General features: G+C 38.4%; 2 long non-coding RNA genes, 1 other non-coding gene and 1 pseudogene across 4 annotated transcripts; 1 reads left to right on the top strand and 3 right to left on the bottom strand.

Annotated features, from left to right (window-relative positions):
* Positions 1–6,598: 6,598 nt before the first annotated feature.
* Positions 6,599–6,669, bottom strand: TRNAG-ACC (transfer RNA glycine (anticodon ACC)). The gene has a single exon. It is a non-coding gene; the product is annotated as a tRNA-Gly (tRNA).
* A 58,215-nt stretch (positions 6,670–64,884) lies between these two features.
* LOC143643391 (uncharacterized) lies at positions 64,885–82,955 on the bottom strand. 2 transcript variants are annotated; one of them, XR_013156252.1, is made up of 3 exons: positions 82,766–82,955; positions 80,836–80,947; positions 64,885–64,976 (listed from the first exon to the last, which is right to left on the bottom strand). It is a non-coding gene; the product is annotated as an uncharacterized LOC143643391 (long non-coding RNA). The 2 variants fall into 2 exon arrangements; XR_013156253.1 differs by lacking the exon at positions 82,766–82,955 and adding an exon at positions 81,541–81,589.
* On the top strand, positions 81,706–134,985 carry LOC143643390 (uncharacterized). Its single transcript, XR_013156251.1, has 4 exons — positions 81,706–81,935; positions 110,828–110,892; positions 119,948–120,023; positions 134,655–134,985. It is a non-coding gene; the product is annotated as an uncharacterized LOC143643390 (long non-coding RNA).
* A 7,405-nt stretch (positions 134,986–142,390) lies between these two features.
* Positions 142,391–144,106, bottom strand: LOC143643389 (E3 ubiquitin-protein ligase makorin-1 pseudogene; annotated as a pseudogene).
* Between the last annotated feature and the right edge of the window lie 73 nt (positions 144,107–144,179).

The raw sequence follows: 144,179 nt of genomic DNA, 5'->3' as shown, positions 1-144,179 counted from the left end.
GCCCAATCACAGGGAAAAGATTGATATAAGCTAGTTCTGAGGAAGACCAGACATTGGACTTGCTAGCCAAAGACTTTAAATCAACTGTCATATATATGCTTAAAGAACTAAGAGAAGCCATGGACAAAGGGCTAAAGAAAACCACGAAATTGATATGTGAACAAGATGATATCAATAGAGTGAAAAATATTAAAGGAAACTACATAGAAATTCTGGAGTTGAAAATTATATTCCCTGGAATGAAAAATTCACTAGAAGTGATGTGAGGATATAAGATCAACACCCAAAAATAAGTAGAGTTTCTATACACTAGTAATGAGCTATCTGAGAAGGCAATCAAGAAAAAAAATCCATTTACAACAGCAACTGTAAGAATCAGATATCTAGGAATAAACTTTAATAAAAAATGAAAAGGACCTATACACAGAAAACTAAAAAATGTTGCTAAAAGAATTCTTTAAAAAGACCTAAATAAATGGAAAGACATTCCATGTTCATAGATTTGAAGACTACATGTCATTAAGAAGTCAGTTCCACCCAAATTGATCTACAGATTCAATGCAATATCAATCAAAATTCCAACAGCCTAATTTGCAGAAATGTAAAACCTAATTATCAAATTTATTTGGAAAGGGAAGGAGCCATGAATAACCAAAAAATCTTGAAAAAAGAAGAATGTAGTAAAAGGGCACACTTCCTGACTTTCATACATATTATAAAGCCATAGTTATCAATACAGCCATGGCACTGGCATAAAAATAGATATATTGATCAATGGTGCAGAATTGAGAGTTCAGATATAGAACCTTCAAACTATGGTCATTTGATTTTTGGCAGGCCCCCAAGTCCACTACACTGGGACAGAACCATTTCTTCAATAAATGGTACTGGGAGAACTGGATATCCATATCCAAAAGAATGAAAGAGAACCAGTAGTCTCTCAAATAAACCTTTCTTCCATTGGTCTCAAAGAGTATATGTGGTTATAAAATATAGACACTGTCTTCCTTACCCCTATGTTCTAAATTACTGTAACTCCTACCTATTCAGCTTCATTCTTACCTCTAAACATCAGAGGCTGTTTTATATATAACAGCCTCTCAAAATCCAGAAATAATAATCCCCACTCCAGACTTAATGGATCTGCTCTAAAAGCTTGAAATCTAGGCCTCTGTTTTAAAATTTCCCTTTTAGCAACGTTTAATTGTATTGAAACGTGCTACCATCTCCACCATCCATTAACCAAAATTTTCCTTCACTCCAAATAGGAATTCATTGCCAACACTCCATTCCTGATCCCCATGTTGACCCCTGGTAACCTATTTATTAGTTTCTGAATCAGAATTCACTTATTCATATTACTTGCTATCAATGAAATCATAAAGGACATTTGTCCTTTTGTTTCTGGCTCAAAATGACACCCTCAAGTTTCATCCATGTTTTTGCAAGTGTTGAACTTCATTCCTTCTTATGGCTGAACAACATTCCTCGTGTTTTGGGTATATCTCTTTTAATCACCACCTAGCAAGATGATGGATGTTATCTAGAAATCTATAGTCTGTCAGAATTTATCTTTAAACTCTTAAAGTTGCCCATTTACATTTATTATAACCATCAATTTACTTATTCCTGTTAGTATTAGCTTACCCTTGTATTATTCTTCACTTTTTTGATATCTTTTAAATACTTATTAAATTTATATATGTATGTTTATATATTAAAATTATAAATTAACATATTCTTACATTTAATCATCTCACTTCCCCATCTCCTCTTCAAAGTGTTGTGTGCAAAGATTTGATGTTACTCAGTTACAAAGTTTATGATACTCTTTATGTGATATGGTTTTTATCATGTTTTCATAATGAAATGACAGTTTGAAGTGGTTGCTTTAGACAAATGTCTTGTTAGTTTGAAACAAGAAATCAGCTAGCTCTGGAGAATTATGGAAAACCAGAACCCAGCAGAGGCATCCTCAGAGATATTGCAAGTTTGGTTCTAGGCCACTGCAATAAAGTGAACATAGTAATGAAGTAATTCAAAAGATTTTTTAGTTTCTAACTGCACATAAAAGTTATGGTTACACAATACTGAAGTGTGTTAGCGTATAATATGATATGTCTTAAAAAAACAAAGTAGCATACTTTAATTTAAAATGCTTTATTGCTATGAAATGGTAATCACTATCTAAGCCTTCAGTGAGTGATACTCTTTCTGTTGATGAAGGGTCTTTCTAATGTTGATAGTTGTTGACTAATAAGGGTAGTAGTTGCTGAAGGTTGGGGTGGCTGTGGAAATTTCTTAAAATAAGACGTCAGTGAAGTTTGTCATAATGATTGACTCTTCCTTTCATGAAAGATATTGTTAGATAGCATTTTACCCACAGTAGAATTTCTTTCAAAACTGGAGTTGATCCTCTCAAAACTTGCTGCTCCTTTATCAATTAAGTTTACATAATATTCTAAATATTTTCTTATCATCTCAACAATGTTAACAACATCTTTTCCAGGAGTGAATTCCACTCCAAGAAATCACTTTCTTTGCTCATGCATAAGAAGCAGCTTCTCATCCATTAAAGTTTTATCATGAGGTTTTAGCAACTCAGTCACATCTTCAGGCTCCACTTATAGTTTTAGTTCTCTTGGTATTTCTTCCATGTCTGCAGTTACTTCCTCCCCTGAAGTACTGAAGCCCTCAAAGTCATCCATGAAGGTTAGAAATAACTTCCTTCAAACCCCTGTTTATGTTTATATTTTTACTTCCTCCCATGAATCACAGATGTTCTTTTTTATTTTTCAAAGAGAGAAGTTTATTACTGTGTGCTTAGTCGGAGAACAGATAGCCTAGTTCCCCAAAACCTCTCTCCCCAAACTATAATAATTTATATAGTTTTTTTTAGAGGAAAGATGGGCAGCATTTAAGATAATGAGCACAGTGGCCCAAGATGATGTAATTAGAGGTCATCTAATTATTGAGCATGTGCAGATTGATTACATGCTTATCACAGAACATATGTAAGAAAATGGCAGATGAGGTGTAGGTGACTTATAAGTTAATGTCTAAGCTACTGTGCAGGTCCAGTGGGCTCATTTTGGTTAGATCCTGTCTTGGTCATCAAGATAACTTTGAATTGGGGTGGGTTAATTCGGGGTGGACCCAAGACCCATCATTGACCAACATTAGGGTCTGTCTTTAGTGATTACAAGACTCTAAAGTTGACAAACTGTATAACTGGGTATAAATGAAGGTTATTCACAAGGTATTTTACAATCACAGGGGCAGAAGATAAGGGCTATGCAATCATTATCATAGATCAAGGCAGCTGTATTACAATTTAGAGATGTCAGGAATTTCCCTCTGTCTGTTCCAATATACTAGAAAGCAAAAAGGAATATCTATATAATGATTCAGTTATTCAAAGTCATCCCTTAAATCCTGATTTCTCTGTTACAATTCCTCTCTCTCTCATTTGATAATTATCTCTCAATCTTGAGGGAAATCTGGGTGGTGACTAACTGCTTCAAGGCTGAAAAGAGGCTTTGCCATTAAGGGGCAAAGGGATAAAACAACAAAACCAGCTCTACTCAGAGAATCCAGTATCTCTGGGTTTCAGAGCTTCTCTGGCATTGGAACAACCTGGAGGTTTCAGGTATCTGAAAATCAAATTTAATAAGTAAAATTTTATAGAGCACAGGATATCTTTCAGGGTTTCCAGGAACACTGTTTGTTGGGGTTTGCCATATTGTGGCAGTTTGCAATATCCTGCTAAAACTTGCATAAGAATAACCTCCAGAATAACTTGATTTGGAATCTCTTAGCCATTAAAACTGTATTTCTTTCCCCCTTTTGGTCAACTAGTCCATGATGCCAGGGCCAGGCTCATCCTTGGAACTTATGTCTCACAATGGCGAGGCTAGTTATATCCCATGAGGCTAGGATCAGTTAGGTTTCATGCTCCCAGGGCCAAGCTTACACCCCTGGAAATTATATCCCACATGGGAGGGAAACTCAGAGTTTGGCTTAGAGAGAAACCATATTTGAGAAACAGCAGAGATTTTCTGGGGATGACCCTTAGGCACTAATCATAAGTAGTTTCAGTTTATTATTACAGAAATAAGTTTTGTAAGGGCAAGCCTCAAACTTGAGGCCTTCACTTATTAAATTTGGGAGCCCCTCTTGCTTAAGAAAACATCAGGAATTCCCTAGGTGGGAAAGCTTAATAGTTCAATACCCCACACACACCAAGGGACTTTGCAAACCTTTTTATTAAGTTTTCTGGCCCAATACTCTGAAATACATCATTGTATAACATTAACTTGTACAGAATATTAAGATTTTGTTTTGTTCCTTATTCCAGGTTCCATATCAAATTAAGCTGAATTAGGTTAATTGACTAGACAGATTAAATTAGATACTATAAATTTTGGACAAAGTAAACATTTTTCTTTTTATCTTACACAAAAGTTAAAGCTTTAAAATACAGGCAATATTATTCTTTACCCTATATATTGATGTATGTTAGCTTTAACCAGATCAGTTTCATCACATCTTTAATCAGAGTTTGACCATTTTCAGTTTTGGGTTGTTTTTTTTTTTTAAATGGTTGCTGTATGGACTCATGCTGACTTTCAGAGCTGGAGAACTAAATCTGAGGCTCAGGTGTCATACAGATAGCAGATAGGAACTGCTAGGTTATATAAAGAGCAAAGCATTTCAGAATGTAAAGATAGCAGTTAAAGCTTACACTCTGAACTTTAATTTTTATAAGCATTTTTAAATGAAGCTACTTTCAGAAATAAAAACACTGGGCAGTTATTTTATATTAAGAAATCATCACAGAGGTTTTGTTCTGATTTACCTTTACACATTTGCCAGTTAGGTTAATTAACAGATAAAATAATATATTTATTTTCCTGCCTTTCTTCTAAAGTCTTTCCTTGTTACAGATGGAGCTCTGACCTGTAGCTGACCACATATACTTTTAGAGAAATATTAGAGCAAAGCAGTGCAGCTGACAATTTGGCTGTTTCTATCATCTGTAGTCTTATAAGAATAACTCAAACCATGACTAACACCATACCATTTCTTAACATCAATCAGCATATAATATGGATAATGAGAACATTGTCAGGTTTTTAGGAATTTTATACAATCTCTAAATATATGAATAATATTTTACCTATACAAGTGTAACCAGTAACAGGATAGAAAATCTCTTTTAACTGCTGTAATATTTCCCAAACCCCTCCTATGCAGTAGGTTAAACTATTTCAACAACTTACTTACACAAGGTGAAAGAACAAATTATTTGTAATAGTTCTTTACAAATAAGTTTTTCCCTTAACAGTGAGAAGACTTGTCTTCTCAAATAAGGGAGGAGGCAGTCAAGGATTTTAACAAGGGTATCATTCTGATGTAAGGGCTTTGTTTTGTAGACAGGGTATTCAGATGATTAAGAAAAAGTTTTTTTTCTTAACTTTACATTCAAGGCAGACTAACAATCAATGTTATTTTAGCAGGGAGAAAACCAAACTTTAGTTTTCTATGAATGCCCGGCTTAACACAAAGCCTTTCTTCTTTTGAAGTACATGATAAGCAAAATCCACAAAGCTTTGGAACCGGCATACTTCCTTCCAATGACAGTATTCATGAAAGGGAGAAGAGAGAGATACTACAAAATAATGGAAGAAAGAAGAAATGTATGCTTGGGTTTGGAACACAGCCAGGCATTTATATAGTTTATACTCAGAACACACAAATGATTACTTTACAATATGCCAAAAATCTCTCAGCCCAATTTAACACTACTTTCAAAGGTCAGAAAAGCCTAAAGTTTAAAATATAATCAGCTTTTTGATATTTAAGAGATTTATGTCCAGAAACAACTCAAATTTTTCTCAACAAATTCCCAACTGCTAAGTAATACCAGAAATGTGTTAGTTCACAAAATCAAGCTATGGCTTCTAAAAAAACTAGTTCAGAACTCTATTTATTTAAATACACTTTCTTATTTAAAGCTCTTACAAGTATCATCTCTTCTGAGGTCTTCTTAGGTCATTATCTATCTGCTTTTTACATTTTTCCAGCACTTTTATTCTTCCTTATTACTGTCTTACACTGTGCCCATATACAGATATGTTCTTACTAACACATAAACTTTTGAAGTCAAGAATTACATTTTCTCTATGACAGCATTTACTAATGGAAATGATTGACTTTAAGAAAGCCACTACAAATTCAAGTTCTTTCACATACTGAAATAACAAGTGACCAGATAAACAAAAGACAGATTCTGTGAAATTCAGGTAATCAAAGTTATAAAAAAATCCATTTATATTTCTTACTAAACTTAACCAATTTCTTAAATAGGATATATTTGAAGCATCAGCATATTCTTAGTTATACTTTATGTAAGTATTATTATTATTACCAGGTACATTGCTCAGTTTATGTTACAATCTATCTAGTTGGTGGGTTTTTTTTTTTTTCTGTATGGTAGGGTCACATTTCCTTTTTTTTCCATGTGAGTATCCCATTATTGCAGTTCCATTTGTTGAATTTCTGTTTGTTTTTGTTTGTTTGTTTGTTTTTTGGGAAGTGCATGGACCAGGAATCGAACCCGGGTCTCCTGCATGGTAGGCAAGAATTCTACCACTGAACTATCCTCGCACCCCCAAGTTAAGCTATTTTAAGAGGAATTTTGGGAATATATTTATAATACTAGCTTATTTTATTAGTTAGCTTGTATAGATTTAGGAAGAACACACCCAAGCAGGATAAAATTGCATTTGTTTAATTCAAAATGTATCATAAAATTCCTTTCATCAGAGGTTGAAAAAAAATCTTTGTTTTCATAATGTTTTAAAATTACAAACAATTTTAAAATTACATTGACTATCAGGTTCTGGAAACATACTGCAATTGTTTAATTTGTTCCAAGTCTAAATCCAGGAAAACTTTTCCTTATCTCTCAAAGATCTTTCACTTTACTTACTGAAATTTGGTAATTAGATTTTATTCAGTCAGTACTGTCTAAAGGCTATTCATATTTTAATAATGATCTGATTACTACAGTTACCATTGCAAAAGTATTATTGGAAAAAAAATGCTACTAATAAATACAGCCTACTCTGCGGCATTTTTATGTTTACCATTTCTAATCTCCAGGCCCAGTAAGAAAGAATTCTAAACCACACCTCACCATATCTTTCTGTGCCCAGCCCTCCCCATAACTGCTTTAGGAGGTTAGGCCTTGGGGCAGGGACAGGTTGCACAGACAGAATGAAGCCTAGTTTATGGAACTCTGAGAATTCCTATGCCCTTCTTTAACTACTTACAGTTATTAGATTTATGTTACTAAAAGCTGTGACCAGAAAAATTGGAAAAGGTCTTTGCTGTTTTTCAAAGGCAGTCCTTTGGCAGTTTTCTGCTGCCTTAAGGAAATTCCAGGGACTGTTTCTTTCTAATGTTCTGGTTTGTTTATAGTAATTACAAAACTAAGGTTTTGAATCTTGTCATTCAGAGAGTTTTTTCTCTTTTTACTCTTGTACCTCAGAAATACCAATTTATATCTATTTTATATAAAACCATCTGCTTCTTTCTTAATCAATTCCAATATAGCTTTTAAATAATTTTTGTTACTTTGTTATTACCATCCTGAGATATGAGAATATACATTGAACAGGCAGACAGACACAGAAAATTAGTTACACAAGAAACAGAAACACAGAAATACTTTTGAGAGGGACAAATATAAAGGATTGAATATATATCTTATCCCATTTCTACCTTTTTTGCAAGACAATTATAAATGTAATATCTTTAACTTTAACTATAATGGTAGTATTTTCATTTTAAATCATATTGAGGCCAGAATATGGGGCAGAAATAAAGCCTGTTTTTTTTTTAATAGACTCATAACTGAAATCTTTTCAATTTTCAGTACAGCCCAAAGATCCCATATTTAAAAGAATTTCTGTAATTAGTAAATGATTAGGAACATTTGACTAATACAAATGCAAGAACATACCAACCAACAAATTTAAACAGACCCTTAGCATTTATTATACTTAGTTAATATACCAGTTAATAACTAGCCTGAATACACCAACTAACAGGCATTGAATGGTTAAGACTGATTAACAATTAAACAAACATCACCTCTTACTATACCCAAGTAACACACCAGCTAGCCTTAAAACAAGCTTACTTAATTTCATTAAATACCAATTAATTGTTGGATTACTCTTTTTTCTTTTCCTTTTCCTTTTTTTTTTTTTTTTTAAGGAGTATAATCAGAAGACAAAGGTCAGTGCTTCAAATCCTGTATAGAACACATACCAAACAGAGCAATTAACAATTAAACAGACATTACGTACTTAGTATGCCAATTAATAAACAATGCATTTATTAGGTAACACAGCTGAAAGGTTTAGGAGGTGAAAGGGTGAGGAAAAAAAAAGGTACACCAGGAAATTTAAAGTGGGGGGGGTGATTTCTGTGCTCCCAGGCAGAACTCACCAAACCCAAGATGGAGGGAGGTGAGTGCACACATGGGCTTTGGCACAGGCAGCTTTTAAGGATGGAGGTCAGGTGACGTCTGGAAGGGGTGGTTCATTAGTTCTGAAAGTCAGGCTAGGAGGGGTGACACAGCTTCCGCAGCTCCAGTTGCAGTGCCCTTCCCCGTTCCCCCGACCTAACATTCCAGCCTTTTTGTGATAATAGGGCACCAAGATCTTTCTGGCTACTTCCTGCTGTAATGGGGCAGCGTGGGGTTATAGGCCGGAACCGTCATGGCCAGGGGAGTAGGGAGGCTAGCTGTAGGAATCTGGTGAGGAAGGCAGGTGATGATAATGATGCAGGAGCATTTGGTTGACTGCTACCTGGGACAGTTCCTTCATGTGTCCCTGAAGGAAGCTGAGGAGGCAGGGAGCTAGGAGGAAAAAGAGACAGATTAGGATAACTGGTCCTAGTAGTGGGAGGAGCCATGTCGCCAGAGAAGAAAACCAACTTAAGGCAGAGTTGGTTCCTTGTTTTCTGTGATAGAGATCGTCTCTTAGTTTGTTTAGGGTTTGAGTATTTTGTTCCACCAGACCCGACTCATTGACGTAATAGCAGCATTCCTCTTGGAGGAATATACACGTTCCTCCTTTTTTGGCCATCAGCAGGTCTAAGGTCCGTCGCTTTTGAAGAGTTACCTGGGCTAGTGAGGTGAGTTGGCGTTGTAGAGAGGAGAGGGATTCTGATGTTGATTCCAGGGCTACCTGTAGTTGAATTTCAAAGTTTTGAGAGGTTAAAATATTGTGTCCCAGCGCCCCTCCTGCTGTGGCTGAGGCTGTAACTGAAGCAGTTAGGCTGACACCTACTAGGATAGGAAGAAAGACAGCCCTTTTTGAGCGAGGAGAGGGCAGTAGCCAAGTTAGTTCGGAATCCCCATAGAGGGCCCATTGAGGAACAGTAGTTACCAGGAAGCATGGTCCTGGGGCAGTGGAGTTAAGGCACTTGGTAAGAGTTCCATTACACTAGAAATATTGTCCTTTGGGGGCATGGGTGGTGCTGTGGATAGTGATGTTAGTTTGACATTTGCTATGAAGTTTTGTTTGACAGGTTTTTATCCAGTGTAGTGAGGCTTTTAATTTGGCCAGAAGATCTTGCCCCATTAGTGGGCTAGGGCAAGAAGGCATTACTAAGAAAGAATGTGTAATGGGGTAGCCTTCTATTAAACATGTAAGTGGTCCAGTAGTTAAGGGGCATGAAGGATGGCCGTCTATGCCCATAACCGTGACCTGGGAAGGAAGGAGTTGACCTGAGTAAGAGGGGAGGACAGAAAAGGTAGCCCCTGTGTCCACTAAAAAGGAGGTGGACTTACCTGCTACCTTGATTGTTACCCTGGGCTTGATGAGGGTGATTGGGATCGCTGAGGCCAGGCGTCGTCAGTCATTGGTGGCCAGGCCCAGGACTGCTAGCGGTGGGTCAGGGGTTGGAAGGACGGCCCCTCCACAGCCAGGCGCCAAGGAGTAGTCACTTTTCCAGTGTCCCTTTGTACCACAGAGAGGGCACGGTCCCTTGGGCGGTCGAGGATTGGGGCACTGGCAGGACCAGTGTCCGTCGAGGCCACATTTGAAGCACTTTCCTAGTGGTGGATTAGTCATAGCCGGCTTCTTCTCCTTTGAAGTGAGCCGCAGAGCCACAATCAGGGATTGGGCTTGTAAATTTGCCTTTTAGCAGTCCCGGGACTCCTTTTCTGCCCTCTCTAGTTCATCACGAGTATTAAAAATTTTAAAGGCCATGTTTACCAGGTCACGGATAGGGGCCTGAGGACCATCCTCAATTTTTCTAAGTTTACACCTTATATCTGGAGCTGATTGAGATATAAAGTGTGTGGCTAAAACAGTTTTACCAGCCTCCGAGTTGGGGTCTAGGCGGGTATATTGGGAGAGGGCTTCTGTGAGCCAGTGTAGAAAAGCAGCCAGGTTTTCTTCAGGACCCTGGGTAATTTCCCTTAGCTTATGGAAGTTTACTACTTTATGTGAAGCTTTCTGCATGCCTACTATGAGGCATGTGAGCATTTTGTCCTGTCTAGTCCACCCGTTCCTCCCCGCTGGAGTGTCAACCTGATATTCCCACCCTGGCTCCTGGTCTGGCACTGCCTCGGCCCCTACCGGCATGGTGTGGTCAGTTATATGCACCTGGTTAGTATGAGCCCTGGCTGCATTGAAAATGTGGTCCATTTCATCTGTAGCTAGGGAAAAAGAGCAGATTATATCAATGTTATGCCAGGTGATGTCATAAGTGTTAGCTAGATACTGGAATTCTTTACTATAGGTAGTTGGATATTTGGAGAAGGAGGAAGAGAAAGGCAAGATGGTGGCAGGAATGCCACTGGCACGGAAGAGGAGAGAGGTGGGCAAGATGGCGGCTGGGATGTCACCAGAACAGAAGGAGGAAGAGAAGGAGAAGATGGCGACTGAGATGTCGCTGAAGCAGAAGCGGGGAGGGAAAGGCAAGATGGCGACTGGAGCGCCTCTGGGGGGAGGTGAGGGTAGAGTGAAGAAGAGGAAGATACAAAGGGAGGGTCAGGAGCGCAGAAGGAAAAAAGCCTGGACATAAGGAATTTTGGCCCATTTGTTGTTCCTCTGGCAAAAGTTGCGGAGGTTCGTAAGGATATTAAAATTGAAAGTCCCATCCTCAGGCCAATGAGAGAGGGCCTATTGCCCATACTGATGCATCTCAAAGGAGAAAGGACTGGCCCAGGGGGTGTTGGCGTCCCAACACCCTGAGAGAGTCCTCGGAACTCTTACGAGCAGAGGCTCATCTCCCCAGGAGATGTCTCACCCTGGTTTGAGGCCCTTTCAGGTCCTGGACCTGAATTTGGGAGGGAAATGAGAAGCGGGGCATCCCCACAGCTTCTCAAGTCCAGGCAAAAGGGTATGAGGCTTGCGGGCATCCCTGTTCACCTCAGCCCTCGGAAGAGAACCTGACGTGAATTCACGATTTTTGGAGAATAATTTACGGACAGGCTCTCTTAGAATGGTGAGACCCGACAGCAGGGCTAGGAGGGAAGGGACTTACCCAATCTGTGGTGGATGCAGCGGTGAGCCGAAGGATCCCCTGTCACTGGCCATGTGGAGAAAGGAGGAGAGAGGAAGCCGGGGCACCCTTGGCCAGGCAGGCGGCACCCATGCTTCTCTCCTAGGTTTCAGCTCCAGATGAAAGGTTTAGGAGGTGAAAGGGTGAGAAAGAAGAAAGGTACACCAGGAAATTTAAAGTGTGTGTGGGGGTGTGTGATTTCTGCACTCCCGGACAGAACTCACCAAACCCAAGATGAAGGGAGGTGAGTGCATGCATGGGCTTTGGCACAGGCAGCTTTTAAGGATAGAGATCAGGTGACATCCAGAAGGGGCAGTTCATTAGTTCCTGAAGTCAGGTTGGGAGGGGCAACACAGCCTCCGCAGCTCCAGTTGCAGTGCCCTTCCCCGTTCCCCTGACCTAACAACAGCGGCTAACATTAAACAAGCCTACTTAATTTTATTAAACACCAGTTGATTACTGGATTAGGTCAGGGCTTCAAACCCTACACAGTACAATACCCAAAATCAGAAGGTATAGAGGTCACAGCAAAGTGGATCATTCTGGAAGCATGAACTTGGCCTAGGTCAAAGGGACTTAAACCATCTATTTACTCTCCAATCCACGTTTACCCTGCTAATCAACTAATCCAGTCGGTTGTTCTTTGAGGCCTTGTAAAGGCACCCAAAGTCTCGAGTGCCTGCAGAACAGAGAGCCTGGTTGCTGAGCCTCTAAGACTAAATTCAGTCCAGCAGCTGCAAAAGGCTCAGTTACCTGGCTTACCTGCTCTGCTGGGGCTCCAGAGATTTGAGCATTCATTCCTTCATGGTCACCAAATTTTTACTGGACAAAGGTCATAGATTCTTTTCCCCTAGCATGTTCAATAACCAATTTCTGAGACACCAGGGTTTCAAAGAAAGAATAGTTTATTATTAGGCACGTATTCGGAGAGCAGATGGCCTAGTAGCCCCTAGTGGCCCAAAATCTGTCTCCAAATCACAGATGTTCTTAATGACATCTAGAATGGTGAATCATTTCCAGAAGGTATTCCATTGACTTTGGCCAGATCCATAAGAGGAATAACTATCTACTGCAGCTATAGTCTTACAAAATATGTTTATAGTAAATAATCAGATGTGAAAGTCAAGATGACTTATTGATTCATGACTACAGAATGGGTGTTGTGTTAGCAGGTGTGAAAATGACATTAATCTCATTATATATCTCCATCAGAGCTCTTGGGTGACTAGGTACGTTGTCAATTTGGAAAGGATACTTTTTTCCTGAGTAGTAGGTCTCAGTAGTGGGTTTAAGATAAGATATTCAGTAAACCATGTTGTAAAGAGATGGTCTGCCATCCAGACTTTGTCATTCAATTTATAGAGCACAGATAGAGCAGGTTTAGTATCATTCTTAAGGGCCCTAGGACTTTTGGAATGGTAAATGAGCATTGGTTTTGTTAATTTTGAAGCAGCCAAAGACCTAGAAACTGAAGTTCCAAGTACCCAAAAGGAAAAAAACACCAGAAGACTTTGCCACTAAAACAATTATAAAGGTTTTGTTGAGCAAGGACAAATATGCATATGGAACAGAGCTAAGAAGCAGCACCTGCAAGGGGGTTGAGGTTTAGGGAGCAGTTTATATAGGCTATCTGGGATTTGGAGTGTTTTGGAAGGGGAAAGGGTATTTCTAGGAGTAGTCTCAGGCAGAGTGTTCTTGGACACACCTGGCCAATTTAGATACTACAGCAACATGAACCTGGCTAGTTCACATACTACAGAAGCAGAATGTTCACTACCAGATGTTTTGCATGCGTGGCTAGCTTAAAATTGTTGATTTGGCTTTGCAGTTGCTACAACTGTTGAAGTGTTCCGGGTTCATTTGATGGGCATGCAAAGGATCATTGGTATGTCAAGCTGGAACAGCAATTGCTTTGTCTCTCATTCAGCTCTATCCAATTCTCATTTGACTTGGCCAATCCCTGGATAATGTGGGAGCTTGAGAAGATCCAGATGGTTAGTGTAGTCATTATCTATTCTGTTTTCACATTCCTTTATTTTGGTTGAGAGGGTCTCAGGACTCCTTGAAGACCAAGGGGGATTATCTTATTGGTTAAGGCTTTGGTAACCTAAGGATGTGGGTGAGACAAAAAAGAGTCCAATGGCTTTTAACCATTGAAATACAAAGTCTGTGAACCACTGAAGGATAACAAGGCCAAAGAGGAGTAGGAACATAAGGAAAATCAGAAGTGAAATTAGGAAATACCAGCAAGTACCTGTAGGCTGAAAGCCCCTAATGGATTCCCAGAGGTCCTCTTAATGGAACCCAGAAATTTATGTTGTTCAACTATTTGGCTTGTTTGAAGGTTTCTTGAATGTTTCTCTTAGTCTGTCTAGTGGTGTTAACTCGGTTGTAATCTGAAGTGTTGGTGACAGCCCATACACCTACTTTTTTAGCTAAAAGGTAATCAGGAGCCAGCTGATTATCTATGACTGTATTGACCAAGGAAGTTAAGGAGATTTGTAGTTCTTAGAGTTTCTCACTAGTTTATTGGACTTAGATTTTAAGGGTAAAGGTAAGGTGAGAGAGTCTGTTCATCATAGGCAAAGCCACCCCATGGGGTGGTGAGATCAACTACTATTCCAATCTCAGCAAGAATGCATTCAGTGGCCCTTCAGAAATTGTTTGCTTTTTGGTGAAATTCAAAGTTTGAGATACCCAAATGTACTGCTCCCATTAAAGAGTATATTGTTAAGACAGTAGAAGGCAATTGCACCTTGAGAGGAATTGTAGAGAAAGATGTATCCTGAAGGGAAGCAAACCATAGCAGTGCCAATGGAAGACTTAAATGATATTTGCTTACAACAGGGGTCTGAGGTGAGTCCAGTTGGAAATAAAGGAAGAGGGATTAGAGCTTAACATCTTCAATTTGATTGTTGCATGGGCAGGAACAATGGATCTTTGACATTGGTCTTGATAAAAATTAGTATGTCTGCTAATGCATTTACAGTGATTTCATTGTTTGAGCTTTTACTAGGGCAAAGGGATGGTCAGCTATTTGGGAAAAATAATATAAATTTTTGGCTCATTGGATAAGGAAATAGGGAGTTTACGCTCTGAGATTAGCCATTTTTCCTTATAGTGAGTGAGGCATAAAAAATGTTGCATTGAGGTGAGCGATTTTGGGTCAGCTGGAAATGTTGGATAGGGGAGCTCCAATAAGCGTAGGATCAAAACTTTGGGGGTTGGCATGGTGCGGCGTGGGGCTTGCCTTGCCCGACCGCACTGGGGTCTCTCTCGTCCTTGGATGCGGTTCGGCTGGAGAGCGGCGTCAGCCGAAACCACGGGGCTCGAAGGTCTGGAGGGCGCGCGAGCACAATAAACCGAGAGCAAAAAAGATTTGCAGCAGTTTATTGCAGGGGTGGCTCGCGGAACCTAGCTGGCTGGCAAGGCTTACAGGCTAGGCTCCCGAGAGGGGGAAACACAGAGAATACATAGGGTTGGTGAAGGGGAGGTAACCTAGGCGGGGAAACTTTGACGGACGGCTAGTATGGAGTATGTGGATTGGTTAAGGGGGTGTGTACATGGTCCAATGAAAAGGAGGTGAAAAGGTGGGGTGATATATGCTCAGGGGTTGCTAGGCAGAGGGTCAGATTAGCAGGGCTTGCAAGATCGAGAGATGTTTGGACATGTCAGGGCATGTCAAGGCAAAGAAGAGGAGGCAGTTTTTGAATATATGCAGCAATTCCTCCCTTTTGTTTAATAGGAGAGGAAGAGAGAGTAAAAAAGAAAAGGGGGAGGGGCGAGGCTGGCCGCAGGTGCAGGTGGCCCGCGGGCACCCATGGGGCTCATGCGGATGAGCCAGCATATGCATGAGCCACACTCCCAAAGGGTGATCAGTCCTTAGGGTGGGCAACACTCGCTAACCATACCTGTGCCTGCTGGCGATGGCCTGCATCCGCGAAGGGGTTTTGAAGTTCGAGAGCTGCTAGAGCAAGAAGTTTAGTTTGTTGTCTATGATGGGAGAGTTGTTTATATATGCATTTGAATATAATAAGAACGACAATGAAGGCAAGTAATAGGAGTCCATAGAAAATGAGGTTAGAGGGTTTGAAGAAAGAAGAGAATTTTTTCGTTAGGTCAGAGAGAATGGAGGCAGAGACTTTAGGGATAATTGTTTTTTCTAGAGTAAGTATGTGAGCTTGGAGTTGGTGGGTATGATTCTAGAAAGATTCATTATAAGCCATAAAGATCCAGTCACGCAAAGTGAGGCGGGGTTGGGAGTGATTAACGAGGACAGGGGTAACACAGAGGCTGGAAAAGGGGTATTGTCCATCACACGTGGAAGAAGCTATGTCGTAGAGGGCTTCGATGTCTTGGGCAATTAGGTCAATCTGCTGCTGTAGATTGAAGATGGAGTGATGCATTAGAAGATTTAGGTCTTCTTGATTGCCGAGTGCACCGGCAGCGGTACGAGTGAGGTTGTTGATGACTTCCGCGGTGATGGAGGTTCGGGTGAGGGCGACAGCAGCTGTAGTAGCGGCGGCTAGAGATGCGACGACAGCGGCAGCGATCGCGGCAGAAATCCCGAAGTCTCGCTTGCGGCGGAAGAATGAGGACAGCTCTTTGGTTCTGAAAGGATAGGGGAGTTGCGGGGCTACCCAGGTGGAGGCGTTTAGGGGGATCCATATCAGACGGGGCTGCAACACAATAAACGCATAAGGATATGAAATGTTCCAGAAGTTAGCGAGAACACAGTGTTGAAGGAGAGTAATGTTGGGGCAAAGATAGAAGAAGAAGGGCGGGGCAAGATGAACTGCAGCGGAGATGTTGGTAGTAGATATAAGCAAGGGGTTATAGATTGGGCTGCTCGGTTGCTGCCTGTTTTTCCGGGCGCAAGTAGGGGTGGCATAGGCGGTACCTAATCTGAGCGGCTTGACGCCGGAGAGGGTGCGGAGGTCGAGGCAGGCATATTTGCCACATAAGTAATTGTCAACAAATGCGGGTAAGCCGAAACCTGCAAGATCTGATTCGTTAGCAGCATATGAAGAATAGAGGGAGAAGGAAGGATTTTGATTATAGGGGAGAGGGTAGTGACAGCAATACCAGGTGAAATGGCTAAGTGGGAGGGAATCGAATGTGGTCGTTTTAGTCCAGTGGGGTATAGGACAGGGATTAGTTGGCAGAATGGCGTGCTCGCGTGTGGCAAAAGTGTGGTGTGGCAGTGATGGGTGTTTAGCCGTGAGGTTTTCCGGGTACCACCATGTAGCATCAAGGGTGTAGGCTAAATAGCAGGAGTAAGGACACGTTTTATAAGTACATGTTCGACACGTTTTGGAATTACACGTTTTGTTTTTGACGTAGTCCACAATGGTAATTTCCTGTAAAAAAAGACAGTTAGGGAAGGAAGGAGGGCAGATATCCACCTGGGAGTCCTCGTCCTTGAGAATGAAAAGGAGCGCTGAGTGGGGTGGAGAAAGAGAGACATTAAGTGGGGCTTGACTGGGCAGAAGATAGGGGTTACAAGGGAGGCGGAGTGAGCTGTCGTTAAGCTGTAATGAGGGAAAAAGGGGGCTATTGGGGGTGATGAAAAGGACTCCAGGGGGGTTCTGCACTGCTGCCCAAAGTTCTCTGGGTGCTGCTGCGGATGCTGTGGGGAGAAGCGTAAGCATTATTAGAAGAATTTGCTTTAAGCTAGGGGAGGGGTCACCGCAACGCTCTCGAGCTCCGTCATATAGGCGGAGGAGTTGCCTTTTTTGAGCTCGAGGGCTGTTTTCCGGGTCGTCTTCTTCAAGGACTGCTTGCGTCATTTGCCAAACCAGGCACCTTGCCCGACGGCGCAGGCGTCTGGTGGTCGATGACGGCAGTGACGGTTGTGAATTTTTCTCTTCTGAGGGCTGTTGAAGGTGCATTTTCTCCAACTTCTTCTTCAGGGCTCGCATTCTGCATCCGTGGCATCTGCTTGGTCACCGTGGCCGGACGGATGTTCCTTCTGGGGATCCAGATTGGCTGCGGTCCATTCTCTGGAAAGACACAAGCAAAACTGCGCCCCTGGGCAAGGAGAGGGGCGGGCCCTTGCCACGTATTGGTGGCTGGGTCACACCAGTGAACTGAAGGGACCAGGGAAGGCCTGTACGAAGGTCCCCAGTGTTTGTGCAGGGGAGATAGCCCTTCTTTATCAAATGTGAGTAAGTTGAGGTGTATTAGGGCAGCTGTGATCAGGTCGCCTGGTGAGGCCTGGGGGAGATTATCCCTTTCCTTTTCAATTTGGATTTTTAGTCTGCGATTTAAAGATTCTACCATAGCCTGTCCCTGTGGGTTATAAGGGATTCCAAAGTGGTGGGTGATGTTATAGAGGTGCAGGAAGGCTGAGAAGGAGGTGCTGCGGTAGGCAGGGCCATTGTCCGTCTTCAAGTCCCAGGGAATTCCCATAAAGAGAATTCCTTGGCGAAGTGCCTTGATGCAATGTTTGGCAGTTTCTCCCAGTAGAGGGACAGTATAGCACATGCTTGAATAAGTGTCTATAATGACATGCAGATATTTAAGATGCCGGAAGGAAGAGATGTGGGTAACATCCATTTGCCATCTGGCATTGGGCTTAAGGCCACGGGGATTGACTCCTTGCGGCTGCAGAGGCCCAAGTGGTGCAAAGGGCGCGCAAGTGGCACAGCTGCGAACTGTATGTTTGCAGGTTTCTTTGGGTAGACCGCAAAGATGATGCAGGGAGTTGGCTGAAAAATGAAACCTGGAGTGGAGTTATTTGGCTATATTAATGGAGTCACCGAGTGTGTTGGCAGCTAAGACAGAGACTGCTTTATCAGCTGCTTCATTGCCGGCCGCAAGCGGTCCGGGGAGGCTGGAGTGGCTGCGGATATGTGCAATGAACCAAGGCGCTTGGCGGCGCTCTAGCAGGCATTTTAGTCTGACTAGAGCACGGTCGATGGGCAAATCGTTATTAGGGAAAAAGGTTGCTAGTGCAATTACGCGACAAACTTGAAAGGTGTATAAACTATCAGTGAAGATGTTTAGTGGTTGGTGCCGATATAGCCTAAGCGCTTGTTCTACTGCGAGAATTTCGCCCACCTGTACTGAATGCTGGTGAAAATGTATGAAATGTTCGGGCTCCTCCCATTTGCAATGGTAAACAATGAGTGCAAATTTTGTTTTGGATGCATCTGTGAAAACGGTGGTGGCGTTTGGGAATGGAGCAGTTGAGGGGAATGGGTGATATGGGCACTGCAATGGTATGTGTGCAATGCCTTGTAAGAGTCGGTGGTTGGGGAGGTGATTATCAAAGTCCCCAGAGAACATTTCTAATAAAATTTGCATGTCTGCATTGTGTTGGATGAGGAAATTAGTTTGTTTCACCTCTAGTGACCAGATGATTGTATTAGGTTGGCGGCCGAAGGTATGGATGGCCAGGTTGATTAGGTCCATAGCAAGGCTGATCCACGTATGAATGTGTGGGCAGATTTTTCTGAGTTTGCTTTTGGCTGGGTGAGCCCATAGCAAGGGGCCTTCCTGCCAAAGCACTCCGGTAGGAGTGAGATATGTGTCTAACACTAGAGCCTTTAAAGGGAGATTAGGCTGAAATCTGTGGAGCTGACATTCCCCAAGTAGCTCATTTACGGTCATGATGGCTTGTTTTGCTCCTGAGTCAAGTCGAATGGAACGTGCGAGTATGTTTGGGAGTTGCCCTTTGGCCTGCAATAATTTGAATAAAGGCTGTAGCTCAGCAGTGGTAATCGGTAGGGCTGAGCGAATCCAATTAATTTGCCCGCAAAGTTGTTGGAGTTCTGTAAGGGAAACTCGCTCTGGGACAGCTAATTTTGGAGCTGTTGGGGTTATGTATTGATTAATTGTAAACCCCAAAAAAGAGAATGGCGGGTTTAATTGGACCTTGTCTGGTTGCACTTTTAGGCCTATGGCCGCAAGGTTGGACTTTAGCGCGTCTAGCACCTGAGTAAGTTGTGCGGGCTCTTCTGATGCTATAAGAATGTCATCCATATAATGGATAAAGTAGGCCATGTTGCGCAGGGGTGCTATGGCCGTGTCAACATAAGTTTGGCAAATAGCAGGGCTATTGCGCATGCCTTGGGGAAGCACCTTCCACTGATAGCGCTTGGCTGCCCCCGCGTGGTTGGGGACAGGGACTGTAAAGGCAAACCTTGGTCGGTCATTTTCATGCAGTGGGATGGAAAAGAACCAGTCTTTGATGTCTATGGTGGCTACGTGTAGATGTGAGGGAATAGCTACTGGGTGTGGAAGCCCGGGCTGCGGAGAGCCCATGGGCAATATGTGCTTGTTAATTTCCCTAAGGTCATGAAGGAGTCTAAATTTGTTCGTGCCTTTTTGTGAATGACAAAAACAGGCGAATTATAGGGGCTAGTGGAAGGTTCGATATGACCAGCTTCCAGTTGCTCTAGGACGAGGGTTTTGAGTATTTCCAATTTATGGGAAGGTAAAGGCCACTGCTCCACCCAGATGGGCTCCTCTGTGTCCCATTGGAGAGGAGTGGGTGCTGGAGGTGTTATGCGAGCAGTGGCGCAAATTATTGGGGGGGCTGTGTGGTCATGCTGGCCCCCGCATCTGTGGGAATGGCTCGTCCCCAGAGGGCTTGGCCAATGGTGGTTAGGAAGCATTCTTGAGGGGGCTGCGTGGCAATATATGCCCCTGAGGCTGCTAGAATGTCTCGCCCCCACAAGATTTGGTCAATGGTATTTAGAAAGAGTGGCCGGAAGGTACCGGAGTGACCTTCATTATCTTCCCATTTGATGGGAGAGGCGGCATGCAGGGAGGGAGCAGAGCCCGTGGCTCCGATGATGGAGGGTCCCTCTTCAATTTTCCATTGGGCTATAGAACGGGTAGGCAGACATGAGATTTCTGCCCCAGAATCAACGGTGCCTGTGTACCAGCGATTGTTTATTTTGATTTCGCGGGTAGGCTTGTTGGGGGTTATAGGGATTGACCACATTATGGTTTGGGGCCGGTCTTGGCCCGGGTCTGTGTCTCTTGGGGGCGGGGCTGAGACATGCCCCCCTTCAAGTTTAAAGGCCGCGCTTTGTTAATGTAACGGCAATCTCGAGCCCAGTGATAGCCCTTGTTGCAGCGAGGGCAGGGCGTAGGGGGCTTGCTCTGCTGCCACTGTGGCTTGGCAGGCGGCGGGCTGGGGTAGTACAGTTTTTTGCAAAGTGCCCCGTTTTCCCGCACCTGAAGCAGCCTGATGTTAGGGTCATGGCCGTGGCAATGGCTTGGGCTAGTGAGGCGGCACTAGAGTCTATATTGCTGCATGCAAGGACCCAGTCATGAATGGTTTTTTCTTTGATGGGTAAAATTGCCTGCTTACAGGCAAGGCTAGCTCCCTCAAAAATAAGCTCTTTTGCGAGGGTGGTTTGTGCTTGTTCACCTAGCACTTTTCATTCGCAGGTTTCTGCAACTCGTGAAACGAAGGAGGCAAAGTCCTCATCTTTCCCTTGTGTGAGTTTGGTAAATTTTTCTGGCTTGGCTGCGGAGCAGGATCGGAAGGCTCGCATGGCTACCTCCCTTAGCTGAAACCAAAACCCAGGGGGGGCCTGTGAAGCAAGTATTGGCCCATCCCAGTATATGCCTCTAGTGGGAGCTGAAACCCTGGGGGCCCGTGTATTTGAGTAAGAGCCGCTTGCTTTTCTGCCTCCGAATTAAAGTGCGCCCTCCAATCTACATACTGGCCAGGAGTGAGAATGGCCCGGGCTAGTGAAGTCCAATCATGAGGAGTACACAGCTGTTGTGACAATTCGTCTAAGAGGTGGGTAGCATAGGGACTAGCAAATCTGTCCTCCTTTACTGCCTTGCGGAGCCACTTGACTTCATCGGCATCAAAGGGGTACCACAGAAGGGGACGTTTGGGAGTAGGTCGGACATTCATGGGAAAGCAAGCGACCATCGGCGGCAAAATGGGTTGAGGGACAGCCGGGCCACTGGATGCGCCGGCATAGAGCGGCCATAATGGCGCTGCCGATTGAGGGGCGGAGGCGCAAAACAACGGGCCTGGGGAGTTGTCCGCTGCATAAGATGACGGCCAGGATGGCGCTGCCAGCAAGGAGGCCGGAGCACAAGATGTCGGACAGGGTGGGGCTGGAGCACAAGATGTCGGACAAGGCTCCTCCCTCTGTAGAGGGGGGGGCAGCCGGGAGGCACTTCCCCTTTTTGGTTGAAGGAGAAGGAGGAAGTGGCTCGCAAGATGGCGCAGAACCGCCATCCTTGGGAAGGGCGGGATAAAGGCACTTCCTGTTTTCTTTGTCTTTGCTCGAACAAGAAGGAGGAAGTTCGCCATCTTGCTCTGTTGCCAGATTGTTAAGTTTAGGAGGACAGAGCTCGAGCTCATTATTCAGCTGCTCAAATAAAGATTCAGAGTCCGGGTCAGAGTTATTATGAGACTCCTCCGAATTAGCAGACTTTGCTGCCGATAAGGCTTCTTGGGGGGCGTTATCAGACGGTGGCTGCGAGCCGTGTAGGCAGGAGCAAATGGTAATAAGCGTGGGCAGGAGACGGGGGGGGGGGGGGAATGCTTGTTTTCGTGCTCCATCTTTTGGGTGACCCGATCGATAAGTTGGTCATAAGTAGCAGGGTCCCACAAGTGGCAAGCGGCAAGCCATGGGTTAAAACAGGAGCAAGAGGTCCCAATAAACTTGGAGCTGGCAAACCGAAACCTTACACTTATGAGCGTCTAGCAGGGCTGCCAGCGCCAGCGCGCGGACTTGGGGCGCCTGGCGTACCGAAATGCGGTTGCCCATAATAGGAGGTAAGTTATAGCAGCCAGCCGAAGGAGGGTGGGGGTTGAGTACTTCCGATTAAGGGAGAAAAACTAGCAGGGTAAGACACCCTACAGCACAGAGAAACGTTACGGCAAGCAAAAGGTTAGAGGGGCTCTCAGCCGAAGAGAGTGGGGGCCCTTACCTTGTCGAGCGGCGGCTGAAGAGGAGGAGACGAAGAGGTCCCTGTTCAGGCGCCAATTGCGGCGTGGGGCTTGCCTTGACCGACCGCACTGGGGTCTCTCTCGTCCTTGGATGCGGTTCGGCTGGAGAGTGGCGTCAGCCGAAACCACGGGGCTCGAAGGTCTGGAGGGCGCGCGAGCATAATAAACCGAGAGCAAAAAAGATTTGCAGCAGTTTATTGCAGGGGTGGCTCGAGGAACCTAGCTGGCTGGCAAGGCTTATAGGCTAGGCTCCCGAGAGGGGGAAACACAGAGAATATATAGGGTTGGTGAAGGGGAGGTAACATAGGGGGGGAAACTTTGACGGACGGCTAGTATGGAGTATGTGGATTGGTTAAGGGGGTGTGTACATGGTCCAATGAAAAGGAGGTGAAAAGGTGGGGTGATATATGCTCAGGAGTTGCTAGGCAGAGGGTCAGATTAGCAAGGATTGCAAGATCGAGAGATGTTTGGACATGTCAGGGCATGTCAAGGCAAAGAAGAGGAGGCAGTTTTTGAATATATGCAGCAGCATGGCAATTCAACATACAGTTAAATTTTTCCAGTAGATACAATTTGGGATAATTGGAGATTATCCTGAGTGCCCCTAGGGTAAAATAATGGGCATCAAGGGTCTTCTGCTCCTCTGGAGGAGTTTTGTGCATTACTAAAATTGACTAATCTAGAGGGGGAAATGTTTTAAGTCCAGGATCATGGGAAAGCAGTCTACTTCTGATGCTGGCTGCTTCTGATTATCAATAAGTTGTGAGGTCACGTTTCTGCTAGGTTCAGACTTCTAGGCAGGGAGTGGAGCTTTCTTTATGTGTGACAGATGTTTCCAAGAGTCTATGCCTTTAAGCTTTTCTGCAATAGGAATGGTCAGGAGGAGAAGGTATGATCCTCTCCAGTGTGGCTCAAGGGAGTGTTTTCTTAGTTGGAACTTCTAATATACCCAGTCATCAGGATGTGCTGGGAGGTCTGGAGTCACTGATGGACATTTAAAGAGAGACACAGAAATGGTTTTATGCAACTCAGATATTACTTGGGATAATTTTTGGCTGTTGGAGGATAGGATGGCTTGGGTTTCTACCTTTTGGGTCTGCAGAAAAAGGGACATCGGCCTTCCAATGACTACTTCATAAGGGGGCTTATCAGGGCCCAAACAGTCTACATCTGAAATCCATGAGAGCTAGTGGTGGGACTTTTGTCCAGGGCACAGGGAGAATTGTTCAGTAAGTTTTTCTAGTTGAGTTTTAGTGGCACTATCAGTACATTCTACTAAATCTGAAGACTGTGGATGATAGGCACAGTGGAGTAGCTGCAAGATTGAGGAGAAGGACAGCAACTCTGTACAGGGCTGACCTGTAAAATGACCACCCCTGTTGCTTTGGATTTCTTTAGGGCTATCCACAAGGGAATGATCTCCACTATTTGAATTTGAATTCTAGCTACAGAAGTAGCTGTGGCTTTTCTTACTGGAAAAACTTCAATCCATTGAGAATATATAGGCCATAACTAGACAATACTTGTAGCATTGCCAGGGAGGGAGTTGGAGGAAGTCGATTTGCCATACTTTGAACAGGCCTCTAGGAGGGGCAGCATTGCCAGCTGAGGGTGGAAAAACTTGGAAGGGTTATGGTAGTGACAAATTTTACACAAATTTACTGCTTTCTGGGCAGTTTTCCCAAATCTTCCCCACCAGTATTTTCAGACTAGTTCTTTGAGTTTTTCTGGCCCTTAATGAATATGGTAATGTAGGAATCTCATCATTGGAAATGTAAGCACTTCTGGTAAGACTATAAGTACATTTGGTCCTTTCTATAACTCAATTTGGGCCTCTCTCCTGCTCATAATTCGTCTAAGGTAGGCTGCAGCATGGCATGAAAAATTGTTTAATGTCCTCCATGATGAGGATTGTTAGGTTGTCAGTTTTCCTGCAGCTTTGAGGACATGAACTTCATCTTGTTGGGCTGCAGACTAGACAGCCCCATTTGCTAGCACATTTCCTCTAGCTTGTTCACTATGTTCTTTACTGAGGCTGACTGGTATCATTGCTATTGCTTTTGGCAACAGTAGGCAAGTTAAGAACGATTAACCCATTATTTGTTCTTTATAAGTTGCCCAGGATTAAGTCCAAAAACCTTGGTGCTTCTATAAGATTCCAAAATCATGAGCTATGCTGAAAACATGTCAACCATCTGTGTAAATGGTAATTAATTGCCTTACCTTGGGCCAGCTCACAGGCTCAAAACACTGCTTTTAGTTCAACTTACTGGGCAGAATGCCTTTCTTTAGATGAGCATCTTTTTTCAGTAATTTCTGAGGAAATTATCCCATACCCAGCTACTAAATCACCTAAGTCATTTTTTTAGGTAGGAACCATTGGTGTACCATACTAGATCAAACGTTTTATTGGTGGTTTGCTTAGGTCTGGCTTAGGGGATAAAATGATCAAGCAAGTTTATACATTCATGTTCAATGCAGTCATCACAGATGTGGTTTTGGAGAGAAAGGAGGCAGGGTTGAGGGTCTTAACTAGCACACTTGAGAGGTTTGGGTTACTGAAAAGGCCTGCTGAAGTTTGCAAGGTGCCTGGCAGAAAAGTGTTAGGTGTGATGGCTATTGAGCAAGGCTTCTATGGCATGGGGGGCAAACATCTATAAATGGGGATCCAAGGTGACCTCAGATACTGCATCCACTAGTTGGGTAGTGGCACCTATTGCTCGAAAGCAAGGAAGAAGGCCTTTTGCAACAGCATTCAGGATCTTGCTGTAGTAACATGAGCCAAAAATATCCTGGATGTTTTCAGATAAAGACTCTACATGCACTCCCCCCTTTTTCAGTCACAAAAAGGAAATAAAGGAAGGGAAGATAGGTTAGTGAAGGTGTTGAAAATTTTGAAATGCAGTTAAAGTGTGGCCTTCAAGAATAAAGGGTTTTTGTTGGTCATTCTTAAAAGAGTACATATAGGGGCCAGGCAGTTACTGATTCTTAGGGATCCATAGCCGAAAATACCCAGTTAGTCTTAAAAATGCTCTAATTTGACATTTGACTGTGTGGGGGGGAAAGCATAATATTCCTTTGAGCCATCATTGATAAAGAAAGCCTGTCTTCAGATACAATGTAGCTGAGGAATTTGACAGACAGTTTGACAAACTAGCTTTTCTTGAGAGGCTTCCTGTTCTTTGTGGGCTAAAGCAGTCAGTAGATGTAGAGTCTTTTAGGAATACATGGTGGAAGGGAGAGCAGAGTGGCAGGTCATCTCCATACTGCAGAAGTGTGGCTCCCATGAAAGAGAGGTCAGATAGGGCATGACAGAGAATTTGGGAAAAGTAAGAAGGGGATTTGATGTTTTCTTAAGAGAGTACAGTCCAGGTATTAATGGCTATCTCAGCTGAAGGCAAACAGGTACAGGCTTTCAGGAGAAACTTTGACAGAGTAAAAGGCACTACAGAGATCAAAGCAAATAAAGAATTTGGACTCGGAAGCAAGGAGGTTAATAAGGGTGAGGCATTAGGTACAATGGGTGTTCAGTGGATTACAATGGAGTTAAAAGCTCAGATCATAGACTAGCAGCTACCCCCAGTCCTTACGTTTCCTACAGGGAAAATAGGGTTTTACAGGGACTAGCACAAAGGATAATAAGATCTTTGGAGAGGAGAGTTTGAATGATATGTCAGGCCCCTTTAATGCAGGGTTACCATAAACTTCAATTTGTAAAACAAACAAAAACTGCAATATTTGCAAAGTACAATAAAATAAAGTACAATAAAACGATGTATGTCTGAATTTGTATTTACCATCCTGATAAATCTGGAAGATGTAGAGTAGAGAGGAAAAGCCCAAAGGTAAAGGCATCTGAGAAACCAGTCAATCACTCTCCTTCCCACAAAATAAATCCTAATATCAGGTATTTACCTTTTGTGTCCAGGAAGAAGATGCTTTCCTGAAATTCTAAGAATATAATTTCTAAACCCTGGGAAAGTAATTAATTGGTGACAGTTAGTCTCACTGCTCCTAAGAATAAGGCCACTTTTGTTCCCTGATTGTTCCCAAAACACCTGGACACAGGTACTCTTTGCCCCTAGGCAATGACAAGAAAGAAGCTAGAGCATAACTCCAGTAATTCCCATCTTATTTTAACCTCAGCAATGCTGGACTGACTCTTTTGTCAGGAAAAAAATCACTATGCTACATACACCAGTTTTACATCTCTAGCCTCCCAGGGGTTCATTGCATTTTCTCTATTTTCTCTACTCTGATTCCTCTGAAGTGGAACATGGAAAAGGATGCCAAGCCAGTAGTCATGCTAGTTCAACATCTTAGTCAGAATTAGAACCCATTCATTCATTCATTTATTGAAGTTTTCTATTTGGATGGAAGGTGTTAATATTTACTGTTTCCCTATCACCTAATGCTAGAGCTCTTTTCATACCTGCCCAAGGACAATCATCGTCTTCCCCACTTCTTTTGTATCTCACATTTACATGGCTCACCATGCCCTGCAGTGATGTGCTGATGAACTCTCTGGGAAAGTAATAACCGTAACAATAAAAAAGACCCAGTTGATTGCATTTGCTGATTTCTGTGGTATAAATACTCTCACCATGGTCAATTTCAAACTACCAACAGTTTAAAAATTGGCTTACAATTTTAGAGAAAACTTCAGCATTTGCACAGGATGTGTTTTCTTTACAGGAGAATCTTTCTGTTAATATATTTTCCCCTCATGTCCCAGACAGAATTAGGTATAGTTTCCCCCACCAACATGGCTGATTACAGATGACAGAAACGCAGACACTACTCAAAGAAAAGTATCAGTATTTCTTAGCTTGTTCACCATGAATTTTCAACTCAAAACCGATGGAAAAAAATTACTTTAACTAGGTGTTTAATTTCTCTTTGAGTAATTGTGGCACATGTTTTTCAGCATTAATCACACATTCAAATTGTCTAGAGAATACACCAATTCTTACGTCATGCCCTAGAGCAATGGAATTGGAATCACTCTGGATGGGGCCTAAGCATCTGTATATTTTAAAGCTTCCCTGGGTGTTCTGATGCCCCAGAAATTCTAAGGATCATTCAGAGCAGACATATGTGAATCCAATGAATCCCAATCATGACTATCAGTTGGTAATACCTTGATGGATCTATCAACTCTTGCTACTGATCTGGGGTTTAGCATATACTACATCATACTTTTGCTTAGTCCTTACGCAAATGAATGATTTGTATCCACAATTAGATTTTGATTATATATACATACATGATATATATAACTATATATTTACACACAAACACACACACACATGCACTGTTATACTAGAATGTAATGATGTCAAGGAACTTGATCTGTTTTGTTTGATGCTGGGCAGTGGCACCCCAAGGGAGGAAATGGAAAGTGGTGGGAGATGATAGCTGCCACTGGGAGGATTATTTTATCACAAGCAATGTTGAAAAGTGTCAGTCTATGATGATGATAAAAAGCAGATTTGTACTGATTTTATTTTGGCTTTTTAATCCTCTATTAAGACTGTACCCCCTTATTGCTTGTAGTTTTCTCTCTCCCCATTTGCCATAGGCTCCTGGCACACAAGAGATGCTCAAAAAATGTTTGCTGACAAAATAAATAACTGGGTATAAAATATTCAATAAATATTTGCTGATGGGGTGGATAGATAGGCAGGCAGAAGAGAGAATAAGAGAAAAAATGCATTCTGGCCAGCATAGTGAGTGACAAAATATTTTCAAAATATTTTTTTATTTGACAAAATAACATACAAAACACAAACATTCTTAACATACAAACATTCCATCCATGGTGTACAATCAGTGGTTCACAATAGCATCACAGAGTACATTCATCACCATGATCATTTTTTTAGAACATTTGTATCACTTCAGAAAAAGAAAAAAGAAAAAATTCATAAATACCATACTCCTTAAATTTTTTTAACACTGTTCTTTAGGTTTAGTTACACTGGTGTCTGTTCCAATGAATTGGGGTAACGCTTGCTTTGGTAAGACTATGTGTGTGTGTATTTTCCCCCTCTATATGTGATAGTCCATATGAAACTGCCCTTTCAAACCTTGAAGTAAGATCAAAGTATTAATACAAATTGAATACAGGCAAAAGGCACAGAAGGAAAAAATAATACACAATGTAAAAATGCAGCAAAAGGAAATAGAAAAAATGAAACCCTGAGTCTAAATATACAGGAATGAAATCATAGTTGTGTGTGTGCGTGTGTGCTCTTTCTCTCTCTTCAATAAGAAAGGAAACACATGAAAAAAGAATAAAAGGTAAAGGGCAATGTTATAAATAGTGGCAAAGGTGAGAAAATGAAAGCAAGGGAAATAGAATACCATGATAAAAGAAAGGAAGAAATAGAATCCTCAAGGAAGAAATAAAGCAAGCTAGAAAAGAAGAAGGTTGTAGGCCCCTGATTATATTTCATTTATAACTGCTCTTACATTTCATTATGTTTCTCTGGCAGGAGTCCCATATCTCTTTATGTCTGAAGGAAGGGGGTGGCAGAAATATTTTGCTCTGGGATTTGAGATTTATTGCCTCATACACTTAGTGTTAGGCTGATTTTTTTTTTCTTTAAATTACCTGCCACTGTCATGTTCAAAATATAAGCCCAAGATGGACTATATGTCACGTATCACTGTAAGAACTGCTTTTATTGAGAATAGAAAACCAATGCAAACATGGTTTATTCTAAGTATATCAGGAACCACAAAGCTGATGTCAACTTCTATATTCTTTTTACTTTAACATAACTTGTGATATGGAATTGGATGTTTGAGCTCTTGAATAAAGAAAGGAAACATCCCACAGGAAATATCAAATAAAGCTACGAAAAGCCTGAACTTTGAATCCAGACAGATATATTGTGGACAAGTTACTGAAGTTATATAAGCCTCAGTATCCTTAGGTGTAAAATAGGCACAGTCATAGTATTTGCCTCATTACAAGGTAGGATTAAATATTATAATGTATATCAAGTTCTTAGCATATTCACTGGCAAGTACTCAAAATCGTAATTTTGTTATTAAAGTTATCACTTTTTCATAATTATAGGCTCTGTTTCAAGAAAATTAATTGAATCTTAAATTTTTGAAACTTTACATTTAGAGTTGAATTAGCCAATGAAAAGAATAAAGAATTAGCCACTTCCTTTACTTTCCACAGCAAATTGTATATGAACGGAAGATAAATGTATTTGTCACTCTCTTTTAAATAAGCATTCTGCTACCATCATCTCCAAGTCTCTCTTATTTTGAAATTCATTCCATCTTTTTATAGCACCTTCTCTCCATTCTGAGACAGACCCAATAGCCTCCAACATTGTAAACCCTGTCCCTGCTTCATCATTGAACTCTGTACCTGGCTCATAAACATATTTTCCATTGAGCCTCTGCAATTTTCTTCATTGAGTTCCATCTACTATTTGATATTTCTTTGTCTTCTGGAAAAGAAAAATTTTTTAATATTCTCATCTTTATAAACTTCACCTCTAATTTAGCCATGCAGATAAAGGGATTCAACACCAAAATATCAGTCTTATTCAGCTTCCAAGCTCTGGGAACTTAGGTACAAAATGCTATCATGAGGATTCCATTTCTCTCCATCTTCCTCTGATGCATTCTGCTATACTGAGGTCACTCTCAGTTCCAAGACAGACGCTCCCAGGAACTCCAGGATCACTTCAGCACAAACAAAAATCCTACAATTGTGCCTCACTGTCTCTGATGAGCTTTATGTAGGATCGATCACACACAATTCTTCCATCAATCTCTTTCACCAGGAATGTTAGCACTGGTCAGGTCTGGGTCCATGACCTGCAGGATGAATGGGGTATGAAGTGATTGATCTCCATCACAATTGCATGGACCAAAAACAGACAGGTGGTGTCATGGTTAGGGACAGGTGTCAACTTGGCCAAGTTGTGGTACCTGTTCATCTGATTGGGCAAGCGCTGACCTGTCTGTTGCAATGAGGACATTTCATAGGATTAGGTCATGATCACGTCAGCTACATCCACAGCTGATTCCATTTGTAATCAGCCAAAGGGGAGTGTCTTCTGCAATTAGTGATGCTAAATCCAATCATGGGAAGCCTTTTAAGGAGGACTCAGAGGAGACAGGTTGCATTCCTGCTTTGGCTGGTGAGCCTCTCCTGTGGAGTTCATCCAGGCCATCCATTGGAGTCATCGGCTTCGCAGCCTGCCCTGTGGATTTTGGACTCTGCGCTCCTACGGTCACGTGAGACACTTTCATAAATTTTATATTTGCAAGTGTTCCCTGTTGGTTCTGTTTCTCTAGAGAACCCTAACTAATACAGGTGGTTTTTGTTTCCCCAAGCAAAAATTGTGGAAGTGGGTAAACTAAGTTGACCCAGAGAAGACAACAAATAACCATTAGATATTGTTCTATCAATTTCTATTCCTCTCTATATGTTTTTTCACTTCTCTCCTTTGTAAAAGACCCCATTATGAAAAAAAAGTATTTAGATGCTGTGTCCCTTTGACCTATCATTATGATACAATCTTTTTTTAACTTTAAATCTTTTTGAATATGTAGTTAACATATTGTCTCTGCTTTTGTATCAAGGGTTTGTCCCTAAACAATTGTATTCAGTCTTTTCCATTTTTCTACTTAATAATATTTGGAAGTATCACTTTAATACATTCCTTCTTGTCATTTCTAATAGATGAATTTCTCTAATAATCTTCCCCATTTTGGCTTTATGATCACATTCCCTCTTGAAATTCTGCCTTTACTTAGCTTCGAAGACATTGAACTGCCTCATACCTTCTACCAACTCTCTGATCAACTTCCTGTCTCTCTTATTGGCATCATTTTTTAATCATTTAAAATTTCAGATGTAGAAATGACTTAGGATTTATTCTTCAAGCTGTTTTCCTGCATAGAGTCTCTACTCCTATTCTCTATATCTTCATATATTATCTCTTTGTTCTAAACTGACACAGAATCATTCTTCTGTTCTCCACCCTCCCACCCCCAAATTTGCAAATACCTTTTGGACATATAAATTCCATTATACCCCTAAGATATCAAGTTCAACTTGTCTGAAAGCAAACTCATCAGATTATGTCCAAATGCAGTTTTATAATCTCTACTGTTATTAGTGATACTGTTATTATCTGAGGTGTATAAACTATAAACCCTTTAAACAAATAATCAATAACTTAACATATTTTCTGACATGACAAGAACTCAATAATCTCTGCTAAATTTAATTATTGATTCTGCATTTTTAATCCTCTCCACACCCAATATCTTGTCAACTCTTGTAAATTCTGTGACTTCATTATCTTTTATATGTATGGTTATTTCCCCATTCCATAATACTTTTATACCTTATCATATCTCATTTTAGTAACTCCTTCCATAATCTCCAGCCTAGTTTTTCCTACTGTTTCTAATCTGTATTCTACTTTAGAATAACATTTAATGAAATTAAGTCATGATGATATACTGTTGTCCAGTCAAACACACATTTAAAAAAATCTCTCAGCTCCATTACTTATCACATAAAGCCCAGGCATAATAGACTGATATTTTTTAAGACCATATGTAATAATTCCTACTATTCATCCTAACAAACCTGGACTACTTATTATTCCTCAAACCCTAAATCACCTAATTCTTTTGGCCATGTTTATCTTTCTTCCCTTATTTAGGTACTATGAGTTAGCAGTTCATTTGCAACCCAGATAATTTTGTTCACAGTTCTATTAGAGTATTGACCTATTTATTCAGTGTTTTAGGTTGTTTTGTACCTGTGCTGTCTACTCTCCTTGAGTTCCATCTTGTTGAGAGCAGAAGCCATTTCTGATTTATCACTGCTTCCCCCGTAGCATTTATGCCAAGCCTCAAAGAGACAAGGGGCTTATAAATATGTATGGAAATGATCTTTATGCTTGAGGTTTCAAATGTTCTCATTTTGTAATATTGCTGCTTTGCTTTAAGAAGCTATTTGCTTTACTAAGATACTATTATTAAATAATTAATGTTATCATGACTGCCTCATTTTTGCTTTTCATTTTTATTATTATTAAATGTAGCCATTTTCCAATTCTTCTCCCCAGAGAAATTTTGGTATAACCTATATAGTTATGGTGGCAACAGTGTTTGCTACAATGTCATATAGTATCTAGCCATCTTCTTTCTAGGGATTTTTTTTTCTTTAGTCTGACTAAGAGGAGTGAGCATATGCCTTCCTAATGTATGCTTCGATGAAGTACTAGTCTCCAGATTGCAATAACGCCATGCTAGCAGTCCTACCCTGAGCTCCAAAATCTCCAGTCACAAAATATGGTAAGTAGGTGTTTACTGATTCCTGAAGCACAAAGCCCAAATGCTCAATCAGTTACCTCTGTTTCAGTTAGACAAGTCAGACTGCTTTCTCTTTTGCTTGCTCAGCGAAGAAGCATTTGCTTCGAAAATGAAACATTAAGTAACCACATTCTCAGGAAGATTCCCCAGAGATACCTTTTGCAAAAGCCTTCACACAGGGCAGAGAAGCATTGCAAAGCTAGGGCAGAGAAGCATTGCAAAGCTAAGCCAGCCCAGGGGCGGCCCACAGGCTATTTTTCTCATTGGCATTTTGCTTGCTACAGCATTTAACAGTAAGGCAGTGTTACAATTCCCTGGGATTTAACCCTGAGACATGCTAGGTTTTCAGTACTTGAGACTGTGAAGGAAAGGAAGTGAAAAACAGAAAGAACATTCAAATGAAAATGACCTAGTTTTAGTGGGAGTTCCCATTTATCTTCCTGGCTGCTGAAACAAATAGCCTTACAATGATTTGGCTTAAATAACAGGAATTTATTGGCTCACCGATTTGAGGCAAGAAGAAGTCAAAAATTGAGGCCTCAGCAAGATGATGCTTTCTCCCTGGAGATAATGGCATTCTGGGGCTGGTGGCTGGCAACCCTGGGTCCTTGGCTTTTCTTTCATATGGCAGCGCATATGGCAGCATCTTCTTTCTCTTCTAGGTTCCACTGACTGCCAGCTTATCATCCACAACTTTGTCTTTATAGAACTTCCAGTAATAGGATTAAGGCCCAGCCTCCTTCAGTTGACTTACATCTTAAATTAAAAAAAAAAAAAAAAAAAAAATCAAATGTCCTGTTTACAATGGGCTCACACCCAATGGAATGAATTAAAATTAAGAACTTACCTTTCTCTGTGCTCTATACTATCAGGCCAGTATAGAAAGCCTTTATGTGCATCCCAGAGAGCCATAAAGGTAGAATGACAATGTGGCAACAAGATGTCCTGGGCACAAAAACACATGTGAATCTGGGAAGATGTTTGGAACAGAGTCCCTGTGAAGACCTTCTCTTAATCTCCCTTTCTAGATGGGGCAGTAACAAATATCTTGAGGGTGGTGTTTTTAGACTATCAATAAAGATACCTGGAGTTGAGTGCATGGTTTAGATTTCAGACACACCCTGGAATAGAAAAGTAAATCAAGGAAAAAATTCAGTTACAGAGACATAGAAGAAACCTGGCAGGAAACAGAAGAAAATTAATTAGCAAGATGTGTGTTATACCTTGGGTATACTTCTGTCTCAAAGCTGAGGGGGCAAATAAGATTCTAAACAACATATGCTGACGGGATCAAAGTCTTTCTGTTTTGTTCCAAGCTATGAGCTATGTCCCAGCAAATCTGTGCTTTATCCTTCTTGATACCCACAGTAACTGGCACAGTGCTGGACACAGAATAGACATCTATAAATGTTTTTTAAATGAACAACTGAATAAGTGAATGAATGATTAAGAAGGCTCAAGATACATAGATAATTGAACTTAGAGGAATTATGGAATGCAAAGGTGAGAGACCAGACCACATTTTGGTTCCTTAACTTTAGTTATCTTATTTCTGCAGCAAAATATTAGCATAATCTTTACTATCCCTTCTCAAGTGGAAGGAATAGGAGATTTAGAAAGCAAACTAGAAACGATTGCAATATTTCTTAAGGCAAGAGTAAATATAAATACTGGTAATCTCAGTCATTTTCCACCACAAGATTATTGAGTTTTACAATCCCATGTTGTAATCTCTGGCTTTCCTTATGGTGACATATGACTCTAAACTTCCTGAAGTCAACCATATTCACATGCAATTCAGCACTGTTAATTATGTGCTACTATTACCCTTATCCATTTCCACTCATTTAAATTCAACCTAAAAAAATTCTATACATCTTAAGCAACCACTCCCCATACTCTAATTTCATTCTGTCTCCTGGTAACCTATAACCTATATATAATGTATAACATAAGAGTCTGTCTATGAGTTTACATAGTATAATTAGTTCATTTTTGTGGGATGATACAATATTTTTCCTTTGGTATCAGACTTATTTCACTCAACATAATGTCCTCAGGGTTCAACCATGATGTTGCAATATCAGTACTTCATTCCTCTTACAGCAGAATAATATTCTGTTGTATGCATGTGCCACCTTTTGTTTATCCATTCACTGGCTGAGGGACACTTGGGTTACTTCCATCTTTCAGCAATAATGAATAATGTCACTATGAACATCAGTGCGCAAATGTCTGTTCAAGTTTCCACTTTCAATTCTTTTGGTTATATATGAGTATATTTGGGGATATACCTAGTAAGGGGATTGCTTAGTCATATGGTAATTCTATACTTAGCTCTCTGAGGAACTGCCAAACTGTTTTCCACAGTGGCTGCACCATTTTACATTCCCACCAGCAATGAATGAGTGTCTGTAATTCTCTGCATTGTCTCCAACACATGGAATTTTATGGGTTTTTTTTGTTTGTTTTTTTAATAGTAGCCATTCTAATGTGTATAAAATGGTATCTCCTAGTTTTGATTTACATATTCCTGATGGCTATTGATGCTGAGCATCTTTCCATGTGCTTTCTGGCCATTTCTTTATCTATTTAAGTCTTTTGCCCATTAAATGGTTTGTATTTTAACATTTTTACTTCTTGTTACTATTACGCAGAGGTGCAAACTTCATTTCTATATTCTGTATTTGAATCCTTGCTGCATCCTATTAATTCAAATAAATTTCTATTAAATGTTCTTGTTTATTATTTGTAGACAATATTGTTTCTTCTTTCCCAATCAATTTGGCCTCTGGCTATTTTCTTGATTTACTTCTCCTGCTGACCCTAGAGATTTTTAATCCGAGGTCCTCAGAACCATTGAGGATCTGTGGATAGGAGGGTATTTCAAAATAACTGATTTTCTTTTTAATTAAAATTTATTTTTATACACTTAGCCAGATTTTTCTTGTCTTCTTTTGGACAGACTCCAGTTTGGAGTTTATCTGTGCATGTGTTTTTTTTTAATTTATTTATTACATTCACCATTTTCTGTCTCTCCTCCTTCTCCATCCACCCCCACTGACCCCACAGATACACACTTTGCAAATGCGGCTATCATACCTGACATTTCTATACTTCAAGTGGTTTCCCTAGAAATTATACCATACATATTTAAATTTTAAAAGTCTATAATTAGTATATTTATTATTTTCCCAAATAATATTATGAACATAGAATTATTTCACTTTTCTCTTAACTTATGAGCTTTCATTGTTCAGTATTTCTCTTTGGAACAGTTTTAGGCCATGTCTGCATTCTTGATGATTTTTTTCCATCTCAGTCTCTGATTCAGTAATTCTTAACCTAGGTTTGATCTCACTTTTAACCCTTCCATTGACCTTTACATTTTAATTAAAATATCTTTCTCATTAAATCATTCTATTTGGTTCTTTTTCAAACTGATCTGGAGATAGGCCTTGAATTTCATCATAATTTTATTCCATTTATTATTTCTCTAAATATGTAAGGTATTCCTGTGTTATGGTCTTAATATGGTAATTTCAACATCATAAGTATTTATGGATTGTAATTTTACAGATTCTAATTTCTATTAATTCCCACTCATTCTTTCATTTGTTTGGTTTTGAAGGTCATATTCATTGAAACTTTATCTGTGTGATTTCTTTGAAATCTTGGTTGGGGTAATTTGCTAGAGAGGAATTATTTTAATTTCTGCTAGATATCTTGGGTCTTTATTAATCTAGAATCACTTTTAATTAAATTATTACCTTTCATTCCTCCGGCCATGTGTGTGGTTTGAATCCATGTTCCAATCCCATGTTAGAGTGTTCTTGATGAGTTCATTGATGGATTGGCTTTACAATAAAGACAGGGGGATAAAATATATCCCCTTGTTTCCTTTCATTTCTTATTTGTTTTCTAGTCCAAAATTTCACTTGATGTTGTTGCCTTTCAAGGTTTTGATTTTATGCAGGGGTTCCCAAGGGAACTTCTTATATGGTGAATCCTTTTCCCTAAAGCCAAAGTCTGAGAACACTGGGGATGATCAGATGCCTTCTAGTAGCTATCTGCTTCTTGGATTTGTGCTTTTCTTGTGTTTCTGACCCTGGAGGATTTCCTTTATAGTCTTACCTACTCAACCATGTCAAGATATTCATTTTTAAAGTACATATATATTTTTAAATGTAATTTTATTGAGAAATATTCATGCACCATAGTTTCCAACCAAAGTATATAATCAATGGCTCCAGTATCATCACATCATTTTATAATCATCACTACAATCAATTTTAGAACATTTTAATTGCTCCAAAAAATAATAATAGTATAAAATAAAAATATAAAAGAAAACCCAAAATATCCCATATCCTGTATCCTCTATATTTTAAATTTATTTTATATGTGTTTTTTAGTAACAGAATTATATTGTTAGGTATATTACTGTAAATACGAGTACTTTTTTTTTTTTTTTTTTGGAGGGGCCGGAGGGCGGGCTGCATGGTCTGGGAATCGCACCCGGGTCTCCAGCACAGAAGGAGAGTGTTCTACCACCGAAGTAGGTTCTTTAGTTTTTTTTTTTTTTTTTCCGGCAAGTGCAGGGTCCAGGAATCAAATGAAGTAGGTTCATTTTTTAATATGTGAAACCAAGGTATTTTGATGAGTATGTTTATATTGCTTCTTTGCGACCCACACATAGATAGGCTAAATTAATCCAGAAGTATTGGTCAACATTTTGCTAAAATAATTTCTGAACTATCTGCTTACTCCAGGTTTAATAAGCTAAATATTAAAGTAAGTATTGTTGAAGCTCTTTTATTTTTACCGAGTCTTGCAGTATCTAAGAGCCTTTTGTTTACTAATCTAAGCTGGCAAAACTCATAAAAAGAATATAATCAAATGTGCTTAACATCCGATGTGCGCTATGGATAGACCAGTAATGAGACCTCTCTAAAAAAGATGAATTCAGAGTGGGCCACTGTGACTCAGCAGGCAGAGTTCTGGCCTGCCATGCCAGAGACCCAGGTTTGATTCCCGATGCCTGACCATGTAAAAAAAAAAAATGAGGCTCAGAAAAAAAGATAAATTAGGTATAAAAGAACGTAGACTGATAAATAATATCATTCTAGGACTACATTAAAACACATGGCTCAATTTAATGTATGAATATTTACATTCTTATGATCATTATGATTAGTCAAGCACCAATATATTCTATCCGTGACCTTAATTTGTTTCCCAAATTTCAAAAGTAGAATTTCCTCCATCTGGGATCTCCAGTTTCTATATTCCAGTTTTTCGACAGAATGCTAGAAATAGCAAGTCTTTTAACTCTCTCAAGTTCCACTCTCAGATACTTATATGCCAGATGAAGATACTAGTTAAATTGAGGATTTTTCTTGAAAAATTTGATAACCTGGACCTTTCTCCAGTTTAAAAAATGGGGCAGAAAATTGTATAGCAATATCATTTACTTTGTCTGTTACAGCTGACACATACTGACAGAACGCAACAAGAGAGTTACCATTAAAGTTTAATTTACATCAAGATCCCATCTTTCATATCAAGACAGTGAAGAGCTGTTAGTTATCAAAATAAGAAGGTGTTATTCAAATGTCATGTGTTTTAAGACAATTATTCCAAATATACTGGCTAGGTTTTCTAGCACTCTTAAGATTTTAAAATTTATTTTATCTGTTTTCTAGTTTCATGCCCTTTATCATCTAATTCCGTTGATAATAGACATGTGGGAAGGCAGACACTAGACTGTGCAGGAGGGAGGACAGAATCCCAGCTTATTCATTAAGTCTGAAATTTCTTCAAAGCCTAATAGAAAAAGTTTGAAGGCAAAATTACAAATATTTTGAGCAACTCACTAAAATAGATAATATCCTGTGGTGGTGCATCAAGCAAAGGCACTAAAATAATAGACTCGTAGTGGTGTGAGTGGCATGATACCTGAAGGTAGTATCAGAAATTTAGGCAGCGGGGTGGGAGGGGGGTGTGTGTAGCATGAATAATTTTTAAAAGGTATATCCAAAATTGGTATTGTTTTGATTTGATTTCTGACAAAATCAGTTTTAAATTACATTAAAAGAGGGTTAAAATATTATGTGCGCCAAATTGAAACTTTTATGTTAATCCAAAGAAGCATTAGTAAAAAAAGACAATAATTAGATACTACCCTTGATTAATCCTAATAATTATACTTCTTTGTCATATATTTTATTCCTGCATGATTTTTTTTGCAATATTTTGACTCCCCTAGAGAGAGAGGGAGATAGAGAAAAGATGTGTAATGTAGTGTGAGAGTATACCGAGGTACAGACTTCTAAGTACATCTGAGGCAATTACACCCCAGTGACTCTATCCCTCTCTCTTTTTCTGTCTACAGTTTCTTCAGGAGACAACTTTACTTGAGTTGTCATATACATGATATCATCAGAATTGGCAATTTGTCAGTGATCTGTCTAATTTGATTCATATAGATAGAGATCAGGTAATTCAAACCCTAGAGAAAATCCCTTGCCTTATAACTATATGCATGTACATAATGCTTTTTATTTTCAAAGCAAATAATAAATACTGACTAAACTCTTGGGCAGGATTATAGAATGGCAGTTCATACTTTCAGATATCATGGAAATTATTGGCCCAGCAGAATAAAGGAAGCAAAATGGTACATTTAAAGTACCAGAGAACTATTAGGGAGGGTCCTTATAAAAGACATCTCATTTTACATATATTTAAGTTTTAGAAGTGTATCCTTCACTGAATTAGGTCCATTTTCCAATATTTTCATCTTAATCTGTCCTTAGCATTACTGTATAGGAAGCTGATTGCGATGGGGAGCCAGCTGAGTTTTCTGTTCACACCTTTGTCTCCTGTCTCTTCTCAAAAGAGATGAGTAGACAGGTGGGAGTAGAATATGTAAATTGAGAGTGGAAAATTATTTTGAAAAATATAGATATGTTCTGTGTTGAATGTACAATTGAAACAGCAATGAAGCACTATACAAAAACTTGGAAATGTAAAGATGATATTGCAGTCCGATATTTATTCTGCAAAAAAATCTATAAATGATAGTTTAGATTATTCTTCCATCTCTGCTAATGTGGCTAGTTTCATATTTGAACTGTACCTCTTGCTGAAAATAATACCAGATAAAAATAAGAAACATCTCAAAAGCAACATCAAGAATAGTTAAGCGGTCTCAGATCAAATCTAAATGTAAGTAGGTCTCTAGAAAGAAATATAAACATTTTGGCAGAAGTAATTTGTCAAATCCAGAGAACTGACACCATATTTTACAAATATTAAAGGGGTATGGAGAGAAGAAAACAAACCCTAGGGCTTACTGAAAATGGGGTTCTCAGAGGGTAGAAGCCCTACTTGGTCAAGCAGTGATGCTCAAAGAGTTATAAATTAGGTATAATTTCTAAGAAAATTAATGAATTAGCTGAAACATATACAGTGTCAAAACTAGTAGAAGGATATAAATATATACACACACAAATGTATTTAGAAAGGGGCAAAGTTGATAAGTTCATACATCTATCTCATAAAGTTTGACAAATACAAAATAACTTAAAAGAAAATCAGTGACAATAGAGAGGATAAACAGAATTAAAAGTTGATCTTTTGAAAATGCCAATAAAATTAACAATTTTCTAGAGAAGATTTCTAGAGAAACTTCTTGGAGAGACAGAACAGATGACTAACATCAAAGATGAAAGGGGTTTTCTCTATAGATGTTACATATATTAAATAAATAAAAATTTAGTAACAACTTTTTAATGGTAATTTAAAAATTTATAAGGAATAAAAAAAGTCTTGAACTGAGCAACAACAAAAATAGGAACCATAAAATTTTATATTAAAGAAGTTGAATAGTTAAATAAATGAAAATTTTTCAGAAGGAGAACTCCAAGCCAAGATATCTTGACAATGGTAAATTTTACCAAATATTTAAAGCCTAGTAAAATTCTTGTTAATTTTTTTGCAGCCTTCCATATAAATGGATATGATTACCCAATAAACTCTTCAAGAAATAGAACAATGTAGAATTATGTGTTTCATTCTAGATATCAAGATTCATTATAATGTTATAATACAGTGAAGAGATCTAAAAATTGATAAAGAGAAAACAATAGCTGTGAGAATGTACCACATATGTGAACAAAACTGGTGAAAGGAGGGATTTTTCAATAAAATGTCCTGGGACAATTAGATATGTATTTGTAAAAAAAAAAAAGATTCAGTTTTCTCTCTCATACCAAACACTAAAATCAATTCCAGATGGATTAAAGTCCTAATTATTAAAGCCAAAACAATAAAGGGTTTAAGTTATACAAGAGAATTTTTATGACCCCAGAGTGGGAGGAAGGATTTCTTGAGCAACATAAAAGAAAACAGATGATTCATAAAAAGAAAGGAGAGGGTGGTGTGATGGTGGCTGAGTGGCAGAGTTCTCGCCTGCTGTGCTGGAGAACCAGGTTCAATTCCCCGTGCCTGTCCATGCAAAAAAAAAAAAAAAAAAAAAAAAAAAAAAAAAAAAAAAAAAAAGAAGGAAAGGAGAAGCATCTCTGGGTTGGTGGTATGACTCCACAGACCCCAAGAGAATGACAGAAGCTGGACTCCAGGAGGGTGTGACTAGGAAGATGGGGCTCCTTCTGACCCCAGCTCTCAGTTTAGGGCAAAAGTTTCTTTATGAAAGGGACAAGCTCCTATCATGTATTGCCCCATGCTAGCTCTATGGGATAAAACTCTTTTCCCTGGCAAGCACAAGAGAGAGATCAAGGACTCCTTTCCTCCATCCAGGCCCCAGTCATGGGGCAGAAGCTCTTCCTGTCACACCCTTGCTTCACTCATGTGAATAGTGAAGGCTCCTTGCTGGGAGATTCAAGCAGAGAATGTCAGGGCTACCATCCTACCAAGCACCAGCTCATAGATCAGAGGTGTTACTCTGAGAAAAGTGGGCTGCTGTTCTTGCCCTCAGCTCTAAGAAAGTAGCAGAGAAGTTATGCTCGTGGGAAGAGGCAGACTGTAAGCACGAAGTGCTTCATAACTCTCCCTAAGTGGACTAACTATATTTGGGGGAAGAGTGAGAGGGCATTCAACCCAAAGAGTGCTGTAAAAATAAAAATAATGAAAATTTTGGGGGTGAGTAATTGAGGGGTCTGATAGCTCTGTGATATCAACAGGTAATATGGCAAACCAGCTAGAAGTTTAATGGAACTAGAAAGATCCAGTTAAGAAGAGCAATCCTGGAGTTGGAGCAAGCCTAAAATGCTGGCCTCAAAGATTACCTCTGCAAAAAAACAGTCCAGCTTTAAGTGGATCAAACTGTAGAGCAATTCACAGCCCAGTGTGTATATATACATAAAAAAAAAAAAAAATCAGCAAGTAGTGATCTCAATAGGTATCAATAAGATAGAATCTTATTAAAGAGATCAGGGAGAGAGACTATCAAAGAGAGGTTAAAACAACTGTCCTTTCTGGTGATGGGAGCCAGGGTAAACGTGTGCATACCCAATGTGCCCTTTGAGGAGCAAAGACAGAACCTGCACAATAAGGGGGAAATAGACTTCGTGCATCTAGTTTTCAACAAATGTTTATAAGGTATACAAGGACACAGGAAAAGGTATTCTTGTACACAAGATAGAAAGCAGGCAACCAGAATTACTTTTGAGAGTGGCCAGATGTTGGACATAATAGACAAAGACATCAATGCAGCTACTATGACTATATCCTTTAAAAATTAAAGGAAAATATTGTCATGGTGGTTTGAAGCTATTATGTACTCCAGAAGAGTATGTTCCTTAATCCATTCCTGTGGGTGTAAACCCATTATAAGTATGACATTTTGATGAGGGTACTTCACTCAAGGTGTGACCCACCTGACTCAGGATGGATCTTATCTTATTACCAGACTCCTTTATAAATGAAAGCAAGACAAAGAGAAAGCCACGGAAGCAGGAAGCTGAAAGCAATGAAACCTGGAAGAGTAGGGAGAGACTAGCACATGCCCCTATGTGGTTTGCCATGTGACGGAGGAATCCAGCATCATAGACAGCCGGTCTTTGGAGAAAAAAGTGTCATCTTGATGACGCCTTGATTTGGACAGTTTTCCAGACTCTAACCATTAGTGAATAAATTCCCATTGGTTAAGCCAAACTATTCCATGGTATTTGCTTTGAGCAGCCTAGGAAACTAAAATGCATGCTTAATTGAATAAAGGTATGAAGACAGTGTCTCAACAAATAAAGAAAATATCAGTAAACATAAAACCATTATGAAAGAACAAAATAGAAATTCTAGAGTTAAAAAGTAGAATTAAGATTTAAAGTTCACTAGAGGGATTAAACAGTAGATCTGAGTTGGCCAAAAAAAAAAAAAAAATCTTTGAAGTTGAAGATGGGCTGATAGAGATTAAACAATCTAAAGAACACAGAGAGAAAAAAATTAACAGGGCCTCTGAGAAACTTGGTACGTTATTTAGAGAAACTGGCACATCATTTAGTGTACCTATATACACATATTGGGAGTCCCAGAAGGAGAGAAGAGAAAGAGAGAAACTGAAAAAGTATTCAAAGAAATAATGGAGGAAAGCTTCCCAAACTTGATGACAAATATTAGTATACACATAAAAGAAGTTCAACAAATTTCAAGTAGGATACTGCGAAAAGACACACTTAGACACATTAAAATCCAACGGGAGAAAGAAGATTTTGAAAGTAGCAAGAAAAAAAGGACATCACATATAAGAGAACTCTAATGATAACAGCAAAATTCTGATAGAAAAAAAAGAATGGAAAACAGGAGGAAATGGTGTGACATAATGAATGTGCTAAAAGAAAAAAAAACAGAAAAAACTGCTAATCAAGAATATTATACAGCGAAAAATCTTTTAAATATGAAGGTCAAAGGAAGACATTAATAGATAAACACAAATAGATAGTTGGCAACACATCTACCTTTACTAAAGGAAGTTCTTCAGACTGAAAGCAAATGACACCAAACTGTACTCTGATTCCTAAATCCAGTGGAAATGTCATTAAGAATGAAGGAAAAAGACACGGCCTTTCTTATCATTCTTAGTAAAAAAATCAAGAATAAGAATTTTTGTGCCAGAATACATGACCAGAGACATTATCAAAAAAAAATGACCAAAGGAAATTTTCTGAATGAAAAGAGGTAATACAAAAAGGAAACTTGTAACACCAAGAAGAAAAAACACAATTAGCAAATAGGTAAATACAATAGGATTTCCTCTTTCACTTGAATTTCCTAAATTATGTTTAATGTTTGAGGCAAATATAACACTTTCTGATACAATTTTAAATGTAGGTAAGAAAAATATTTAAGAAAATTGCTCAGTGGAATAAAGATGTCAATTATTCCCAAATAGGTATCCAAGTATAATACAATTCATATAAAAATTCTTGCAAGACATTTTTAGATATAGACAAGAATATCCTGAAAATTATACAGAAAGTGAAAGAAAACAAAAGAGATAAACCAATTTTGAAGAAGAATAAAGTGTGTAAAGTGGGAGATGTCGATCTCCCTGATATCAGGACTTACTATATAGCTAGAGTAATCAGGACTTTGTGGTATTGGTGAAGAGACAGACACATAGAACAATGTTGCAAAACGTACTCTAGAAAGAGATCACGCTAATATGTCCACCATATGTCCAACTCATTGGAGCTTGGAAGACAGCCTTTTCAATAAATTCTTTTAAAGTAATTGGGCCTCTACAGGTGAAAGACAATGAAATCTTCCTAAAATTCAACTTTAAAAATTAATTCAAAAAAAAAATTAATTCCAGAGTGGGCCACTGTGGCTCAGCAGGCAGAGTTCTTGCCTGCCATGCTGGAGAACCGAGTTCGATTCCTGGTGACTGCCCATGCATGCAAATAAATAAATAAATAAATAAAAATTCCAAATGGATTATAGATTTCAATATAAATGTGAAACTATAAAACTTATTGAAAAATAGCACATAGGTGAAAACCTTTAGGAACTAGAGCAAGGTAAAGAGTTCTTACACTTGACAGGAAAAGTACAATCCATAATAGTAAAACTTGACAAATTGGATTACATTAGAATTTAAAATGTTTGCTATGTGCTATACCCAGTTATGGAGATAAAAAGACAAGCTACAGCCTGTATGCTTGAAAATGTTATGTACCCAATAAAAGCCGTGTTTTAATTCTGATTCAGTCTTGTGGATATAGCCATTTCTTTTCTTTTTTTGGCATGGGCAGGCTCCAGGAATCAAACCCAGGTTTCTAGCATGGCAGGTGAAAATTCTTGTCACTGTGCCACTGTTGCATCACCCTAGTCATTTCTTTTAATCTTGCTTCAATACCGTAGGTTGGACTCTTTTGATTAGGTTATATCCACAGAGATTAGATTAGATGGAGATGTGACTCCACCCATCCAGGTGGGTCTTGATTCGTTTATTGGAATCCTTTAAAAGAGGAAACGAGTTGGAGAGAATTAGAAATAATAGAGCTGACAGAAACTTCAGAGCTGACACAGTTGAGACTCAGATGTTTGGAGATGCTTGGTGCCCAGCAGATGTCGCCAAGAGAGGTTAAGCAAGCCAGAACCTGGGGAGAGCCAAGGGAAGCCAAGAGATGAAAGCCGGCCCCAGAGAAGCAGAGTGAGGAACCCTCACAGGAACAGGGGCTGAAAGTACAGAGTCCAGGAACAAGGGACCAGCAGAGGCCAGCCACATGCCTTCCTAGCTTACAGAGGTGTTCCTGACCAATCAGCTTTCCTTGAATTAAGTTATCTTTCCATGGATACCTTAGTTGGGACATCTGTATAGGCTTAGAACTATAAGCTTATAACATACTAAATTCCCCTTTTAAAAAGCCTTTCTAGTTCTGGCATATTGCATTCCAGCAGCTTGCATACTAACACAGCTGGGACAAATATTTGCAAACCATGTATCAGAGAAGGGCAAGTATTTAGAATATATAAATAACTCAAAAATATCAGCTGTAAGGAAGCAAATAATCCAATTAATAAATGGGAAAAATGCCTGAAGAGTTATTTTACTGAAGAAGACAGAGAACAAATAATCTCATGAAAAAATGTCAATGTTCTTAGCAATTAAATCATACTAATTAAAGCCATAATGAGGTATAACTAAATCCTTTCCAGAATGACTTAACTGAAAAATAGTAACACCAACAAATATTGAGAAAGATGCAGAGAAACCAGATACTTGCTTGTGGAAATATGAAATTAACTAAAAATGCCAAAAGATCTAAATATATATTTCTCCTAAGGACGTATACAAATTTTCAATAAAAATATGAAAAGATTCTCAACATCATTAGCCATTAGTGAAATACCAATCAAAACTACAATGAAATACCACTTCAAACTCACTACATTGCCTATGCTAAAAGAAGAAAGATGATAGCAAGTGTTGATGAGGACGTGAAAAAATTTTACTGTCACATATATTGCTGGTAGGAATGTTAAGTGGTCCAACAGGTTTTGAAGTTTTGAAGTGCCTCAAAACATTAAACGTAGAGTTACAATATGATCCAGCAATGCTATCCTTAAGGATAGACCCAAAAGAAATGAAAACATATGTTCAAATAAAAATGTGCAAGCAAATACTACTACCAGTGTTCATAATACTGAAAAAGTAGAAGCAACACAAATGTCTATCATATGATGAATGCATAAACAAAGTATAGTAGTATATGTTATTAAGCATTAAAAAGAAATGCAAAAAAAAGGAAATGTAGTACATGGTACAATAAAGATGAACCTTGAAAACATTATGGTAAATAAAAGAAAGGCACAGAAGATCATATATTGTATGATTTTATTTATATGAAATGTTCACAATGGGCATTTCTAAAGAGACATAAAGTAGATTATTGTTACCTAGGGCTGGGTGTTGGGAAGAATAGGGAGTAACTGTCACTGTGTATGGATTTCTTTTGGGGATGATGAAAATATTTAAAAATTGTATTGTGGTAATAACTGCACAACTTTGTGAATATGCTAAAAATCATAGAATTGTAAATTTAAATAGGTGAATTGTATGGAATGTGAATTATATTTCAAAGATGTTTGGAAAAGAAAGGGAGGGCAAAATTGACAATCCATAAATTGACAATTTATTTTGATCATAAAACCATAAAGGCAGCAAAAATAATAGTCATAGTGTGGGATAAATATTTACAATGCATGTAATCAACAAATTAATATTGTGTAGCATATGAACAAAATATGAATATGCAAGGGGAAAAGCATAGGATAAAATTAAAATAGGCAGACTGACAGTTGACAAAAGAAGAAATCAAAGTGGCATAAACATATATTTATTCAATTTTATTAATAACCATAGATTTAAACTTAAAACCACACTGAAATACCATTTTATTGGCAGCAGATTGACAAAAATTTTTAGTTATGCCATAATACTATTTGGTAAGAAGTTAATGCAATAGACATATACTACTGGTGAAATGTAAATCAATCCTGTTTCAGTTTGGGGTGAGAGGCCATAATCTCTATGTTTTTAAAATAATAACTGTCTCTTATGTAATCTTGTAGATAGACCTATTTTTCAAAATATTGTATAAAGCTATTCGTAAAGCCCATAATAAAGCATGTAATAAATATTTGCTTCTAATATGCCACTTTAATGTTTAAATGTGACTGTTGTTTCAGTTCATTAATGGTCTCAGAATTTTAATACCAACTTCCCTTCTAGATTATGAATGTTTTGAGAATTTTTAAAAAAATAAATACTGAAGCATAAAGAGCATTCTTCTTATTGATAGTTCCCATGTTAGAAAACGTGGTTTATATCTTCAGGAAAGTGTAGCTACTAGTAATGAACTCTAGAAAGAAGGCAAGTTTTTCTCCTTCCCTGTAATGGCAGTGCCAAACTACCTGATGCTTTCCCATGTGAGTCATGAATAAGAGGAAGCAAAGGAAAATACACGCTTCCTGCAGAGTTCACTGGAAAGTGGAAGGAGCTCAGCAGAACATGCCCAGTTATTCTTCCCAAATGTAACAGTCATTTGAACCAAAGTTAGCACAGTAAAGTGATTCAGGGAGACCAAGAGTGAGCTGAGTAAAATTGCTTCTTGTGAAACCAGAACATTTTTTCCTTTCACATCAATTGCTGTATCTTTTGTTGTTGCTGTGTGGTTGGTGTTACTAGATGTAGGCATCTGCCAGGTTTTCTGCTTGATGATGAAGTACCAAAGCCTTTTAGTAACCATTCTCTCTCTCCTACCCTCCCTCTCTCCCTCCCACCTCTCTCTACCTTTTTATTGTAGTAGTATATATATATATATATATACTATATATATATATACTATATATATATATATAACTTAATATTTCACATTTTAATCACTTTCAAGTGTACAATTCAGTAGTATTAGTTACATTCACAATATTTTGCTACTATCACCAATATTCATTATCCTACCTTTTTCATCACTGCAAATAGAAACTTTTTAACTAAAAAAAGGAGAAAAATGAGAAATCTGATCCTGCTACTGCAGGATTCCTGGGTTTGACAAATGTTAAGCAATCACACTGTAACCATAACATACTCTAGGCCTTCATCTAGTAAAGTTGATTCAGGTCAGGGTAGGCCCTCGATTCAGCAATAATAATTAACTGAACACCCTCTTAAGTCCCTATAATGTAGCAGTTGAGCTGTGCTAGCTGGTAAAACACAGTGACTTCTCACAAAATTATTTGTGATTGATGAAGTGCTTGAGGAATTAATGACAACAATCTCAACCTGATAAATTGAGAGAGCATGATGAGATTAGAAACAAATTTGGAGATTATCTCTACAGTTTCTTGAAGCACTCATTTTTGAATGTATATGTCTGATTGTTAATGCTCATAAATTTCCATTTCATTTTCTCTTACACCCATGAATACTTTATGGAGAGGGGGTCTAAGTAAAATTGTGGTATAGCAAAAATTGTTTCAGTATTTCCTCATTTCATTTTCAGTGCTCCATGCCAATATTCCCAAAGTTTGCAGAGTATTCTGAGACCATCCTAATTTTCAGAAAATGTTCATGCACTGCTCCAAATTTTTCTATCTATTAAACTATTATCTCAGTTCCCTGCTCTCTCAAAGAAAGACTGACCAACTGGATAACTATAGTGAGGGTTTATAAAAATAGACTGAAAAAAATGCTTTGCCCAATCTAGCTAATGTTTGGCCTTGAAACAATGTTTTCAATGTTTTAAGCCAAATGGGACTGGGCTATAAAGATGTAAGTAAGAATGGGATAAGAGGCAATGATAGTTAGATCAAGGGGCTTTCCTGGTATTTTACATCCTGTAATTAGCTTCTTATACTATCTATGATGAAGGTTGGACCTGAAAGGCAGAGGTCCTTCTTAATAACAATTGCAGGCAGAGAGGAGGGAGGAAAAAAGATTTCTTATTCATGGACGCCTTTTTTTGCTAAGTCACACATTAGTAATTCTAAGAATTTAATAAAGGGTGAAAAGAATAAGCTTGTAAATATATGCAAAAATTATATTTAACCATATAATACAAAGGAATTTCATCTGTGTTAATTTGTGTTAAGCAAAAAGCATGTGCACACATTCTTAAATCAGAGTAGAATAAACAGCAGGTTAGATCAGGCAGTAAATGCCAAGCAAATTAAAACTGTGGCTATATATTTTGACCTGTATTTCTTTGCTTTAGCTAAGTTTTCTTGTACTATTAAGCTCCTTAAGAAAAAAAATGGTTTAGTGCATGACCTCAGTACATGTTGAATTAATTAATGAACCCATAATGCACACATTTATTTATGAGATGAAAAGCCAAGCATAAATCCCAGTAAACACAATTTTCATGGGGTATATCTAGCCAAATTTCTTGCAACAAATACTTCCTAAGTGCCTCATCTCAAGAATGTGACATGAACTCTATCCTTTTCAATGAGGTGTTTAGTTCTACTAAAATGGCTTGTGGTTTTCTTCACTGAGACAATGGCTCCTGCTTTTAGAAATGTTCTGAAGAGCTGTGTTCCTAATTGCTTAGGAACACACCACATCTAGGCAAGTCTGTCTCATCAGGTTAGGGGAGAATCCACTAAGAGGTTTTTGTCTGCTAACCGACTGTGATGTTTAGGCTCAAGTGTCAGCTTGGCAAGATGATGGTGCCTAGTCGTCTGACCATTACCGTATCTATGGATGATTACATCTACAGTCAACTAAGGAAATTGTCTTCCACAATGACAGAATCCAATCAGCTGGATTTAATCCAATCAGTGGAGGCTTTTTTTTTGGGGGGACTGTTAGAGTAGCTTTATCATGGAGGACCTGCTCACACATCCCGGGAATGTCCAGAGGACCATTATTTCCAAGGACTTTCAGAGATAAATTTGTGGGGCTAACTCCCTAATCCCTGAAGAACTTTGTAGTTGCACTTCTCTGTAGGTCAGCTATTACTGTGGAAATTGTTATTACTGAGCTAGAGTCCTTAAACACAATGGGGATGATTGGATCTGGAGTTGGTAGAATCCATGTGGTAGCACTTAATTACCAAGGACAAGGAGAGTGTTAGGTACCATATGGACAGCAGGCTCAAAGAAGCAGTCAAAATAATCTGATTGCAGGGGACTTTGGGGTTGGCAAGTAGATCATGGGGTACCTAGGAGTAAAATAGATGGGCAGTCTACTAAATTCTTACTTGTTCTGTGTAAGCAGAAGAGTTCTAGGTCAAGTGAACAAAAGTATGAATTATAAAAACAGAATTGTGGCCTGTGCTACTTTGAAAACATTATGCACCTCAGAAAAGCCATGTTTTAATATTGACCCACTCTTGTGGGAGTAGTCATGTCTTTTAATCCTGATTCAGTACTGTAGGTTGGAAACTTGATTAGATTATCTCCATGGAGTTATGACACGTTCAATTGTGGATGTGACCTTTGCTTAGATGTAGATGAGTCTACCCATTCCAGATGGGTCTTGATTACCTTATCAGGATCCTTTGAAAGAAGAAATATTTGGGAGAGAGTGAGAAATGACAGAAAGCTCAGAACCAACATAGTGAGAACAGACAGTAACTTCAAAGCAGAGCTGGTTCAGATGCCAACATTTGGAGAACAGAGACACAGATATCTGGAGATGCTTGAAGCCCAATAGATGTTGCCTTGAGATATTAAACAATCCAGAACCTATAGAGAACCAAGAGAATCCAAGAGATGAAAACCAGCCCCAGAGAAGCAAAGTAAGGAACCCCTACAGGAATAGAGGCTGAAAGCAACAGAGCCCAGGAGTAAGGGACCAGAAAAAGACAAGCATGCCTTCCCAGCTGACAGATGTTCCAGATGCATCAGCCTTTCTGAATTAAGGTATCTTTACCTGGATACCTTAGTTTGGGCATTTTCATAGGCTTAGAACTGTAAACTTGTAATTTAATTCCCCTTTTTAAAATCTGTTCCAGTTCTGGCATATCACATTCTGGCAGCTTGCAAACTAACACATGGTCCCTTGATCAATTCCCAGACATGAGACATTTTACAGACCCAGAGCCCCTTGAATGAGGAAATGTTGGGTCACCTTGGAAAGGACCCTATTGCACTGCCAAATATTAATACTGTTAATCTTCCTCCCAGCCTCGTCCAAAAAGACTTACAGCCTTTTACCAAGGTAGTTGTGTATTAGGGAAAAGGAAATGATCAAATATTTGAGGATTATTAGACACTGGTTCAGAAGTAACATTAATTCTAGGAGACCCTAAATGTCATTCTGGTCGACCAGTCAGAGTAGGGGTTTATGGAGGTCAGGTGGTTAATGGAATATGAGCTTAGGTCCATCTCATGGTGGGTGCAGTGTGTCCCTGGATCCAATCTGTGTTTTTTTCCCCAGTTTCAGAATGCACAATTGGAATAGACATACTCAGTATAGTAGAATCATCACATTGGCTCCCTAACTGGTGGAGTGAGGGACATAATGGTAGGAAATATCACTAGAATGGCCCCTTTTTGCAAAATAGTAAATCAGAGGCAATAGCAGATTCCTAGAGGAATTAGTGCCATTCTTAAGGACTTGAGGGTGCAGTGGTAGTAATTCCTACCACATCCTTATCCAACCATTCTGTTTGACCTGTGCAGAAAACAGCTGGGTCTTGGAGAATGACAATGGATTATCATAAAATTAACCTGGTGATGACTCCAATTGCAGCTGCTGTTCCAGATGTGGTACCATTGCTTGAGCAAATCAACCCATCCCCTGGTACTTGGTGTACAGTTATTGATCTGTCAAATGCTTCTTTTTTAATAGCTGCTAGTGAGAACCACCAGAAACAGTTTGCTTTCACCTGGCAATACCAGAAGTATACCTTCATTGTCTTACCTTAGGGCAGTATAAACTCTCTAGCCCTATGCCATTATCTTGTCTGCAGGGACTCTGTTAATTTCTGCCTCCTGCAATACATTCAGCTGGTCCTTTATATTAAAGATATCATGTGGTTTGGACCTAGTGAGCAAGAAGTAGCAACTACTCTAGACTTATCAGTAGGGCATTTGTGGGTCAGAGGATAGGAGATAAACCCAACAAAAATACAGTGACCTTCCACCTCAGTGAAATATCTAGGTGTCCAGTGGTGTGGGGCATTTAGAGATATCCCATCTAAGGTGAAGAAACTGTTGTATGGGACTCCTCCTACAACCGAAAAACAGGCACAACACCTAGTTTGTATCTTTGAATTTTGGGGCAATATATTCCTCATGTGGGTGTGCTATTTGAGCCCATTTACTGAGTGACCAGAGAGCTGCTAGTTTTGAGTGGGGACCAGAATAAGAGGAGGTTCTGTGATGGGTCTAGGCTGCTGTGAAAGCTATTCTGCCACTTGGACCATATGATCCAGCAGATCCAATGGTGCTGAAAATGTCAAGTGACAAATAGGAATGTTATCCGGAGCCTTTGGCAGACCCCTATAGGAGAATCAGAACACAGGCCCTTAGGATCTTGGAACAAAACCTTGCCATCCTCTGCAGATATCTACTCTCCTTTTGAGAAACAGCTTTTGGCCTGCTACTGCACCTTAATAGAGACTGAACCCTTAACCATGGGCCACCAATGTACCATGAGACCTGAGTCACCTATCATGAGCTGGGTGTTGTCTGACCCACCAAGCCATAAAGTTGGATGTGCACAGTAGCCCCCATTTATAAAATGGTAATGGTATATACAAGATAGGGCTTGAATGGGTCTGAAAGTCTCAAGTAAATTAAATAAGGAAGTGACCCAAATGTCCATGGCCCTCACTCCTGCCACATAACCTTTTCTTTCATAGCCTAGAGCTGCAATCTCTTGGAGAATTCCTTATAATAAATTGACTATGAGAAGAGAAAATTTGGGCCTCATTTAAAGATGATTCTACACGATGCACAGGTAGCACCAGAAAGTAGATAGTTGCAGCACTGCAGCCCCTTTCTGGGATATCCCTGAAAGACACTGGTGATGTGAAATCCTCCCAGTGGATGGAACTTTGAGCATACACCTGGTTGTTCATTTTTCTTTGAAGGATAACTGGTCAGAGGTGCTCTTTGTGTTTACTAAAGCTGCTGGGCCACAATATACCAGATATGGGTTGGCTTTTACAAAAGGCTTTTCTAGAGTATGTAACAGTTTCAAACCAGCAAATGCCACCCTCTGGACCCCCAGAAGACCTGTTCTTCATGTACAGAAAATACATTAATTCCAACATAATATCATAAAAGTTTAAATTATTTCAGTAGCAATAATTAAGAACAAGGTCTTATCAAAATCACCTACAGGCATGGTTTGTCCAAGGCAAAATTCTCCTCTAGCTGTAATCCTGTGAAACTTAGAACAAGTTATCTTCTTCCAATATACAAAGGGGGGAAATCATAGAATTAATGTTCCCATTTTGATATTGAAAAATTGAAAAGAAAACAGGAGTCACTGGACCCAAACAGTTTTGAAAACCTGCAGAGCAAACTCCATTAGATTTCAAAGGCTGATAGTCATTTATAAAAGGATGTTTTATCCTCAGGTCTTTGGAGAGTGGGAGTCCCACCCTTTCCAAGGGTTTATACAGTGGTCCTGCTCACTGTGAACACCTGGGTGAGGGCTGCAACATTGGTGGGCATTGGGGAAACCACCTTGTTCTCAGCCCTACTATCCTCAAGCATCTGGGTGGCACCTGGTCTTGCTTTTATCTCCAGGGTGCATGCTTAGCCCCTTCAGAATAGTGGAGTAGTGGAAAGGTTCTCTCCAATCCCCAGGAAATGTGCTTCTACACTCTCTGGGGCCTGAGGTGGCAACACTCTTCTTAAATAACAAGTAGGAAGGCCCACCCTCTGCCCTCAGGGCAAACTCACCCTTTCCATGTGTATGGGTGGGTTTGCTGTCCTGGCCCATGATTTTTTGGCTTCAGACCTTAGCTTCCTTGGTTCTTCTTTTGAAGTTATTGTTTCCTTCAATCTGTCCTTTTCTTTCCATTTTCATCCAGACTGGCAGTGGTTCCATTCATACAGATCTCACACAAAAAATATCTGCCAGCTTTGCATGCAGTATACAGGGATCACAACCATAAGACAATAAGATTTTCCACATTCCTTTTAGATGACTGCATCTCCAAAACTGGCTTTTGCTGAAATGACTGACTTGTTCATATCTGTTTAAATCCTCATGCAAGCCCAGAATTTTCCTGACCATCATTTTCTGGCTGCTCTGTACCCAAGAGATCAGCTCTCAGCTTGTCCCATTTCTGTCACGTTTTGCTATAAACTGCAAGGAGGAAGCCAACCTACATTTTTCACATTTAATTTGAAATTCTCTTTGGCTAAGTATCCCAGCTCATTGCTTTCAAATTATCACTTCCATCCAATACCAAGACTCAATTTTGCCAAATTCTCTGCCACTTTAAAACAAGGGTAATCTTTCTTCCAGTTTGCAATGAGGCATTCACTGTATTTATGTCTTCATTGGAAGTATGTTTAGAGTCCATATTTCTATCAACCATCTCTTGAAAGCAATCTAGGCTTTCTCTATCAAGCTTTTCACAATCCTTTCAGAATCTTCCTGTTATCCATTTACAAAGCTGTTCTAGCATTTTTAATATTTGAGAATTGCAGCACCCCATTTCTCTGGTACCAAATTTGTTTTGGTTTGCTAAAGTGGCCAGAATCCAGTATACCAGAAAATGATTGGCTTTTACAAAAGAGAGTTACTTGGTTACAAATGTACAGTTCTAAGGCCATGAATATGTCCAAATTAAGTCATCAACAAGATGATACCTGGACCCTTATTAAAGACATAAGCATCTGGAATATCTCTGTCAGCTGGTAAGTCACATTTCAACAACTGCTGGCCTTTCTTTCTGGGTTGGTTTCAAAGTGACTCTCTCAGCTCATGTGGGTCCTTTTTGTGGCTTCTCGTGGGACATTTTCTTTCTTAGCTTCTCTAAACTCTCTCAGCTCTCTCAGACCCACCTTGAATGGGCAGGGTCACATGTCCATTGAAACAACCTAATCAATAAGTCCCACCCAAAAGTAGGTCTGCCCCTGCAAGACTGGATTAAAAGAACATGGCTTTTTCTTGGGTACATAATAGTTTCAAACCAGCATGAGTGCATTTGTATACTGATTCGTAGGTTGTTGCTAATGGTTTGGGTGGATAATCAAGGACTTAGAAGGAACATAATAGGAAAACTGGTAACAAGGTGGTCTGGGGAAGAGGCATGTGGATAGACCTTTCTGAGTGGGCAAAGAACATGAAGATATTTGTGTATCATGTAAATGTTTACTAAAGGGTGATTTAGCAGAAGAAAGTTTTAATTATCAAAAGGATAAGATGGCCCATCTGTACATATAAGTCAGCATCTCTCTCTAACCACTCTCTAACCCAATGGACTTATGAACAAAGTGGTCATGGTAGTAGAGATGGATATTATTTATGGCCTTAACCACATGGACTTTCACTCACTAAGGATGACCTGGCTACAGCTGCTGCTCTGTGCCATATCTGCCAGCAGTAGAAATCCACACTTAGTCTCTGATATGGCGCCATTTTCCAAGGTGGTCAGCTTACTACCTGGAGACAGGTTGATTACATTGGACTACTTCCATTATGGAAGGGGCAACAATTTGTTCTAACTGGAATAGAAACATACTTTGGATAAGGGTTTTCCTTCCCTTCATACATGCTTCTGCCAAAACTACCATCTGCGGACAAACAGAATGCCTTATCCACCATTGCTTCTGATCAAGGAATCTATTTCACAGCAAATGACGTGTAGGAATGGGCACATGCTTGTGAAATTCTCTTGTCTTACCATGTTCTCCATCATCCAGAGTCAGCTGAGTTGATAGAATAGTCAGATGGCTTTTTGAAGACTCAGTATGGTTTCAACTAGGGGTAATAGCTAGCACGGAGCTAGAGCAGTGTTCTCCAGGAAGCTATGTATGTTGATGTCATAGTTATAGATATCAAGTTTAAGAGTGAATGTTACCTAAGGATTTGCACCCTATTCTTGAGAGATTCAGTGCATCTCTGGTTGTATACAGGACAGTTGAGTATTGTTGGATGAAAAATATGTCTGTTATTGTGTTCTATTTAGAGATTAAGTATGGTTTAAGGTGATGTGTAGCATTGCCAAGTTGACAAGGTGGAGACTGTGATGGTTAGGTTTGTGTGTCAACTTGGCTAAGTAATAGTGCCCAGTTGTCTGGTCAGGCAAGCACTGGCCTAACTGTTACTGTGAAGATATTTTGTGGAATTGAATCATCAGCCAGTTGATTACATCTACGGCTGGTTACATTTACAATCAACTGAGGGGAGTATCTTCCACAATGAGAGACTCCAATCAGCTGAAGGCTTTTAAGGGACTAGTGATGGTTTCAGCAGTCAGAAGACAGAATTTTGATCTCTACCTCAGCCAGTCAACTTCTCATGGGGAATTCATCTAAGACCTTCATTGTTGTTTCCAGCTTACATCCTGCCCTATGGAATCAGGAATCATGTATCCCCACAGTTGCATGAGACACTTCTATAAAATCTCATATTCACAGATATCTCCTGTTGGTTCTATTTCCCTGGCAAATCCTGGCTAATACAAAAACTGAAGGCATCGTCTTGAGGGGAGAAGAAATTCTCAGTGCTAGTATAGTAGTGAGAAACTGACTCCAAATTGTGCTTTGAGGTTTTTCTACAGAGTAAAGAAGGAGCTTGAGAAGTACAGGATGGAAGAGTAGAGAGAAATGTGCTGTTGAGTGTGAGTTGTGAAAAGAAGTGTTTGGTATTCACTTTCTTCCAAGCTTGAGCATATGACAAGAACATGAAACACCCACATGCCTGGGCTATCTTTAACTAACTAAAAATAATATGCCAATAATGTAAAATCTTTTAAAAATAATGTTCTACTCCTTTCCAGATGGTTTCATAGAGATTTGGATGTTATGCAATTGTCACTATGGTAACACCATATGTAGCAGTAAGAAATCAGCATGTCAGTTAATCCTAAAATTCACTTTTTTTTCAGCAACAGAGTTCTGATCAATGCATTTCTCTTTGTAGCACTATCATAAGTCCTATATTTTACTTTTTTGGGGTTCTAGTTATATTACTTAATTCCCCCTCACAGACATATCCAGAAGATATTAAAAGTGAGGATGCAGTGAGGACATCATGGTAATAGAATTTCATATGAATGTTTTTAATTCTCAAAGCAATAAGTTTCCTGGAATCTCCCTCCATTTTACAAAGAGCAATCAAAGAACTGATGTTTAGAACTGTGAAATCAATGAGCAGTTCCAATGTTCAACAGATATGGGTTTTAGTAAAATAACTGCTGGTATATGAAGGAAATCTTACTATAAGTATTTTCATTTCATGTCAGTGTGGCACCAATGCAGGATTAAACTGAGAGACCCATCAATGGAAACATCTATCTCTCTTCTTGGGACTTTCTTTTCAATGAAATCCAGTGCCCAGATTATTTGCTTAGGGGAATTTATGAAACTTCAATTGTGTCTTCTGGAGATGCAAATAGTTGAGCATATCTGCTCTAGAATTATATGAAAGATGTAAATATGCAGGCCAAGTAGGATTTTTCAACCCAAACAAGAAAACCCTTCAGACTTGCCTATGTCCCTGTACTTCTTCATACTTTATCCTTTCACTCCTCCCTCACTACTCGGTGTTTTAGTTATCTATTTCTGAATAACAACTATTCTAAATCTTTGAGGTTTGAAACAAATATTTATCATTTCACATTTCTTGTGTGTCAGAAAATGAGGCGTGGCTTACCTGAGTACCTCTAACTCAGGGTCACCTCGAACCCTGGCAAGCTGTCATCCAGGGCTGTAGTCATTTTAAGGCCGAAGTTGGGGACAGATCCAATGATCGCTCACATGGCTGTTGGACACACTTCAGCCCTTGGCCATAGGCCTCTCTGTAGGGGTCCTCCCAGCAGGATGGCTTGCTCCCCAGAATGAAGGGCAAGGAGAAAGAGAACAATACTGATATTAAGATAGAAGCCAAAGCATTTTGGAACTTGGTCACAGAACTGATGTTCCATCTTTGTTGCCATGTTCTATTTGTTAGTAGTGGATCACCAGGCTCAGTCACACTCAAGGGAGGGGATTACCCAAGGCCATGAATACCAGGAAGAGGTTGCCTACCACAGATGGTTTCTGGGATTGGGAAGATGAATAGACGTTTCATTTTTAAATTATCTCCAAAGGAAGTTTAGAGTGAGAGTATATAACTTAGGAAATTACATAAAGTATTCTGAGTCTTAAATATAAATGATTTAGAAGGCATCTCATGTTCATTTTAACCATGCTGTCAATATTCACGATTAGTACTATCACTGGACTAGTCTGTGGTTTAATCCTGGCATAGTGTCATTCCAAAATCATGTGGTGAAAATTGTTCCTGAGGAGTAGACAACATAAGGATTTAGAGTCTGAATATATCTCCCTAGAGAAAATAAAATGTATTTCTCTGTCTAGAAGGGTAAGCAGCTACAGAAAGAACACACAAGTAGTAGTAAGGGAAGAAGCAGAAATGTGCCCACTTAATGACAGTCAGTGTGGTAACCATTTATGTTTTCATTTTTCCAAGAGGTATTGTACTATGAAAATTAATTGTACCTGTGAAAATCTGAGCCTGGGTCTTGGGTTCTTGAACTTGAATAAGGTTCAGTCTACCTAGGTGAACCACTCAGTCACTTCCTGTTGGAAGGCTCAGTGATTTTAGGATTAATGGGTCTCAGTCTCAAGGAACACTTATATATTGAGCCACTTCTTCCTCATTTTCCATGCCCAGATGTAATGCTCACCTCTCTGATTGTCCCCCATCTCCCGCTCCTTCACTACTGCAATTAGTTATTTTCCACATAAATGCTTCTTTACTCTGGGACAAAGTAAATGCCAGCTCTTTAAAATATATTTAATTCAAGCCATCACTGGTTTCATTAGGGAAGGACAGAAGCTTAAAAATGACCACCATTTTTTTTTTTAATTTTTCTATAGCAATTTAAACAAATATAAGTTGATAATTTAATACATTTTTCTATCAAACATATCAAATGAGATACTATATCATGTCATATTTGCTGGGTTCTTACCATCAAATAAAGGAAATTATGCTAGGTCCCGGGTTAATCTCTACCTCAGTCATACCAGAGTCTGTTGGAGTACCAGGAATCCTGGTTTTCCCTGGGTCTAAGGCACATAAGCCCCCCCCATCCCCCACCACCACCCACACCTCTTCCAAAATAGAGGTGAGCTATAATCCTGCATGGCTGGCTGGCTCCCAAGCAGACTAAAACACTGAACATTGGGAAAGAAAGAAATAGCATGGAGAATGATGTGGAAATATAAAAATGTTTCAATTTGCTTGAGTTGACAAAATGTAATATACATTGGATTTTTATAAAGATTGGCTTTTATAAAAGGTATTTATTAAGCTATAAATTTACAGTCCTAAGGCCATAAAAATGTCCAAATTGAGGCATCCAGGGAAGGATACCTTGACTCTGAAGAAAGGCGCGTGCTGTCCAAAGTTCCTCTGTCATATGGGAAGGCACATGGCAATGTCTCCTGCCCTTCTCTCCCCACTTCTGGGTTCAAATGGCTTTCTCTCCAAATGCCTATGGGTGCTCCCTTAGCTTCTCTGAGGCAGCACTGGGTTTCATCTCTTAGCATCTCCAAACATGCTGTATCCAGTTTCATCTCTCTGCTTTTGTGTCAGCTTTAAGCTGTCTTTCTCTCCATGAGCTCATTTAAGGACTCCAGTAAACTAAATAAGACCCACCTTGAATTGGTGGAGGAGGGGGGCACATCTTTATGGAAATAATCTAATCAAAAGGTCACACCCAAAACTGGGTGGGTCATATCTCCATGGAAACAACCCAATCAAAATGTCTCACCCAACAATAGATTTGCCCCCACAAGATTGGATTAGAATAACATGACTTTTCTGAGTACATAATAGTTTCAAACCAGCACAAAGAAGATTCCTAGAGTTGCTGGCACTGGGTCAAAATTAGAGTCCACGGCATTTGCTTTTTTATGTTATAGTTAAAAAATGAAACCATAAACATGCCTTATGGAGTAATTTTGTCAGAAATGTATGTTGCTATTAGTTAACGGTACAAGCACTACTTCATGGTCCAGCTAGAAAATCAATTCTATTTGTCACTGTAGCACTGGTTTATTACAATCAAGTTCAACAAATAAACTTTTCATCTCCATCCAGGCAGAGTTTTCACGCCTTCTTATGTTGCCATGTAGCACTTGTCACAATGTATTATTATTATTACTCAGCCTTCCTTTTTTATTTAGTTCTCATGCATTCGGCAAGGCTGAAAGGACACAAATATGCTTTAAGTATCATAGTCACCTCAGTGCCTAGTTCACAGATGTTCAATAAATATTCCTTAAAATGATCAGAGGAAAACAATGTGAGAATAAAAGCTAGGAGAGAAACGATGCATCAAACCTGCTGTCCCAAGACTTCCACATACTAGAACAATACCAGAAAAATAAAGTTGAGTATAGGGACATTTATTCCCTGTCCTCTCATTTCTTTAATTGCAGGATATAGTCCATATTTGTGACAAATATAATTTTAATATAAGCAAAGTGGTTAATTTTATGAGTTTTGGAATTAGTATGCGTTGGATTCAGTTTCTGGATCTGCGTGTATTAAATGTTTGATTTTGGATGACATAAATTAAGCCTCAGTTTTCTTATCTCTAAATTGTAGATTATGGCAGTAACTAACACTCAGGCCTGTCTTGGGAATTGAAAAAGACAATTTGTTATAGTACTTAGCATAATATCTGACACAGTGTAAGCCTTCAAGACACAACCGAGTAGTATCAATAATATTTTCACTTCATTTCTCAGGCCTGTACACAGGCTATTTATAACACCTATTTCTCTCAAGAAAACAGTCAGGACATAATGGGAGAGGGAACCAGGAGCTCTGTTGGGAAAGAGACTCAAAAATTTGCAGTCACATCACACTGGTTTTGCCCTCGCATTGTGTAAATGGTCAAGGAAGCCATAACAAAAAGTGCATCCCCACTGGCCTGACTAGGAAATACAATGTCATGGTATTCTCCAATTAGAGTGTTTCAAATTCAGGTTTTTAGTAACACATCTCCTAGACCAAATCTATAATACTGCCATTACTACCATGACAAAAATAATAACAATTATCATTCCCTCAGGACTTATGAGATACCAGAAACAGCCTTGAAATATGAGTTTATTTTTTCATTGAGAATATTGTTATTAAGCAGGATACATAATGTTCCCCAGATTACCCATATGGTAAGTGGCAAAGCAAAGGTGTGAAAATAAGTCTTTTTGCATCCAAAATCCATGCCGTCAATTGTCTAATCACTTTACCATATGAAAATCATAAGGGTGACATAATTTCCCAGGTAGCTCAAATAAAGTCTGTTTTCATTTGCATACACTTTAGCATCTCTGTGGGCTTTGCTTCATAGTTAATTATGAAAGCATTTCTTTTAAAAAGTTTAGCTTAATTAATTGGAACATCCTCTAAGATAGATATATGCTTTCCTCTCCGTATGCAAAACTGGTATCACCTTCAAGGGACCTGATTCTAGAGCTGTGTCATATTCTCATTAATTTTCTCCTGTTTTGATACTGAACTAGCAAAAGTGGTTCCTTCTCTTAGGATCCCCTCTCCACCTCATGGACATTTCACCTTCTTTTCTTTTTTCTAAGACTCAGGATAAGCATCACCTCCGCTGTAAAGCATTTGAAGGATCCTTTACTCCAAGCAGTGCGGCTCTTCTTTGCATTCTCATCCCACCTCACACCTTTCTTGACTATACTATTCTCCCATGTCTTATAGTAATTCCTTACATGTTGCTTACCCTTTAACACACTACGTTGTGATCTTCTAAAGAGAAATTTTGCATTTCCTAAATCTTCTCAAAGCTCAGCACAGGGCTTGACATGCAGAATGCTCTTCATAAGTATTACTGAAGAAAGCATATTCTTATGTTTGCAATCTCTTTCTTCCCTTACAAATGGCTTTCCAAAGCTTAATAAAACAATACTGCATTTCAGCATTCTGTGTTATTCTCTACCACAAAACATAATTCTGCGACATTCTCTAATACCTGACCTGAATCATGACTAAGGCCTTAGATTCTCTAACGTAAATCAGCATTTCACTTTTTTTAGGGAAGTACAAAATGCTGTTAAAAGAAGCTTCCTTAACATGAGTATCACCTCATTTTCTTTTAATAAAAAAACAGTCACGATGGGAAGTTATACTAGCTTAATTTTTTTTTTGAAGCTCCCTAGAATTACTGATCTAAACCTGACCAGATGGCTTCTAATAAATAAACCCCAGGTGGAATTATATATAAGTTTATTTTTAACCATTCCTCTTTTAAATATACTTTTGTTTCCACATGCACAAAAAGAATTGAATTGATTCCAGACTGTCTGGAGCCAGTAGAACGTATGGAAATGATAGCTAGAGAGGAATGGATTTTAATACGTATAATATGGTTTAGTTGACAATATTTATGAGCAATTAGCATAATATCATGGAAACAATGTATTGTTGTCCCTAATAATCAAGCCTGACTCTACAGAAGTGTCCCAAGAACACAGATTAGTGGGACTGAGACTGATCTATGAAGACATTTCCTTGCTCCATACCCTGAAGGATAATTAAACATCTCAGTCAAGACATTAGAGAGGTTATTCAATTCTTCCTCCTTTCTTCCCTTCTTCCCTCCCTCCAGTCCTTCAGTAAAACCAGGAAATATTCTGATCCCTGGGTATACAAAGACAAACAAGATCCAAGTTCAGACCTTCAAATTGATGACAGACTAGTCAGGTATGTCTCACGTGTATATAGTGGTCTGCAGGCAGAGCCATACCAGCCCAGAACTACAAAAATTTTCAGGGACAAGATGGTATTTAAGAAAAGAAAATTATTTAAACATGAATCCCTTCTAATTTCTTGAGAACAATGCTCTGTAACTGTAGACTCCATGAAGAAGTTAACCATAGCATATTATGGCATCAGAGAAAGGGGCTCCTCCTTAAAAATAGAGCATTCAGGAAGGGCAGCCATCTGAGGAAAGGGGACATCTTTCCCGCATTGTGCGGGAGGGACAGGAATCAGACTGGCATATAGAGTGGGGAACAGGCAGACACATTGGGGAATAGCATTCCAAGGGAAAGAGAAACTCAGGGAATAAAAGCTAAACAACTGGGAAGCTGCCTGCCTTTAGTTTAGGCTGGTACACAGTAAGCTTCTTTTTCCCATGTGCTATTTAACGTCATCTCTGAATTAGGTAATGATATTCCACAAGTGAATGCTGTACCTATAGCCAAAAATGGAAAGAACCAAATTGGAAGTTAGCACTGTTACTTATTAGTTGGGTAAATTTTAGCAAATAACAATTTCCCCAATTTCAGTTTCTCCATCTGCATAATGGGGAAAAGATGATCAGTATTTCTTTTATATATACTTTCAAGGTGGTTGAAATTATTAAATAATATGTTATATAAAAGGACTAATTACCACTAAATTTTAGTAATATTTTCTGGATACTTAGTAATATTTATGGATTCAAAAATAAGGTGAGGAATTAGAGCTACAGAAAGCATCATATACGAGGGGAGAGGAGTGAAGAAAATGTATTAATGACAATATTAAGTAACAACTATATCATGGGATAGCATACAAATGCTAATTATCACAAGATGGCAGTGGAGTTATTTTCACCATTCTGACATGAGTAATTGTCTCAGAGATTGACTGGGACCCTATATTGCTATTTATCTTCAATTTTTTGCGACATAATGAAAATGAGATATTCACCATAGAATTCAGTTTGTTTTATTTAATTCTATTTATCTTTCCTCTAGTTGGTCTCAGTGCTTTTCATTGTCACACTAGCTTTGTTAGACAGTACCAAAAATGAAATTACACATCATTTGACTTACTTGAAAGAGAAGTCCAGATGCTTTTAAATGACTCGGTCTTATTTTTATATTCAATGATATTTGTGTTTCTTGCTTCAGAGAAAGTAAAACCAGTAAAAATAGGGAAAACATTTCTATTACTTATTTCAATAAAGGAGAATATTAAGACCAGACAATAATACAAAGCACACAAAAAGTGGTATGTCATCAGTGATATATTTTTCTTTGTATTACAAAATGAAGAGAGAGAGAGAGAATATGAGAGCGATCCCATGTCTTCAAATAAATTTAAAGAGAAGGGAAAAATCACTATCAGTGCAAAGAGCTAAGCAATATCAAAAGATGTGTTTATTTCCCCTGGGATTTTAGCCTACAAATAACTGTGCTGGCAGCACTATTTTAAAATCAGGAGCAGAGCTGCAGGAGATTGGGGAAATTAAAGTAAATTCAGATTTGTAAAATATGAGTCTGCTGACCTGAAATGCTCTGTTAAATTAATCAAAGATTCAGGAAAAGTCTGTCTTCTGGCGAGGGGGTCTGTTGAGACTGTTCCCAGCATCCACAAATGAGGAAAGCGAGCCTTAGAGAGATTAAGTAACTTGAGTTAATGTCACAGCCAGCAAATGGTGGAGAGAAAATTAGTACCCAGACAGTTTAAATACAAAGCCTTTACTAGCATGTATGGTCTGTTGCCTCCATGAGAGCTTATTAATGTTTTTTAGTTCCTGGCCACTGGTTCAGTCCATCCTATTGGCTGAGGTCAGTGAAAACATTTTCAAATGACACAGGGACGTTTAGAGCCAAAGAGTGCTGTACCAATCCCAATCATTTTTCTTTCTTTTAAGTCTATATTGGCTCTGAGTTTCTTTGTAGGAATAATTTTTTAAATGACTGGCTTCAGACCCACCATCAAAGATTTGCCTAGATCCACTGGATCTCTTCTACCAGGAATTCACAGATGATCTAGTTACCAGACAAAGGCCCTGGATTCTTCCTGAGACACTGGGGTTTCAAAGAGTTAAATACTAGGCACGTAGTAGGAGAGCAGACTGCCTAGAGGCCCAAAATCTGTCTCCCAGAGTTTAGGGGGTTTCGGGTTTTTAAGGATTTTAGCAAGGGGAGATGCAGTCATTTTGAATATCAATTTCAAAGCAGAAATGGAGACAGTGTTAACATTATCATTTCAACAGGAGAACATAAGCTGAAAGGAGGGCAGACAGAGCTATCCCTTCAGTATTTAAGGAGTAAACCAGAAGGAAGGAAGTAGTTACTGGCTGACTTCATTCGCATTCAGGCCTGTGCTCTATAAGAGAACAACCAGATAAAGGGCAAAACAGCTTTTACAGTCACAGAGGTATAGGATCAGGGCTGTCGCACTCATTTCACATATCAGGTCAGCTGAATTATAGTTTAGGGCTTTCAAGTATTCCTGTCTACTCCAATATCCCAGAGAGCAAAAAGGAATATGATTCAGTAATTAAAATCAGCCCTTAAATCCTAATTTCTCAGTTACAATCTGAACCAATTCTGCCTGGCTCTCCGTTTCCACAGTGCTTCAGTGGTTCTGTTGCCTGAAATAAGTTCATGTGACGTTTGTTTCTATGCTCTTAACTCTGTTAAGCTCTAGAGGCTTCAGTTGCAGCTCCCAAAGACCTTCTTGTTAATAAAGCCCCTTGTGGAAAAAATAAGGAAGAAAAGAACTTGCATCTTGTTATGCAGCTCTTTCTTAACACGACCTTGAGAAAACACTCACTAAATCTAGGAAATGAGACCTTTTTGCTTGAATTATATCAAATTAGAAAATCCTATTTCTGAAAACTCTGCAGTCTCTGCCTGCCTTCCACTAACAGATACTATTTTTAGTTAATCCCATTTCCCCAAATATGGTACCCTGTGTACATTTTCTCACTTTATTCTAAAGGGCACTCCATGAGTGGGATAGTCCCTGTCTCATAGAAGGCAAATCTATAGCAAGAGAGCATCAGGGTCTCATTCAAGCCCAAATAAGTGAGACTTGATTCCCTTCCTCATGATTCTCTTACTCTAAAACACACGTTTCCAACCACTGTTGTTGTATTATCTCTACTTCTGCCCAATTTACTCTCTTAGATGTTTTTAAGGAAGCATACATGGAAATACCTAATGCCTTTGTAAAACACACTAGTGGTTACTGAAGAATTTTTAAAAAAGAATTTAAATAATATAATGGCCAGAGAGCTGGGCTCATTGTTATTCAATAGGACAAAATTGGCTGGAAATTAACCTAGTTTTAAAATAATTGAATTTACATTTTAAAATATTGAGCCTTTTCATTTTTCATGTGCTGAGTTGATGCAGCTTCCCATAAATTAAAGGGAAACCCTGGTGTCCCACCCACAGACCCAGTAGAGGGAAGGACCCAGTCCTTCTGCATTATCACAATTGTCTTTGAAAACCCTGCCTTCAGAGGAATTTTGACAAAGCCAAGGCATTGTTACTAGCTCTCTCCTTCCAGATTTGCAGACTGCAGAATTTGCCTGAGAATACACCCACTATGTTTCAGACAGGAAAAACTTTTCACACTCCTTAAAAATGTTAACAGACACCAAAACCACTGACAGAAATGCCTTGCCAAAGAGGACTCATTAATTCCACTTTGGAAAAGCATTTAAGAAAGAATGAATGCAAACAATGTTGTGTTTATATAATGCCTAATGTTTCTAAAAAGCAGGCTGGGGTGAGTAATTGAAAATCCTGCTTGTATTTCTATCAGAATGGGAAATGTTTTCCGAGATTAAGGAACATGTTTCTAATAATAAGTGTTCTTTTGTTTAAATATAAGCAAAGACCTCTTTTAATTTTATAGGTCTGCTCTTTCCTTTGTATTCCAGTTTCATGATTTCCATTGTCTAAAACACTGTGTTTTTAAACAGGGGAATTTAATAAGTTACAAGTTTACAGTTCTAAGGCCGAGAAAATGTCCCAATTAAAACAAATCTATAAAACATTCAATCTAAGGTATCCAGGGAAAGGTACATAGGTTCAAGAAGGTTGATGATGTTCAGGGATTCTCTCGTGTCTGGAAGGGCACATGGTGAAGTGCTAGCTTTCTCTCATGGCTTCTTTTCATGACGCTCCTAATCGTCCTAAGCAGATCCTAAGATCTGCTAAGTGATTTTCTTACTCTTGTCCATCCAAATAAGACTAATTCAATTTTTCTCTCTCAAATCTTCTGGGTTCCCTTATATCATAGGTTTAGAGTGGAACTGATTGGGTAAATATGGTGGAGAATTCAGTCTTTGCTTCAACACCTCAATCTTACCTTTATGATCAGCATAAAATTATTTCTAGGCTACTATATCTTAGCAGTGGAGGCAAACTTACATCCTAAAGAAGCTAGGTAGGTAACATAAATGTGTGAAGGAGACCGTATTTAAGGGAATAGGAGGTGATAGGAACTATGGTAACTTGGAGAGTGTGTGAGTCATATAAGGTACTGAGATTCAATCCCTGTTTAGGTTAAAAAAGGAATTAGTAGATTTCTAATTTTTAAATTATTGTGACTACAAGGCAAAATGAGATTTTTAAAATTAAATATTTTAGAATAGTTTTAGATTTACAGAAAAATGCAAGTATAGTATAGGAAGATCCCTTATAGTCTGAAGCTTATATTATAGCACAGCTACCAAAACTGATGAGCCAGTATTAGTATTTAGTATTTACTAAAGCCCATACTCATTTTGATTTCCTTAGACTGGCCTACTATCCTTTTTATGTTCCAGGATATCATCTAGGATGACAAATAGTATTTGGGCATCATGTCACCTTAGATCTACAAGATTAGAATGGTTTCTCAGATTTTCCTTGTTTTCAATGAGTTTACTGTTTTGAGGAATACTGATAAATGATTATGTAGAATGTCCTTCAATTTGGGTTTGTTTGATGTTTTCCTCATCCCTAGACTGGAATAATGGGTTATTGGAAGGGAGACCACACAAATAAAGTATAGACTCATTGCATCACGTTAAGGGCACATACTATCCGATATGATTTATTACTCTTGGTTTTAGCCTTGATCATCTGATTGAAGAAGTGTTTGTAACATTTCTCCACTGTAAAGTTACTCTTTTCCCCCCTTTCTATAATATACATTTTGGCAGGATGTCACTATGCAGAGCCATCCTAGGGGCTGAGGGCCATGCTCTACCTTTTTGAGGAAGGAACATCTACATAAATAATTTTGAATTGTTCTGCATTATCTATTCTCTCCATCTACTTATTTTATTCAGTCATTTATTTATATTGGTATGGGCTCATGGATTCTTATTTATTCTTTCAGTTATAATCCAAAATTACTGATCTTGTTTTCAAGCTGCCAGAGTGCAATATACCTAAAACAAAATGGCTTTTTAAAGGGGAAATTTATTAAATTGCAAGTTTACTGTTCTAAGTCTGTGAAAATGTCCCAATTAAAGCAAGTCTATAAAAATGTCCTACTTAAGGCATCAACAAGAGGTTTTCTTAGCTCAAGAAAGGCTGATGAAATTTAGGGTTTCTCTCTGAACTGGAAAGACACATGGTGAACATAGTGATATCTGCTAGCTTTCTCCCCAGGCTTCTTGTTTCATGAACCTCCCCTGGGAGCATATTCCTTCTTCGTCTCCAAAGGTTTCTGACTAAGTGAGCTCTCATGGTTCTCGTGGCTCTGAAGCTTTTCCCAAAAGATTTCTTCTTTTAAATGAGTCCAGTAAACTAATCAAGACCCACCTTGAATGGATGGAGTCACATCACCCTGTAATCGAAGGTTAATACCCACAATTGGGCATGTCAAATCCCCATGAAGATCTAATCAGGTTTCCAAACTACAGTGCTGAATAGGGATTAAAAGAGACAGCTGCCTCCAAAAGATGGATGTGGGTCAAGTTCTATCTTTGCCCATGGGGGCTCTTTCAGTTGTTTCTTTGTCCCTTTGACATATGTCCATTTTTTTGGTATTAATACTTCATTACAGTCTGGCACTATGAAACACTTCAGGCTCAATCTTGTGTTTTTCCTGTCCCAAACCTAGAATCAATATATCTTTTATAGGAGAATGATACTAAAAACCAAGATCTGGTACTAAGTGTGTTCCTGGCTACTGGGGTTGCATGCTTCTAGGTCTTCTCTGCAGAGCTTAGGAAAAATATGGGTGTATCATAATCATTGTATGCTACATTATGCTGGTTTGAAAGGATGTATGTCCCCTAGAAAAGCCATGTTTTAATCAAAATCCCATTTCATAAAGGCAGAATAATCCCTATTCAATACTGTATGATTGAAACTGTAATCAGATCATGTTCTTGGAGATGTGATTTAATCAAGAGTGGTTGTTAAACTAGATTAGATGATGACATGTCTCTACCCATTTGGGTGGGTCTTGATAAGTTTCTGGAGTCCTATAAAAGAAGAAACATTTTGGAGAATGAAAGAGATTTGGAGAGAGCAGAGAATGCTGCAGCACCATGAAGCAGAGAGTCATCAGCCAGTGACCTTTGGAGATGAAGAAGGAAAACACCTCCCATGGAGCTTCATGAAACTGGAAGGCAGGAGAGAAGGCTAGCAGATGATGCCTTGTTCACCATGTGCCCTCTCAGCTGAGAGAGAAGCTCTGACTATGTTCGCCATGTGCCTTCTCACTTGAGAGAGAAACCTTGAATTTCATCATTTCTTGAACCAAGGTATCTTTCTCTGGATGCCTTTGATTGGACATTTCTATAGACTTGTTTTAATTGGGACATTTTCTCGGCCTTAGAACTGTAAACTAACAACTTATTAAATTCCCCTTTTTAAAAGCCATTCTGTTTCTGGTATATTGCATTCAGGCAGCTAGCAAACTAAAACATACATATAACAATAACTATTAATATATTATCCATCAGTATCAATATGAAACTAGTCATGAGCAAAAACTAACATGTTTACATCTAATCCAGTACCACATGGTTCATTTTACCTTTCCTCTTTTGCTTGTATGTAACCTTCCATTCTAACAGTGAGACTCCTGGATTCTTCCATTTAATATGTATTTACTTTTGTTTTTCAAAACCTGATGTACATGAATGTTATTTTCAAAATTGTTAGCCTGTATCCCCATGGAAAACTTTACCAACTACTGTCCAGTGCTTATTTGTAGTTCTTTTTGTTTTTAGTCTTACAGTATCATTTCCAGTGTTGTTTGAGTCAACAGCACACATATACACCCTTCAAGAGGTTATGTCACACTTGTAATAAAGTTGTTTTCTTTTGTCAGACTCTGCATTACATTATGAGATTCATAGGTTGAATAATTTTTTAAATTTTCATGCATTAAGGGGATTACTCCTTATGCCATAAGGTCTACAGGTTTTGTTAAATGAATAGTGTCCTCTGTCTACCAGTATAGTATCATTTTCTCTACCCTAGAAAATTCCCTGTGCTTTACCTACTCAACATTCCCCATCCCCAATCCTCTGGAAACCACTGATTTGTTTTCCACTTCTATAATTTTATTTTTTCCAAAATGTCATGTAAATGTAATCATATAGCATGTGGTCTTTTCAGCCTGGCATCATTCATTCTGCAATATGCATTTAGGAACCATCCATACTGTTGCACAGTTAGGTAATACTTTTTGTTCCTGAACAGTATTCTCTTGCATTGTTGTCTCAAAGTTTATTTGATCATTGTATTAGAAGGTTCTTTAGATAGTGTGCCCGTTTGAAAGGATTATGTACCCTAGAAAACATGTTTTAATCTTAATTAATCTTCTGGAGGCAGCCGTTTCTTTTCATCACCACTCAACACTGTAGGCTGGATACTTGATTAGATTATTTCCACAGAGATGTGACACACCCAGCTGTGGGCATTAACCTTTGATTAGAGGGAGATGTGACTCCACCCATTCCAGGGGGGCTTTGATTAATTTACATAAATCCTTTTAAAAAAGGAAATATTTTAGAGAATGTTTAGGAGCCACAAGAATCATGAGAGCCCATGCAGCAAGAGACTTTTGGAGAGGAAGATGGAAAATTCCCAGAGGGGAGCTTCATGACACAAGAAGCCTGCAGAGAAAGCTAGCAGATGTCACCATGTTTGCCATGTACCTTCCCAGTTGAGCGAGAAAATCTGAACTCCATCGGCCTTTCTTAAGTGAAGGTAACCTCTTGTTGGTGGCTTAATTTGGACATTTTATAGATTTGCTTTAACTGGGACATTTTCATGGCCTCAGAAATGTAAATTTACAAGTTTATAAATTCTCCCTTTTAAAAGCTGTTCTGTTTCTGGTATATCACATTCTGGCAGCCAGCAAACTAGAACAGATAGTGAGTGTAATGTGCAAGGCTGGGTAACACCAGAGATTAATGCAAGACCTCACAGAGCCAGATGGGGAAACATGCATAGGCTCAAGCAAACAGTTAGGAAGGAAGTGGTTCAAAGTGGACCTTTATAGTGTTATAGAGATGGGGCTGTAGCAGTTGGTCAAGCAAGAATTGGGCTTGGGAAGGTTGCATTTGATTTTTGTAGGTGTCCAAACCTATGTAGGATGTGGGGTGGAGAGGAAGAAGCTGTTTGTTTTGTATAAGCAGGTGTCAGGCATGATCACTGAGGGACCTAGAGATAGGTTCTAAGATTCTGAGGCAGCAGGGCAATGCAAAGCCCCTTTTGTTATTATAGACCTTAGAAATACTGAGCCATTATGAGGGTGTGATTATTTTAATTCACTTCAATCCACAATATGATTCCTCATCATCAGGATGAAATTATATTGGCAATTTGTACTGTGGATATATTAAAGGTGCAGGATATCTATGTGTTGGCTGGATGTGATTGCCAACAGGAGTCACTGTGGATTTGTAGGAGAATATATAGGATGGGCAGACCCCCTAGTGGAGTGTATGGGAGCCATCTTCTGATGCTAATCCCTTGTGTTGTGTGGTTTTGTAAGGATCATTTGACCTCCCATAATATATGCATGCATGTCAAGGCACTGTTGCAATCATGGGACTTATCACTTATAATTGGCAGTATGGTTTTAGAAGCTGGTAGTTCCTGGAAGGCAGATGGCAGGGGTGCGTGGTCATATTGGCAAAGGCATCTCAGAAGCTGCCGTTGGATACCTGGGTCAGGGGTAGGAATCATGGTAGTAGGCATAACTGAGGAGGACCTATTAAAAGCAAATCCTGGGGGGTATAAGTCTCTGAAGTTGATGATCCTGCAGTGAGAGATGTCGCCATCCTCAGCAATGAATTCTTCGGCTGGAATGATGCTATCTGAGGTGAAATTATCTCCATCAATGAGCACTTGAGCTGGCTTGTTGTCATCTGTGGTAGCCAATCTTCTGGAGGTAGTCTTCCCAGATGTCTATCCCATGGGAAAGGGGAGAGCTAGAGGATCTTGGCTAGTGCCATACTACTGGGCCACAAGGGCCAGTATTAGTCTAAAATCAACCCTGCAGTTTCTGGACTCACAAATATTTGTTAGGATATTGGGTTGATCAGGGGTATATTCATTAAAACTCTGGGATGCATTTGGTGAATAATGTGGGATCATTTTATTTAGAAAAGTTATATTTTCTCAGTACATTTATAAGCTGTATTGATGGTAGGTTGATATATTAAGAAAGAAAAATCCTGGGTTGTTTCCGACAACATCAGAGGTAGTACTCCAAAGCACAGGGTTTGCCAAAGTGGAAGCTTGAGTTGGGGGTTGATGTTTAGCCAGTCTATGACCACTTTACTAGACAGTGTTCAGATAGTTGTATGTCTGTGGGCCTTTTTGTTTAGGCAATGATACCAGTGTATCATTTTTTTTTTTTTTTAATAAATGCCCTTTATGGGTAGTGATTTATCCACACCTATTGGCAGGCTGGTCTGAGTATATTATAGCATGCCAGCATGTCTGGTTGGCCCAGTTTTGAGTCCCTATGTCTGATTATTGTCGTTTTCCCATTATGGTTGGCCAATAACCTGGAAATGGATTGATAATCCATGCCAGGCCAAAGAATATATGTCATTACCAAAGTGAGCATTTGTACCTCCCTGGCTTTCTGGGGCATGCAGGATAAACTCCTTTGTTTTCCTATAGTGCTGTGGCTAATATCTACCAGACAAAGTTGTTTGTTTTTAACACATCATACTATGACCCACACAGTACCACTGCTGGGCCTATACCTAAAATTACTACTTTCTGTAAAGAATTGGGGGAACAAGGGCTTAGTATGTCTCCTTTATGCCCCGTATATACTGGTCCATTGCCAGGCAGTTATGTCTAAATCTGAGTACCTCTGGTGAGCCTGTTGGCCTGTCAATTGTCAAGAGATCCCTTTTGATTATTCTCCAGATTGGGTTGCCACTTTCCATATTGTAGTGAGGCAATAAGAAGTACTAAACCAAAGGAGAAGTATGTATGACTTGGTTGAGGAAGTTTCCAGCTTGACCCAGAAAAGTGGGCTAGGTTTCCCTTAAGGACTAAATAGGGGCATTTTAGAAAGCCTTTTAGGTTTTTGGTAGATAATTTGTGTTGAATGTGTGAAACTCTGCAATTGAGGAATTTTAACTTTTGAGGCAAAAGAGTCAACCCATTTTGGCATTCATTTGCTATTAAGTAATTTAAGTAATGGCCCATTGAGGAGGCCATTGTCTTCCTTGATAAGTCCTGACACCTAGGCTGCTGCTGTAAGGCAAGTGAAATTTTTTAATGATTCCTCCTTTGAGTGCTCATTGTTGAGACTTAAGTGATGTGAAATAGGTTCTCTAATCTGAGTCTGTAACATGAGGAAGCCCAGAAGAGATTAGGATAGATTTGGTAAGTGACTGAAGTGTGATTTTCCTAGTTGTAAACTCTTGAGGAAGGCCATCCATGAGGCCAGCATAAGAGTCAATCACTATTAAGGCATATAAGGTGACTCTGACAATGATGGGAAGTGGTCTTAACATAATCAAGCAAAACTCACAGTCTTCAACAATTATGCTGACCAATGATCCGTCTGGAGGCAGTCCCTTATGATGTATCCACTCCACCAAGCAGAGGGACCTCTGAGCCCTGAGGTGCCATGGGCACAGATTGGCAGTTGATAGGGATAGTTTAGGGAGTCCAAGTGGGTGGTCCCTGAGGGACATACCAGATATACTATGCAAGAATGAATTTTCAGTGTCACAGAGGAGTAACCCTGTTGTGTGAAGCTTCTGTGTGCAGAAACATGTTTGACATAAAACAGGTATAGGTAAGGATCTGTTTGCAAATGTGGAACCCCAGAAAGGCCTTCATTGTATGAGAAAAGTAGCCCATTTCCATTGGACTGCCCACACTGGCCCTTTGGCCACTGCTCAAGAATGATTAGAAATTCAGCCATTAGGAAACTGGCAACCCAGAGCCTCCTGGAGGAATAACTAGACTAATTCCAGCTCTGACAGCTGTACAGACACCAAATGTCCTCAAACACCCCATTTACCTAAAATGGCTATGTGATATACCATAGTCTTCAAGCAAGCTGTGTTGTGTACGGTAGCATGCCATTAGTGAGATGTACTGACACCATGCTTTCTGCAGACAGTTGGTCCCAACGCACTTCCCACTTGGCTAGAAGAGGAAGCAATGAGGTGCCATCCCCAGAATCTCAAGTTCCATGGGCAAGCAGCTGGGCATGGGGGAAGCCACATCTTCTGTAATTTGGAGAGGCCCAGTTTGTTAGATTTAGCCCTCTCTTGTTGGTACAATTTGCATTCTACCAATGAGGCTTCTGTGGCCATTTGGAGCTTCTGCTGGGAATTATCTCTCATCCATGGCATTATGGGAATCTGTATGCACATGCTGACCAGTTGGGGTCCTATAAGTACCTCTGTCTCTAGGGACCAGTAAAGAGCCAGGATCTTCCCTTTCTAATGTGAGCCAGCTAACAAGGGAAGCCTCTTAATCTAAACACCCATAGGGAGCCATTGTTTGCCATGCATATTCCAAAGACTCCAAAAGTATAATTGGAAATAGCAAAAGCATCTAATCTAAAATTCATTCACGGTGGAACAAGGGACATAGCTTGGGAAATGGCTTGCTCTACAAATTTTAAGGTGTATTGTCGGGGTTCTCTCCAATGTAAAGCAGCATTTTGCATATGATTTTATATATAGGCTCTAATGAGAGTGCGAGAATGGGATGTGTTAGCTCTAGAATGAATAATTCTAATAGGTGTTGTACATGGCTTAATGTCTGAGTTGGGCTTTTATTTGATGTTGGTGGCAATCTGCTTGCACTTAAAGGATCAGATGATGCCCAGGAATCTGACAGAGATTGATGGCCTTTGTATTTTATAGGCTACTATTGCCCAGCCTTGTTCCTGTAAATGAGTGTGTGGTTAGGTCCTCTTGCAGGCCCTTTTTAGCACTGCCCCCCTAATCAGATGTCAGCTATACAGTGCCAGTATTAATCAGTTTTTTAAATACCATTTGTTTAAGTAAGGTCTTGGCAGCAGTGGTTAGGATTCTTTAGGTATTGGCACTGAATAAAAGATGTTGGTCAAATCAATCATAGCAAAGAAATTGTGCACTTTCGTATATTTTCTATTAATTAGATGATGTTAGGATTAGAAGTTTGGATGGGAGGGATTTATGCAACAAGATTGATATGAACAATGTTTAATTGTCCTTTACTGGTGGAGATTTTGAAAACTGGCCAGACAGGGCCATTGTAAGGGAGATGGTAGACATAAGGTTTCCCTCTTTTAGGAAAACTTAGATCAGGCCAAAATCCCACAGTATTTGTTCAAGGTAATAGTACAGCATGTATCACCTTGATTTGCAGGGGCAGGTCCATGGGTGTCCCATTTGCCATGTCCCATGAAGGGAACCCAGGATTTGATTTTATCCCACTCAGTGTGTTTAGAGCATTAGTACCTATAGTAGGGAAAGTAAAACCAAAAGTTATCATCACTAGGGATAGCTGTTGAATAGGAATTGCACCAAAAGTCACAACTTTGAGGAACAGGGGAGTGGACATTTGATATGTGGGAAGAGAAGGTGGTCCTCTGGGCCTAATAACCCAGGATCTATGACTCTAACTCTGATGTGAGTCCTTCTCATGTCCTGCTGATAGCTCTACCCTATCCAGAGCCTTGCATATTGTACAAGCCATGCTAATACAGTTAAGCAAGAGTGCACAGTAATTCAGGGGCAGGGGACTCCCTGTAAGAGAATTTTCCACAACTTGGTGTTAAAGGGGACCTCCTCAACATCTGCTCTGTCTGAATGGTCAAATAAATGATATGCCTATTGCATCATCCCGATAATTATAAGGAACAATTGAGCCTTATCAGTTATTTGCCAGCTGTCAAACAAGAACTAATAACATAAGCTGCACAGCAGAAGATATTTGTTTGGAGTCCTAAAATTGCAATTCAAGGAGCACAAATTGAGATAGCAACCCGAATCATGTCATATCTTGGCATTTCCAGGCAAGCATTTTTTTTTCTTTCTTCATTGTGAAAAATAACATATATACAAAAAAGTAATAAATTTCAAAGTACATTTTAACACAGTTTAGAACAGATTTCAAAGTTTGGTATGGGTTACAGTTCCATGGTTTAAGGTTTTCCCTTCTAGCTGTTCTAATACTAGAGACTAACATTTTGATTATTTTAACTATCAAAATAATGATTTAGCAATCATACTCATTTGTTCAATCCTATCTTCTCTGTTATAACTCCTCCCCCTCCTTTGACCATTCTCCCAATCTTTAGGGATATCTGGGCTATGCCCATTCAAGTTAGAAAAAGTTATTTCATGTTGAAAAGAGGTACAAACAATATAGGATGGGGGAATGGAACTAGCTGATTTGTGGAGAGTCTGGCCCCTCTGGGTTTCAGAACTTATCTGGTCTAGGAACTATATGGAGGTTTTAAGTTTCTGAAAAGTAAACTTAGTGCATGCAACTTTTATAGGATCTCAGACAGAGTCCTGGGTGTTTACGGTTAACAGGCTGTTTGTTGGAGTTTGGAAAACTGTGGCAATTAGCAATATCTAGATGAAACTTGTATAATAGTAGCCTCCATAATAGCTTTTGACTCAATTTGAACTCTTTAAGCCATTGATACCATATTTTGATACATTTCTTTTCCCCCCTTTTGGTCAGGAAGGCATTGTCAATCCCAAGGCATGCAAGCATTTTTAAGGAAAAAGAAAAAGAATAGATAATTTGTTTGTGGTTGGTGGATATTTAGGGTTGTATTAGTCAGGGTTCTCTAGGGAAATAGAACCAATAGGAGATACCTGCAAATATAAGATTTTATAAAATTGTCTCATGCAACTGTGGAAATGTATGAGTTCAAATTCCGTAGGATAGGTCATAAACCGGCAATGCCAATGAAGTTATTTGATGAATTCCCCAGGAGAGGCTGGCTGACTAAAGTTGAGAGAAAGATTCTCTCTTCTGACTTTTCCCTTAAAGCCTTCAACTGATTGGATTAAATATCTCTCATTGCTGAAGACACTCTCCGTAGTTAATTGTAGAGGCAGTCTTTCATAGATGCAATCAACTTTCTGATCACTTAAGTCCACAAAATGTCTACACAGCAATGGTTAGGCTACTACTTGCTTGACCAAACAGCTGGGTACCATTATCTGGCCAAGTTGACACATAAACCTAACCATCACAGTCCATCCCTTGCCAACTTGGCGGCTATACACATTACCTTAAACCATACTTAATCTCTATATGAAAAGCAATAACAGACATTTTGTTGCATAACAACACTTAACTGTCCTGAACACAACTGGAAACAAACTAAATCTCTCCAGAATATGGTACAAGTCCTTGTGTAATATTCACTCTTAAACTTAATATGATATAACTTATACACCACAGTATGCACAATACAATTTATGCCAAATGATAAGAGGATAAGATAGGAAAGAAAACAAAAATATTTGCTTTATGTAAAAATGCAAACATACTCATAAAAGAACAAGGAAGAAATATACCATTACAGTCTTCATTTCTGTAACTAGTCACATGATCATAGTTCATATTTATCACTAACCATTCCATTTACCCTTTACACTCAGCAAGCACCTCAGCTGGTAGTGACCCAAACCATCATTCCTGAAGTGCCCAGGTCATTGGTAGTCCTGCATGGATTGGGTTGTTGCAGTTTTTGATTGATTTAATCACAGGGCATGAGTATACTATGAGATGCCCTAAGGGATCTCCTCTATTCAAGGAAAACTCTTCTTTACATCCATTATATAGTTACAATCCACTTTTGCATTTATAGGATCAATAACCCCAGCCAGTACAGTAATTTCCTTCCTTGCCTCTTTATTCAGAGGCATGAGGAGCCCAAAGTGGCCAGGTGGCAGTCTTAACTTCCAGTTCAATGAAGTCGTTGTGTCTCCTAGTAGGAGCGTGCCTTCTTTTGGAACTAAGACCTGTAGACCTTTTTTTTTTTTTTTTGTACAAAGCAAAAATATTTCTCATAGATCCCTAGGGGTAATAGTGAGTGATGCCACTTCCACTGACACCCCTTGATTCTGGGACCCCTGATTCCTGGCTATGGGAGAAAACACCCTAAAGTAGATGCTGATTCTGAGCATACATAGCTGCCTAGAGAACATTGCCCCAATCCTGCAAGATACTCCCACATAATTGGTGCCATAACCAAGTCTTCAAAAAGCCATTTCACCATTCTATCCACCCAGCTGCTTCAGGATGATAGAGAACATAGCAAGACCAGAGAATTCTATGAGTATGTGCCTATTCCCACACTTCATTTGCCATGAAGTGGGTTGCTTGATCAGAAGCAATGCTGTGTGGAATACCATGATGGTGGATAAGGCTTTCTGTAATGAATACCGTGGATGTTAGTGTTGGCAGAAACATTGTGTGCAGGGAAGGGAAACTCATATCCGAAGTCTGTGTCTATTCCAATTAGAACAAATCACTGCCCCTTCTGTGATGGAAGAGGTTCAATGTAATCAAGTTGCCACCAGGTAGCAGGCTTACCATCATGGGGAATGGTGCCATTTCAGGGACTGAGTGTGGGTGTCTGCTCCTGGCAGATTGGACCCTCAGTATTGTCTGTAGCCAGATGATGTCTTGCTAGGTGGAAGTCCATGTTGCTGAGCCCAAGCATAACCCCCATGTCTATCACCATGACTATTTTGTTCATAAACCCATTGTACAATGACAGGAGTTTCCAGGAGAAAATGACTAACTGGTATCTGCAGAACAGGTCATCTGGTCCACTAAATTATTAAAACCTTCTTCTGCTGAAGTTACCCTCTGTTGAGCATTCACATGGGACACAAGTATCTTCATGTTCTCAGAAAGACCTATCCACATACCTCTTCCTTAGAACTCTTAGTCACCAATTTTCTAATTATGTTCCTTCCAAGTCACTGACCATCCAGCCAAAACATTGGCAACGGCCCATGAGTCAATATGTAAATATCCTCTGGGCAGTTCTTCCCAGCAAAATGAACAAGTTACCCTGCTCAAAGTTCTGCCCGCTGGGAGGATTTGCCCTCATCACTGTTCTTCACAGACATTCCAGAAAAGGGCTGCAGTACTACAGCTGTCTACTTTCTGGTGCTACTTGCATTCATGAGGAACCATCCGTAAAGGAGGCCTGAGTTTTCTCTTCCTCGGTCAATTGATTATAAGGAACTCCTCAAGAGGTCATAGCTCTGGGCTGGGAAGGAGAAAGCAATGCAGCAGGAGTAAGGCCATTGAGATTTGGGCCACTTCCTCATTTAACTTCTTGTGACTTCAGGACCCACTCAAGCCCTATCTCATATATACCATTCTACTTCAGGATGGAGTACTGGTGTGCACACGCAACTTTATGGCTTCATGGGTCAGACAATACCCAGTTCATGATAGGTAACTCAGGTCTCATGGTAACTTGATGGCCCACGGTTAAGGGTTCAGTCTACTAAGGCCCAGGAGCAGACCAAAAGCTGTTTCTCAAAAGGAGAGTAGTTATCTGCAGTGGGTGGTAAGGATTTACTCCCAAATCTTGAGGGCCTGTGTTCTGATTGTCCTATAGGGGCCTGCCAAAGGCTCTACACTGCATCTTTATTTGTCACTGACACTTCCAGCACCATTGGATCTGCTGGATCATATGGCCCAAGTGGCAAAGCAACTTGCACAACAGTCTGAACTGTCACCGAGCCTCTTTTTCCAGTCCCCACTAAAAGCCAGCAGCGCTCCTGGTCACTCATAAATGAGCCAGAGTTGCAGCCCAAATGAGGAATATGTTGCCTCCAAAAGCCAAGAGACCAATTGGTATTATACCTCTTTTTTGGTCATAGGTGGGGCCAGATGCAACAGTTTATCTTTGACCTTAGAAGGAATATCTCAACATGCTTCACACCACTGGACACCTAGAAATTTCACTGATGTGAAAGAGCCCTGTGTTTTTGCTGGATTGATGTCATCCTCTGACATGCACTTACCAATAAGTCCAGAGTAGTTGCTACTTTGTGCTCATTAGGCCCAGTCCACATGATATCATCAGTATAATGGACCATTGTGATGCCTTCTGGGAGGGACAAATCAACAAGATCACTGCAGAAAAAAACTGACATAAGGCTGAATAGTTGATATACCCCTGATGTATGACAGTGAACATATACTTTTGGTATTGCCAGCTGAAAGAAAACTTTCTGGTGGTCCTTACTAATAGTTATTGAAAAAAAAAAAAAAACAAAGCCAAACCAATGGCTGCATACCAAGTACCAGGGGATGTGTTGGTTTGCTCAAACAATGACACCAAAACTGGAACAGCAGCTGCAATTGGAGTCACCACCTGGTTAAGTATATGATAATCCACTGTCATCCTCCTAAACCCATCTGTTTTTTGTTTTTGTTTTGTCATCATTGTTGTTTTTTGGGTACATAGAGTGGGAATCAAACCTGGTTCTCCCGCATGAAAGGCGAGCATTCTACCACTGAACCATCCGTGCATCCCTGTCTGTTTTTTGCAGAGGCCAAATAGGAGAGTTTAATGGGGATGTGGTGGGTATCACCACCCCTGCATCCCTCAAGTCCTTGATGTTGGCACTAATCTCTGACATTCCTCCAGGAATCTAGTATTGCTTCTGATTTATTATTTTGCTAGATAGGGATGGTTCTAGTGGCTTCCACTTAGCCTTTGCTACCTGTGCTGGTTTGAATCTGTTATGTACAACAGAAAAGCCATGTCCTTTAATCCTCATTCAGTACTGCTGGGTGGAATCTTTCGTATTGTTTCCATGGAGATGTGACCCACCCAATTGTGGGTGGTAACTTTTGATTAGATGGTTTCTATGGAGATGTGTCTCTACCTATTCAAGTTGGGGTTGCTTACTGGAGCCCTTTAAGAGGGAACCATTTTAGAAAAAGCTACAGAGCTCACACAGCCAGAGACCTTTGGAGATGAAGAAGAAAAATGCCCCTGGGGAAGCTTCATGAAACAAAAGGCCTAGAGAGAAAGCTAGCAAATTTTGCCATGTTCACCATGTGCCTTTCCAGTTGAGAGAGAAACCCTGAATGTCATCGGCCTTCTTGAACTAAGGTATCTTTCCCTGCATGCCTTAGATTGTATATTTCTATAGCCTCACTTTAATTTGGACATTTTTACAGCCTTAGAACTGTAAACTTGCAACTTAATAACTTTCATTTTTTAAAAGTCATTCTGTTTCTGGATATCACCTTCCAGCAGCTAGCGAACCAGAACCCTACCATAATGTCCCTCACTCCACAAATGAGATAACCAGTGTCAGGATTCTGCCAGTTTCTGAGTCTGTTTATTCTAATTATGTATTACAGAACTGGGGAAATAACCACAGAATGGGTTCAGAGACTGACTATGAGATGGACCTGAGCTAAAATTCCATCTTTCATCTGATCTCCATAAGCTCCTACTCTGACTGGTGGACCAGAATGAAATTTTGGGTCTCTTGGAATTAATGTCAATTCTGAGCCAGTGTCTAATGATCACCAAAATATCTGATCATTTCCTTTTCTCTATTGCACAGTTACCCTGGTAAAAAACCATAGGTTTCCTTGGGGAAGCCTGGGAGAACAGTGTAAATTTTCAGTAGGATAACAGGGTCCTTCCCCAAGGGTATCTGGCCCTCCCCTCATTCAATGGCCTGGGCTTTGGGTCTGTAAAATCTCTCAAGCTGGGGAATTGATTAAGGGGCTATAACTCTCTGTTTTTGTAATTCAAGTTTGACTTTTGTTCATTTGAATTAGAATTCTTCTGCTTGTTCAGATCAAACAAGGATTTAGTAGACCTCCCATCTATTTTACTGCTAGGTACCCCATAATCTACTAACCAACACTGTAGGTCCCTATGGTCAGAGAATTTTGACTGCTGCTTTTGAGTCTCCTGTCACATACCTGCCTTGTCTTTGGTGAGTAAGTGCTGCCCTGTGGCTTCTGCCAACTCCAGATCTGATCATCCCCATTGTGTTTAAAGATTCCAGCTCAGTGACAGCAGTTTTCACAGAAATATCTGACCTACAGAGAAGGGAAACTAAAGAGCTCTTCAGGGACAATGGAGTTACTCTCACAAATCTACTTCTCAAAGTCCTGGTGAAAAGTGTCCCTAGCATGTATGGGTAGACTTTCTATGACAAATCCACTCTAACATTCCAAACTCTAAGCCTTTGGATCCCCTCATTTACATTATACCAGGGCAGTTTTGGCATTTTGACCTCAGGTAATGTTGTCCACCTTTTGATCCATCTTTCAGCCAACCACCCAAACAAACTATTAACACCTTTTCTATTCCCTCGAGCTGCAGCACTGAGTACAGAATATGTGCTGAATTAATTCAGACTGATTCAGCTTTATGTTACTTCCACCATTATCCACATCCTCAATATCCATTCCCACATATAAACCTCTGATTTCTGTCTACATAGATTGGAAAATTAATGGAGTTCTTTTGGAGGATAGTGTACGTCTTGATAGGTCACACTTTATACTTACCCTTTTGGGGCCAGTTGGTACTTTAGCCTAGTTATAGTTCTGGAATAAAAGAGGGGCAATGGGTAGGTCATGAAAAGAATTAGAAATGTCTTTCAATACTACAGAGTATTCCATTGCATTTTCATCTAGTGAAACAGTATAAACCTCTCCAGACAGATGAGTAAGGGCTGTTCCCTCAGAGGAGGTAGTGACAGGTTTAGCTGGCAGAGATGGGTTTATCTCTGTAGGTGGAGTTTGGATGGCAGACTTATCAGGGCAGACTGGAGGTTCTGTAGCTGCCTCCTTAGGGTAGATCATTACAGGTTTATCTAACAAAGACTCAGCAGAATCCAGGATTTCAGTGTCCCCACTGTCATCATTATCAACCCATACATCCCCATCTCAATTTAGACGATTTCATTCTTTTCCAATCAGTGCTGTTACTTTACCAGCAGATACCCTGCAAGGCTGATAATTTAGTTTATGCTGTAAATCTACTACATGCATAATGAACTGTGTGTCTGGTTTTCAGTGGTCTCAAGTCTGCAACCACAGGAAATAAGATTTTCTTGCAGGGTACACATAGAATCTATTACATCTTTCATACAGTATTTAAGTTATAAATTTTAAGACTTCAGACCATCCCTTTCTTTTATAACTACATCCAGGGTATCTTGGAACAACCAGCTGACATCATTACACCTCTTAATTCCACAATACTCTGTTAAGGTGTCAAAAACACTGTCACCCAGAGCCTTGCCTCATATAAGCATAAGATTAGCAGAATCAAACGGTGATATTTTCCATATGTGTATTGCCAACTCATGCCATGAACTGTCAGTGCCATTTGATTATTGAAAATAGAGTCATTAGTGCCTTTCAGTCTAACCAGAGTTAGAAAGCGAATTGCAAAATCCATTTTTAAGATTCTGTTTCTCAAGAACCATTACTGATACCAAAGCTGTTTTAATTGGGGTTCTCTAGGGAAACAGAACCAACAGGAGCTATCTGTCCATATGAGATTTTATAAATTGTTTCATGCAACTGTGGGCATGCAGAAGTCCAAATTTTATAGGGCTGGCAGCAACCTCACAACTCTGACGTAGGTCTTCATGAATTCCCCAGGAGAGGCTGGCTATCCGAAATGAAGAAAGAGATGTTCACTTCTGACTTCTTTAAAGCCTTCAACTGATTGGATTAAATGTCTTTTATTGCTGAAGACACTCTCCTTAGTTAATTGTAGATATGATCTTTCATAGATGCAGTCAACTTACTGATACTTTAGGTCCATGAAATGTCCTCACAGTAATGGTTAGGTCAGTGCTTGGTTGGCCAGACAACTGGGTACCATTTCCTGGCCATATAAACCTAATCATCACAAAGGTATTCCAATTATCCTTAAGGTTATTAACTTACTGGGTTATTTATTTTGTGGTTATTGTATGGTGTCCAGGTGTCTTTAGGATTTTGAGGAGCATTATTGCATGAGGCTTTGCGTACTTTGGTAGTTGTTGATATCTGGCTGAGACCTGTGTAAGAGTAACTTCCAAAATAACCTTATAACTTGGTTTTATATCTCTTAAACAAAATAGTGACTCTACTTTGTTTTATTCTTTTTACATAGTAATATCCACTGTGGAATGCTGTGTCTTCCTTTCCATATCATAAATATCCTTGAGGGGTCTAGAGTCCTTGGTGATGCCACATTTCCTGGGATGAAAATGGCAATACTGATCCTATAATAAAGACTCTTGGAAACTAATCTGCCCCTTTTCTACTCTTTTTTTTTTTTTTTTTTAACATGGGCAGGCACAGGTAACTGAACTCTGGTCTCCAGCATGGCAGGTAAGAACTCTGCCAGTGAGCCACCATGGCCCTCCCTCTACTCATTTTTTTTCACTAAATCTTTAAGAATAATTTGAGTGTCCAGTCTTATGAAATTACATGTTTTATTTAAAGTTCCTCCTTGTCTCTTGTGCACTTCACCCCCTGCCGAGTTGTAAGCTGACCACTCCTGATGTGCCTCCCAAGGGCCCTGTTCATAGGCAGCTGGCTCTCATTCCCGGGTGACACAGTCAACCTCAGAGGGGTCTGGACCAGCATCCCACAAAGCTATTGTAACTGATTCCCCCTAAGGCAGGGTACTTAGACCCTGGGATCTGCAGAGCTGTGCCTTTTCATTTGATAATTCATATATGTTTGAGAGCCTAAGCCCATTGTAAAGGTGTTTTACATTTCTTTAACAACTGATTGACCCCCTCTGGAGTTTTCAGCTTCTTTGCCACCTCCATATTAATGTTCCTGGACATTAATTCTTGTGCAACCGATCATCATGGATGGAATCAGCAATAGCCTATAGGGTCAGGGACAAAAAGCAAAAGAAGCAAGGGGTGTAGCAATAGCATAGAGACCACAGGCCATTGCTAGTGAGATGCCGAGCTGTAGTCACTGTGGATGGGGTACCCCTCTTACTAGTGTGGATTCGATTTGCATATTTGATAGTTTATGGTGCACAGTCCACCAAGACAGTGATTAGTTCCCAAGTAGTTTCCCAGCTATCACAGGTCCAGGCCTCTTAATGTCCTCATGTTTCTTACCTCCGGTACCAGGGCTGGAGTTGCACATCTCCTTTCTTGATACTGACTCTGCCAAGTCTATTGGAACTTCAGATAATAGCCATTTGACTCAGATTAGTCATGACTCAGATTAGTCATTCCCAGTGGGAGGAATGCTGGAAACCAAGGTTTCCCTCAAGTCATTGGCAGTTTGTGGATCCCGAGGAGGACTCGGTTTTGAGGGGCCACAATTTAGGGTAGGGAGTTTGCAACACCCAACCTAAGCAATAGGCAGCAGCACAAAGCAGTGCACACACATAGCAGCATGGCAGGGAGTCCCTGTATACAGTTTCATCTACTTGAGATATCCAGTATGTCAATCAGAAACAGCATGAGGTGTATATAGAATCTCCCATCTGATTAGACTAACAGATTCTGCCAGCTATGCCAATTCTCTTGAAAGTTTCTTTAGATAGGTGCAGTAAAATATAGTGACACTAAAAATGTATGAAAGAAAAGTTGACTAGTACTTACATGTCCTAGAACAGAGAGGAATGGCAAACCACATAGAGTCACTGAGGGAAACATCACAGGATCGTAGGCTCTGTCAAGCAGGCAGGGAGCAAGAGGTTTACAGTGGATCTGGGGACTCTGTCTTTACATTGTAATAGAGGTGGCCTATTACATTGTAATAGCAGCTGATCAAGGAAGAGCAGAGATTGGAGAGTTTGTATTTGACCTTTCCAGGGGCCTGAAGCGAGGTAGCCTTTAGGAAAGAGAAGGAGAAACTGTTTCTTTTGTATAAGCAGGTGTCAGGGGTGATCGGTGATACCTAACAACAGGGTCTAATCTTCTGAGGCATCATCGCAATTTAAAGTCCTTTATGTAATTATAGACCTTAGAGATGCTGAGGCATCATGCTAGTAAGAAAAAGGCCTATTTTATAATTTTTCTTATCAGCTATCAAAATATTTATTGTGCCATGCATCATGCCAGACATTTTAAAATACTTCGTATCAACCCTTCTAGAACCTGAAAGGTAGTTATCATCCTCATTTAAGGAAACTGGGGCTCAGAGTGACTGTGTGAATGGCCTAAGGCCGCACAGCAGCTTGGGGCAGGAACCTAAGTCTTAAATCACCACCTTTCCCACTGCAGCAGCTCTTTCTCCAGTTTCCCAGTGGCCTGGGCAGAAAGATCCTGGTGTTAGCAGGAGGCATGGAGGTCCACCAGTCTCACATTTGCAGAGAGGCATCATTTGCTGCTGATAACAAAGTCCCTGATTTGCAGGGGTGCCAGATGTGGGTTGTGACCCTCAGGATTTTCAAAGTATAGTATCATGTAATCTTCAAATTATGAAAGTTTTCCTTCCCAATTTGGATTCCTTTAATTTCTTTTTCCAGCCTGCCTGCTCTAGCTAGACCTTCTGGTACAATGTATAATAATAGGAGTAATAGAGGGCATCCTTGTCTCATTTCTGATCTTTTAGGGGGGAAGCTATCAGTCTCTCTCATTTGAATATGATGCTGGCTATTGGTTCGTCATATATGCCCTTTATCACATTGATGAAGTTATATTAGAGTCCTACATTTTGAAGTGGTTTTTATCAGAAACAGATGTTGAATGTGGTTGAATGCCTTTTCGGCATCAATTGAAATGATCACGTGATTTTTTCCCTTTCTTTTTGTTAATGTACTGTATTACTTTAAGTGATTTTCTAATGTTGAACCATCCTTGCCCTAATTTTTTTAATGTGTTGTTGGACTTGATTTGCTAGTATTTTCTTGAGAATTTTGCATCTATGTTCATTGGGGAGATTGGTCTGTAGTTTTCCTTTCTTGTAGCATCTTTACCCAGTTTTGATATTAAAGTGATGTTCATAAAATGAGTTAAGTAGTGTTCCTTTTACCTCAAGTTTTTGGAAGAGTTTGAGTGGGGTTGGTGTTTGTTTTTTTCTGAATGTTTGTTAAAATTCTCCTGTGAAGCCATCTGGTCCTGGGCTTTTCTTTGTAGGAAAATTTTTGATCACCGATTGAATATCTTTACTTGCAATTGGTTTGTTGAAATCTTCTATTTCTTCTTGAGTTGGTGTAGACTGTTCATGGGTTTCCAGGAATTCGTCCATTTCATCTAAGTTGTCTAGCTTGTTGGTGTATAGTTGATCATAGTATCCTCTTACAATTTATTTTTAATTTCTTCGGGAAATGTGCCAGCAATCCCCCTTTCATTTCTGATTTTACTTTTATCTTCTCTCTTTTTTTCTTTGTTAGCCTTGCTAGTGGGCCATCAATTTTATTGATTTGATTAAAAAACCAACATTTGGTTTTATTGATTCTTTCTACTGTTCTTTTGTTCTCCCATTCATTCAACTCTGCTTTAATCTTTGTTTTTTCTCTCTTCTTCAATTTGCTTTGTGGTTAGTTTCCTGTTCATTCTCAAGTTCCTCCCAGTGATATTTTGCTCTTTCTTGTTTTTTTATTAAAGGCATTTAAATTTTCCTCTCAACACAGCCTTTGCCACATCTCGTAAGTTTTGATATGTTCTATTCTCATTTTCATTCATCTCCAGTTAGCTCCCAATTTCTCTAGCCATTTCTTCTTTGACCCACTAGTTGTTTATGAGTGTATTATTTAATCTCCATTTTTGTTAAAGTTCTCATTCTTTCATGGTTATTGATTTCCAGCATCATTCCATTGTGATCAGAAAAAGTGCTTTGAATAATTTTGATGTTTTTAAATTTATAAAGACCTGTTTTGTGTCCCAGCATATGATATCCTGGATAATGTTCTAGAAGCACTAGAGAAGCCTGTATATCCTGGTGTATTGGGGTGTAGTGACCTATATGTGTCTGTTTGGTCTAATTCATTTATCAAATTGTTTAAGTTCTTTATTTTCTTGCTGATTCTCTGTCTGGTTGTTCTATCGATAGAGAAGAGTGGTGTATTGAAGTCTCCTACTATTATTGTTGAAACATATTTCCTTCAATTTTGCCAATGTTTGGCTCATGTACTTTGGAGCTCCTTGATTGGAAGCATAAACATTCATGATTGCTATTTCTTCTTGTTTGAATTATCCCTTTTATTAAAATATAGTGTCCTTCTTTGTTTCTTATGAAATCTTTACATTTAAAGTTTATTTTGTCTAATTTTACTATAGCTGCTCCTGTTTTCTTTGGGTTACAGCTTGTGTGGAACAACTTTTTCCATCCTTTTATTTTCAATCTATTTGTATTCATGTGTCTAAGATCTCTTGTAAGCAGCATATAGCTAGATTATGTTTCTTAATCCATTCTGCCCATCTGTATCTCTTAATTGGTAACTTTAGTCCATTATCATTTCAGTTATTACTGTAAAGGCATTTTTTGAATCCACCATCTTATATTTGGATTTCATTTGTTCGATCTATGCATTATTTTCCATGTTTCTCTTGTCTTTTATGGTATTCTTACCAGAACTCTTCAACTCTGTGCCCTCCTCCAGACCTCCCCTCACTTGCCTTTTTTTTTTTCAGCCAACAGAATTCCCTTTAATATTTCTTATATGGCTTGAAAAATTCTCCTGTTGACAAATTCTTTTAGCACTTGTTTGTCTGTGAACATTTTAATTTCTCCCTCAGTTTTGAAGGACAATTTGGCTGGGTACAGAATCTTTGGCTGGAAGTCTTTCTATCTAAGGATCTTAAATTCATCCTCCATAGTGCCAGTTGGGTAGTCCGAACTCAGTCTTAGGTGGTTTCCCTTGTATGTTGTAGATTGTTTTGCTCTTCCTGCTTTCAAGATTTTCTGCTTCTTTTCAACATTTGACAGATTGATTAATATGTGTCTTGGGGAAGGCCTATTTGAATTTATTCTATTTGGAGCTCATTGGGCACCTTTTATTTGCATATTTACATGTGTTATAAGGGTTGGGAAGTTTTCCCCTTTATATCCTTAACTAATCTTCCTGACTCTTTACTCTGCTCTTCTCCTTCTGTGACACCAAATGAGTCTTATATTTGTGCACCTTGTTTTGTCTATCATTTCCCTGAGATCCAATTCAAAATTTTTCATCTTTTTTGCCATTTGATTTTTGTGCATTTGAAAGCAATTTCCCTGTCCTCTAGTTCACTTATTCTTTCTTATGCCTCTAAATCTGCTGTTGTATGTCTCTAGTATATTTTTTATTTGGTTTTACAGCATCTTAAATCTCTATGATATCTGCTATTTTTCTATTTATTCTTTTAAATTCCTTTTTATGATCTTCTAATGTCTTCTTGATCTCCCTTATGTCATTAGTCATTACTGATTTTATGTAGTGGAGCTGTATGAACATCTTTCAAAGTCTGTATCTCCTCTGGTGTTTTAATCTAGCCATTAGGCTGGGCTATATCTGTCTGCATCTTCAAATGCTTACTGACCTTCTGTTGCCTTCGAGGTATATAAATATCTTGATAGGGTTACTTTGAAAGTTGATTTCCTTCAGTAGTCTAAAGCTTTGTATTTGAGAGATGGTTGTGGAGCAGGATGCAGGGATATGGGGCAGGGCATAACAGTGCCTGATGGGTTGCAGCACAGATATAAGCATGGGTCAAGGAAGCTACCCTGGTGCCTGTGAGTGTGGGGTGGGGGGTTGTGGAGGAGTGGTGCAGAGTTCTTAGGGGCAGGGTGCACCTCAGGAAGGCCTTGGAGTGCAGGAACAGGGTATGGCTTGGGGGACACAGAAGTAGGGCATGGTCGGAGGTGGATGGGGGTACTGTGTGGATGCACAGGGCCTGGTGTACAAACAAAATGTGGGTGGGCATGTAGAGCACGGGGGTATCAGGGTGTGAGGTAGGTGACACAGAAGTTGGGGCACAGGGAAGGCAAGGCATGGATGTGTCCTTGCCCAGGGGGAGGGGTATGGATGTGTGACTGTATAAGGGTGGGACACAGGTTGTGGGATGTGGGTCAGGAACAGGTGATATCAGATAGGCAGGGCCCTGGAATGGGTATGCAGGTACAGGGGGGTTGGAATAGGGGTACATATGTGTGTAGGGTGGAGGCTGTGTAGCAGTGATGCACACATGAGTACTTGCTATGTGTAGGAGCAGGATGCTTGTGTTGGGATGGGGCAAGGATGTGCATATGTGTGGGGCAGGTGGTTGGGGTGCAGGAGTGAAGAGATTGGTGTACGGATGCATGGCCATCTGATGAGGAGGATGTGGCTGTATGTGTGTGTACACAGGTCTGGGGGGCAGGACCCTGCTTTGTGTGGGTCTAGGAGGCAGAGCCCTAATGTGCACATGCACAGATTTCAGGGGCAGGGGGCTGGGGTTGTGCCTGCATGGCCTGGAAGTAGGTGTGACCTGGACATGCAGGCAAGCACTTGCCCATAGCTTGGGGGTGTGGTGGGGGTGCACACTTGCAAATCTGGGAGGGCCGTACTCTGATGTACACATGTGCAGAGCTCAGGAGATCAGGGCAGAGTTCTGTGACTATATGGGTTGGAGCTGGGTGTAGTCCAGGTATTAAGGTTAGCACTGGCAGTCCAGATGCACAGGCAACTGACTGCAGGTGGCAGGGAGGTAGAAGTGCGGATCGATGGACTGGGTGCAGGTATGTGGTCTCTGGAGGCATGGGGCGAGGCTTTGTACTTGTGCCAAAGGGGCAGGGTGGGGGGCAGGGCAGGCTAAGGGCAGGCATGTGCCCATGCTTCAGACAGGAAGTCAGGGTGGGGGCAGGTGATTAGTGCTTGGGGCATGGAGGGAATCGCAGGGCAGGGGCAGTGTGCATGAGGGTAGGACATTCAAGGAACATGGTTTGGCTTACTTCCTTGTCTCTGACTCCCTGTCCATGGATTCTTGAGGGCTGCAGGCTTCGATTTAGAAAGTGGTGTGTTAGGCTTTTTGCACTAACTGGATGGTCTCCCTTCTTTGCATCTCAGTTCTCCAGCTTGCAACCAGAGCTTCCCTATGTGGTGTAGAAGACTCTCCCTGGTCACTTACACCCTAGAATTGCTCTCTTGGTTATTTTTCTGTCACTTCTCTAGCTGTTCCTTGGAGTAGGGGTGAACTCGACCTATCCTATTTGGTCATCTTCCCAAAACTCTTTATATTATTTTAATTCACTAGAGTCATTTACCTATTGAGGGCTATTTTTTTTTTTAACTTTTCTTTCTGGTATAGTATAGCATATATACAAAGCAAAGAAATAAAAAAGCAATGGTTTTTCACAGCACTCTTCAACATGTGGTTACAGGACAGATCCCAGAGTTTGTCATGGGCTATCTTATGATCCTCTCATATTTTTTCCTTCTAGCTGCTCCAGAATATAGGAGGATAGAGGACTTAAATACTTTATCATCACAATTGACTTTTTTTCCTGAAAAATAACATATATACAAAAAAGCTATAAACTTCAAAGCATAGCAGCACAATTAGATGTAGAATATATTTCAGACTTTGACATGGATTACAATTTCACAATTTTAAGTTTTTGCTTCTAGCTGCTCTAAAATATTGGAGACTAAAAGAGATATCAATTTAATGATTCAGCATTCATATTCATTTGCTAAGTCCTATCTTCTATGTATAATTCCACCATCACTTTTGATCTTTCCATAGCTTTCTTTTGGGGTGTTTGGGGCAATTCTAAATTTTTGATATTGGAAAGGTCTGTCACTAATATAGGGTAGGGAGATAGAACTATTTGATGTTCTGGAGAGGCTGGGGTAGGTTTCAGGACTTATCTGGACCAGGGACCCATCTGGATTTTTTTTTCTGGAAAGTTACTCTAGTGCCTGAACCCTTGTGGAATCTTATATATTGCCCTAGGTGTTTTTTAGGTTTGGCTGGAATGGTCCTGGTTGGGGGTTGGCAGGTTATGATAGGTAGAAAGGTCTACCTGAAGCTTGTGTAAGAGCAAACTCCAGAGTAGCCTCTCAACTCTATTTGAACTCTCTCTGCCACTGATAGCTTATTAATTACACTTCTTTTCCCCCTTTTGGTCAGGATGGAATTGTTGATCCCATGGTGCTAGGTCTGGATTTGAGGGCTATTTTAATTGTTTCCAATTTTGAGCTATTATGAGGAAACTATTAAACACATTCATGTGCAAAATTTTGTGTAGATGTGAATTCTGAAATATTGTAGGTAAATTACCTAGGAGGATGATGCAGGGTGGTACGTTAAAGCTATGTGTAGTTTTGTTAAGAAATGACCAAAGTCTTCCAGAGTGCCCCCTTTGCTTTCTCCTACAAACAAGGAACGAGAGTTTCTGATGCTACGAATCCTTGTTAGCAGTTGGCATAGTCCATTTTTTTTTGGTCCAGCGTCTGGCATGTCATAGTATCTGAATGTTGTTTTAATTCATAATTCTCTAATGACAAATGCTGTTGAACTTCCATTAATATGCATTTGACATATGTATATCTTCCTTGGTCAGGTGTTTGTTCAGATTTATGCCCTCTCTTAATTGTTTGTTTTCTTATTAAGTCTCAAAAGTTAATTTTATATTCTGGACATATGATCTTTATCCCATACATGACTTGCAGATATTTTCTCCCAGTCTGTGGCTTATGTTTTCATTCCTTAAAAGTCGTTTAAAACACTGCTTCACTCTGTAGCTTTTAGAGTTAGAATTTATCAGAGATTAACAGTCAATGTTTTCTCTTTCACTATTAAAAAAGTTGGCCTTCAATAAAGGAAAGATGGTGTCCTTGTATGGTATAGGCAGCTCTCTCCCCTCATTTCATACATAAAGAAACACCAGTACCACTACCACCACAAATCACCCACAGACCAAAACAGTTCATGTGATTTTTATGCAATGGTCTAATCAAGAGTTTGGTACCATTTAAATGCTAAGGGTTCCCCCTCTCCTGGACCATCTTTCCTTATCAGGTGGTAAACTGCAGGAACACTTCTTTATTCCCCTGCAATAGTATTATATATGCATTTTTTGCATATATAATTGTTATGGCCTCGTTATCAGCAAAATATACTACACTACTCCTATTCTCTGGACTTAACCATATTATTTGCTTTGGCCAATGGGATGTTAGAGAAGCAAAGTCTTTAAATGTGCTGGTGGGGCTGGGCTTGCCCTCTTGCATATTTCTACCACTGTCACAATACAAGCTTCTCCCAAATAGATGCTTGCCCTCCCTCCAGCCTTGGTCCAAGAATGAAACACATGGAACTAGTAGTCCAAGTCAAATCCTAGATGATGAGCAAGGAATAAATGCTTATTTTTGTATGCCAAAAAAAAGTCTTTTACATAACAAACAAAATCCAGTTTATTAATTTTTTTCATGGTTCAACCTATTGGTGTGTATCTGAAAACTCATTGCAGTTTTATCATATGTTATGTTCTCAATGCTTTGTAGCTTTACATATTATATTTAGGTCTATGATATATTTTCAGGGTTTTTTTTGTATATGGATGTTGAGTTATTGCACCATCATCAAAAACAGTTATTTACAATAATATAAGTACACTGAATGAAACTGAATGCGGGTTTGGCTGAGGGAGAAGGGCTGGGGGCACATATGAAAACAGAAGGAAAAATAGAGGATAAAGACTGAGATGGTGTAACAGCAATGTCTAGAGTGGACAATGATGGTGATTAAATGTGCAAATATAAAAATGTTTTTGCAGGAAGGAGAACAAATGAATATCAACATTGCAAGGTGTTAAAAATGGATGGTATACAGGAAAAAGTACAATCAATGTAAGCTAGGTTCTATAGTCAACAGTAACGCTGTAATATGCTTCCACTGAATATAACAAAGGCATTATGCCACAACTAAATGTCAACAAATGGGGCATATGGGGGAGGGATATGGATTACATGTTGAAGAAAAGGAAACATCTTCACATATATATATGGTAGTAAAGGCATGTCTATTTACTTAGGTTGGATTGTATGATGTGCAAGTAAAATTGTTTAAAAATAAACAGAAACAAGTGCTAGAGGAAATGTGGAGAAAGAAATGTACCTAATCACTGTTGGTAGGGAAGCTGAGAGGTTCAGCTCCTCTGTAGGGCAGGGTGGTAGTTCCACAAGAGGCTAGGGTGGGGTTGCCATATGATCCTGCAACCCTGGTGGTAGGTATATCCCTGGAGAAACTAAGAGTGGGAGCATGAATGGACATTCAAACACTGGTGTTTATGGTGGCAGTGTTCATGATTTGCAATGGATGGAGGTGACCTAAGGGTATAATGACTGAAGAATGGAAGAGGGAACTGTTGTGTACTCATGCAATGGACTACCGAGTGGCAGCAAGAAAGATGAAGTTGAGACACTAGATGAATGAACCTTAAGAACTGTATGTTAAATGTCAGAAACAAAAAGACAAAATATTATTATGCCTTACTCATATGGACTAACCGTAACGTACAAACTTCTACAAACTTGGTGAACTAAAGTAGAGAGCATGAGTTATCAGGTTGGGGCATATTATAAAAGGTTCTAGATAATAAGCTCTTACAGCAGTCACATCTATTCAGGAGTTATAACTGTTATTTCTAAATTGTGAGATCCTGAACTGTTAGCATATAGCCTGACAGTTCCCCAAAACTTCAGGTATTTATGCAATACTGAGACTCAGAGTTAGAGCTCTGAAGATATGAAAATCAGCATTACCCCATACAGGAACTGTTTACAAAGTTGAAAAGGGAATCAGACTTCAACTAGAGATATGAAGGAAGCTGATCTGGATAGGACTAAGGGAGAGCAGAAGACTGAGTAAAGGATGACACGGTCCAAATTTAAAACTTCAACTTCTATGTGGGACCAAAGTAAGAGATGTTTAGTTGGTGCAAAGTTTATATTTTGGGTAGTGCATTATATAATTTAACTTGTATAGTCAGTTTAGTTGAACACCATAAGTACAGGGAATCTTGAATAGGGAATGAGATCTTATTGGCTTGTTCAGGTTAGTGTGATACCCCGATATATCCCAGAATCATTTGGGCAGTGAATAAAAAAGTATTTGCAAAGTTCAATTGGGGGATTGGGGAGAAAGGAGGAAATATTCAACTTCCCCATTTGGGGAATTCCTGATATTCTCACAATTTTGTGCGACAACAAAACAATAGGCAGAGCCCTCCATGCTGAGGTTCACCTCTGTGAAACTTATTCCTGCAAAGGGTAAGCGAAGGCTACTTAAAATTAGGCCTGAGAATCACCCCAGAGAACCTCTTTTGTTGCTCAGATGTGGCCTCTCTCTATAAGCCAACTTGGCAGGTGAACTCACTGCCCTCCACCATATGTGGGACAGGACTCCCAGGGGTATGACTCTTTCAGGCAACATGGGACAGAACTCCCAGAAATGAGCCAGGCCCTGGCATCACGGGATTGAGAAAACGTTGCCCAAAAGGTGCAAGAGGGAAATTAGATAGAATAAAATTTCAGTGGCTGAAAGATTTCAAACAGAGTTGAAAGGTTATCCTGGAGATTATTCTTAAGCAGTATAGAGATAACCCTTTTTAGTTTGTAGTGTATTGCAGTGGCTAGAGAGAAATACCTGAAACTGTTGAGCCATGTACCAGTAACCTTGATTCTTGAAGATGATTGTATAATGATTTAGCTTTTACAGTGTGACTGTGTGATTGTAAAAACCTTGTGTCTGATGCTCCTTTTATCCAGGGAATGGATTGATGAGTTAAAAAAAAAAGAGGGATAAAAAGCACATAAATAATGGGGGGGGGGATAAAAAGTTGGGTAGATTGAAATACTGCTACTCAGTTGGGGGGGCGGAGTAAGGAGTATCGTTTGTATGAGATTTTTCTTTTTTCTTTTTATTTCTTTTTCTGGTGTGATGCAAATGTTCTAAAACTGATCATAGTAATGAATATACTTTGTGGTGATTTTGTGAGCCATTGATTGTACACTATGTATGAATTGTATTGTGTGAAGATGTCTCAATGAAAATTTTTAAAAAATAATCTGTTTATATTTGTTTGGATCTGTTTTTGGCCCCTCTATATTGATTGATGTATCATTCTTATGCCTATACCCCACTGTCTTGATTATGGCTAGCCTTATAGAAAGCCCTGAAATCAGGCTGTGATTCCTCCAACTCTGTCCTTCTTTTTCAGAATTCTGTTAGCCATTCCATGTCCTCCAACTTTGCAGATGAATTTTAGAATCAGTTTGTTGATAAATACAAAAAAAGATTTCTGGTGTTTTGCTGAGGATTATATTGAATCTATAATCAAAGTTATGAGGACTTAGTATTTTACAAATGTTGTTTTCTAATCCATTAACATAGAGTATGTTTCCATTTATTTTTATCTTCTTTGACTTCCTTCATCTGAGTTTTGTAATGTTCATATACAGATCCTGTACATCTATTGTTGGATATTACCGAAGTACTTCATATTTTGGGGTGCTATAGTAAATGTCTTTTTGTTATTAGTTTCAAATTCCAATTTTTTATTGTTGGCATAAAGCAAAGCAATTGACTTTTTCATATTAGCCTTATAACCTGGAAAATTCCTATATTTATTAGTTCCAAGAATTCTACTTTTGTTAATTTGTTGGGGTTTTCTACATAGACAATTATTTCAACTGCAATGAAGACAGATTTAGTTTTTCCTTTCCAATCTCTCTTATTACACTAAAACATCTGGTATAACATTGAATAGGAGTGGTGAGAGAAGATGCTCTTGCCTTGATCCCAATGTATAGGGGAAATATTCGGCCTTTCATCTAGCATGGTATTAGGATTTTTCGAAGATAGTCTTTAAGTTCCATTCTATTCTTTGATTTTTTCATAGATTTTTTAATCATAAATGAGTATTGAATTGTGTTAAATGCTTTTTCTGCATCTACTAATATGATCAGAGGGTTGTTTCTGATTCAGTCTGTTATTATTATAGATATGTCAATTCATTTATATATTTTGAACCAGCCTTGCATTATTGGAAAGTGACTCACATGGTTGTGATGCATTATCCTTTTTATATATTGCTGGATTACATTTGCTAATATTTTGTTAATGATTTTTTCATCTGTATTTACAAAAGAGAGCTCTACCTTAAATATGTAGTAGAATTCACAAGGAAAAAACATTTGGAATTTGTGTTTTGTATTTGGAAAGATTTATAACTATTATTTCAATATCTTGATTAGATAGAGGAATATTTAGGTTATCTATTTCTCCCGTCTTTCAAGGCATTGACCCAATTTAATCTAAGCTATCAAAATTGTTGACATAAATTTATTAAGTAGTATTGTCATATTTCCTTAATGCCCATAGGGATTAGTATTTATGATAATTCTTTCCTTCCTGATATAGGTAATTTATGGATTCTCTGTTTTTTCCTTGGCTAACTTGGGAAGAGGTTTATCAATTTAGTGATAATTTCAAAGAACAAGATTTGCATTCGTTGATTTTTCCTTATTTTCTCCCATTTAAAATTGTACTGAAAGCTGCCCTACTCTCTCCTTTATTTCTTGCTTGAGATTTAATTAGCTCTTCTTTCACTTCTTTACTAAGGTGGGAGCTTAAGGCTATTGATTTTTATGTTTATTCTTTTCTTGCTTATGCATTTAATTCTATAAATTTCCTTTAAACACTACTTCAGCTGCATATGCCAAATATTAAGTTTTATTTTCATTTACATTTGGTTGAAGTATATATTTTTAAAAATTTCTCTTGAGACTCCTTTGACTCATGGATTGTCTAGAAGTATGTTTAACTTCAAATTATTTGAGTCTTCCAATATATCTTTCTGCTACTGATTAATTCCATTATGGTCTGAAAACATATTTTATGAGGTTTCTTTTTTTTAATTCATTAAAGTGAGTTTTATGTCCAATAATGTAATCTATCTTGGTGACTTGTCCATTTGTGCTTGAGAAGAATCCGTATCCTACTAATGTTGAATGTGTTACCAACCCTCTTTGGGCCAGATCCCCATAATGGGTCTCCCGTCCAGTGTCATTCCCACCACTAGGATGAAACTAGATTTGGTAAAGCAAAGCATTACTTTATTCTTTGGACAAAAAATGCAGGATGGACTCATGTCCATCCAAATGGTTCTTTAATAGGGGGTCAAGGACTGAACACACAGGTGGCTGATGCAGATGGACAGTGGGGTTCATCATTGGTCCTGTTCATGCTAGAGACATACTTTTACATACATCACATGTTCAGAAAATGGAATTTCAAAGCTGCCAGAAGGTGGAAAAATTACAGTTGGAATGAACAAAGAAAAAGTATGGTCAGGGTTGGGGACTTCATGTGTATGCTCTGGGAAGGGACTTCCCTGGCTGTGAAAGCCAGTAACTTGTGGCCAGCATCAAGATGGGTCCTTGCTATTTCACTGGCTGGGGACTTTGTGGTTCGCTGCAAAGTGGTGGGGTAATGGCTGCAGGTACTGAAGTTCTCAATGGTTTCTTGCAAGTGTGCCATACTTTATTTTTCTGGAAAAAAGCACAGCTCAAGAAGAGACAAAATTTAGGTGGAAACAATTTTTTGGTCTCACTTCATCCTAGTGAAGATAGACTATTATATAAGTATAAATTAGTTCAAGTTTATTTATAATACTGCTCATCCTCTATATCCTGGCTGATTTTCTGTTTCCTTGATCTATCAGTTACTGACATAGGAGTGGTGACTTCTCCAACTGTTTTAGTTGCCTTGACTTCTCAAGCAAATACTATGCAATGGGTTTGTTTAAACAATGGAAATTTTAATAGCTCATGGTTTTGAGGAGAAGTCCAAATCAAGACCTCACCAAGACAATGCTTTCTTCCTGAAGACTTGTATTCTGGGCTCTCCTGACACATAGCAATACACATAACCACCTCTCCTGGCCTCAATCTTCTGGGTTCCACTGACATCCAGCTTCTGGCTGCTCCCTCTGTGGCTTTCTCTTTCGGTCTGAATTTCATTCTACTTAAAAAGGACTCAAGTAATAGGATTATGGCCCATCCTAAATAAGATGAGCCACACCTTAGCTGCAGTAACCTCATCAAAATGTACCACTTAGAACAGGCCAACATCCACAAGTATGCATTAAGTTTAAGAACATGGTTTTCTGTAGTACATAGCTTCAAAACACCACACCACCTATAATCATGGATTTGTCTTTTGCTCACTTCAGTCCTACCAGTTTTATCTTGTATACTTTTGTTATTTGTTGCTATATATTGTATTAAATGTCAGCCCCACAAAAGATTTGTCCACATACCTGAATGCAACATTATTTGTTAAAAGGATACAGATGTGATTAACTTAAAGACCTCAAGATGGGATCATTCTGGATTATCCAGGAGGGTTCTAAGTCCAGGGACAAATATCCTTATAAGACACATGGAGAAGAGGGGACCATGTGAAGCCAGAGGCAGGTGTTAGGAAGCCACAAGCTAAGGAATGCCAAGAGCCATCAGAAGCTGGAAAGGGCAAGTAAGGATTCTCCCATAAAGACTTCGCAGGCACAGTGGGCCTGATAATACCTTGAGTCTGGTTATCTAGCCTCCAGAAATGTCAGAATACATTTCTATTGTTTCAATCCACTTAACCCATGGTAATTTGTTATGGTAGTCACAGGAAACTAATACATGTAAAAATACACATTTAAGATTATTGTCTTATTAGAAAAGTGGCCTATTGATCATACGCAATGTCCCTTTGTATACCTGATAATGTTTCTTGTACAGTTAATTTTTTTAAATTCATTTAAAATTATTTTTTAAAATTAATATTGCTACTACAGCTTTCTTTTTGACTAGTATTAGCATGTTAAATGTCTCTTCCATCTCTTTTTTATTACAGAAGTTGCATAAAATATATGATTCCCATATACCATTTTATTATTAATACCCTGCATTGGTGTGATATTTGTTACAATTGATGAAAGCACATTTTTATAATTGTGCTATTAACTGTATGTAGTCCATGGCTTAATTTAGGGTTCACTGTTTATGCTGTGCAGTTCCATGAATTTTTTAAAAGTTTATATTCCATTAACATATATACAACCTAACATTTAAACTTTAACCATATTCTGATATATATTTCTGTGTTGTTACTTTACTTTTAATGAACCTGAGTGTTTACATTTAAAATGAGTTTCTTTTAGATAGTATATATTTTGGTTCATGTGTTTTTTTTCTACAGGTGTATTTTAACTGCATATTTAAGTTAATTAATTATTTATTGTAATTATATAATTCCTTCTACTTGCTTTGGATATAATAATTATATATAATATATAATTATATAATATAAATAATTCATATTTAAAGGGACTATTGATAAATTTGGATTAAAATCTACCATCTTTTTAATTTTTTCTATTTCATTTGTTCTTTGTTTCTTTTCCCCACTATTTTTCTACTCTTCTAGTTTTAATCATGCATTTAATAAATCTGTTATCTCATACCTTTGTATATCTTTTATACATATTTTCATTACATTTTTGGTGGTTGCACCAAGGTTTTCCCCCATTTTAGAGAAGTTATAGATTTACAGAAAAACCATGCAGAAAGTACAGGATTCCCATAAACCACCTTATTACCAACAGCTTGCATTGGGTGGGACATTTGTTACAATTGATGATAGCAAATTTTTATAATTCTACTATTATTTAAAGTCCATGGTTAAACCTAGGGTTCACTGTGTAGTATAGTTTCATGGTAGTTTATCCTATTACTATACATATAATCTAACATTTCCCCTTTTAATCTTATTCACACATGTATCAGTGCTGTTAGTTGACCATCCCTCACCAAAACACTTCCATCGGTTGAAGTTTCTTCAATTCTTCGTGTTCTACGTGTTTTTATCAAGAAAAGGTGCTGTATTTTGTCAAATATCTTTTCTGTGTCGATTGAGATGATCATATGCCTTTTTTTCTTCACTTCTTTCTGTTAATGTGGTGTATTACATTACTTTTTTTTTTGATGAACCACCCTTGCATACCAGGAATAAATCCCACTTGATCATGATGTATAATTCTTTTAATAAGATACTGGACTTCCGGAGAAGATGGCGGCTTAGTAAGACGCGCGGGTCTTAGTTCCTCCTCCAGAAAAGCAACTAAAGAAACAGAAACAATACGAAACAGCTACCGGAGTCACGACAGAGACCAAAAAGACAGCGTACCCCATTCTGGAACAGCTGAACGGGCAGGGAGAATCTGCTGCGGTGAGATACCCGAGGGGCGCGCGTTTTCCCGGCCGGGGCTGCTGGCGACTGCGGTCCCCTCCACGCACGTGGCTCCCCGGTCTGACTGGGAACGTTGGATAGCGGGGCCTTCCCGTCAGGCTTGGCGTTTCGGGCCAGCTGGGCAATTAGGACCGGCACTCTACCAAGCCACGGCGGCCAGCAACCCCCGCATCCACACGCGGTTTCCCGGGCCGACTGCCTTGCAGACAGACGAGCACCATGAGCACCACCTACTGGGCAGGAAAAGAAAAACAGAGCCCAGAGATTTCACAGAAAAAGCTTTCAACCAGCTGGGTCCCACACCCAGGGAAATCTGATCAAATGCCCAGACACCAGCAGAAAATAATGGATGACGCTCGGAAAATTGAAGATATGGCCCAATCAAAGGAACAAACCAATAGTTCAAATGAGATACAGGAGCTGAGACAACTAATGCTGAATATACGAACAGAAATGGAAAAACTCTTCAAAAACCAAATCAATAAATTGAGGGAGGACATGAAGAAGACATGGGCTGAACAAAAAGAAGAAATAGAAAATCTGAAAAAACAAATCACAGAACTTATGGGAGTGAAGGACAAAGAAGAAAAAATGGAAAAAACAGTGGATACCTACAATGGTAGATCTAAAGAGACAGAAGCTACAATTAGTGAACTGGAGGATGGAACATCTGAATTCCAAAAAGAAACAGAAACTATAGGGAAAAGAATGGAAAAACTTGAGCAGGGGATCAGGGAACTGAATGACAATATGAAGCGCACAAATATACGTGTTGTGGGTGTCCCAGAAGGAGAAGAGAAGGGAAAAGGAGGAGAAAAACTAATGGAAGAAATTATCACTGAAAATTTCCCAACTCTTATGAAAGACCTAAATTTGCAGATCCAAGAAGTGCAGTGCACCCCAAAGAGAATAGACCCAAATAGGCGTTCTCCAAGACACTTACTAGTTAGAATGTCAGAGGTCAAAGAGAAAGAGAGGATCTTGAAAGCAGCAAGAGAAAAACAATCTGTCACATACAAGGGAAACCCAATAAGACTATGTGTAGATTTCTCAGCAGAAACCATGGAAGCTAGAAGACAGTGGGATGATATATTTAAATTACTAAAAGAGAAAAACTGCCAACCAAGACTCCTATATCCAGCAAAATTGTCCTTCAAAAATGAAGGAGAAATTAAAACATTTATAGACAAAAAGTCACTGAGAGAATTTGTGACCAAGAGACCAGCTCTGCAAGAAATACTAAAGGGAGCACTAGAGTCAGATACGAAAAGACAGAAGAGAGAGGTATGGAGTAAAGTGTAGAAAGAAGGAAAATCAGATATGATATATATAATACAAAAGCCAAAATGGTAGAGGAAAATATTATCCAAACAGTAATAATACTAAAAGTTAATGGACTGAATTTCCCAATCAAAAGACATAGAATGGCAGAATGGATTACGACCCAGCAATACCACTGCTAGGTAGCTACTCAAGGGACTTAAGGGCAAAGACACAGACGGACATTTGCACACCAGTGTTTATAGCAGCATTATCTACAATTGCAAAGAGATGGAAACAGCCAAAATGTTCATCAACAGACGAGTGGCTAAACAAACTGTGGCGTATACCTACGATGGAATATTATGCAGCTTTAAGACAGACTAAACTTATGAAGCATGTAATAACATGGATGGACCTAGAGAACATTATGCTGAGTGAGTCTAGCCCAAAACTAAAGGACAAATACTGTAAGGTCCCACTGATGTGAACCGACATTCGAGAATCAGCTTGGAATATACCATTGGTAACAGAGACCAGCAGGAGTTAGAAACAGGGTAAGATAATGGGTAATTGGAGCTGAAGGGATACAGACTGTGTAACAGGACTAGGACTAGGAACACTGAATGAAGCTGCACCTGAAATAGGGTTTTTTGTTTGTTTGTTTGTGTGTTTGTATCTTTTGTTTTTGTTTTTTTCTTTTTCCTTTATATATATATATATATATATATAAGTAGTATTATTATTTTAATTCTCTTCTCTATATTAACATTCTATATCTTTTTCTGCTGTTTTGCTAGTTCTTTTCCTAAATCGATGCAAATGTACTAAGAAATGATGATCATACATCTATGTGATGATACTAAGAATTACTGAGTGCATTTGTAGAATGGAATGATTTCTAAATGTTGTGTTAATTTCTTTTCTTTTTTTTTGATTAATAAAAAAATTAAAAAAAAAAAATAAGATACTGGATTTGGTTTGTTAGTATTTTTCTTTTTATTCTCTCTCTCTCTCTCTCTCTCTCTCTCTCTCTCTCTCTCTTTTTTTTTTTTTTAACATGGGCAGGCACCAGGAATTGAACCTAGTTCTCCAGCATGGCAGGCAAGAACTCTGCCACTGAGCCACCATGACCCACCCGGTTTGCGAGTCTTTTGTTGAGGATTTTTGCATTTATGTTCATAGATGTATTGGTCTGTAGTTTCTTTTCTTGTGGCATCTTTATCTGGATTTGGTATAAAGGTGCTTTTCTCTTCATAGAATGAGGAAGGGAGTATTCCTTCCTCTTCAATTTTTGAAGGAGTTTGAGCATAACTGGAATTCTGTTTTTGGAATGTTTGGAAGAAAACCCCTGTGAAGCCATCTTGTCCTGGGCTCTTCTTTGTTGGGTGGTCTGTGATGACTGATTCTATCTCTCTACTACTGTAATTACTAGTATACATTATAGTAAAGAAATTACCATTACTTTGTTGAGATCTCCTGTTTCTTCTGGAGTCAATATACGCAGTTTGAGTTTTTCTAAGAATTTGTCCATATTATTTAGGTTATCTAATTTACTGGCAAACAGTTGTCATAGTATCTGCTTATGGTCCTTTTTATGCCAGTAGGGGTAGTAGTAATACCCCCCTTTTCCCTTCTGATTTTTATTTGTACTTTCTTTTTGTCTTTGTCAGTCTAGCTCAGGATTTGTCAGTGTTATTGATCTTTATAAAGAAACAACTTTTGGTTTTGTTGTTTCTCTCTACTGTTTTTGTTTTGTTTTGTTTTCTATTTCATTTATCTATGCTCCAATATTTAATTCCTTCCTTCTACTTGCTTTAGATTTAGTTTGCACTTCTTTAGGTCTGTCATTTGAAGTCCTTCTTCTTTTATACTGTTAGCATTTAGAGCTCTAAATTTCCCTTGCAGTACTCCATTTGCTGCATCCCATAAGTTTTGATATGTTTCATTTTTGTTTTCATTTCAAGATATATTTCATAATTTCACTTCTGATTTACTCTTTAACCCATTGGTTATTTAAGAGTATATTGTTTAATTTCCCATATTTATGGGTTTTCCTTTTCTCCCTTTGTTATTGATTTCTATCTTCATTCCATTGTAAGAGATCTTCTATTTCTTCTGGAGTAAGAGAACATAATTGTCGATTTCAACATTTTTTTAATTCACTGAGAACTGCTTTGTGACATAGCATATGGTCCATCTTGTGGAATGATCTAAGTACACTCAAGAAGAATGGGTATCCTGTTTTATTTTGGTGCAGTGTTTTTCTATATATATTTGTTAGGTCTATTTGGTTTAGTATCATTCAAATCTTATGCTTCCTTATTGATCTTCTAACTTAGATGTTCTATCCATTATTGAGAGTGGTGTTAAAGTCTCCTACTAAATGGAGAACCATCAAGTTCTCCCTTCAAATATGTCATTTTTTGCTTCATATGTTTTGGTGCTCTGTTGTTAGGTGCATATATATTTATAACTGCTCCATCTTCCTGTTGAAATGTCCCCTTTATCAGTATATAGTGACCATCTTTGTCCCTCATAATAGTTTTTGACTTAAAGTCTATTTTGTCCAATATCAGTATAGCTACCCCAGCTGTCTTGTGGTTACAACTGGCATGATATATTTTTTCCTATCCTTTCACCATCAACCTATTTGTACATCTGACTTTAAGATGAGTCCCTTATAAATAAGTGCTAGAGAAAATGCAGAAAAAGAGATATATACCTATTCACTGTGGGTAGGGAAACTGAGAGGTGCAGCCCCTTGGAGGGCAGGGTGGTGGTTCTCACAGGAGGCTATGGGTGGAGTTGCCATCTGATCCTGAAACCCCATTGCTCAGTAAATACCTGGAGGAATTGAGTGTGGGGACAGGAATGGACATTTGAAAATGGTGTTTATGGCAGCAGTGTTCGTAATTCACAATGGATGGAGGTGGCCTAAGGGTACAGTGACTGAGGAGAACTATGGTGTATACTTACAATGGACTACTGAGTGGACACAAGAAGGAATGAAGTTGTGAAGCATGTAACTAGGTGAATGAAACTTAAGGAATGTATGTTGAATGAAATGGTACAAACCAAAAATGACATATTTGAAAGGAGAACTTGATGGTTCTTCATTTAGTAGGAGACTTTAACACCACTCTCAATAATGGTTAGAACATCTAGATAGAAGATCAGTAAAGAAGTATACGATGTGAATGATACTAAACCAACTAGACATGACAAATAAATATAGAAAGAACACTGCATCAAACTAAAGACTGCAACAAAAGACATACAAAGATCATGTGCTATGTCACATGCCTCACTCATATGAACTAACTATAATGTACAAACTTTGTGAATTGAAGTTGAGAGCATGGGTTATCAGGTTGGAGCCTATTGTAAAGGGTTCTATATTGTAAGCTCTTACAGCAGTTATATATATTCAGGAGTTGTAATGTTATTTCTAAATTCTGAGATACTGGGCTGTTTGATTATAACCTGGTCATTTCCAGAAGCTTCGAATATTTTTGTTACACCTCAGAGTCAGAGCTCTGAAGCTATGAAAATCAGCAGTACCCCATAAAGTAACTGTTTCAAAAGTTGAAAAAGTGATCATATTTTGCCTAGAGATATGAAGGGAGCTGATCTGGATAGGACTGGGGTAGATCAGGATGATATTGTCCATAATTTAAAACTTCAACTTCTGTGTGAGACCAAAGGGAGAGATGTTAGTTGGTGCGAAATTAATATTTTGGGTAGTGTATTACCTGATTTAACTTGTATGGTCAGCTTAGTTGAACACCACGAGTACTTGGAATCTTGAATAGGGCATACGATTTTGTTGATTTGTCCAGGTTAGTGTGGTGCCTCGATATATGCCAGAGTAATTTGGGCAGTGAATAAAGAAGTATTTGCAAAGTCTCCTTGGAGGATGGGGGAAAAAGCAGGAAATATTCAACTTCCTCATTTAGGGAATTTCTGATATTCTTGCAAGCAATGGGGACAAACAAAGCAATAGGCTGAGCCCTTGTTCTTGGGGTTTTCCCCTATGAAACTTACTCCTGCAAAAGAGAGGCTAAGCCTACCTACAATTAGACCTAAGAATTTCACCCTCAAAGACCCTCTTTTGTTGTTCAGATGTGGCCTCTCTATAAGCCAACTTGGCAGGTGAACTCGCTGCCCTCCCCACTGCATGGAACATGACTCCACGGAGTGTAAATCTCCCTGGCAATACAGGATAGAATTCCTGACATCAAGGGATTGAGAAAGACTTCTTGACCAAAAGGAGCAAAAGAGAAATGAGACAAAATAAAGTTTCAGTGGCTGGAATATTTCAGAGTTGAGAGGTTATCCTGGAGGTTATTCTTATGCATTATATAGATAACCCTTTTAGTTTCTGATGTATTGGAGTAGCTGCAGGGAAGTACCTGAAGCTGTTGAGCTGTGTTCCAGTAGTCTTGATTCTTGAAGATGACTGTATGAAAATATAACTTTTACAATGTGACTGTGTGATTATGAAAACCTTGTGTCAGATGCTCCTTTTATCCAAGATATGGACAGATGGGAGAAAATATGGATAAAAATAAATAAATGGGGGAATAAAGGGTAAAATAAATTAGGTAGATAGAAATACTAGTGGTCAATGAGAGGGAAGTTTAATAGTTATGGAATGTACAGTTTTTACTTTTTTCTTTTATTTCTTTTTCTGGAGTGATGCAAATGTTCTAAAAAAGTGACATTGTGATCAATACACAATTATGTGATGATGTTGTGAGACACTGTACACCTCATATGGACTATATATGTGTGAAGATTTATAAATAAAAATATTAAGAAAAGAAAAAAGATGAGTCTCTTGCAAATAACATACAGTTGGATCAAGCTTTTTATCCATTCTGGCAATATCTGCCTTTTGATAGAGCATTTAGTCCATTTATACTTAAAGTCACCACTGATAATATAGGCCTTTCTTCTGCCATTTGGGTATTTAGCCTTTGTAAATCTTATAGCTCTTCTGTCATTCACTTTTGTGAAGCCTACTAATACATTTATTTTCTTTCTTGTTGTTGTATCATATTGAGTGCCTTCTCATTTCTATCTGGATATATTTTCACCTGTTTCCCACATGGTTACCACTGGGTTAAAATTTAATCTCTTAAATATATAAAAACTATAGTTGGTTTAATACCAAGTTAACTTTAATAGCATGCACTTATATGCTTCCTATACCCTTCTGTCACCCCACCATTTTTTGTACTTGTAACTACTTATGTCTTTGTACATTGCATACCCCAAAACACAGATTTATCATTAGTTTTTATGATTTTGTGCTTTAGCATCTGTAGGAATTGAGAAGTGGAGTTACATACCAAACAATACACTACAATAATATTGGCACTAATAATTAGTCAAATGCTTACCTTTACCAGAGGTCTTCATTTCTTAATGCTGCTTTGAAGCACTGTCCAGTGTCTTTTTTCTTTCAGACTGAAAAACTCTATTTAGCATTGCTTGTTAGGCATTTCTATGGTGATGAACTCCCTCAGTTTTTGTTTATCTGAGAGTGTCATAATCTCTCCTTCATTTTTGAAAGAGAGTCTGCCTGAATATAAAATTCTTGGCTGTCTGTAGTTTTCCATTAGCACTTCAAACATTTCAATCCACTGCCTTTTTGCCTCATGGTTTCTGATGAGAAACCAGAACTCAATCTTATTGGTATTTCCTTGTATGTAACATCTTGCTTCTGTCTTGTTGCTTTCAGAACTCTTTGTGTTTTGCATTGGATAGTATAATCAGTGTACGATGGGGTGTATTTCTCTTTATGTTTATCCTATTTTGGTGTTCTCTGAGCTTTTTGAATGTGCATAGTCACATCTTTTTTTAAGTTTCAGAAGTTGTCTGTAATTATTTCTTTGACTATTCCTCCTTCCCCTTTCTCTCTTTCTTTTCCTTCTGTGATTCCCATAATGCATATACTGGTGTGCTTAATGGTGTCCCATAGCTGTCTTAAGCTATTTTACTTTTAATATTTCTTTTTTATTTCCGCTCCTCAGCCTGATTCATTTCAAGCCTCTTGTCTTCAAGTTCACTGATTCTTTCTTCTGTCAGCTCCAATCTGCTGTTGAAAACTTCTGGGAATTTTTCATTTCAGTTACTGTGGTCTTCAACACCAGCAGTACTGTTTGCTTCCTTTTCAAAGTTTCTCTTTAGCTTGACTCTCATATTGTTCATTCATTATTTTCCGTCTTTTCCTTTATCTCCTAGAACATTTCTAACATCATCATTTTTTTAAAGGCTTTGTTTAGTATGTCCATATTCTCATGGTGATAGCTCGATTTTTATCATCATCTTTAGATGGGGCCATCATTTCTCTTTCTTTGCTTGTCTTGGACTGTTTTGTTTTGCATACTGTATTTTCAATATTTTAAAATGTTAACTCTGGGATTTACTCCCAGGAATGTCTGGTTTTGTAACCAGCTGGTGATAACATAGAGATTTTCCTGTGCTTCAGCCCTCCTATCAGGAAGATCGGCCCAAAGTGCAGGAATTTCGACGTCTTATTAGAAGTTGTGTCGAGTCTACTGATGGGCCCACTGAATGCAATCTTCATTTCTGCTACTGTTCTTTTATTTGTAGGATTTCCTTTCAAGTATTTTTTACAGTTTTCATCTTTCTTTTGGTAGTACCCATCTGGTCTTATATCATATCTAATTCTGGTTCTGGTACTTTCTTTAGACTGTTTTTTTCCTTGCCTTTTGGCGTGCCTTGCAATTTTTTGTTGAAATGCAGCCATATCGTATTAATAGGTAAATTGGCCTTTAGAGGGGATTAATGGTAATCTGGCTGAGTTGGGCTATGTTAAATATTTTTATATCAATGGATACCAGATGCTTAAAATTCTTCTATTGTCCTTGCATTTGTCTACTTTCTTAGCTTTGAGATTCCCTTTGTCCTGTTACTCAGAGGTAGTCTGTGTGTTGGAGATCATTCACCACAGACTATCATTATACTAGGGGCTTGCTGTTGTGGCAATAGGGTACAGAGGAAGCATAAAATTCTTTAATCTTCTGATTATTGGGGCAGTGTCTCAGTGATACAGTCTTCACAAACATTTCTTCTCTTTTCCAAGGGCACAGTTTTGAGTTTTACCCCTTGCCCCCATTCCCCTGTTCTCATTACTGCATTAGTAATCTATTTCCTTGATGCAATTGCCCCAGTTGCCCATCTCTCACCTTTATGTGGACAGGAAGCCTGGGAGGAGAAACAGGGGAGAGGAGTCCTCTTGCCCCAGCTGGAATTGAATTTGAAAATCATAGTCTGGAAAATGCCTTCCCACAGATTTTATTAGAGAGAAAAGTCTAACTGCATCTCAGTGTTATACTTATCACCTCCCCCAGCCAGGACCAGGAAGGGAGCTTTCTCAGAAACTAATGGTAAGAACTAGTGGGATTACTGGAAGGAAAGCTCATGAAAAAGTTCAGGGCCCCTTATGAAGGTGGATCCTAAGAGTTTCTCATTCAAATGTTACTCTACTCTTAATTTTCAGCACTTCATCAGATTTACCACATTACTGTTCCTAAGAATTTTGATGTCCAGAAGCTTCGGTTCCAGGTAAGCCTATCTTTCCAGAATTTTGAGGATGCAGTTTGCCCTATTGTTTCAGATTTCTAACAGATCCATGAAAAGTCACTAGTTTCATTTTATTCAGCATTTTCTTCTGATAAAGTTGAGGAAGATGACCAGCTGTTGCAGGTTGGAGCTGAAACTAGTTTGCCAGTGCTGATTGAAATATGTTTAATGTCTGAACCCTGATAAAACTGATTATTTGCATCTATTCTATCAAATAGCAGAGAAGTAAGAACACTGGAAGAGCTACTATTCTTATGATAGTAAAATACCTAAAAACAGTATATCTTTTCCTTTCCTTATTTAATATTCACAAAGTTTGAGGAGACAGAACATGAAAAAATATCTCCACCAAACTGGGATATGTAGAGAAAAGATCCTTTAGTCTATCTTTAATTAATTTGGTCCTTTTTAAAATGTCACTCTCTAGTTAATTGGAAAAAGTAATTTCATTTGATCAAATGTAGCAAAATTAGCCTGCCAAAAACAGTTTCAACTGCCCATTTAAATAATATTATTACATGGTTAAAAATTATCAGGATTTCTCTAGGCCCCTAATGTTTTCTCCAAGATAATGTCCAGCTTCTTAAAGGGGAAAATATGGTTTAGAAAACCTCATGGCTTATTTTTTGAGTAAGGGTGACAAAGATATCAGATTCTTCCCCTATTATTTACTGTCTTCAGGCTCTGTTGTCACTGGAACTTTGTTTTCCTCCATGTTGAAATCTGGGGTTGGTGTAAGTGATTTCTTGGGTTGTCTTTCTCAAATGGTCTCATCCTATCGTGGCAGTACTTCATCTGAAGGACTTGCCCTGGATCATGATGGCTGTGGATCCTTGAGTATCCCCTTTATTCTCTAGCCAAACTGTAGGCCCAGTTGTCTCTGGGGCTAGGGTGCTTTTTCCTATGGAAAACGTATCCATGGAAGCCTCTTTAGCTACCACCTCAATTTTCATGCCTCTGGGAATTAAGAAACTCTGTACTGGAAAACTTATGTGGAAAAATCTCATTTTGGTGTCAGACTACCAGAGGAATGAGCTATATATAGAATCCTAATCTGTCAGTGGCCAAAATCCTTTCACCAATGATACTGTCTTCATTTACCCATAGCATCTCTTGCTTTTCTGAAACTAAGTCAGAAATAAGGAAAAACGAAATCCATCTATATTTCTCTTCTCTCCCACTCCATCCTCCCTACTATAAACCACTTGCTCCGAAAGAATTGCTTTTCCTGGTGTGCCAGTTTGAATCTGTGTTGGACCCCAGAAAAGCCACCTCCTTTATTCTTCATTCAACAGTGCTGGGAACATTTTGATTGTTCCCATGGAGATGTGACCCACCCAACTGTGGGTGGTAACTTTGGATCAGATAGCTTCCATGGAGTTGGAACTCCACCCATTAATCCTTTAAAAGAGGAAACATTTTGGAGAGAGCCCCTTTTTGTACAGCCACTAGAAAGCCTACAGATGCCACGATGTTTACCATGTACCCTTCTAGATGAGAGAGAAACATTGAATATCATCACCCTTCTTGACCCAAGGTATCTTTCCCTGGATGCCTTAAATTGGACATTTCTATAGTTTTGCTTTAATTGGGACATTTTCTCAGCCTTAGAACTGTAAACTAGCAACTTATTAAATTCCCTTTCTAAAAGCCATTTTGTTTCTGGTTCACTGCATTCTGGCAGCTAGCAAAATAGAATACCTGGTATACTACTACTTTGTTTTTTAATTAGACAAGTTCTAGGTGAGCAAAAATCATGCAGAAAGTACCAAGTTCCATAATATATGCTCCCCACACACATTCACTTTCCCCTATCATTAACATTTTGCATTAGGACGGTACCATTGTTTACAAGTAATGAACTATATTAACTATGGTCCATGGTATGGGTCACCGCTTTTGTTGCCCAGTTCTGTGCCTTAAGAAATATTATTCTAGTATCATATGGACAACCTAAAATTTTACATTTTAGCAACATTCACCTATATAATTCAGTGTTAATTACATTTACAATGTTGTGTTATAATTTTAGCTTCTATTACCAAACATTTCCACCACCCCAAACAGAAACTTTGTACCAATTAAACAGTAGCTGCCCATTGCCTACTCCCATCCCCCAGTGTGGTAGTTAGGGTCAGGTGTCAACATGGCCAGATGATTGTATCTAGTTCTGTTGCTGGGTACTTGAATCATCAGCATATGAAACTCATCTATAGCTGATTACATCTGCAGTTGGCTAAGGGGAGTGCCTTCCGCAATAAGTGCTGTTTAATTTAATTAGCTGGAGGCTTAAAAGAGAGAGGTCAGAAGAGAGCTTAATGCAGCACAGCCCAAGCAGCTCAGCATACCTCATCTCAGCACCCATAGCTCAGGCCAGATATTTGGAGATGCAGGAAGCAATCATGCAGGGGAAAGCTGTTGGAACCCAGAAGCCAGGACAGAAGGGCAGCAGATATCACCCTATGCCTTCCTGTGTAAGAGAGAACCTCACATGAAAGTTAGCTGCTGCCTTTCCTCTGAAGAACTGTAAGTTTTTCTTGTTTTTTTTTTTTCTTTGTATGTTGCATGATGGGGTCACATTTCATTTTTCTTCTATGAGAGTATTCTCTTATTGTAGCATCATTTGTTGAATTTTGGTTTGGTTTGGTTTTTCATTTGATTTTGTTTTTTTGCTTGTTTGTTCAGGAAGTGCATGGGCCAGGAATCAAACCCAGGTCTCCTGCATGACAGGCGAGAATTCTACCACTGAACTACCCTTGCACCCTCTTGAAGATCCTTAGGTTTTAAACTATATAAATCCCCTTTTACTAAAAGCCAATCCGTATCTGGCATGTTGTGTTCTGGCAACTTTGATAGACTAAAACACCTGTAACTTGTGTTCTACCTTCTGACTGTATGAATTTGCTTATGCGAGTTAGTTCATATTAGTGAGATCATACAATTTGTCCTTTTATGTCTGGGTTTTTATCACTTATGATAAAAGATTATCAGTATGATATCTTCGAGGTTCATCCATGTTGTCATATGTATGAGAACTTTCATTCTTTCTATGGCTGAGTAATATTTCATTGTACGTATATACCACATTTTGTTTAGGCATTCACCTGTTGATGGACACTTGGGTTGCTTCCATCTTTGAATGTGAATAATGCCACTATCAACAATAGTGTGACAATATCTATTGGAGCCATTGTTTTCAACCCTTTTGGGTATATACCAAGAAGTAGGAGTGCAAGGTCCTATATTAATTCTATACCTAGCTATCCAAATAACCACAAAACCATTTTCCACAGTGGCTGCAACATTGTACTTTACCACCAACAACGAATGTTATTTTTCCAAATGCTTTTCAATGCTTGTTAGTTCCTGATTTTAGGATAAAAGCCATTCTATTGGGTATGAAATAATATCTTGTGCTTTTGATTTGTATTTCTGTAACAGCTAATGATGGTGGACATCTTTCCATGTGTTTATTAGCCATTTGCATATCCAAAGGAAAATATCTTTAAGTCTTTTGTCTATTTTAAACTGGATTGTCTTTTCCTTGTTTAATTATAGATTCCTTTATATATTCTAGATATTAAAGCTTTATTGGATATGTGGTTTCCAAATATTTCTCCCATTGAGTAGGTTATATTTCACTTTCATGATAGTCCTTTGATGCACAAAAGATTTTAATTTTGATGAAGCTACATTTATTTTTGTCCTTTATTGCTTGTGCTTAGGTATAAAGTTTTATACTTTTGTTTTTTACAATTCAGTCTTTGATCCATTTTGAGTTTGCATATGGTGTGAGGTAAAATCCAACTTCATTTTTTACATGTATATGCATTTTTCACAGCACCATTTGTTGAAGAGACTATTCCTTCCACATTGAATGGAATTGCCATATTTTCAAAAATCATTTGGCTTTAGGTTGCAAGTTTATTTTTAAGTCAGATACAATCCAATCGAATCAACTTAAGTCTTTGTGCCAGTATTACACTGTTCTGATTACTGTAGCTTTGTAATTAGTTTCAAAATCAGGATGTATGAGTTCTCCAACTTTGTTGTGTTGTCTATTCAGGGCCTGTTACTCTTCCAAAGAAATTTGAGGATTGACTTTTCCATTTATGCAAAGAAGGCTATTTCAATGTTGATTGGGATTGTCTTGAATCTGCAAATCCTCTTGGGTGTAATTGTTTCTTAACAATATTTAGTGTTCCACTCCATGAATACAGAATTTCTTTCCATGTATTTAGGTCTTTTTTTATTTCTTTCATCAGCGTTTTGCAATTTTCCATGTAAAAGTCCTTTACATCTTTGCTTAAATAAATTCCTAAATATTTTATTTTTTAACTGTAATTTTTAATGGATTTTTTTTCTTGATGTCCTCTTCAGAATTCTCATTATTACTGTATGGACATATTACTGATGTTTGCATGTTGATCTTGTACCCTGATACCTTCTGAATTTATTTATTAGTTCCAGTATCTTTGTTGAGGAATTTTGATGATTTTTTTAATATAGGATCATGCCATCTTTCAATAATGAGATTTTCATTTCTTCCTTATCAATTTGGATGACTTTTATTTTGTTATTGTCTAACTGCAGTAAAGTACAGTGTAGAACAATAGTGTTGACAGTGTGCATCCTTGTCTTGTTCTTGAATTACTGCATTTCATAAAATTAATTTTCTGCATCAATTGAGGTGACTAGGCAGTTTTGCTTCTTTGTTCCACCAATTTGGTGTATTACATTAATTTATTTTTTAATATGAACCACTCTTGCATATCTGACATAAATCCCACTTGTTCAAGGTGTATAATTCATTTAATCAGTTGTCAGATTTGGTAAGCTTGTATTTTGTTGAGGATCTTGGCATCTATATTCAAAAGGGATTCTGGTCTTTTAATTTTATCTTCTGTGGTATCTTTATCTGGCTTTGTATGAAAGGGATGTTGGCCTGATATAAAGTGCTATGAAGTGTTCCTTCCTTTTCAAAAATTTTGGAGGAGTTTGAGCATGATTAGTATCGTCTTCTTGAAATTTTTGGTAGAACTTGCCCTTGAAGCCATCTGATCCTTGAACTTTCTTTGTTGGGATGTTTTTGATTACTGATTCAATTATTTACTTGTTAGTTGTCTATTAAGATATTCTATTTTCCCTGGTATCAGTGTAGGGAATTTTCTCTTTCTAGGGATTTGTGATTTCATCTAGGCTACCTAATTTATCGGCATACAATTGTTCATTGCATCCTCTTTTTAACATTTTTTATTGTGAAATATAACAAATATGCAAAAAAGTGATAAATTTCAAAGTATAGTTTAACAAGAAGTTATACAGCAAATTCCAAAGAATGGTATGGGTTATGATAGTTAAGTATGATAGTTCCACAATCTCGGATATTTCCTTCTAGCTGTTCTAATACACTGGAAACTAAAAAGACATATCAATATAATGATTCAGAAGCTACAATCGTTTTTTCAAGTCCTATTTTCTCTGTTACACTTCCTCCCTTTCAATTGATCCTTCTCCTAATCTTCAGAGATATTTGAGCAATGACTATTCTAACTTCTTTATGTTGAAATGAGTTGTCAACATTAGGAGGATGCAACTAACTGATGTTCTTGGAAAGATTGGTGCTTCTGGGTTTCAGGGATTATCTGGCATAGGAATAATCTGTAGGTTTTAAATTTCTGAAAATTGAACTAGTGAGTGAAACTTTTAAAGAACCTCAGATAGAGCCCTGGATGTTATTTAAGGTTTACATGAATACTGTTCATTGGGGTTTGGCATGCCATGGCAGTTTGCAACATCAAGCTGAAGCTTGCGTAAGAGTAACCTCCAGAATAGTCTCTTGACACTATTTGAAATCTCTTAGCCACTTTTGTTACATTTTTCTTCCTCCTTTTGGTCATAAAGACATTGTCAATCCCACAATACTGGGGCCAGGCTCATCTCTGGGAATCATGTCCAATGTTGTCAGATGGATAAACACCCCTGGAAGTTATGGCCCATGTAGGGGGGCAAGGTTATGATTTTACTTGCAGAGTTGGGCTTAGAGAGAGGACACATCTGAGCAACAGAAGAGGTCCTCTGGGAGTGACTCTTAGGCATAATTATATGTAGGCTTAGCTTCCCCATTACAGAAATGTCTCGTAATAGCAAGCCTCAAAGCTGAGGGCTTGGCTTATTAATTTGGGAGTCCCTGCTGCTTGAGAGAGTAGCAGGAATTTCCCAGGTGGGAAGGTTAATAATTCTACAACATACTCTGGAATGTATTAGGGTATTACATTAAGCTATACAGAATTACAAGGTCTCATTCCCTATTCTAGGCTCCATGTGTATAAGCTGTTTAAATAAACTAGCCAGATAGGCTAAGTTAAATTGTGTGCTACAGAAAATTTAAGTTTCAGATGGAATAAACATCTCTTCCCTTGTCCTCTACAAAGAAGGTGAGGTTCTAAAATACAGACAATATCATCCTTTACCCTGGTTTTCTGGTTTACCTTAGTAAACAATCAGATCAGCTTCATTCTTATTTCTAATTGAAGGCTGGTCACTTTTTCATTTTCTTCAGTGGTTAGTTTATGTATTAATGCTGACTTACAGAGTTACAAGAACTCCACCTCTGAGTCTTAGGGGTCACACTTACATAGAACAGCATCTCAGAATCTAGAAAGAACACTTGAAGGTCAGGAATAAATGTGACTGCTATAATAGTTGACAATTTTGGGCCTTAATTTTCTTATAAGTATTTTCTAATGGAGACCATACAATATTTGTCCTTTTGTTTCTGGCTTATTTTCCTCAACATAATGTCCTCAAGTTTCATTCACCTCATTGCATGCCTCACAACCTCATTCATTTATGTAGCTACACTATAATCCATCATATGTACACATCACAGTTTGCCCTTCTGCTTCTCAGTTAATGTACCCTTTGGCCCACTTCATACATTGTGTATCATGAATAATGCAGCCATAAACGTCAGTGTGCAAATGTCTATTTGAGCTCCTGCTTACATTTCATCTGAGTTTACTCCTAGCAATGGGATTGCCTAGTCATATTTTAGCCTCCTTTGGATCTACATTATCCTCCAGAGAGGTTACCCCATTCTGCTACCCTATGGATATTAAATAGATATACCTCTCTCTTGACATTTTCTCTAGCACTTGAATCTTTCTATTTACTTATTAATTTATTTTTAATCTGCAGATTTTGTTGAGATATACTCACATAGCATATTTTCTATCCAAAAATAAACAATATCTCACAGTATCCTCACTTAATTGTACAATCATCACTCTCAATTTTAGACAATTGTCATTACTCCAAAGAGAAAATACAGCATACCCCATAACTCTTATTCCCCTTAATTATTTACCCATAGCATTATTGTACTGTGAAGTATTCCTGTTAAATACAGTCCACAGCATGAAATAAGTAGTTTTCTACAAGTACTACTCTATTATTAACTTTGTACAAGTGTCAAACCTGTGAAGTAGTTCATGCAAAAACTTGAGACACGGGACTTTAAACAACCCCTTCCAATCATATTCACCTTCAATATGGCACTATTATTTATAATTCCACTTACGTACTACCATTTCTATCCATTCCCAAACATTTAATTTCAACCTTGTTAACAAATCTGTACATATTACGTACCTGGTCCACCTTCTGTAGATTCTGTCTATCTTTATGTCTCCTATATTCTACATTTTAAGAGTCTGAATTTATATTTTCTAGGGGGTTCGTATTAAGTCATACAGTATCTACCCCTTTGTGTCTAGCTTATTTCACTCAGCATTATGTCCTCAAGTTTCATCCATGCTGTCCTATGCTTCAGGACCTCGTTCTTCCTTACTGCTACATAATATTCTAAGTATATACCACATTTCATTTATCCACTTGTCTGTGGATGGACACTTTTCTTGTTTCCATCTTTTGGTGATTGTGAATAATGCTGCTATGAACATTGGTTTGCAAATTCTGTTTGTGTCACTGCTTTCAGATCTTATGCTACTTGGTATATGCCCAAAATTGCTTGGTCAAAGAGCATCTCAATATTTAGTTTTCTGTGGATCTGCCAAACTGTCCTCCACAGCAGCTGTACCATTATATATCCCCACAAGCAGTGAATAAGTGTTACAGTTTTCTACATCCTCTCCAACATTTATAGTTTACTGTTCATTTAATGGCAGCCATTCTTATGGGTGTGAGATAATACCTCATTGTGGGTTTTGATTTGCATTTCCCTTATAGCTAATGAAGATGAACATCTTTTCATATACTTTTTAGCCACTTGTATTTATTTCCTCTTTGGAAAATCTATCTGTATATTTTGCCTGTTTTATAAATGGGTTGTTTGTCTCTTGTTGTGTTGCAGGATTTCTTTATGTATGCTGGATATCAAACCCTTCTTTTTTGACAAAGTCCTCTGAGTCACAAAAGCATTTGATTTTGAGGAGTTCTGATTTATCTATTTTTATTTCATTGCTTGTGTTTCAGGTGTAAGGTCTAAGACGCTACCTCCTATTATGTGAGCTTGATGATGATTCCCTATTTTTTTCTAGGGGGTTTATGTACTGGCTCTTATGTTTAGGTCTCTGATCCAGTTTGAGTTAATTTTTGTATAGAGAATGAGGTTGGGTTCCTCTTTCATCCCTTTAGGTATGGATAGCCAGTTCTGCTAGACCCATGTATTGAAAAGACTCATCATATTCCCTTATAGTCCTATTGATGGGGCGGGGGGGGGGGGGAATAGAGGGGGTAATAGCAAACTCTTCCATTATCATTTCTGATATTAATTGTGTCTTCTCTCTGTTTTTTTTTTTAATTTATGAAATTCACAGTTATCCAATGTCCCCTCACTCTTTCTGAAGTAGAATTCCCCCCACCTTCTGAGTGCTTTACTGAATATCTTCATAGAGAGTATAGGGATCATTCAGATTCCTATATATGGGGGGATTCCTAAAGCTATGAGTGAGCAGAAGCCAAGGAAGATACAGGTTAAGAAAAAACATGAAAGGTCCCTGTGCTTATGTCCTAGTATGGTCTGTATATGAAGACTAAACTCTGAAGGAGAACACCAGCCAACACCAAGACAAGTTGCAAAGACTCTGAAGGTAATTTTTTGCATTGGCATTTTTCTTTTAATTTGTTTAGTTCCTGGAACTCAAAGAAATCACCATCATATCCTAGCTCAATACAAACTAAAGGAATAGATAGCTCAGGCAATTAAATTCCAAGTTTGACATTTTAAAATATTAAAATGTACAATGCAACAAAAGATTACAAGACAAACACACGAACGAGAAATTATGGCTCATCCAAAGGACCAAAATTGAACTTCAGAAAACTTTGGGCATAACGGGCAAAGACATTGAGAAATGACTGTCAGAATGCTCAAAAAGATAAAAGAAAATACAGGCATCTAAGGGGTAATTATTAATGAACAATATGAGAAGCTCAAGAGAGAGATGGAAATTTCTTAAAGGAATCAAACAGAACACTGGAGTTAAAGACCACACTAACTTAAATTAAAAAAAAAAAAAACTAGAGGGTTTTAATGGCACATCAGGACTGACAAAAAAAGAATAAGTGATTGTGAAGATGAGATAATTACCATAATTTAGGCTGAAAAGCAGAAAACAAAAAAAAGAATCAGCAAAGGGATGAGAGCCTAAGAGACCTATGGACACCAACTACCAAGCCTATCAATATGTACTATATTGGAGTCCCAGAGGAGGAAGAAATAGAGAAAGAGACAGAAGGAATATTCAAAGAAAAAATGGCAGAAAACTTTCCAAACTGAACAAAAGACATGAACATATGCATTCAAGAAGCCCAGTGAAACTCAAACAAGGATAAACTTAAGAGAGCATTGTCCAAACACCTGGTAGTCAAGCTATCACATGCTATGGGTATGGATATAGTTCTGAAAACTTTAAGACAAAATAAAATTATGTGAAAAGGGACTTCCAATAAGATTAAATGCCAATTTCTCATCATAAAGAAAGAAAGCTAGATGGCAGTGGGGTAAAAATATGTAAAAATACTTTAATAAAAGCAATTGGCCTTTTGTTGCTCAGATTTAGCCTCTCTCTCCAGCCAACACAGCAAGCAAACTCACCACCCTCCCCCTGTCTACGTGGGACATGACTCTCAGGGGTATGGATCTTCCTGGCAACGTGGGACAGAAATCCCAGAATGAGCTGAAATTCAGTATCAAGGGACTGAGAAAACCTTCTTGACCAAAAGGGGGAAGAATGAAATGAGACAAAGTGTCAATGGCTGAGAGATTCCAAACAGAGTCAAGAGGTTATCCTGGAGGTTATTCTTATGCTTTAAGTAGATATCACCTTGTTATCCAAGATGTAATGGAGAGGCTGGAGGGAACTGCCTGAAAATGTAGAGCTGTGTTCCAGTAGCCATGTTTCTTGAGGATGATGGTATAATGATATAGCTTTCACAATGTGACTGTGTGATTGTGAAAACCTCGTGTCTGATGCTCCTTTTATTTACCTTGTCGGCAGATGAGTAGAACATATGGAATAAAAATAAATAATAGGGGGAACAAATGTTAAAGTAAATTTAATTTGAAATGCTAGTGATCAATGAAAGGGAGGGGTAAGGGGTATGGTATGTAAATTTTTTTTCTGTTTTCATTTTATTTCTCTGTCTTTTTATTTCTTTTTCTAAATTGATGCAAATGTTCTGGGAAATGATCATGATGATAAATATGCAACTATGTGATGACATTGTGAATTACTGAGTGTATGTGTAGAGCAGAATGAGCATGTGTTGGGAATGTTTGTGTTTCTTTCTTGTAATTTTTTTAATTAATAAAAAAGTTTAAAAAAAGCAATTGCCAACACAGAATTTTATATCTGGTGATACTTTCAAAATGAGGGAGAGAGTAAGACATGTTCCAGATAAACAAAACTTGAGGGAGTATGACACCTGTAGCCCTATAAGAACTATCTAGGGATAGTTCTTCAGACTAAAGGAAAGGACTCTACAGAGTGATGTAAATCCACTTTTTACTTCATATAGATCTAAAATTCAAGTGCATAAAAATTAATGATAAATCTATAGCTTGGGGGTATACAATTTATAAAGTATAATATATAAGGAATACAACAAAAAGATGGCATGGGGGATGGAGGGCTATATTAAACAATAGTATATAGTGTTTCTGTGAGCTATTGAATTCAAAGTAGAAATAAATAAAATGTGATAGGTATAGATTTAAGATGCCAAACTTAAACCCCATGGGTAGCTACCAAGAAAACATCTGAAACATGCAAGAAAAAAGAAATGGAAAGGGCCTCAAAATGGCACACTAGAATTTAGAATTTTCTAAATTCTAATGTATAAAAGGTATACATTATCAGGTATAAATGTATAAAAGGTATACTTTATCTGACATATCAGATAAAGGTCTAGTATCCAGAATTTATAAAGAGATTATCCAACTCAACAACAAAAAGACAGCCAACCCAATTACAAAATGGGAAAAAGACTTGAACAGACACCTCTCAGAAGAGGAAATACAAATGGCCAAAAGGCACATGAAGAGATGCTCAATGTCCCTGGCCATTAGAGAAATGCAAATCAAAACCACAATGAGATATCATCTCACACCCACCAGAATGGCCATTATCAACAAAACAGAAAATGACAAGTGCTGGAGAGGATGCGGAGAAAGAGGTATACTTATCCACTGTTGGTGGGAATGTCAAATGGTGCAACCACTGTGGAAGGCAGTTTGGCGGTTCCTCAAAAAGCTGAATATAGAATTGCCATACGACCCAGCAATACCATTGCTGGGAATCTACTCAAAGGACTTAAGGGCAAAGACACAAACGGACATTTGCACACCAATGTTTATAGCAGCATTATTTACAATTGCAAAGAGATGGAAACAGCCAAAATGTCCATCAACAGACGAGTGGCTAAACAAACTGTGGTATATACATACGATGGAATATTATGCAGCTTTAAGACAGAATAAACTTATGAAGCATGTAATAACATGGATAGGCCTAGAGAACATTATGCTGAGTGAGTCTAGCCAAAAACTAAAGGACAAATACTGTATGGTCCCACTGATGTTTACCGACATTCGAGAATAAACTTGGAATATGTCATTGGTAACAGAGTCCAGCAGGAGTTAGAAACAGGGTAAGATAATGGGTAATTGGAGATGTTGGGTTAATTTCTTTTTTTTTCCTTAATTAATAATAATAAAAAAAAAGGTATACATTTACAGAGAAAATAGTAAAATGTCAGGAGAAAGCCCTGCATTATCAGTAGTGGACACAGATTAAATTTCCAGTCAAAATGCATAGATGGGCACAGAGGACAGGAAAAGCATGACCCCACCTTATGCTGTCTACAAGAGACTCACCTTAAATTCAAAGACACAAATAAGTTAAAAAGTAAAGGATAGAAATAATTCCATGCTTATAATACCAAAAGAGAGTGGGATAGTTATATTAATATCAGATAAAATAGCGCTTAAGTGAAAAACTGTTATGAGGGACAAAGAAGGTAAATATATAATGATAAAGAAGTTAATTCAACAAGAAGACATAAAATATAGATATCTATGTACATATGCACCTTTCAGCAGAGCCGAAAATACATGAACTATTGGAAGATTTGAAGGGAGAAACAGATGGTTCTACATTAATAGCAGATACTTCAATATAGCATTTTCAATGACAGATCCTCTAGATCTCTCTAGAAGATCAAAAGTAAAGAGAAGTGGTGAATATACTATAACCAACTCAAACTAACAGACATATATAGAATAATTCACCCAACACTAACAGAATACATACTCTGTTATATTGCACATGGGACATTCTCCAGGATAGAACATATATTAGGTCACAAAGCAAGTCTTAATAAATTTTAAAAAATAGAAGTCATATGATGTATCTTTCCTGTTCACAGTGGGATGACACTAGCAATCAATAACAAAAGAGAAAAACAAAATTCACACATATATGAAAATTAAATGATATACTCTTAAACATCCAATGAGACGAAGAAATCACAAGAAAAATTAGACATACCTTGAGATGAATGAAAACACAACATATCAAAACTTACAAAATGCCTTAGAGGTAGTGTTGAGAGCAAAATTTATTGCTTCCAATTCTCCTGTAAAAACAGAAGAAAGGTCTCATCTCAGGGACCAAATCCCACATGAAATCATACACCTGGTACTGATTGTGGGAAGATGCTGAAACAAGAAAAGTTAGAGCACACTAAACATAAAGCAAGTAGAAAAAATATAATAAAGATTAATAAAGATCTAATAAAGATTACAGTGAAAATAAATGAAATAGAGAATTTATATGAATTAATAAGACAAAAGTTGGTTCTTTGAAAATATTGATAAAAACAAAAAATTTAAACTGACAAAACAAGAGGACACAGAAAATTAAAGTCACAAATAAAAAGGGGACCTTACTACCAACTTCACTATGGACTTCAAAGAAATAAAAAGAATTAAAAAGGAAACTATGAACAATTTTCCACCAGCATGTTACATAATCTAACTGCAATAGAAAAATTACTAGAAACAGATAAAATTCCTATACTAATGCAATAAGAAATAGAAGAACTCAACAGAAGAGTGACCTGCAAAGAGAATGAATCCTAATGAACAAACTACCGAATAAGTAAAACCAGGACTCAATGGCTTCATGGATGAATTTTATTGCATATTTCAAAAAAAATTAATACCAATCCTTCTCAAACTCTTACTAAAAAAAAAAAAAAAACTAAAGCAGAAGACTACCACTCATCCTTGTACAAAAGTAAGATAAAGACACCACAAGAAAAGAAAATTATAAACCATTACCCCTTATGAATGTAAATGTCAAAATCTTTAAGAAAATACAGTTAGCTGAATCCAATGGAATACTGAAAGAAATATAGGTCAGTATCAAGCGGAATATATCCCAGGTATGCAAGGATGGTTCAACATAAGAAAGATAATTAATGCAACATACCACATTAACAGAATGAAGGGAAAAAATACACATGATCTCAATTACTGCAGAAAAGGCATTTGACAAAATCCAGCATAATCTCTTGATTAAAAAAAACTCAGAAAAATAGGAATAGAAGGAAACTTCCTCAATATGTAAAGGCTGTAAATGAAAAACCCACTCTAACATCATGCTCAATAGTGAAAGACTGTCTGCTTTCCCCCAAAGATCAGGAACAAGACAAGAAGGCCCTCTGGCACCACTGTTGTCCTACACTGTACCGCAGGTTCTATCCTGGGCAGTTAGACCAGAAGCAGAAATGAAAGAATGAAAGAAGTAAAACTTTCCTTATTTTCAGAAGACTAAAATCTGATATAGGGGAAGTTATTTTAAAAATTACCACAAATATCAGCTAAGTAGTAGGGTACAAGATCAACATGTAAAAATCAGCAATGTTTCTATATACTAGTAATGAAAATTCTGAAAAGGAAATCAAGAAAAATACTGTGTTGGCAATTGCAATGAAAAAATAAAATACCTGGGAATAAATTTAAGCAATGATGTAAAGTACTTTCACATGAAAACCACAAAATATTGAAAGGAATCAAAGGCATACATAAATGGAAGCAAATTCTGTATTCATGGATTGGAAGGCTAACTTGTTAATAATCATACCAAAAATGATTTACAGATTCAGTGCCCTCCTGATCAATATCGCATCAGCTGTCATTGAAGAAAAGGGAAAAGTAAATCGTCAAGTTTATATGGAAGGGTAATAGGCCTTGAATAGCCAAAACCATCTTGAAAAAAGATGAAAAAAGGTTGGAGAACTTATACATCTGTATTTTGAACCAATTACAAAACTACAATAACCAAAACAACATGGTACTGATTTTGGGAAGGTGGAGCATAGGAAGTTCGAGGACTTACTCCCTCTACCAAAACAAATATCAAAGAGGCAGGAACTCTTTGAATAAAACCTATGTCAAAATTCTAGAGTTCTGCAGAATACTCTACTGCATCCAAGGAAGAACATGATGATGAGGCTGGTAAATTACAGTAAATACCAGTAAATTGCTCTCTCTATACCACAGTTACCTACACACATCCTAGCAGGCAGTGGAGTCCAATGCCTGGCATAGCTTGCTGGTGTCAGTAAAATGGCTTAAAAACCTACTTTCACCAGATCTGGAATAAGCAGGGGTCAATAACAGATCAGAGCTTTTTATGAGCAATTTCAGATCACTGGGGTCCTGGCTCTGAGGGAGACCATTGTTTCAACACATCCTGGACAAAGGCAGCAGAGGAAACATAAAGATGGTATGCTTCTTCAAAGCTGCAGGGGACAGATGAAGGGATGGATTTGTTGGACAGGTCAAAACATAACTTTGAAGGGCCATGAAAGAAGCTTCTGGGATCCTTCCTGGCCTGTTTCTCACCCCACTCCATGGCAGCTTAAAGCCACGTGGTGCTCCCTGCGTGAGTATCTGGTCTTAGTCAGGCTAGGAAAGACATACTTGTGAAATTCCCAGCAGTATGCCCTTACTTCCAGAATTTGCCCTCCGGGCAAAAACAGCTGAGGCTGAAAGAAGTGTAAAATACAATGGAGGTACATGGTCTGGGGTAAAGGCCTAACTGCTTTAAATCCTACAGTGGAACACCCAGGAGAGGGAAAAGGCCTGTCTTCTAGGAAATAGAGGGGACATTCAAACTCTCATAAATGGGGACATTCCTAAGCTACTACTTATAATCACAAGCACAAGAAAAGACATAGACCTAGAAAAGACAGGGGAGACCTCTGCACTTTGCATTTAAGATGGACAGACCTTCCTGGTAGGAGGGCTGAAACTCAAGAAAATTTCTGTCATATTACTGGCTGGTTGCAAGTTCAAGAATCGGATACCTCAGCGAATAAATCCCAGAGTTAACATTTGAAAATATTAAAATGTACCATGTGTAACATGAGATTGTAAGACAAGAAAAGAAACAGGAGGAATTGAAGGCCCATCCAAAGGAAAAATAAAAAACCTCAGAAAACACTAATGAAAAATATTATACTGTGGATATACCAAGCAGATACTTCAAAAAACAATTTCAGTATGCTAAAGGTGATGAAGGAATATACAGAGAAATAAAACTAAAAGATATTAGGAAAACAATGAATTAACAATATGAGAACCTCAATAGAGTGAATTTTTTTTAAAAAGCAACCAAACAGAACTACTGAAGTTGAAGACTATAATAACTGAAATGAAAAATTCCCAGAAGGGTTTCAACAGCAGTTTGGAGGTGGGAGAAAAAAGAATCAGCAAATTCAAATACAGGACAATTGAGATGAGTCATGCTGACGAACAGAAAGGATAATGAACTATAAAAAGCAAAACTAGCCAAAGAGACCTATTTTATCATCAAATATATACATATTATGGGAGTCCCAGGAGGAGATGAAAGATAAAGGGGCAGAAGGAATATTTAAAGAAATAATGACAGATTTTTTTCATTGTATATCCAAGAAGCACAGAGAACACCAAACAGGAAAACTTGTAGAAAAATATGTTGTCACTTATTGATCCAACTGCCAAATGGAAAGAACAAGGAGAGAGTTCTGAAAGCTGCAAGAGAAAAGTAAGTGTTATGTTTAAGGGATTCCCAATTAGAGTGAGTAGGGATTTCTCATCAGAAACCATGAAGACAATTAATACTTACAGCACTGAGAGAAAACAACTGCCAACCAATAATTTTATTTCTGTTGAGCACTTCTTTCAAAAATGAGGGGGAGATTAAGACATTCCAAGAAAAAAAAAGCTGAAGAAATTCTTCACCACTATACCTGCCCTAAAAAGTAATGATGAAGGGAGTGTTTCACACTGAAAGGAAAAGACAGTAGCAGAAAAAATAAAGACCTGCAGCAAAGATTACCATTTGTGTTATTATAAATGCCAATAATATTTCATTATATATTTTTGGTATGTAATTCCACTTCTTCCTACAGGCAAATACACAGAAAAGTAATCATAAATTAATGGTTTGCAACATATACAGTGCGCAAAGATATAAATTGTGACAAGTACAAAAAAGGTACAGAGAGGGAAGGGTAGAGGAACTGTGTATGTGCATGCTATTGAAATCAAGTTTGAATCTATTGTTATATATTAGGAGGTTAAAGTTTAACCCCATGGTAATCACAAGGAAGTATGTAAGAAATGTACCCAGAAAGAAATAAGAAGGGATACAGCACAGTAAAATAAAAATAAAAAATAAAATATACCTGAAAGTAGGCATTAACAAGGAATTGAGGGACAAAAAAAATGTTTAAGTCTTACAGGCCACATAAAAACTGGCAGAAGAAAGTCCTGCATTATCAGTGGTGACATTAAGTGTAAGTGAATTAAACTCTGCATTCAAAAGGCAGACATTGGAAGGAGGATAAATTTATAAAAAGCATGACCCAATTAAATTAAAAGACATAAGTAGGTTGAAAATGAAGGGATGTAAAAAATATATATACCATGCAAGTAGTAATCAAAAGAGAGCTGAGGTGGTTATACTAATATTGGCCAAAATAGATTTAATTTAAATACAGTTATGATGGACAAAGATGGTCCTTATACACTGATACAAGGGGTCAATTCAACAAGAAGATGTAGTAATTGTAAATATACATGCACCTAACAGCAGAGCCCGCAAATATAGGAAGCAAATGCATATTTGAAGGGAGAAACTGATGGTTCTCCATTAATGGTAGGAGTCTTTAATATATCATTTTCAATAATGGATAGGACATATGGACAGAAGATCAAAAAGGAAAAGAAGACTTGAATGATACTCTAAGCCAACTAGATGTTAACAGACATATATAGAACAATTCTTGAGTGAATCCACCTCAAGTGTGCATGGATCATTCTCTAGGATAGATCGTATCTTATGTATCCAGCAAATCTCAATAAATTAAAAAATAGTGAAACCCTGTGATTGATCTTTTTGGGCCCAAATGGAATGAGACTAGAAATCAATAAGAGGGAGAGAAATGGAACATTCACAAATATGAGAAAATTAAACAATGACTTCTTAAATAACCAATGGCTTAAAAACGTAATCAGATGGGAAATTATGAACTATCTTGAGATGAATGAAAATGAAAATGCAACATAACAAAACTTATGGGATGCAGCAAAAGCAGTTCTGAGAGGGAAATTTACAGCTCTAAATGCTTACAATAAATAAAGAAGAGAGATTTCAAATCAGAGACTGAAAACCTGAAGAACTGGAAAAATGGAGCAAACTAAACCAATGTGAGCAGAAAGAAAGGAATAACACAGATTAGATTAGAGGTGAGTGAAATAGAAAATAAACAAACAATTGAGAGAATCAACAAATCCAAAAGTTAGTTATTTGAAAAGATCAATAAAATTGACAAATGTTTAGCTAAACTGATGAAGAAAAAAGAGAGAAGACACATAAATAAAATTAGAAATGAAAAAAGGAACATTACTACAGATACCATAGATACAAATTGGTCTATAAAAGGATACTATGACAACTGGATACCCACAAATTAGATAACCTAAATGAAATGGACAAATTCCTAGGTAACACAAACTACCTATAATGACTCAGGAGAAGGAGATCTCAAAACCATAAGAACAAGTCTTCACAGGGAAATTTTACCAAACATTCCAAGAACTGACACCAAATTTTGTTCAAACTCTTCCAAAAAACTGAAGAGGAGGCAAATCTTCCTAATTCATTCTATCAGACCAACATCACCCTGATCCCAAAGTCTAATATAAAAAAAATAAAATTTCAAACCAATATATCTTACGAATACAGAGGCAAAGATCCTCAACAAATATTAACAAATCCAATCCAGGAGCATATTTAAAGAATTATACACCATCTCAAATGAGATTTGGCTCAGGTATACAATGGTGGTTCAACACAAGAAAATCAATTAAATTAATACACCACATTAGGAAAGTGAAGGGGAAAAAAAACCACACCTGATCATTTTAATTGATGCAGAAAGGGCACTTAACAAAATCCAGCATCTCTTCTTGTTATAAACACTCAGAAAACCAGGAAGAGATGGGAACTTCATCAACACAAAAATAGGCCTATACAAATCCCCAGTTAACTTTATGCAATGGTGAGAGACTGAAAGCTTTCCCCCTAAGAACAAGAAAAGGGTACCCACTGTCACCACTGTTACTCAACATTGTACTAGAAGTTCTAGGCAAGACAGACAAGAAAAAGTAATAAAAAGTAAATTAGAAAGGTAAGAAGTAACATTTTCACCATTTGCAGATGAGCCTATTTATGTAAAATCCTAAAATATCTACAACAAATGAATTCAGCAGTGTGGCTTGGTATAAGATGAACACTGCAAAATCAGTAGAGTTTCTATGCACTAGTAAAGAGCAGTCGAGGAGAAAATCAAGAAAAAAATCCCATTCACAATAGCAACTAAAAGTATCAAATAGCTAAGAATAAATCTATTCAAGGATGTAAAAGTCTTTGTGCATGGAAAACTACAAAACATTGTTAAGATGTCAGTTCTACCCATAGTAATTTACAGATTCAATACAATCTCAATAAAATTCTAACAATGTTCTTTGCAGAAATGAGAAAGCCAAACATCAAATTTATGTGGAAGGTAATGGGCCAAGAATAGCCAAAGCCATCTTGAAAAAGAAAAACAAAGTTGGAGATTTTCACTTCCTGGTCTTAATTCTTATCACAAACTCAGAATAATCAAAACAGCATAATACTGGCACAGGGACACACATATAAACCAATGGAATCAATATCAGAGGTGAGAAATCAACTGTCACATTTAAAGCCAACCAATTTTTCACATGGGGCCAAGGGCCACACAATGGGGAAAGACTAGTCTTTTCAACAAACAGTGTATGAATAACTGGATCTCCCTTTGCAGAACAGTGAAGGTGTACCCCTATCTCATACTAAGTACAAAAAATCAATGCAAAAATGGATCAAAGACTTAAATATATGAGCCAAAACTATGAAACCCCTATTAGGAAATGTAGGGAAACATCTTCAGGACCTTGTCTTACTCTTTACACCCAAGGTGCAGGCAACAAAAGGAAAAAATACATAAATGGGACCTCAGCAAGATTAAAAACTTTAGTATATATAAGAATTTTATTATGAAAGTAAAATAACAGTCTACACCATGGGAGAAATATCTGGAAGCCAATACCCAATAATAGTTTAATATCTAAAATATAAAATAAATTCTTCAAAAAACCCCATACAATCTGATTTAAAACTGGGCAAAAATTTGAATAGCCTATCTTTAATGAAGATATACAAATGGGCAAAGAATACAAAAATAGATGTTCAACATCATTAGCTACTAGGGAAATGTGACTCAAACTCACAGTGAGATGCTATTCTACCTCTATTAGAATGGCTACTATCTTTTTTTTTGGCATGGGGAGGCTCTAAGAATTGAACTCGGGTTTCCAGCTTGGCAGGTGAGAGTTCTTGCCACTAATCCACCATTGCACCACCCAGAATGGCTACTATTTTTTTTTTTTTAATGGAAAATCACAAGTGTGGGAGAGGATATACAGGAAAAGGAACTCTCTTTCATTGCTAATGGGAATGTAAAATGGTGAAGCTACTGTGGGAGACAGTTTGGTGGTTCCTTAGAAAGTTAAGTATAGAATTATAATATGACCCACCAATTCCACTTCTAGATATATACACAAAAGAATTGAAAGCAGGGACCTAGATATTTGCACACCGATAATCATAGCAGCATTACTCACAATTGTCAAAGATAGAAGCAACCCCCCTTTCCATCATCTGATGGATGCATAAACAAAATGTGGCATATACCCAATGGAGTGTTATTGAACCATAATAAGCAATGATGGTCTGATACATGCAGCAAAAGAGAAGAACCGTAAAGACAGCATGTTGAGTGAAATTAGCCAGACACAAAAGGATAAATATTGCATGATCTCATGGATATGAAGTAATTAGAATAACAAAATACATAAAGTCAGAATCTATTTAATAGTTTACCAGCAGCCAGGGTGGTGGTAGAGATTAGGGAGGTAAGGCTTAAAATGTATAATCTCTATTTGGGATGATGGAAAAGTTTTTGTAATGGACGATGGTGATGATAGCACAACATTGAGAACATAATTAACAGCACCGAATTTTATATTTGAATGTAGTTAAAAAGGAAAATCTTAGGTTATATATATGCTACTAGAATAAATATTTTTTTAAAAAGCCATGGAACTGCACAATAGAAACAGTCAACACTTGGTGTGCACTAAATTAAATGATGAACTACAGTTAACAGTACAATTATGAAAATATCCTTTCATCACTTTTAACAACTGTATCACACAAAGGAAAGTTGTTAATAATGTGGTGTTACATAGGTTTTAGGCATGACTGCTCTGTAAACCTATAACTTCTCTAATAAAAATTAATAATTAAAAAAAATAGGGTGTTAGTGATTCAAGGACTGAAATATGAAACAATGGAATCAAATTGAGATTTCCAAAATACCCTCAATCTATGGTCAGTTAATTTTTGACAGTATGGAATGTCTACTTAAGGGGGAAAGAATAGTCTTTTCAACAAATGGTGCACAGAAAACTTGACATTGTTATGGAAAAAAATGAAGTTGGGTCTTCACCTCTCATGATATATAAAAATTAATTCAAAATGGATTAAATATCTAATCATAAAAGGTAAAGCTAAACAACTCCTATAAAAGACACAGGGAAGCACTGGACCTTGTGTTAGGCAGTGGTTTCTTAGATTTTGCACTCAAGGTACAAGTAACAAAGAAATAGATTAAGGGGACCTGAACAAATTAAAACCTTTTGTGCATGTAAGGATTTTAACATGAAAGTAAAATGTCAATCTACACCATGGGACACCTATTTGGATACTATATATCTGAAATGGCTTTAGTATCTAAAATATGTAAAGAAATCCTACAGTTTAACAAGATCAAGACAAATAATCCAATTTAAAAAAACGTACCAAAGACTTGAATAGACATCTTCCAAAGAAGATATGCAAATGGTCAATAAGCATTTGAAAAGATGCTCAAAATCATCAGCTATTAAGGAAATGTAAATCAAAAGCACAATAAGATGCTAATTTATACCCATGAGAATGGGCTCATATCCTAAAAACAGAAAATAATAAGCATTGAATAGCATATGGAAAAATAGGAACACTCATTCATTGTTGATGATAAAGTAAAATGGTGCAGCCACTGTGGAAAATAGTTTTGTGATTACTTGGAAAGCTAAGGTAGAATTAACACGTGACCTGGCAATCCCACTTCTTGGTATATACCCAAAGAACCTGAAAACAAGGACTCTAAAAAGTATTTGCATACTAATGTATAATGGGATAGGAATGAGGAGCTAACATTTAATCAGTACATGGGTCTGTTTGGGGTGATGGAAAAGTTTGGGTGATGAATGGTGGTGATGATAGCAAAGCACTGAGTGTGGTTACCATCACTGAAACTGTATATTTGACCATGGCTAAAAGGGAAAATTTTAGGTTATATACATATGTTACCAGATTAAAACACACACACACACACGCACACACACACAATAGAACTATACAACACAGAGAGTGAACCCTAATATAAACTATGGAGTATAATTTATGGTAAAATCATAAAAAAATTGTTTAATCAACTGTAACAGTTACCAAACTAATGCAAAATGTTAACAGAAGGGTAAAATTTGTGGGGCTGTTGGGAAATAGGGGATTCTGTACATCCTGTGTTATTTTTCTGTAAACCAACAACTGCTATAATTATCAAAAATTAAAAAAAACATATCAGGGAAAGCACATTTTTGACTTTCAAGTGACCACTCCCATTAATCTGGCACCACTCTTATTTATGTTTAGCCTCTGTTTTATAGATGAGGTAACAGATTTATAAAGAATAAATATGTGGCCCATGTTCATTCAAGAGGTAAGTGGTGATGGCAATATTGGTGTCTATTTTGACCAAAGAGCCTGTGTTTGTCAGCTTTCTGCTTCAGACTCTTCATTTTCACACTTAACACGTGCACCAAAAAACTCATTGATCACCTACTGCATGTCCCATATGGCACAAGAAATGGGGAATACAACTATGAGAAAGAAGAAAGTGGTTAGGGAGTTGATCATCTACCAGAAATACAGGGATATAAAAACAAAATTAAATACGTTTTAAACAGTGTTAATGACTAAGAAAGGGCATTGTGTTCTTTATATTTTGCTTTGCATTTCTCTTCCTGCTATTTTTTTCTCTATAATTTATCTGAGTTATTTTGGTGACTTATTTTATGTTCAGGTCATTTCTCCTCTTCTGTGTTCTCTCTTTTAAGCCTTAAAGTCCTACAATAAGGCCTTTCACTAACCAGTGAGGGTATCCTAATAATATTGAATTGAGTGTCCAGTAAAATATAAAAACAAAACAAAAATTCAGGTTTTACTCTCAGGTAGTTGAAGCACCTTGCTAAGTCTTAACTTAAGACCTCATTTTCTTCATCTATAAATTGAAGCTGCTAATAATCACATTACAGTTATTAGGCTAGGCAAATGAGCTAATACTGTCACTAACACAAATCTGCACAGAGCTTGTGATGGTCAATTTTCTGTGCCTGCTTAGTAGGGTTATGATGTTCAGTTGTTTAGTCAAGCAAGTACTGGTCTGATTATTACCATGAGTGTATTTTGTAGATGTATTTGCATGTATAATCTACAATCACCAAAGAAGACTGCTATCAGCAGTGCGGGGGGTCTCCTCATCCAATCAGTTGGAGGATTACAAGCTGATATGAGGGGCTTCAGAAGAAGGAAGAATTTCTAGTTCTACTCAAGCCATCCAGCTTCCCCTTGGGAATTCAGCTTCACCTTTAACAGAATTTCCAGCTTGCAGACTGCCCTATAGAGTTCAAACTGGCAAGATTTCAGAATCACCTTTATCAGTGTTTCTATCTATGGTTGGCCCTGTAGAATTTAGACTGGGGTGGTGCCCTCATGGCTACATGAGCCAATTCCTCTGATAAATATGTTGTGGTGTGTGCTGTTGGCTCTGTGGAGAACCCTGACTAATACAGAGCTACAGAAATAGCAGACAGTAAAGAATTACTTTCTGAGTTTTTAACATACTGGTCTGGGTTCAAAAACTATTTTTGAACAGTTCAAAAACTGTTTCTTCTGTAACAATGTACAGTTGTATACTCTACAATTGTAAACAAGAACTGAAGTTACTTACTGCTCCTCCTCTGTGTAGCATGTACTCCTCGGCTCCTTTGGAATGCATAATTATCCTTGTGAAGATGAGTTTGATGTCAACTAACATAACTGTGTTTATAAATGTCTAGTAAAAACTAGAGGCATAAAACAGTAAAGGATAGAGAAGATGGGAAGGCATGCTATTGTTTTGTAAACTAATACTCAACCCTTTTTGTACAGTGCCTTAAGTTATTGAAAGTCAATTCAGAATTCAACACTCGATGTACTTTTTGGATGCCATAAATCTGATCTAGGAAAAAATTTACAGGGTGGCTGTTTCTCAGATATTGGAATTAAATGAATTGTTGAGACTTACAGGCAGAAAGCAAGGTTTTAAAGACAGTGTTGATGGTAAAGGGAACTATAAATATTATGAGGCCAAAAGCGAGATATCATAGGAAAACAGCTTATACAGTTTTAGAAGATTGAGACCAAATAATATGCCTCCCCCCCAATACTATGAAAGTCTATTTCATTGAATCAGGGAGAATATTTTTAAATTGATAGGGGAGGCAGAAAGTCAAAAATTAGCTGTCTTCAGGCTCATCATCAACCAGCCTGGACGGGGTCAAGTGAAAACTCATAGACTTAGTTACAAATTAACTTTCGAATGTGTTGACCACTTCAAATTGATTAGTGTTGTTAATGAAAGGCAGAAAAATAATTTGTAAAGTCACATAAAGGCATAAACAAAGCAGTCATATACACATTTGACCCTTAGTAGCTGGTCTGGTCAATCACATATGGTGGATATTGGAGTAGGGATGTTAATAAGCTGTTGTTTTATAGCTTTAAGAGTTATAGGGGTCACACAATTGGTTCCAAAAACTAAGTGGAAAAAATCGAGGTATCAACAGTGAAATTTCCATTTCAATAACAAACACTATACTGACCAAGTCAAATAAGGACCTGGCTGTTAAATAAACCTTTATCTTTTACACATAAATGTGAAATTCTTGATCTATTTAAGAGATGCATTCATGAGTCCAGGCACAATATTTACCCTTGACACCAACATCGTACAGCTATTAGAAGGCCAGCCAGGGATAATGCCCAGTCTATGAATACTACAGGTACCCACCCAAGGATTATACTTAGTTCTTTGTCCTTACTTAAGCAAACAAGCTTTCCTACCAAATAACCTCTAGTAGGTTAGGAACCAAGATCATATGTCTATCTGGTCAGAAATATCTAAAGAATTCTTGAACCTCTAGATTTCTGGAAGAATGGGCTAGTCCACTGATTTCAACTTGAGAAAATTGAAAAGAACTGCATTAGGTCCAAATACCAACTAAGCAGTAAGGAATGTAAAGGTTAGAGCTAAGTATAAAAAAAAGAAAAAAGAAAAAGAAAGAAAGAAAATCTAGGTTATTCTGTTTATAAAAGTTCCTGGGTGGGCCATGGTGGCTCAGCAGGCAAGAATGGTTACCTGCCATGCCAGAGGACCTGGGTTCGATTCCCGGTGCCTGCCCATGTGAAAAAAGAAAGTTCCTGATCAATCAACCGTGTAATATGGATGCCTCAGTTTTAAAAAAGGAGTACCCTGATTAGATGGAAGCATTAATCTATAAAGCATCATCGCTCATTTTTTAGAAAAGGAAACTAAGGCACTGTATTTAAATAACTTGTTCAAATCTGATACCAACCTTTGCATGTTCTTTCCTTTTCCCAACTGCCACTGATAAGGGAAATTAAAAATAAAACACACACAAAAATGAATGTTTAGAAAAGCTATAGCTGTTACCCCTAGGATTGGAAGACATGTATAATGACAAAGACTTGAAAAAAATGTTACGGTTGTATGCTTCAAATATCTGATGATTCATTAATGGAGATGATTGGGTGGGGGCAAGTGGATGAGATTTAAAGGAAGCAAGATTGCTATTGAATCAGAAAAATCTAAAGAAATGAATAGGCTATTCAGAAAGTAATGAGTTTCCTGGCAAGAGAAGAGCTCATGTAGAAGCTAAATATTTGATAAGAGTTATTACATAAGGGGTTTAAACGTTGCAAAATAGCCATGCTAGATAATATTAATAACCTGAAATTCAGAGTTTTTATAATACTATAATACTCTAGAATCACATGTGTAATATAGGAAAATCTCTGGATTAACCTGTCATGACTGTTATCCTGACCCCTTGCTTTGATCCAAATTAACCAAAGAACAGCAACTAAGGAAAACAAGAAAGAGGGAAAAATGAAAAGAATTCCTGTTGGCTTCAGTGTTGCAGCTTCAATTTCAGTATTGTGCAACATCATCACCCATGATGCTTGATCCCCCAAGAGATAGGCAGTGGCATAAGGTAGGCAGCTACATCATGTTATTGACCTCAACACCTGCCCAACATTTCCGCTTCCTATGAGAACCAAACAGCAGCTTATCATCGGTCTATGGAGCACACTCTTCTCGGAGGTCTTCTGCCTTTGCCTCTTTCCATTACTGATTGTCTGCATGGCCCTGACCATGTTACAGCTGTCTCATGGGTGTGCTGTGGAGCACTGATAGTCTTTCAATCTAATTTACTTTAAGAATAAAAAGTAACTCAGGAATGATCTACAGGAACAGTGACAATGCACAAGAGACTTGGTGAACTCCAGAGCATTGGATTTGTAGCAGAAAAAATATCCAGGTCAGTAATGTAACATGAAACTCAGAAAATAAAAATGCAAATATTCTCTTTATTGCCCATATATTAGGACACTTAGATGTGTACTATGAGAGTTAAATTGTCACGAGGACTTGCATGGAATCTTTTCATTGTTTCTGATGATAGGGAGCATCTCAGGAAGGTACAGTAACATTGAACAGGCCCTGGAGGCCCCCTGAGGAGTATTTTCCAGAGTAGGAACATATAAAGTCATAACAGTTGTATGCTAGGCTTTGTCACAGACCATTTGCATGCATTCTTACTGATACTACTCATGAGGACTGCATTAAGTAGGTACAACTGTTCCCATTGTACATATAAGGAAAGTTTCATCAAATTAGATAATGAACTGTCCCCATTCAGCTCTTAGTAATTGTGCTACTTTGGGCAAATAACTTCAGTGAAACTCAGTTTTTCACAGCTAAAGTATATAACAGTAATCTGTCATCAGTGTTCATGCAAAGGAAGGAAATAATGGAGTACTGTCTACTTTGACAATGATAATTATAGAAAACAGCTATGTGACAGTAAAGCATCATGATGACACACTCTGCAATAAGGCAAATTTGAGTAAAAATGTGATTTGTAATTGCCCACCTTCCTCTCTCCCCTCCCAAACCCCCATTTTCAAATGGAGGGAGCTAAAGTTTCATTTTTTTTTTTTTTTTTGGCGGGGGGTTGGGGGGGTGCTGCAGTTTAGTACATAGTCCAATAATCGAACCCAGGTCTCCTGCATGGAAGGCGAACATTCTACCATTGAACCACCTGTGCACCCTAAAGTTCTTATTTTTTATGGGGCTGGGGCTGAGTGAAAGGAAGCACATGGTAGAAACAGTAGAGGAAAAGGCAGACTGAGAAATATTATCAGAAACCCCCTCACAGGAACCAGGGAAACATAAGGTAGGTCCTTGTGTTACCAGTAATATTTGGCTCATTCTTCCCCAGTAGAGGAAGGCAAGCCAGCATCAACTCCCCCAAAATTCCTAGAAATCCCAGATATCGATAGGTACCAGAATCATTCCCATCAATCCTTAAGTTGCAGCTAAAAAAAAAAAACACTACCAGGGACCAGTAAATGGCACTAGAACTGGGACACATTTGGGTCACTAAGGGCTGCCCTGGAATTCCCTACCAGCTGTGCAGGTTTGCTCCACTTATTTCATTAATAGCCAAATCTTCAATTTATTTAATTGAGTTTTTTTTTTTGACCAAACTTAACAAATTATAGCAGTGTTTTCCTTTAAAAATAACCAGGATCATATACTGAGATCTTCTGTGCCTATTGCTATCTTTATCACTATACATGTATTATCTCATTTAATCACACTAATTCTCCAGCATTAGTTCCATTATTATTTTCCATTTATGGATGAGGGAACTGAAGTTTAAAGAAGTTAAGCTAAAGCTAATCCACAAGGCTACCTAGTATTTCAGTTATCTGTTGATATGTAGCAACTGACCCCGAACATCATTTTCTTTGCTCACAATTCTATGGGTCAGAGATTTGGGCTGGGCACAGTAAGGCAGCTGACAATCTCTGGAGCTACCATGTCTATAGCTGTCTGGGATGGGCTGTATGTCAAATGTCTTTACTAGGGCTATTATCTAGGTTCTCCTGTACTTTTCTACATGACCTTTCTACATGGCTACCATGGGCTTCTTCATGGCATAGTGGTCTCTGGGTTGCAAGAAAGAGTTCTCCAAGAAGACAAGCCCCATGTGGGAATGCTTATAAAATCACCACTTGCATCATGCTTGCCAGTATCCCATTGGTCAAAATAAGTCACAAGAAAAAGCAACATTACTATGGAAGAACCTACACAAAGGCCAGTAGAAAAGAGGTATAATATAGACATTTTCAGAGTAGTATGTGACTAATAAGAAGAGGCATTTAGACCAGAGTGATGTGTGTGTGTGTGGGTATAGAAGAGAGTGGGAAATTTCCAGATGAGACTAGAGAAAGAAAAACAAAAGAATTGTAGAATTTCAGAGACAAGTCATCTTTCTAGTTTAGCTTTTCCCTTTCATTTTACATGCAAGTAAATTGAACCCAAAAGAGGTAAGGGATCTAGCTCAAGACACAGATTTAGTTATTAGCAAAGACTAGACTCAGAAAGCAGATCACACTAAAATCCAGTGGAGACTCTGTAAGAGAGAGTTTACAGCATGTGGTAAGTGATAATATTTGGGAATGTGAGAAGAATGCATGGGCTAAATGAAGCTCAAGAGGAGGTAAGAAGAGCCAATCAGTAAAAGTCTGAAAGACCAACCCTGAGATGTTTTTTCTAAGTAGTCCTTTGGAGAATCCCTTAGACCTGCAGTTCTCCTTTGCCTGCTCTGTACAGCTTGAAACTCCATCCCTCTCTCCCACATCACCAGCCCAATATTTCACCTATTGACACAGTGTACTTGGATTGTGCTGTTTATCCATGTATCTGCATTAGGTGTCTATCTTGGAGTATAAGTTCCTAGAAGGCAAGAGACTGCTTATCTTAAATATAGTGTAAATTACAATCATATATGTAAACATGATTTAGGATTATGAAAATGACAAAACAATTATGGTTCCTTGAATTCACCAGAGAGGCTGATATTTCTACAGCATCTTCAGTGTAACAAGTTCTGTCCTATTTTACATATAGCTTGTATTTAATCCACTTAAAAATAAAATAAAACCCCAAAGTTCCAGTACACATGTTTAAATTCCCCCCTTTCTTTTCTCAAATGAGGAAATAGCGTGAAAGTGGCTAAATGACTTGCCCAATGTCACACAGCTAGTAAGTGGCAGAACCTGGATTTAAAATTTGACCATTTGCCTTGTGCTGTTCTTTCATTTACACAATGAAACCATAATCTCAAGGAGAGCTATGATAGTATCTTTAAAATATATCTTGGCTTGAATGAAGGGTCAGACGTTTACCCATAACAGGACTTTGTGGAAATGACTTAACCTCTCTGAATAGGAATACTTTCATTTTCAAAATAAGAGTTTGGAGATTATTTCTAACGTGCCCTCCATCTCCAAAATGTTTCTTACATTCTGGGAAATTTGAAAATGCAATGCTGTTCAATGCAGCGCCATCTGGTGTTCACCAATGAAATTACCCAGCAATTCTTATCAAATCAAAAAGAAGAAAAAAAAATGAGTTAAAAGAATTGCAAAACATGCAAATAATAAATATACGCTATTTACCAACATCTACCCCACTGTGACTTTCATTCACTTCCTTGTATAATGTTTATAACGTAGGTGTTGACATATCAAAAGCATTACACTGACTGAATGGTTATACAATCCTGCATACAGGGATAGACACTACCTTCACATACAAACGTGGTAGGTTATACCTGCACATTTGATATTCACAATAAAAGCAGTAATAGGTTCCATCACATTTCTATATAATTAGTCTTAAATACATTTTAATCCCATGTAGCTACATGTATTTGAACAGTAACCAGCACTATTGTATTTGAACTGTGTAATTATACACTGGATCTCTCAGTGGCACAAAATGTGTAATTATGAAGTTCCCCACAATAGCAGGGGGAAAAAAAACAACTGTGTGGTGCTAGGGGGAAATTACATTGGGTTATGCAGCCTACGATTCCACATCCCTTGTTTCAGTATCTACTTAACTTTCTATGGAGTGTAATTACTTTAGGGCTGGGTTGGAAGACAAATCACATCTAATATATTAACAGCATCTCTTAATCACAAATGCTAACATGTGTTCTATCAAGTCCATGCCAACAGTTTCTTCCATACATAATACAAGTAATTTGCCACTGCACATGCCGTCACACTTTTATATTTTGTCCCTTTTAAAACCAGCTTCTAAAAATACTCCCTTAAAGCCACTAAAAATGCATCCCTCATGTGGGTATTATACAGGTTTCCTACGTTCATGAAATATAATAGCACAATGGAGTTAAACTGGAGGAGGTATGCTCAGCAGGTAAGGAGGAACTCGAACTAAATACTGCTTGAATGTTGGATTTCTAGTTTTCTCACTCAGTAGATAAGCTCTACACCACTTGCTTTCTAAAGCACATGGCTAAAAGGCACAGTTAAGTTTGTGTAATTCTTCAAATTCATCTTGGCTTGAATGGCCAGACATTTTGGGGAAATGATTTAACCTCTCTGAATATGAATACTTTCATTATCAAAATGAGAGCTTGGACAAGATTATTTCTAACATGCCCTTCATCTCCCAAAATAAGGTCTGTTGTTTAAAAACTAATTGAATAACCACAGAATTTGAAAAAGAGATCTTATAGCAACTCATAAAACCCTTAGTGGAGTTATAGGTTGCACATGGACCAATGAGACGTAACAACCATCAGCAATAGTGAGAGGGCTATTCCCTCATGCTCAAACCTCAGAAAGTAGCAGTGCCACAATGCCATAGGAGAGAAAATGTCCTAGAGGTTAGGGAAATCAGATCAATTAAAAGCAGCTGGATGACTTATAATGTTTAGCCCAGGCCTTAAAGAGAAGTCACAATAACAACACAAAGAAATAAAAAAATTCAGATAAAAGTACTGTATAAAGGCAAAAATTAATGTAATAGGGAAAACTTCTTTAAGGGAAACTGAGATAAGAGGCAGGGAGGATTTTTTAGGAAGGTGAAGAGTTGAGTGAGAGCTAATCAAAGGTAAGGAGGCCTTCTTTTCAGGGCCCCAGGGAAGAAATTCCAGGGATGAGCATGAAGCAAGTGCAAAGTCCCTGGGGTCAGTCAATGAGAAAACTAGGATCTGAAGGGAAAAGGGTGGGAGGATTGTTAAGAATGGCCACTTTATTATTTTTTTTCCATTTAAATAAATTTCTTATAACTCTGCTCTGTTTAGATTATGTAGTTTTGTTCAGGTATGAGGACAATCTTTAAAGGATGGTGAATTATTGGCTAGCTTAATGGATGGAATAGGAAAGTGGAAAATGTAAAACATCAGGAAACATACATTCAGAACTAGGTGAATTTGTTCACTGAACCTAAATTGGCTAATCCATTAAACACAATCTCCTCAGAAAAAGCACAAAGATTCTATAACTGATGCATGGGGTTTCCTCATTCAAATAAAAGTAGATATACCAACTAACCTAGAAGCTAGCTGAAATACAAAGAAGAAATCCCAATTAGAATACCCCAGTTTTAAGATAAAATGCATGCATTTAAATGTGACCCCTCTGGTTGAAAGTTGGCACAAGATACTAAATTCTTCCCCAAAATAGAAAGCACAAAGGAAGATTGGGGAGGAGTCTCACTTTATGACCTAGCACTCAAATTGCTTAGCGCTCCTCCACTTGTGAATACACTTGAGACAGTAGGTGTGGTGAGAATTCCAGAGCGGTGCTCACTGGGGTTGGCTTTCTCATAGACAACCTCCATGCAGATCCCACAAACCATGTCTTTACTGAGCTGGACAGCAAATGAGAGCTCCATGTCCTTCTCATGGGTCTCAATGCAAGATTTTATATGTTGGGATCTCTGGGTAGCGTCCATTGGATGTAGGACCTGCAGCCCACACATATCACATGAATCTCCATGGAGATACACACAATTCTCCCCATACCGGCACTCTCCCACTGCAGCATACGGACAAAGCTTTTTGTTTCCACAATGGTTTGCTCTTTCTCTGATTCTTCCTTGGTCATTGAGCTTCAGTGCAGGAAGCGGCAGTAAGGCCACAGTAGGGTTGCCCAGGAACAAACTCAATGGCATTCACCCTGCCTTTTGTTCCTGCTCCTATGGTTGCAGAGTTTGAATTTCTTGACTCAGCTTCACCCCCACTCATTTCAACAAGTGGTCCGACTACTGGTGAGAGACTGGAGAAAGCAGCAAGGGATGACTTTGCAGTTAGATCTGCAGCAGTTGCTTCTTCCTGTTTCAATGGCTTGCTATGTTCATTTCTACAGTGGTCTCCGTAAATAAAGTACCCTTGCTGAACACACTTGCAAACTACACCATATGGACTGTCAGAGAGATGGTGTGTGTAGTGACAGTTATCGCTTTCCTTACAAACCCCATGCATAAAATAGCTGCAGGTGACCTGTTTAGTCCAGCCGCTGCTACTGCCATAGCTGCTGCCTCCCCCTCCTCCCTCTCCCAGGGACGGGGAGGTGACTGTGGGGATAGGGATGGGGGAGGCTGCTGCCACTGCCCCCGCTGCCACTCCTGCTTCTGATGTTGTGGCTGTTGTTCCAGGAGCTGCACCCTCCGCCATTACTGTTTATCCCACACAGCAATGGCACCGGAACTTCCGGAATCACCTAGTTCCGGTCCGGCTTCCGGGAGAGCGCAGCCAGGGGAGGGGA

Source organism: Tamandua tetradactyla, chromosome 8 (genome assembly GCF_023851605.1).
Source record: "Tamandua tetradactyla isolate mTamTet1 chromosome 8, mTamTet1.pri, whole genome shotgun sequence".
Classification (NCBI taxonomy): Eukaryota; Metazoa; Chordata; class Mammalia; order Pilosa; family Myrmecophagidae; genus Tamandua; species Tamandua tetradactyla.
Note: the sequence above shows the minus strand (reverse complement) of the source record. Positions and strands in the feature narration are given on the sequence as shown.